The sequence below is a fragment of the Leptosomus discolor genome, chromosome 14, assembly GCF_034619465.1.
Source record: "Leptosomus discolor isolate bLepDis1 chromosome 14, bLepDis1.hap2, whole genome shotgun sequence".
In the NCBI taxonomy this organism is placed as follows: domain Eukaryota; kingdom Metazoa; phylum Chordata; class Aves; order Leptosomiformes; family Leptosomidae; genus Leptosomus; species Leptosomus discolor.
Genome location: NC_141404.1, coordinates 5,498,147 through 5,641,308, shown reverse-complemented (window position 1 = coordinate 5,641,308; position 143,162 = coordinate 5,498,147). Strand labels below are relative to the sequence as shown.

Genomic DNA, 143,162 nt, shown 5'->3' with positions numbered 1-143,162 from the left:
CTCCCCGTGCTGCTCCCCGCCTCTCTGCAGGCTCCGGGAGCACGGTGGGATCAGCCTGGGAAGTTATTTTGTTCCCACCAAACACCTTGGCTAGCAGTGGAGTCTTTTTATTGCCGGGATGTCATTCACACTGTGCTTGTTTAACACACATACCAGCTGCCTCTTTTCATGCTACTGCTCTGAGAACCAAGATTCACGAGCGCTGAGCTCATCCTAAGTTCACAGGAAGATGGGCTCAGATGGGGACGTGGGATGTAAATCCCCTTGAACACTGCATATATTTGCATCTGCATCTGAATTTACATCCTCTCTCTCATCGAAAGATTCTCCTGTCATGGCGTGTTGGGGGAGTGCAATGCGTCCCTCACAGGCTGAGTTTGGGATTTTTTTTTCCATTGTTGGTGACTGGTTTATTTTGCATTGATGTTTAGGGTCGTACAATGACCAAACGAGGACTTTTTTTCCATTGAACAGACTGACTGCTGCTCAACCATCACATGACCCCCAAACCTGCAGCATCTGGAGTGTCACCATCTCCTTGGGCAGCCACAACATGGTACATGCGTGGAGTAAGCTCTTCCTCGGTCACTGACTGTTTTCCCGCTTTAGGACATAACAGAAGATCCTTTCAACAACATTTCCTTTGAAAAATAATCCATTTAACTCTGTTTTTGGAAAGTCCTCCATGCTCTGCACAGGAAGAAGTTAATTACTGTCCGGGGGGTGAAGGCGTGTGTTCTCAAATGTTTTAAATGTTTAATTTTCTTGAAAGAAAAACCATCTCTGATCTCTGTTGGATCCTCTCCCTGTTTATACAGAGGGTTTCTATTAGCAGGGCCAACAGTACATCCCTGACCACCACGTCCGTGTCCTTTTCTTCTTCCCTCAAAACAGGAACCCCTCCCAGGGGGTGTGTGTCCCACCTCTCCGTGCACCTCTCTCCAGGGAGCAGGAGTGGTCTGAGCCCTCTTGACAGTGTCTGCCTCCAAGAGCTGCTCAGTCCAGACCCTGAGCTGGGGTGAAACTATCTCTGACTGCTGCAACTTTTCATTTTCTGCCCATTTTCCAGGAAGATGAGGAAAGAGGGGTGGGATACCCCCTTCACAGCCCCTTCCAGCAAGAGGCTCTGAGCAAAATGTCACTGAGAACTTTCTGGTAGGTTCAAGCCAACTCCTGCTCACATCAGCTGTGGATGGGCCCCGATGATAAGACATCCACGACTATTTCAGATGAGGTTTCCAGGCAGAGGGTGTCCTGCAGACATTCCTGTCTCCCTGTCATGGAGATGAGTGTTAGCTGTAAAGACATCATTAGCTTTGCTTTGTCCAAACTTCCTCTAATGGGAACTGGGGTCTCTCCTCCATCCCGTGTGCACCACAGAGTGGCACAGGCTCCCAGGCCCACCCAGGGGGTCCCAGTTGCTGGCCCCCAACTTGTTGGGGTCCTTTACAGGATGCGGAACATCCCTGGTGTGGAGGCCATGGGGAGATGCATTCTTTGGTGGGACTGCCCTGAATGCCTGGCCATGCATCACCTGCCAGGACACCTCGAGCCCCACAGGCTGCCATGGAGGATTGATTTCCTTTTGTTATTGCTACTTATCTCAGCCCTACTGGTGCCACTATCAGGGCATTGTCCGGGTTGCTAATTTAATGCTGATGAAAGGATATTGAGGATGGCCACCAGTGCTGTAATACCCATTTGATTTTTCATTTATTATGGTAAGGAAGAGGTGACTAAGAGGAAGAGCTGGGGAGCAATGGTCAGGGTGAGCTGAGTGTGCTGGCTGCATGCTGTGGCTTTTCCAGATTGTCCTTGAGACTGAGGCGGGCAAACCCTGCAGGGCCTCTTAATTTCAGAGGATGTTCCGTGAAGGACTCAGGGCTGGGGCTGTCATCTTCCAAGAAGCCTTGTATGTCACGATTGCATTGGGGTGGGTGATGGCCTCCCTATCCCGTGCACTTCCAGGACCTCTACGACAGCATGGGATAGTGTTAAATGAGTGGAGTCCCACAGGAGGGTGGATAGGCAGGGTTTCCTCTTCATCCATGTATATGGATGGAGGGGATTATCTGTGGGGCTGCTGAGTGGTGGAGAAGGGCTTTGGCACTTGGTTGTGGGGCTGGAGCAGGGGAGGACATTGGGCAGGTTGAGGTGACAAGGGGGACTTCAAAGGCGCTGCTGGCTGGGCCTCACAGCTGTATCTCCTGGGGTGTCTTCAAAGTCCTCCCAGCCTTAATTTCCAACTTGCAAGTTCCTCCAGAATCCTCTCCCAGGACAACTGGTGTCTCACACTCATGGCTTGTGTGCTTGAAAGTGTCTTGCTTCACCCAATGATCAAAGCCCATAGACCCCATCCTCCATCAGGCTGGGTATACTGTGTAGCACTACGAGCTGAGGAGTGGGCTGAAAACCAACCTCTGAGTTGCCCATCTCCAACACCAGCCATATTTTCAACCCAAAACATCCATCATGTGCTCAGGATGAGCCAAGCTCAGTTTGCAGCAAGCAAACTGAGCTGATGCACTTGGACCACATTTGGCCCTGTCGAGCATGCATGGACACACCCAGTGAGGATGGCAGTGAAGTTGGGGAAGAAATGGGAGATGGAGAGGATGGGAGGGAGAGAAAACAGAGAGGAGGGAAACGCGGGAGTGCTGGGGAGGTTGCAGGGACTGCAGGCTCATCCAGCTGAGCCTGTGTGCTGCTCTTTGCACCAAAAACTGCCATGGCTGGAGGAGGGGGCTGCCTGGGGAGCACTCAAACGTGCCTCTGTTGGGTCAGGGCTCCTCACAGCTTTATTTTGGTCATGGGGGCAGCAGCGATGCTTTGCAGCAGGCTGTCGGGTGGCTGGCGGTGCTGGAGGAGCACCAGAATGACTTTATTTTGGAAATATGTCCCTGCGGAGCACTCGGTGTCCCTCAGCCATCCTGGCCCAGAGCCGGCTAAGCCGCTGGGACCTGCTTTGCTCGCAATTGTGCTCGCCCTGTCTCTTATCGCTCTTCTGGGAAAAAAGCTGGCGAGAAAGCAAGCCAAATCCGCGCACACTGTCGCTCTCTTCGCGGCACTTGAGCCGAGGGCTGGCTTCTTCCATCTTTTCTTTTTCCTTTCTTTCCCAGGCACATTTTTCAGGTCGTTAGCACAGCAGAGAGGGTGATAACATGGTGGCGCTTTGCCCAGGAGCGGGAAGGGGGACTGTGTCGTGGCACTTGGCGGCACCGTCTCTGCCGCCGGGCCAGCCGGGTGCCAGGCAGGAAAGGGCGTCCCCAGCCCCGCGCAGAGTGGGACGGGGAGGAAAGGAAAGGGACGGGGACAGGAAGGGCAGAGTGGCGCCCAGGGGGAGTCACACCAGGCGGGGACAGAGCCCGGCTCCACGCCACTCCCCCCCCCCCAGGCAGGTTGCGCCCTTCAGCCTCCCCGTGGGCTGGGGCTCGGGGCGGGAAGGGACACAACGCGCCGTTGAATCTGGCCCAGAATAAACAGCCTCCTGCCGCTGGAGAAAACAGCCGGCCTGTTTTCCAGGCGGACGGGGAAACGGTGGAGCCTTTTTCCTCTGGCCCTGTTCCAGCAGGGAGGCGCAGTAGCATTAACCCGCTCAGTCTGAGTGGGAGTGGGGAGCCCACCTCGGGGCTGCTGCTGGCATCCCTGGGGATTGGACTTCTCCTTGTTTGGCTTGTGCTTTGCAAAGCAGCAAGGTTTGGCGTTGCCACCTGGTTTCCTGCTCTCACTGTGTTGACCATAGGTCCCCTTGGATGTTATGGATTAGGGACCTACTGCCTCAAGTCCTGCTGCTCTTCCAGCAGTGGTGTTGACCTGCCAGGAGGACGGAGAGAGCCGGAGCTGGATCAGGCTGGATGTTCTCGCCCAGCTTCCCACACACCAGGGATGAGGTGACATCACAAACCACAGGGGGAATAACAGCAAAGAGCAACCCACACCTTCCTGAAGGACTTGATCTTTAAGGAAGACACCCAAAGAACCATCAAGTCCATCACCTAATACTATTATTGGTGCCAAAAACAGAGCCTTCCCCTCCCTACGGGACATGGCAGCCCACGAAGTCCCCGCATGTTTGCACTCTGGAGCAGAGCTGAGCTGAGCACAGGCACGTGAGCGAGTTGGCCACAGACCCCCTGGAGCCGGCAATAGGATGCCTCCCCACGGGAGGAACAGCTTAGCATAAATATTTAATGGCTCTAGTAAATATTTAACTTCTCCGACATGAGTGAGGATGGAAAAAACAGACCCTGGCGGGCAACCTCGCAAAGCCCCTGGGTGAGATGCTTCTAAGCGCTCTTCCCAACTCTCAGCCCTTTGCACAGGCTTCTAGGCAGGACCTGGCTTTCATTAGATGTATGTGTAGAGCCTAACATAAGGAGGCTGTGATCTGAAATCGGCTCATTTTAAAAATAGCATGCCCTTTGCATGAGTCAAAAAAGCACCCGCTCCCAATTAAACGGGAATGTCATCCATCTGAAGTTTAGACCGGCACTTCAGCTGGCTCGTGCTCAGCATTAAAATCATCTCTTCGGGCATTTCTAGCTTGAGAGAGCGCTCCTGGGAGGATAAGTGTTTTAGAGGATGGGCATAAACTGTGCAGCAGAGGATATTCTCCTCTTCTTTGCTCTTGAGGCTGCTTAATGATGATGTTAACGTTAACAGAGGGGTTTCTGCCCTCCCCAGCTACGGACAGCACATAGCGGATTGCGGTCAATGCAAAACACCTCTCTGCTGAGGGATCAGGTACACCCGGAGCAAGGGGAGACCTGTGCACCCATGCTGTGAATGCATGCAAGCCAACCATCTCATCTGACACACTGAACCTCAAAATTTGATTGTCAGCATCATTTCCTCTCTTTTTAGATGAAACGCTCCTTGCTGAGGGGATGTCCTACACATGTATGATGCTAGAAAGCCCTTGTCCCACGTTTCCTGCTGCCTTGGTGCAGTGGTCTGGGATCTCAGGGAGCGGCGGGTGATCCTGCAGCTCCGTCCCAGCCTGTTTTATTCCAAAGAGCCCGTTTTGCACAGCAAGACCTAGAAATGTTGCCATCTGTTTGGATGTTCCTGCGCTAATAATAGTGCAGCTGAATATTTGCATGTGGGCCTCTTTTAGCACTGGGGCTCCCAGAGGAATATGGGCCACATCTCTGGGGTTTTTAATAGAAAGTGAGCGAGGCCACAAAGTCAGAGGAAGAAGAGGTGTCAGAAAATACCAGGTCAATGGGATGAGGCAACAGGGAGACTCCAGCATGAAGAAGAGTCGTCCAAAGGCTTTCCATGACCAGCTCCAAATGGTGGTATGGGACTGCTGCGGTGCCATGTGGGTCAGGGCTTGAATGAAGCTCTGCCTCGTGCGAGGGAGGAAGCCTGGCAGGTCAGCAAGCTAAAACCACTCAGACTCATCCTTCCCGAGACACATCACCCGATACTGGTTTTCTGAACTGTGGTTTCCTGATGCAGCTGTTTGATAAATATTTATCTCTGTTCTATTGCAAAGCAATTAGGACAGCCTCAGAAGTGGGTTTACTCAAGAGGCACCACAAAAATAAGACAATTTGGATAATTAATGTATCTATTTATTTTCCACTCATAAGAACTCTCCTGAAAGCTCCTGCGGAAGCAGGCGTTTCCCAAAGCTTCGCCTCTACATCCAGTGTCGCACAAAGACTAAAATGTCTCTGTTCTCACTCACCTCATACTGGTTTTACCCCAGTGCCCATCCACTGAAGCTGCAAGCTTGCACCAGTACAAAGGAGAGCCGGACAGACTTTAATCAGGCCACTGGCTGCAATCTGGGAGGCTTATCCTTCAGCATCCACACATGCTCCCATCTTCAGCCTGAGAAGGGAGGACCTTCTCCCAGTGCAGGCTGTTGGGTATCGCTGCAGGTAAACACACAGTAACAGCAATTAGGCCGTGAGGGCTTGGTTTGCAGTGCAGAATAAAGACATGGTGTTGTCCCAGGGTAAGGGCTGGGTGTCTCATATGAGGTGCTTGGTCATGGGGAAGACAGTGGAGCGATTTAGTCTTCAATTCAAGCTGTGAGCTCATGAGAGAGTTTGGGTTTAGCTTTCTATTTTAAGCTGGTTTTTAGCTTTCTACTTTCAGCTTTGCCTAGGACAGAGAAAGCACTGGGGCCATTCCCAGGCTGCAAACCCGTATGGTAGGGGGTGAACGCAGGCAGCTTATACTAACCGCTGTGGGGTTAGCTCAGGGGTCAAGCCCCAGTTTCCTGCTCATGCCTACGAGGAGCCTGATGTCATTCCAGCCCCAGGCCACTGCCATGGGGTTGCACCATAGCCTTCCTCGTGTTCTGGTGTCAAATGTGGCTGTATCACACCCATTTCTGGGAATCAGACTCAATGTCCCATCCCTGGACAAGGCATGGAGGGACCAAAGGGTCTGCACACCCTTTGTGGAGTAACCGAAGGGTTTGCACACCTTTTGTGAAGGACTCAAGGGTCCTTCTTGCAGAAAAAGGAACTCTTTTTATGGACTTGTAGCACAAACCAAGTGAATCCTCCACGTGTCATGACCAGAAGATTAACTGGGGCCCATCCCTGGGAGGGTGACAAAGGGAAAGAAGAGGCTTCTTTGTTGGATTTGGGAAGAGGAAGCCCCTGCACTCTCCTTTATGGGATCACTACCTCTTGCATTGCTTTCTTCCCCTCTCCCTTTAACCGGTTGCTCAACACAAGCCTCCCTGGCATTCAGGGCCTTCCCACCCCCTCCCCAGCACCCATCACCATCTGCTCGCTGCAACCCCGCACAGCCCAGCCCCAATCGCTCGTCCACCGCGGCTCCACAACCCTTTGTGCCGTTTTATCCCCCCGGCCGTAACTCTGCTGCTTGCCCCTCGCTCCCTTCTTGTCGCCTGGAAAGGCAAGAGGTGGGGAAGGGAAAGGTTTCCCCAGCTCTGTGCAGAAATGTTCAAGTGTGTCAAAAGACAAAGCCTGTCCCCTTTGCAACCCACCAGCTGCTGCTGCCACAAAAGCGGGGAGAGGAGGGGGGCCGGGAGCATGGGGGGCACTTTGTGACCCGAAAGGAAAAACCTTGAGAAAAGAACAGAATAAATATCCCCTCCTTCCGCCCCTTCTTAACAAGAGGGGACAGAATTAAACACTTTTGTTAAGTGAGGGGCTGTCCCCCACACCAGTTAACACGGCTCCTGCGCCCTGTCCTGGTGTCGGACTTTAACTCACTCTGTGTCATGTCTTTCTCTCCACGGGCAGAAAATTCAATTAGTCTCGAGCAAATGCCTTCCTAAAGGACACAGAAAATGAAAATAAAGAGGAGAAATCTGCTTTCATCCTGTACAGAAAGAGGCTTTAGGGGGGGAAATACAGATTAGGGAGATAAAGAGGCAGGTTTAAGGCTTTCAAAAGGGAGTTCTCTCTCTCTCTCCTCTTTTCTCTTTTCTTTTCTCTTTTCTTTTCTTTTCTTTTCTTTTCTTTTCTTTTCTTTTCTTTTCTTTTCTTTTCTTTTCTTTTCTTTTCTTTTCTTTTCTTTTCTTTTCTTTTCTTTTCTTTTTTCTTTTCTTTTCTTTTCTTTTCTTTTCTTTTCTTTTCTTTTCTTTTCTTTTCTTTTCTTTTCTTTTCTTTTCTTTTCTTTTCTTTTCTTTTCTTTTCTTTTCTTTTCTTTTCTTTTCTCTTTTCTTTTCTTTTCTTTTCTTTTCTTTTCTTTTCTTTTCTTTTCTTTTCTTTTCTTTTCTTTTCTTTTCTTTTCTTTTCTTTTCTTTTCTTTTCTTTTCTTTTCTTTTCTTTTCTTTTCTTTTCTTTTCTTTTCTTTTCTTTTCTTTTCTTTTCTTTTCTTTTCTTTTCTTTTCTTTTCTTTTCTTTTCTTTTCTTTTCTTTTCTTTTCTTTTCCTCCCCCTCCTCTCTTTCACTCGTCCTCTCTTGCTCTTTCTCTCCTGCAGCCATCTGATGACCAAAGCCTGTTCCCACACACACCACTGCTAAATCAATCCAAACCCCCATGTAAGCAGAGCTGTGTTTATCTTGCTATGAGTAAGACTCCAAACCAGCCCTGGGGTTTTGCCTGTCTATACAGCTCCTCCATCCAGGTACAATGATACCCCACTGCCAGGGCAAGGGAAGGATTGATGCTGGGAACACTTCCCTGCTGGGACACCCTTCCTGCAAGCTTGGGGATTTCTGTAGGAGCCCTGGCAATTAGTGGCCACTGGAAACCAAGGGAAACATTGCCCGTGGCTCAGTGGTGAGGACCATCTCCCTGCATGCACAGGGCTCGGGCACTGCCCACCGGGCACTGTGCCAGGGGCCGCGGAAGGGCTGGGTGCCTCCTCCATGGGGCACTCGGCAGCTTATCACGCATGGTGAGAGAGGCGAGCATTTCCCGGCAGTCACGCTTCCTGCTTCTTGATTGCAGATGCCGGTGTCTAATCACCGCTTCCTCCCCTGCCTCTCACCCTGCGCTGGGGCTCAGGGCTCCCTTGCAGCCTAGGGCAGGTTGGCATCACCCCATCCTCCAGGTTCACCTCCCACAGCTGTTTTTCCCCATGTTGTTTACCTCCTCCTCTTCTGACAAGTTCATCTTCGTGTGCTGGGCTGGTCCTCGGCTGCCAATGGAGCGAGGGCTGGTGCCTGATATTGCTGCCAGCCAGAGATAAGAGCTAATCTCTGTTTTATGGTCATGAATACAACTTGCAGATCAGAGTCTCTGTGCGGAAATCAGGACCGTACAAACACTAGCGGGAGAAGGGAGGGGGGCTGGCGGCACAGCCCTTTTATTGAAGCTGTTTGTTGTTTCCTGGCAGGCTTGCCCCTACAAAGTACCAGGCTTTTTTAGCATGGAGGTACAGCTTCAGCAAGCACTGGATGAGAGGACCCAAACACATTGGTGGGGCAGAAGGCTTCATTTTTCAACTCATCAGAGGCTGGCCCTGGGCAGTTCACCCATGAGCTCCCCCTGAGCACAGCCTTCTTGAAGGTACAAGGGGGAGAAGGGAAGAGAGACGCTGTACCAAATGACAACCCGATTGCATGCTGAAACAGCTCCCAACAGTCTTGCACCAAGATTTTTAAGGCATTTATAGTGTCTCTCAAGGTCAAGCCTTGGGAGGGAAAAAGACTCCACAAACACCATAGGAATTGCCTGGAAGGGAGAAAATCGGGCTGGCCTTCCTTCCAGTATCAACCACTGCCATCTCTTTAGGTATACCCAACATCTGGCTGGAGAATTTGGGCTTTTAGCTTGCATCCTTCTCCCCCAGTGTCTCTCTCTCGCAAGCTCCCTGCCACACAAGCAATGGATAGGCTTGGCTCTTTCTGCTGGCACTGGGTGCATTGCCCAGACCACAGGGGATGATGGACTGGACCATTGCTTTTGGAGATGAATGCATATCTGTGGCCTCCCAAAATTTGCCAGTCGGCAGGAGGATAAGCCAAGTCTCTGAAGTGCCAAAGGACAAGATCACGTGGGATGGAGTGAGGAGATGGTGGACCCCCAAAGTGAAAGGCTGGAAGAAGAGGAAAAAGGAGGAAAAGAGACAGAATGCAGAATCAGAGGGAGAAAATCAGCTTGCAGACAGCAGTTTGTGTCTTGGCTCTCCCTACTGTCCTCCCAGTCTTGTCTTGCTCTGGCTGAAAGCTGGAGAGGGGCTGGTGAAAGAGCTGTGCAAAACCAGTACAGCAGCTCTTGCAGCATCTGCAGGGCCCAGTGGCTGCAGCACTGGTTAATCAGTTATGTGATTGTAGCCCTGAGCTCCTGTGAGCTGCTTTCATCTCTGAGCCAAAGGAAAGGATGGATCATTCTTCAGCAGCTTCCTCTGCAACATCTGGGCTCGGCAAGAGCTGGCTCTGCCTTGCTGGGAGCAGCGCAGTGACTGCAGCACCACCCACCCCCCAGCACGGGATGCTCTTGCTTTCCAGCACCATGGGTGCATCCAAGGGGGCTGCTCGATTCTGGGCATAGTCTTGGTGCCACCAACAGCTGTTCTGGCCTTAATTCAAGCTGTTGATCCCTCCAACATGGAAAACGCAGTGCACTTCAGCCTCCTGCCCCCACCCCTGCTGAGGTCTCAGGCCATGCACTCCCCATGGCTTAAATAGTCTAAAGAGAGGGGATGGCAGACCAAGTCCCTCATACCAAGTCCCTCGTGGCCATCCGTGAGGTCATCATGGCCTCCTTGACCACTGCCCTGGACTCTGGTTTTCCTAAGGTCCTTGTCTTCCCTCCCTTTAAATAAATTACACTTTTTTTCTCCTGCTCTCCCTCCTGTAAACGGGGCTACCAGGCTCCACACTCCCAGGAAAAAATCCCATTCCTGTTCCCCTCATGGTCTGATGAGACAAAGTAGAAAAAATGGTCAGAGGGGAGAAGAAAGGAGCTGGTTTTAAAATGAATAGAAGCTGCTGGTCAGGCTGCCACTGAACAGACAAAGGCTTTCCAGCATGTAACTGCTTGTCTATGCAGGGAAATTAATTGGAACAGCTTTTCCAAATTAGCTGCATCTGATGATGATAAAAATAATAAAAACAAATAGTGGATTAAGTTAAATTAGGAAAAAGCAGCTTTATTCTGGAATAGGCGTGTCCACATTCCAGCATATTTTATTCCACAATAGCAGCTTTGCTATGCTCCTCTGTGCCGACAAGCCCTGACACCAGCCCCGTGCACGCTCCCGCTCCTCCTCTGCAGGGCAATCCTGCCTGCTTGCTCTCCCTTCCTGCTGCCAGAGGCTCTTCCAGATTTTTTCCTTCAGGCTGCCATTTTCCAGCACTTCTGCCTGTCTGAAAGTCCTCCGGGAACCTGTCCCAGGCTGTCTTGTGTACCTTGGTGTTTCTCATCCCAGGGAAAGCTGCCCCCAGCCCTTCCCAAGCATGTGTATAACCCTGCTTTCCTGCTGCCCCTGCTCCCTGCAACAGTCTCCTGGCCAAATTCAGCATCATTCTCACTTTGAAAATTCATTTGTGTCCTTTGCTTAGCACCCAGTCCTTTCTGCTTTGCCGGCAGCCCTGAAAGCTGGCTCCCCTGTTGCACAGGCGGCTTGTCTGCCTTCAGCTTAGCTCCTAAATGACATTTGCACACACATACAAAAATCCTGGATTTATGTTGGATGGGGAAAGATGAGAATTTGGCACGCACAACCAAACAGCGACCTCTCTGACCACGCTGCGTTTGCAGAGCCTGGTTGCTGGATCCCGTTTCATTGCTGCCAGTTCCATGGGCTCAGTCTCCAGTGGGGTGAGCAGGAGTGACTCCACTGACTGTGCGGAGCTACAACAGCTTGCATCAGATGAGGATCTTGCCCCTTCTGTTAGAAGAAAGACATAATTTTAATTATCTTGACATGTTTATCACTGTGAGCCTGGGCCCGTTATCTCCACGGGTTTGTTCTCAAATGTGCAGAGCCGCAAGAACGTGATTGTCTTTTATTAAAATCCTGCTTGAGGTATTCCTGCAGCTGCACTTTGTGTCAAAGGATAAAAAATGTGCAGAGTGACTTTCCTCGCATTGTTAACCAGGAGTAGCTGTTGTGTGTTGCGAGCCATTGCCTACACAATGGGGCTTCAGCTATTACAGCTAATTTATGTGTCTGCCTGTGTTTGCCCTGTCAAACCTTCTTGTAGGGAGGGTTTAAAACGGTTAGAAAAAATGGTTTGTGTTGGTTTCCCTAAAAGCTCCTTCGCTGCACAGACTGAAATGTAAGAGCTACTGGTTTGCTGCTCATCATGTTGACTCTAGGTCCCTCCTGACAACGCAAAGCAAAGCTGGGACACATCGCTGGCTGTGCCATGTGAGAAGGCCAGCATCGCTGTTGCCCCCCATCCACCCATGGGAGTGTGTGCAGATTAATGATTTGCCCATCATCACTCAAACCCAATTACTCCACCTCCCTCTCCAGTGTGCCCATAGCAAGACCCTATCACGTCTTCTTCTTCTTTGACACCCCCCCTCCCCCCAAAGGTGGGGGTTTTTATTGACATTGTCCATGTGTATTCAGAAAAGACTTTAAACATTTGCCTTGTCTGATAAGTTACCTGCCTGATTCTGTATCTGTCTCGGACTGACGGAAGTCATCCCTGCAGATCTCCTTCTCCCCATTTGAACTGCTAGATAGTTTGTGTCAGACATATAGTAAATTCTCGGTGAATCATTATTTGTATTTATTATTTGCCACATCAAAGGGCTCAGGCATCCTAGGCACGGGGTCCTTGACCAACACACAGAAATGTTTTACAATCGAAGGACAAAACACAAGATAACTGAGGCTCATCAAAGAGCCCAGACCACAGTGTCAGCCAGCCTCTAAATAGTCCCGGCATCAGCAGCAGGGCTAAAAATAAGTCTAGTGAGGTTTATTTTCATTATTATTCTGCCAGAATATGCCTTCTCCAGCTCATGGCCTCATGCTAGTCCCACTCCCAAAGCTGCCAGGAGCAGCTTTCCCTCTTTCATCTCTTCCTCATCCCTGTCCCACCATCCCATGCCCCTAGGGACCCCCACACGCAGCCTCCCGCCAGCCCCGGAGGACCTGCAGGTTGCAGTAGCAGATGGCAGCCGCGGGGGCCGGGTGACCTGTTAAACTGCCACTGGTCACTGCCTTCGAGCCCCCGCCAGCCCGGGGCTCTGTGTTTGTTTTTTTAACACGGCCGAAAGGGCTGGTCCCCGCCGGCCCTGCTCGGCTGGCAGCCTTCATCCCGGCGATGCTCGTGCTTTCCCGCCTGGATCACGCTGTCAGTCCCCAGGGCCAGGAGCGTGCTTTCCCCAGACAGCAGCTTTCTCTGCGTTTTTCTGCCGGGGTCTATATAGCGCGATTGCAGGGCTGCCAAGGCAGAGCCCAGTCAAACCCAGCTCCAGCAACGCAGGAAGGAATAAAGCAGCAAAAACCCATCCAGGATAGCAGCTCTCCTCGGCCAGCCTGGGAGAGCATTGCTTGGAGGTGGCTTTGTCCCCTCCGTACCTGTGCTTGGTCATTTAGAGCAACGTGGGCATCTATCACTGCCCTGTCTTGTTCCATGGGGACCCATCTTGGCCTCCCAGCCCAGCGCTGGGTAATGAGGGACCCTTGCTCAGGCAGGCAGGCAAAGTGCTACCGGCAAATAGTGGATTGAAAAGAAAGGGTGGCAATAAGAAAGAGCCCACGGTCACAGGGAGTGTGCAGGACTGTAAAAGCACACTACGACATGCAATTGTTAGGAGGAGATCGGGGAATCAGAAACAGCAAGTGGGTTATGAAAAGGTGAAAAGGAACAATATGGCCAACAATATTTAATTATTCCGACAACAATAGGGGGAAGCTAATCTCCAGGCTCAGGGTGCAAATTTAATTTCCCCCTTTGCTCCCCTTCCCATCATTCAGCTGAGCACAATGGCACAGATGCAGCCTGGGGTGTTTGTCCTTCCCCCAGTGGATGCCTGCCTGCTCTGGTGTGGCAGAGCCCAAATGCTGGGATAAATGCCCTAATCCCAGGGCTAGAAGAGGAGATTCCCCTGGTGGGCTCCTGTCTCATATACCTTTCAATTCACTGTTTTAAGTTTAAATGGGAGCATTGCAAGTCTCACTAGTACACCGTGGTGCAGGGCACTGTACAGAGCTGCTCTGCCAAAAAAATGATTAGAGTTTATATACAGCAGCCCAAAGGCAGAGAGAAAACCAAGGCATGAAGCAGGGACATGACATGCCCAAGTCCACTTGGCAAGGAGGGGTCAGAGGCTTGGTATCAGCTATAACTCTGCTGCAGTGACAAACCCTACAGCAGCATTGAAGCCAAGCTCGGGCCCACTCACATCACCAGGGATGATTGTCAGAGTGAGTATGGGGGATGCCATGAGGGACACAGAGCCACCCTGCCAGCCCCAGGGCTCATCCCATGGACAATGCAAAGCGTGATGTGGTGTGAGGGGAAGCCTTCAAGAAGCAAAACCCTTTTCCTGTTGGAGCAGAATTGCTTTCATAGCTGCACTGCAGCACATCCCAGCATTTCTGTCCTTTGCTTAATTGACTCCAGAGCTTGTATGGTTTTCTTTCTTGGGCTGAGAGGAAAAATAGAAAGAAAAGCAGAGAAGAATGCAATTTTTGAAAACGCTCCCCGCCTCCGCGGGCTAGCATGGGTCTGCAGCCCTGCGGCTGGCTTCCTCCAGCACCCGCCCCCGCAGAACACCGGCACTGGCCCAGCTCCCCCGCACACAGATGTGGGCTTCCCCCGGGCCCCCAGCCCTGCGCTGGGAAAGGCCAAACCTCCCATGGTCCTTTCACAGCTCTGCCGAGAACGTCACACCCCACCCCATCCTCCTGGGGCATTGCCCGCACCCCACATCATCCCCCGAGTGGCAGCCCCAAGGGGGTGAGAAGCACTTTGTCCCCCACTCTTCCTCTGTAGGAAGGATCCCGGGTAAATAAACAGCAGCTGCTGGTGAACTGGATCCAGCGGCTTTTTCCCATTCTCCAGCTGGCTCTGTGATTGCATCCAGGTGTGGGGAGCCGAGGCCGGAGGTCGAGCACTGAGATGCTGGGACAGATTTGGCATCATTCTGCTTGAACAGCACTGGCTGCAGCAGGATGACTCTGGGATGATCCTCGATACATACATTGAAAGACAAGACCCTGCAGGGTAAGAGCGATCGTGCCTCGAGACCGTGGGCTGTGTGCAGCAGGGAGGCAGTTTTGGAGAGCTCATGAGGCTGGTCACCATCCCCAGTGTCCTCTCCTCCTGTTGACCCAGGTCTCACACCCCTCTCCACAGAGGTAGTCCCCATCACGTCAGGCTGTGCCGAAGCCAGCAGTGGCCCTCAAGCTCATTGGAAAGTTGGTTTGAGACATAAGAAACCAAACTCAGTTTCACTTTGGGGTGTTATTTTTTTTTAAATGCTGAGCCAGACCTACAGATCTGAGAGCAACCTAAGTTCAAGGGCCTTTGTGGTCTGGTCTCCATCCCTGGCTGGGGAGCCCCCAGGGGAGTCTCGGTGTTGCCTCCTGGTGCGGGTGGCAGCCCCAGGCCCCCCAGAGCAGCAAGGATGCTGATTGAAATGAGGAGTGAAAAGGCTCATCGTAACTCACCCTGCGTGCTGTAGCTTTGAGCTATCCCGCACGGGCCCACAGCGCCCACGGGTGAAAGTGTGAAGTGGCATTTTTGCTTACTGGGGTAGGAGCTCAGTCACAGGTGAAAGGAGTCAGGGTGGCCCAGGGGACACATGTGCCATAGCTGCACCTGATGCCACCGCCTCTCCCAAAACCCGTGAACTTCCCGCCTTGGTTGCGCTGACTCCTCTAGCAGGGACTTTGCCACGCTGGGGTCCAAACCAAAGCCATTTTCCTTCTGCAATGCCAGTGTTCTCACCAGACCCAACGCGTCCCCATGCCCGCTGTCCTCCCACCATCCAGGGGACGCTTTGCCACCTGCACTCTGCACCCGCCCTGGCAATGGCACAGCGCCACTCGGCAATGAATCACCGTCTGGCGCAGACAGCATCCCTCTCCATACCACACCTGCCACGCTTTGGTTTGCCCTTCCCCTGGACAAGTTTTTCCCCCTCCCTTTGAAAGTGGCTCTTTTCAGCTTCCCATGGAAGGAGCCTGTTCGCCCTGTGATGGATTGCACCTGATTTCAATATCAATGAGGGCTTCGGCTCTGCCTGCACAGCCCCAAGCAGCCTGTTTAGCCGAGGTTTGTTAACAGGGTCGCCCTCCTCCTCCTCCCTTCCCTCCCTGCTGCCTCCTCTGCACCAAGGAGCCGACACAGTGGCTGATCCCATCCTTGGGAAGAGATTCTCCTGCCAGCCAGGCAAGCAGCGCCCGACAGTGATGGGTGCATGATGCATGGGGCAGCAGAGGCAGGGATGGTCTCTCAGCAGGGTTTGACGCAGGCTGTGTGATCAGAGAAGGGTGGTTAGACCGGGGCCTCCACCACCGAGCATCCCACCCGAGGAACTTGGCGTTGCCATGGTGCCTTCTCTCCCTTTGCTGATTTAAGAAAAAAAAATGAGAGAGGAATAAAAAGATGATCCTTTCTTTTCTCCCAGCCTTTTATCTTCCCCTCTAAGGCTGTTGCTTTGAGTCCTGTGTTGAAAGCATCCATTGCTAAAGGAGCCAGAGGGTGCCATAAATTCAGGCAGCCCCAAGCAATGCCTCTTGCCCCCCACCCCATCCAACGAGGCACCTTTGTTGTTCCCACTGGCGATTTATGGCCCTCAAGCCAAGGCTGTTCCCAAAGGTGCTGTCCCCCTTGTCCCCAGGCTGGTGGATGAGCCACTGAGGAGGCACTGGGTGTGTTTTGTCAGGGCAATACCTGCCCTGAAAACAGCAACCTCGCTGCGTGCTGAACCCAGCCTGAATGGTTGCCCACTGCTCCGCGTGTTGCATGTTCCATGGGGACCAGAGTCATGATGACAGCCCCCTGCTAACCAGGTGCAATCCATCACAGGGCAAAGAGGCTCCTTCCATGGGAAACTGAAAAGAGCCACTTTCAAAGGGAGGGGGAAAAACTTTTTAAAGTCATCCTGTGTTTTGAAGATCCTCGGCTCAATTCCCGTCACAAGGGCCAAATGGGTGTCAGCTTCCCAGCAAGGTGCAGCATGGCAGGCAGCCTGGTGAGACCGTGAACGGGCTTCTGAACTACCAAGCTGCAGTTCATTGAGAGCACCTTATGGGCTTCTTCAGCAATGAAAACACCCTGCTATACTAATCTCTTACCCGAGAGAGCTGAAAGGGCAGAAACTCTGTTGATGTCAGCCTCCTGCTCTACGAAAGTGCAAGTGAAACCATCCCAGAAAAACACATCCTTCTGAGCTGTCCTGGCTGCTGTGCATGGTCAGATCAGAGCCCAGATGAAGAGACCAGAAAGTCCCATGGAAAAGTTGAAGAAGAGCGAAGCGAATTAGTCAGCCAGCTCTTGGCTAGCCCAAAGGGCAACCCCCAGGCTCTCTCTCTGCCTGCACCCTCCAGGACACTTAAAACCTTGCCTGTATCTCTGAGGATCTAGCAGAAATGCTGAGCCAGAGCTAACATCTTGATCCCCCCTCTCCCCTCCCCTCCCAGGAGTTTAGTTAAGCTTCATGTCACAGAGAAGAGGAAAAGGAAAACAGAGGGCGAGGGGAAGTAACACAAACTGTAAAAACAGCGAAGGACTCTTCCAGCGCTCCAGGGAGCTCAGGAATGGGAAAGAGGGTCTAAATTGTCCAACAGGAAAAATAAACCCTCCTGATGAGCCAGAGAGGTGAGTCCCTCCGGATGAGGTCAAGGCACTCTGAAAGTTTGGAGTAGCCAGATGGCTTGTCCTCCTCTCCAGTCCCCCAGCTTTGTCCCTTTGGGGCCTGAGGTTGTGTCTCCCATGTCTTTGACTGACTTTTGGGTTTCTGCAGGGGTTTCTGAGCTAACGCTGCCTCCCAGGGATGTGGGCAAGGGCCTGTGGTAATGCTGGTGTAGCCCATGTGGGTTCTATCGCTAGGCTAACAGCAGAGCTATCCTGCACCAGCTCTCACCAGGACCCGGCTGGTTAAATTTGACCCCATAAACACCCTGCCTGTTGTCCTTCTTTTATTTATTAACTGGCATCTGTTGTCACACACAACACAAGGCGGCACAGCTGATCGCGTTGCCTTCAACCCTGTAGTGACACCCCATGACAACACCCTATGTGATGAGGGCGGGGCTCGAACATTCCACCATGGTCCACATTCACCAGGGTTCCCATGACAGCAGCCAAGGTGGCTGTCCAGGCTTGGCTCTTGCCCTGCTGACAGCAGCTGAGATGAGTTTTCCTATTCTCCCTAGCTTGCATGGTGACAGTGGCTGCGAAGGCATGGGGACAGGTCTTTTATATTACTCATCCTTCCTTCTCTCGGCTGACCAAGTCAAGCCTTTACACCTGGACTTCTCTCCCCAGAGCAGAAGGCTTTCAGTGGCTTTTGTTGAGATTCACTTTCAAGGCTGGGGCTGAGCAAACAGCTGGGGAGGTGCCAAAAATCTTATTTCGGAGACCCGGTCTTCAGCGGAGCCGCGGGGGCTGTTGGCAGCGAGGCGAGCAGCTGCGCAGCAAGACGTTGCATCACGGAGGTGGATATAGGTGCGGCCCCTATGGCGGGCTGTTCGTGCCTTGGGGCTACTCTTTACTGCGGTGTCTGACAGATGCTGGCAGGTAAGGGCTGGCCGGCAGGATCAGCGCTGTCTGAAACACAAATGCACACCAGAAAAAGGTGCCGGGAGGCAGGGATGGGTAAGTACGCTGGAGTCTTCTTGACAGCTGGATTTCCTGCGCCTCTGCCAGCTCCTTGCCGCAGGTCTCTCCCCAGTCCCTGTGTAGCTCCTGTGGCTGCTGCTCCCCTAGAGATGCGGAGTTGGAGAAATCCAGGGTGCAGGGAGGAGCCTGCGCACGTGGCTTTCCCGATGGATTTGCCCTGGTGCTCCCTACCGGGGAGGTACTGCAGCAGGGTAGGGTTTAAAGCAGAGCAGAGCAGCTTCAGGCCTCAACTAGAGATTGGGTGTAATGGAAATACTCCAGCAGGTCTCTGGTAGGAAGGTAAAACCCCTTCCAAGCCCGGCTCCTTGCAAAGGTTGCCTGAGGGCCCAGCTGGAGGCTGTCTTGAGAGCTAACCTTGCACGGGTGAGATGTGCAGCCGCCTTCTGCACCCGCTCCACTGCCTCCTGCCAAGCCGCAGTCCACCAGACAGAAGTAACTGGGATCCCACGAGCTGCAGCTCCGTGGGTTTTCCAAGTGAAGTCCTGGGAAGACTAAATAGGGTTGATCTCTCCCCTTTGTTCTCCGGAAATTCCCTATGTGTATGGGTTTCCCATCCAGCCTGCACATCGTAGCAAGGAATGTGGTTTTGGTACCTCCTTCCCTCCCAGTCCATCCCTTGAGGAAAGCATGTGCATGGCTTGTACGATGGTGATGCCAGGTTGCACCACGTGCCCATGAAGTACTTTTGGCAAGTTCTGGAAGTGAGTAAAACTGAGAAATAAACGTAGGACTGACACACATAGAGACATCCGTAATATTTTCCTGGGCAGCTTTGTGGCATGCAGGGCATCAGCGTTGTGGTTAATTAAACTGTGGTCTCCATAGCAACTGGGCAGGAATAGGAGGAATTATATATTTACTTTCGTTTATAGTGGCAGCCTTCATCCTGAGATTAAATGGGAACCAGCCCCTCTCCCCGCACACACAGCAGCTCCGGGGCATCTTCTGCAGCGGGAGAGGGAAGAAAAGCCTGCTTGTTTCTCGAGATGCCGTTTACTATTCAAGCTCCTTCTACGTGGTTCAATTCAGCGGCATCTTACACCACGCATCAAACAAGCCCCAGACTATTACGTGCTGAAAGCTTTCCCCATGGAGAAAGCTGCTTGGATCTGCCTTGTGTTTTCCAGTCCATCTCCCCAGTGAGACATACAGACAAGTTAAAACAGGCAGATTTCGACAGGGCCCAGAAAGAGAACGGCGGAGGATCTGCCAGCCACAGAAGGGCTGCCTCCCCTCGCTCCCCACCCTTCCCAGTGGAAATCCGGAAGGTCACTGCTTTCCCAGCTCCCAGCATGAGGATTTTCTTCCCCATTGACACCCACTGGCCCCGATGGAAAAGGAGCTGGTCCCCAGCAAGGAGGAGAAAAGTCATCCCACTGCTGGCAGGGTGGGAAGGTGATGGGGAGCTGCATGACAGGGTTCCAAGCAAGGGTGGGGACTTTGCTGCTAATGTGAGCTGAAGGGTGATTAGGCGAGGGCTGCTTGCAGCCCCAGCATCTTTGTGTGTGCAAGCGAGCCTGCCCCACTGCTCTCTCACACCCGGCCCCGAGGCATCCCCCATGCTCAGGAAAGGTGGGCAGGGTTGGGACGCCTCTGTCCCAGGAGAGAAATTTCCCTTTATCTAGGGCTGGAGAGTTTCTCTAGTAGCCCAGAATGGTCCCCAAGGGGAGATTACCCCATCCTGGAGTTTGGGCTTTATGGTTTTCTGGACTCCCTGGGGCTCCAAAAATTTGCAGCCAAGCTTGGCAGCAGCATTTTTTCGCTAAATGACCCCAAAAAAGGGAGTTTGTGGAAGAAAGGTTTAGATGAGACTTTGATCTAAGCATGGAGGCAAAAGGAGAAGAGACAGTGCAGGAAAAAGTGGAACAGGAAAGGGGAACTTTGTGGGGCTAAGAGGCGTGTTTTAAGGTCCTTTGGAGAAAAGGATCTTTACCTTTGTCCAGACCAACCACTTAGTCCGTCGTTTTGAAAATTTCTGCTTACAGAAACTTGGCCCTGGAGCTGAGCTTCTTTTTGGTGAACAGGATTGAGTGCACTGAAAAATGTGCCCTTTTGTGGGGAACCAACAATGTGCAAATCCAGGTCAAATGCAAATGCAGGGCTTCAGCCAAAACAAGTGAGGGAGATCATTTTGAAGATGTCGAAACATCTTGTTTCAACATTTTTTCAAAACAAAACTTTTTTTTGCCTTTTTTATTTCAGAACAGCTTTTCCAGTTTGAACAGTGCTGCTAGCCAAAAGGAGAAGGGTTAAAAAGGTGCAAAAAAGATCCCAAAAAAGGAAAAAACATTGTGGGTTTGGTTGAAGGGATGTTTCAGGTTGAGCTGAACTGACTTGTTTTTGACGTCTTGCCAACACTTTTCCCTTGGTATTTTTTTGGCACAGAGAACAAGCAGAGAAACCCCATCCCACAGAGCACCCCTGCGAACCAGGGATGGAGTTTTCCATGCAGCTGCCCCAAAATACCCCTCTGCTGCTTAGAAAACCCCATTTTTCCCTTCTCTCTGCCAAATTTTCAGAGCTGCAAATGCAGCATCACACAGTCCTTTCTGCCTGGTGGGGACAGGCATCGGGCAAAGAGCAAGCCCTCCCCAAGGTCAGAAATCCCCCCGCGTCCCCGAGGAGAGCCAGCTGCTCCATCTCAACGGTCTCCCCTCTTCACACTCGGCACCGCTCTGTTTTTCCACTCGAGCATGCGAAGCCCGAGCGGGGCGAGGAAGAATACGGCCCTTTGTGTGAGCTGAATACGGGCCATGTGTTGCGCTAATGCTGCTGGCGAGCCCACCCCGAGCTGCACATTCAGCCCTAGATTAGCGCAGCTATCAGGACACATTTAGATATGGACGATTTCCTCCGCTGTCGCAGGCGAGGGGGGACAGAGTGTGGGAAAGCTCTTCTCTGGGCGCGGGGCCCTTCTCCTGCCCATCGTTGCCCAATCCCAGAGCCGGGGGCCGGTTGTTAATCGGATTCCCACCGCGCTGGGCGAGATACAGCAGCGGCGTGTGACCTTCCCGGAGGTGCGGGGCGGCTGAGGAGCCCTGTGGGAACCAGGGCGAGGAAGGCTCTGGTAGAAAGGAGGAGATTTTTCAGGGTTCAATAGTCAAGGTCTTTTCCAGCAAGCCACTGTGCCTTGCAAGCTTGCATCCCACCTGTGATGTCCCCAGTCCCAGTCTGTCCCCCCCAGACCAGTAGAGCAGGGCAGCATTAACCCTTGGTGGCCTGGGTGACTGGAAATGAATTTAGAGGGGCAGAAAACACATCGGGGAGGGAGGGGAGAGGCAGATACGGCACCACGGTAGAAGCTGCGTCACCCTGTGTCTGTCAATAGGTTGAAAGCCTCCCTGTCCGGGTAGGAGGATTAGATCCAGCCCGAATCAGATGTTGCTCACCTGCTATGTCATGGGCTTCATAGGGCTGAGCACTATGCGGGTGGTACCTCCCCACAGCCCAGATGCTTGTCAGCCTTGCCCAAAACTGGGGTGCTGCATGGGAGCACCCTGCCAGGTGGGACTGATACCCCCTTTCTGTTCCTCGTAGGAATAGGGGCAATATAGGGGTTATGTGGCTTCTTCCCAATTAGCAGCATGACAGGGACTAAAAGGCAGGACTTCTGGGTATCTCCCCCCACTAAAACTGTGCTGTTTGGTGCAAATGTATGTCCTATGCTGGTGCAAATGTATGCTATTGCTAGCAACACTGTACAGGCAGGACATCAGCTGTGACGGGTAGTGCAGACCCAGGCCTGGACTGTGGTACCCAGCTCCCCATGCTGGGCTGTGTGTCTCGCCCTCCCAGCAGCCAGCTGCGGGGTGACTGGTGCAGAAACAGGCTGCGATGGGGATCACAGCCACAGAGACCTGTAGGCAGACATGGTCTCACCTGTCCTCTCCACCAAAGCCCGAAGTACCTGAAGCAAACAACCTGCCCTAAGGATGGGGACTGCCAGGATGGTTGTCAGAAACCTTGGGACAGGCTTTGGGGGAGGGGGGTCAGTCGGCTCGTGGGAATCGGCTGCAAAGGAGAGCAAACCCCTGCAGGGACACTTCCAAAGCAAGTGCCAATCCTGCCACCTCTCCTCTCACCCCTGCGGTGCCTCCACACCCGCTCCCGTGCTGCCTGTGGCCTCCCCACAGGGAAGGGGATCTCATTCCCCACCTTCCCAAAGCTGGGAGGAAGGATGGCAAACTTCACACCATTGTGTCAGGCAAGCTCCCAGCACACCTCCACAGCATCCTGCCCCTCCGCCCCCGTGCCTTCTCACCCACCTCCTTCTCCTGCCTCAGATGTTGCTATAAAGATATCAGTGGCAGTAAAGAGGTTAATGTGTGTGGGAGGAGGAGGAGGGGGAGAGCGGAGCGGTTCCCATGAACCGGGTCCAAGGCTTTTACAGCCTCCTTAGCAAAGCAGAGCATCTGGCTATGGGGTTCATTTGCCCTGGAGCAGATGGTCCTGTCCTCCATCCATGCTGCTGGCCAGGCGGGTGATGGGCTGTGGCTGATGCTGAGCCCCAAAGAGCCTTTTGTCACTTGGAGATTTCGCAGGAGACTGGGCTATGCCGCATGGGGAGGGGGGAGAGGGGCAGGAAAGAGATTCCTGGGAGAGCTCTGAAACATTTGGTCTGAACAGGGTCCTGTAGGTGTTTTTTCATATAAAAAGCCTCCAGAGCTCAGTGCTGGCCCCTTAACCCAGAGCCTCCATCCTCAGCAGTGCCCCCCACCGTCTCATTTCTCTCCTAGGGGACTGGTGTCCCAGCCACAAGTGGCACTGGGATCTCCTGATTTTCATGCTGTTGAGTGCGTGGGCATTGATGCGGGGAGGAGAGACTGCTCTGGCTTTGGTCAGCCTGCCTGGGCACGTTATCTCGCTGGGAGGAGGGTTGGCATGTTCAGAGCCGCATGTCCAGTGCTGTCTGCCTCATCACGCTGCCCGGGGAGGCTCAGCTGGGAAAGGCTGGGAGCTCCTGCTGGAAGAGGCCTAGGGCAGGCTGGAAAAGTCACATTTTCTGCCGCCTCCCCAGGGCCATGATGCTGGGCTCCCAAGGCCTGAGCATGCCCTGCGGGCTACTTTGGGGCTGCCCTTCCCATAGCAGAGAGATAAACACCCCCAAAAACAGCTGCCACATTCGCCACGCTGCTATGCAAGGCGTTTGGTGGAGAACACCTTTGCCAAGGATGCTGCAAAGAAGATTTATGACATGACGGTTCAAGGCTCTAACCAGAGCTGAACTTAACAGTTTCCTGGTTTCCTAAGTGGAGTCTCATTCCAGTATGCAGGAGGTTTCCGTGCCTGCGGCTGCTGGGTAAGGTTGGAGAATAATCCTGGAGTAGGACCTCAGCGTCACATTCAATGTACCGTGAATCATGCCTCTGGTTTCTTCTCTTTCATGTCTGACATCTCTCTGTGGTGCCTGGAGGGAGCACAGGGCTTGACGTCCATCTACAATGGAGAACAACCTCCTTGCTTATCCCCCTCTGAAGACAGAGTTGAGCTTCCTGATTTACCCATATCTGGGCGTACAATCTCTAACAAAATAGCTCTGGGCCGTCTCCTCAGCAGCTGTGACATAATTATTGTTACCAGAGATTTAAGCAAACCCTCCCTTTGCTCTCCAGGCACTACAGCACGTTCTCACCACTTCTCCCTGTGCTGGAGCAGGAGCCCTGAAATAGCCCCTTCCAAATTTCTACTCCAGGGCTGAGGGGCTGAGGTCCTGCTCTTAGATCCTTACCCTTCATTGGAGAGCTTCATACCATGACACAACTTCTTTCCTCACCAGCTTCTTAAAACAATAACCCATCTTCAGTGATGCTGGATGTTATGCAACGATTTTTAAAGATACCTATCACTGAGGGTTCCCCAGACCTCCTCTGCTCAGGAGGACAAAGGAGAGTATCAGCTGTGCTGGCCTCTCCAGGCTTTCTCCTGAGCCTGGCCTGGAGACTCACCTGTGCTGCTGCTCCTCTGGGTCTATGGAGGTGGGAGAAAAGGCTGAACTCAACAAGGACTCCAGATGGACCTCCACCATCCCTGCTCTCCTGCGGAAACCATGTCTTCCCTCAGCCTTTTGCCAAGAATAAAGAAAATTAATGAAATCTGTGACTTTGCCAACATGCTCCTCAGCCCTCCAGATCTCCGAGCTTCCAGGACAGATGTAAGTTATTCTAGGAGAGCTTATTTCCTCCTGTCCCGCTGGATTTTCCTACCTTGGCTCCACCACGTCCCAAAGGGAGGACAACACTAGCACAGATCTTCCTCTGGAAGCCTGTTTACCAGAGGATGGGAGCAATTTTCCAGATGTGCTGGAGGGAAGTGGCTTCATCCAGGGACCTGCCCATCGTGTGCTTTGTATCCCTGCTAAGACATCTTTTCCTTGCATGGAGGATGCGCGTGTTCGGCAGCCAGCCCGCCTCACATAAGCCTGGATCTGCTCCCAAACACCTTGGTCAGGGCTGCGTCCGACGGACTGCACGCTCGTGCATGCTGCAGCGGCTCGGCAGCTGTGGGCAGACAGCTCTGCACAGCATTGGGAGAGACTAGCCTTGCACCAGCCTCACTGCCACGCTCGCCAGCCACTGCATGGATGTTTCTACCCATCCAAGAGCATCCCTCCCCATCCAGAGGCAAAGTCACATCCCCTCCCCAGCCAGCCATCCTGGACAGCAGCTGCCCTAGCAGCATCTCCCACCTGCCTGTCCCATCATTCGCAGAAATGCTCCTGATTTCCCACCAGACTCAGTGTGCTCAGTCACACCAAGCGGCCGAGGGCTGCCTCACAGCCTGGCAGAGGATTGCCCTTCCCAGAAGACGTAGCAAGGAGCCAGCTTTGTTTAGAAAACTGAGAATAATAAAAGGAAACATAGCGAGCTGAAGTGCAATAGGAAGCGGGTGGCTGGGCGCTAAAGACAACAGGGGAAAGTCAGCAAACAGCTGTAGTGCAGATGCTGAGCAGAACTGAAAGCCTCGGATCCAAGGGCAGACTGTGACTAAGCAGCAGATGCAGCCTGGGATGAGTAAATCAGTTTATCGCTAAGGGAGGATGTCATTTGTCACCTTAGGCAAAACCAGGGTGTCACAAATGGGAAACTGCAAATTCCCCGTGACACTGCACCGTAGAGGAGAGAAGCCACAGACGATGCTGAGGAGAGCAGCCAGGACACTGGAGGAGGAAGCACTGGGCAGGAAGAGAAAGGTCTTGATCCAACTACATCCCACGTTTAGGTTTAAGCAAGTAAACAGTCCCATTCATGTTCAAGTGCTTTAATGTTTTATTGGGCCAGGATTTTAAAAGTGGTGAAAAGTCTGTGTGAATCCAGAGTGGAGGCTCAGCTGAGCAAAGAGGGAGGAACCAATCAGTCAGCACAAGAAGGCTGAAGATAAGGGATCAGTCAATGACTGGTTTATATCAGCGAGGCTTCACTGGGGTTACGCAGCTCCTCAGCAGAGAGGAGCCAGAAGTGGCTTTACATGGACTAAACGCATTTAGTATCTGTACTAAATCAGGCATTTTAATGGGATCGGGGGGTGACGAGTGTTGACTTCTTTGAGAAGACGAGACACTGCAGTCTCCTTGGACTTGTCAATGCTCTAGATGTCGTCCCATCCCAGGACGGACAGGGTCATGCAGCAGCCAGGCTCTGTCTATGCTGGATGGGGCTGGAAAGCCTCAGATGGGACACAGAGCAGCATAAGCTTGTGCTGCAGCAGGGGATGAGGACCAATATCCCTTCTTATGTCTCTGGGAAGCATTTAGCATCCCTGCAAATCCCTAAAAGCAAAAGATAGTCAGAGACAGGCAAGCATTTCCCACTTTTTGTAAAAGGCTGTAGGTGCTTTGTGCCCAGGACCAGCTCTGCCTGGCTGTGCCAAACAGTGCATGGGAGGAAACAGAAACAGCTTTGCTTTCCTCTGCATTTTCCCACTCGCCACTAAGTTTTTGAGGTTGTTCCTGCTCCCCCAGCACAGAGCCAGGCATGACAAGATGGCTTCCTTGTGTTGCCTCCTCCTTGCACATCCAAGTCACAAACCCAGATTTGTTGTGGTGTACCAGTCCCCGTCTGTTCCTGGGTTGTGCGTGTGTATCTGTGCGCCTCACGCTTTCCATCGCCATTCACGGGCTCAGGGATGCTTGCCAAGGGCACCGGGCTTCCATCCATACCTGCTCTTTTGTGGACATCTGAGTACAGAAGAGAAAGCGCCGGGAAGCAGATGTCGACACAACCTCCTCGTTAGAGATAAGTCCCTCTGGACCGCAGGAAGAGCTGCCCATCGGATAGGTCAGGAGCACCGGTGCCTTTCGGCATTGTCCTAGTGCTCCGGTGACGAGCCGTGCCGCGGGTTCCCACAGCTTCACTACAATGGAGGCACAACAGGCTCCTCTGGGGACAAAACCTAATCTGAGAGATACCGAGGCTGAGAAAGCTCTTCCTAAAAAAGATGCAGTCAAAAGCTCTCGGATGCCCTGCGTCCACGGATACTCGATACACCCGCCTGTGGTATGATTACCTCCAGGCAGGCTTTGTCCGCTCCGGCTCCCCTGAATGTCACACTTGTTCCCGAATACCAGAGGGGAACAATGTGGAGGCAACGCAAGGAAAAGCCTCCTCTGTCCCTCCCAGCCTGAAAGTGAATATCAAAAGCCAGTGCCAAAGGGGAGGGGGGGAATGACGAGAGAGGAGAGAGAAAGAAAAAAGCCTGAGATTGAGAAATGCCTCAGTGAAACTGGGTCATGGCTATAGGGTGGCAGGCAGAAAAGGGTCCCTGTGAGCAGATGCCTCTGCCCAGCAGCTCCTCACTGCTGGAGCCTCACGAGCAGACACGGCTGGAGGGTGCCTAAGGAGAAGGGGAAATGTGCCATCACTACTCTATCTTTCCAACTACCCTACATGGTATTTCATATGGGATGAAGTGCTTTGATGCTCCCCATAAAATCCTTTCTGGGCTCTGAGAAGGGCAACCATGATGAGATCCAGCAGAGATTTGGAGGGCAATGGGTGGTGGTGGGGTTGGCTTCACTCTGCCACACTCAGGCCCTACTTGAGCCATTGCCACTGTGGCAACAGACATCACCTTGCTGGGGACAAAGAGGCTTCACAGAGTCTCCTGGAGAGTCTCCCAAATCTCCCCAGCTTCCAGCCCCTTCACACCACACATGGATCCAATAAACTTTTCTCCACAGACTGCCCGGACGTAAGCTGAAAACAATCTGATTTTCCATCCTTATCTTCCCTCTCTGCTGCCGGTCAAGTCAAGTCCTCTTCAGCCCCCTCCTTCCTGTAGGCCACACATGCTTTCTTCCTCTCTCAACAAGTCTCTTTGTGCCTTGAAGGGGATGTGTGTCCAGCTGAATGTGTTGCTAGGCCAGCAGGCTGGTCACTGGCTCTCCCATGTCCTCTCCCAGATGGGGAGATGGTCCTCCCAGCATTCCCATGGTCCCTGGAGCTTGGGCAGTGCAGGCAGGAGCTGGGATTTATCAAAGGCTTTCTGGAAATGCAAATAAACACTGTCACAAATGCGGTCACTATCAGCTGTGCATCTTCTTCGAACAGCCACAGAATGGCCCAGTCCTCTTCCCTGCTTGAGGGTGGAAGGGAAAATCAGCTAAAACCCACTTGTTTGTGTCAGCATGGCTGCCCTCGCCCCTGGCATCCCTGGGCCACCGGCCCCAGCAGCAGGTCCATGCTTGGGCCAGAGCAGCCAGGGCAACGGGGCAGGAAAATAGGTTTTTCTCTGCATTCAAGCTCAAGGTCTGACCCAAATTCATTGATGTTAGAGGGATTTTTTGTCAGGCTTTGGTGCAATCTTTTAACAAATGACTGAGAACATGGGAGGAGGCAGAGCCGCAGGAACAGAGGGCTGGTGAGGTAGAGAAACAAACCGAACTGAGCAGAAGAGACTGTAATGCATGACCTCCTGCTGAAAGAGATCCCTCGTTCTATAGGTAACTGAAAAGAACAGTCATATTTCAAAGAAAATGGAGAAGTTACTCAACATTGCATAGCATCCTAATGGGAGATCTCCCAGTGAGATCCTGGGGACAAAGCCGGAGGCATGCCATATAGTCTTCTTGGTAGGGTAGACCATAATGGGACGTCCTCTGGTTTGAGCAGTGACCCACCAAACAAGCCACAGCAGGGACTATTGCTGAAACTGCATTTTGGAGACAGATAGAGGTTCATGTGTTGCAAGAGTTGATGGAAGACTTCCTGCAAAGAGAAGACAACCCAAGGAGCAGCTCCATCTGTTGCCAGACAGCCACACAGGCAGTGTGACCTTGTCCTACAAGATAAGGAGATTTATACTGCTCCTTTTGATAGGACATCGATTAAGGCTTCCATGCTTGTAAGGGCACAGGGGGGTCAAAGGGCTGAGGGGACACCCCAGAGCAATAAAAGGCAAGACTTTCTTGGCTTCAACCAGAGATTTATGGATGCTGTTTGTCTTAGAGCAAGATTGGTATGAACATCCAACTGCTTGTGACTAGACTAGAAAGGCAGAATCCATCAAAACTGCCAAACTGAGATGAACTCAAAACAAGCCTCAAGACCCCTTGCATATCAGGAACCCAAACAAACCGTACTGCCAGTGCTCGTGGGGCAGCAGGTCAGCTGGCTGCTCTCCCAGCAGTATGCCTTGCAGTCCAGAAGAGATGAGCTCACCATGCAATGGGGCTGGAGATCAAACCCAAGCTTGGAGGGCAGTCTGTCTGTCTCGTGCTGGCTTTGACAGCAAGCCGGGGCCAATTTTATGCTCATTCAAGAAAAATGGCTGTTTTGAGTGGACGCAGCCGCTCATTCCTCGTGCTTTTTGGGTGACAGCCTCAGCTAGGGCAACTCGGTTGGACTTTGCCAACGGAGCTGCATCAATCTGGAAGGACTCCTTTGGAAATAAAGATCAGCTGCAGGGGCCGTGAAACGGGATTTGCAGCTTAGGAGCCGTCGATGGACTGAACTCACCGCCACGGAGTGATTTTAACCTGACATCAGGCTGGTGAGCCCTCGCCACCTGTGCATCTAAGGCAGGAGGAGCGGCAGGGGCACGTGTGCTCTGGCGGCTCACCGCTTTCAGGAAGCCGTCCCGCACTATTTTTGCAGCACTGACCTCATCGCTCATATCAGCCTGTCCTTTCCCAGCTTCCTCTCCCTGATATCTGGCTTTTGCCCCGTATTTCCTCGCGTGTTGAGCAATCACCTTAAGTCTCTCTCCACATTTCTAGGATTCTTGTTTATCTCCCCATGCGGTACGGGGCTCTGATGGGGCCCTGCCTTCCTGTCCCGCCTGGCCGGTTCCTCTGTTTACCTATAACAAACACAAATGATATTTGTTTGCCTTTTTTTTTTTTTTTTAACGCAGAGCAACAACTCGATACCAGGAGAGATGTTTTCTTCTCTCCTTTCTACTCATTTCTCCGTGGTCCCAGCCATCTTCTCCAGTTCTTACCACCTGCAAAGAGCATTTCTTCTTCCCTTATCACAGGTAATGTCTAAAATTCCTACTGCGAACAGAAATTCACAGCTCCGGGAAGCGTGGAGTCTCCCAAAGCCTCTAACTGGTTCCATACTGGCCACTATTGTTTGCAAGGAGGTAAAAACTTCGATCCCAATAGGACACAGAGGGGAAATGAAAATCCCTTTGCCACCCCCACCTCCCTGTGCTCCCCCACTGACCCCTCTCCCCACCGTGATCCCACAATCTTCCCTCACAAAGCAAATTCTTCCTGGATTATATTTTAATATCTGCAAAGCCTCAAGATTGAAAGAAAAACAAATGTGAAACCAGCTCATGAATTTTCTCGATGTGAAAAAAAGAGAAACAGCCTCTGTCGCTCCTGAGAGCCTGTATAGGAGCCACATGAATGGATTAGGGTGGGCAGAGCTGACAGCCAGGCACTCTGTTAGACCCCGGGATTGAGACATCAGGAGCTTAAACTGAAAAGAGATGGGACTGTCGCATAGCACAAGGGGAGAGCACGATGGCAACCATCTTGGCAGCTTAGTTTCACTTTCCCCACACATTCTCGATTCATATCTCTGGCTAGTTTGGGCATTTATAACATATACTCCTGGTAAAAGTGATTAGGCCATACTGCAGGGTCTTGGGGCTGGGGATGGTGCATCACCAGAGGCATGGTCCTGTGTCCTGGGGAAAGCCCGTCTGCAACATCATCCTGCCCTGCAGAGGCTGGGATTGAGCTGGGAAACAAAGTCTTGCTGTTCCCCGAGCTTTTTCCTTTTGCATTTGACCCAGTTTGGGCTTGGGGGCAGTGACAGCTTGTCTGTTCACAGTCCTTAGTGAGGGAAGCGCCAGCCCTGGCTGGCCCCAGCTCAGCACGTGGGCTCCAGCAGCCCCTCCAAAGCACCGACGTGTTTTTCTGTTTTTCAAAGGCACAGGGCTGTTATGAAAGAGAAGCAAGGTGAGAGATAACGATATAATATGGTTTCCTCTTCCCTCTCAGCTGCCAGTTTGAATCCAGCCCAGGTCGGTAGTGGAGGATGTCGGTGCCGCTGGGTGCCTGTCCAGCGGTGTGTGCAAGCCACGCCGTCTGGCTGCAGTCCCACTTCCTACGGGGCAGGTGGCTGCATCCCCTCTGCGGGCTTGGCACGCTCCCTCCGCCTTGTTCCAGATGAGCAGCCAGAGACCAGCTTACTCCAGAATAAAAGTCATGTTATTCTGAGTGTAAACCCAGGATAACTATTCTTGAATAATGTCCTTTCTCCACCGGAGTGGACAACCCACACCCAGGATGCCATTCCTAAATAGAGGTTGCAGTTAATTCTCTAATTCAACATCACTCGTAATAAACTCAAGAGAAATGTGTTTGTCTTCCTTAGATGTGCTCCTTCAAGGTCAGGGAATGGTGGACAAAGGGGACCCTCACGGGACAAAGGACCGAGGCTGTTCTGCAGCTATGAGAGGAGCGATCACTTTGTCGAGGATGCCTAGTCCCTTCCAAGAGCACAAGACACATAGCCTCCACCTTTCCTGATGCAAATCTTTCTGAGCCGTGGGGAATAGGAATAAGGAATTTCCTCATTTTTTGCTACCAGGTTTTGATGATGATCATTGACCTAAGTCTTTCCTGGGTGGTATGCAGATATACTGCACAGTTCTCCACTACATCTTGGTATCTCAGCCTACAGTACACTTGCTTGCTTCTTGGCTCATCTTGTTACAGCTTGGTAACAGGAGACACAGGCTGTCCACGAGTCCCAGGGTACCTCACAATCTGGGACAGCTGCTCCCAGAGCACCCAGCACAGTGACTGGGCTGGGTTATTTTCTCCCCTCTCAGACTGGGAAATTAGTTCACAGTATTTTGACTCAGTTTTTTGTGTAAATAAATCCAGATCTGAAGAAAAGCTCTTGGCCTCTCTGGGCTGGGGAATTCCCCACTTGGCTCTGTGTGTGGGACAGGTGTAGGGGACTGGGGCAGGGACATTGGCTTGCAGTATACATAGGCTGTGCCCAGCCAGCAGGTCCTAATGTCACTTGGGCTTCCCAGGCACCCTGCTCATACACATGTGACAGTAACTTCAAGGGGATTGCTCAAAACCTCAAATGAGTGACCAGTGCTGGGCATCTCTGTGTGACGTTCCAGCACATGGACAGAGATGGAAACATGTGTCAGGGGTTAATCTCAGACTAAACATCATCTGGGTGTCTGTCAGTGACCGACTGATCTGTGAAGAAATGTTCTCAATTCTCTTACTGCCACATGGATTTGTTCTGACTTGTCTCTGTTTTAAGCACTCTCTTCCCAAACGGATCATCTGTTCTTGTTTAGCTACCACCAGGCCACCCCATGGTGCTGGTGGATTTCAATAGCTAGAAGGACTTGTCATGAAAGACCTTTAGCTCTCCAAAGGCTTTATAAACCCACATATTTAATGAAGTTTAAGAAGGGGATCTGAATGCTTCTGAACAACATGATTCTAGAGCAGCTGGGAAGAAACCTATTCATGTTGGAAAACCATTTCTGCGTGTACCAATATTGCAAGAGCAAATATTGACTTACAAGTATTGCATTTGCATCTATGGAGAATTCTTTCTCACTTTTTTAAGTACCAGTTGTTTTCACCTGGAGCCTTACTTCTGAATAAGTCGCTGTTGTAAATTCCAATGTTTTTTTACATCCTTGTCCTCAGGGTGTGGGCGTGCTTTTATGGGCTTTCATGGCAACACAGAGAGATCACCCTTGTAATACTGGGACAGAGATTTGCAGATTTTCTGGGGAATGTTTGAAGTCTGGATTCCCCATTTTCAGCGGTTTCCGTGGTTGAGCTCTGTGTGGCTGATTCTGCAGTTGGGCAAAACGCTTCCTATTTTCAAGCAACCTGAAAGCTTGGGTGGAGAGATATGCAGAGTCCAAGTACATCCCACACCTCCAGGACAGCTGGAAGAAAACCCTCTAGCCGTACATGTCGCAGCTCCTCTGCGCCCAAGGGTGTGTGTGACAGTCCGTCAGCAGAGCTCCTGGTGCTATTCTGCAGCACTAGTGGAGGCTGGAGCCAGGTTCACTTTGAGATTTGTGCTTTGACCTGTGCTACAATCTTTTCACATTGATCTGAAATGGTTGTGTCGAGTGCCCAGACCCACCAGGAGTATTGCTTATGAGGCCAAGAGCTGTTCTGACACAGAGGCCACCAAGCAATTAAACTTGCCAAGCGCAAATTTTGATGCTGTCATCCTAAGTGCTGGGAGCACTCGTGGGGGGATGAGGGGTGGTACAGGCTTGCGTGGGACTAGTGAATCAAATGAGCAAGGCTGGTGGCTTCTTGCTGGTTGCTCTCACCAGAGGAAGGTGTGTAGATGGGCTAAGGAGGAATCCACAGCTGTTTGGATTCACAGGGAGATGTAATGCCTCCAGGAGTTACAGATCAGCTCCATCAGGGTCCGTCCTAGAAGATGCTGTGCTTCAGTGTTGTATCCTATATATTAAGTGGCTTTCTCTGCCTGTGAAACTGCGCAGCCTGGATGAAGGCTTCCCAGAGGATGCTGTGGAGCAAGCGGCGCTCCATAAGGCAGATGGGGAGAAAGGGAAGGAAGTGCTGATATTAAACCCTGTGCACCCACCCCTATTTACAACGTGAGAAGTGGCATCACCTGCAGCCCAGCAGTGGGGTAAGAGGCAGCAGAGATGCTGCGCTGTGCCTTGGAGGAGACAGTGGCACCTGTAAGCAAACCCTTCTACCCTGGAGGGGATGTGCTGGGGCCCTGCAGTGTTTCTGGGTCGCTGCAGTCTCAGAGGAGCTATTCAAGGGGAAAACCACATGCGCATTCCTCAGCACAATGGAGCCTAGCGCCAGATGATGCTGTGGTCCAGGCGCATCCTCCGAGGAGCGAAGCTGTACAGGAATACCTGAAAGAGGAAGACTGCAGTTAAACTTCCAGTTCCCCCAGAAGGTGGAAGACAATAAGCAGCCATCAAAAGGCATTTCCTGCCCATCTATTGTTCCCCTCTCTGGGTCCTGATCAAGCTTTGCACAAGGTCTGCAAACGGACAGACCTAATTACAGCACCGGGTGAAGAGCTGTGTGTACCTTTGTCGTCTGCATGAGCCTTGGAGCAGTTACTGAGCAGCTGGATGAAGGTGTTTCTTGCACACATTTGCTGCTGGTGGCATTTCTTCATCTCACGTTTGGTCTCACCAGGCTCATGAGCTGTCCCAGTCTCCCACTCCTCTCCCAGGTGCCTGCATAGCTTCAATCCCGCTGGAAGCTGGCATGGTGCAGAGGTTGTTCCCTACCCACTTGAGGACATGTAGGACATCTCCTTTCCAGGTTAGGGCACCTGACCTCTCGTCCATCTCTGCCTGCCTTTATCTCATCCCGTTTCCTGGCCCCAGCTTTTCTCTCCTAATTAAATGGTAAAAACACGTGGGATCCAGGCCAGGCACGAATGGTTTCAGCGAAGCAATTAGCCCTACATGAGGGAGAAACAATTAGCGCTGCTCTCTGGAATTCGGCCATTGTGCGGCTCATTGTATATTTTTGCCTTAAAAGGGGGCCAGCGTGTTGGGAGGAGAGTGAGGGCCCCTGTTCGCAGAGCCGGGCTGACATTTGCACTATGTTAGTCATGCTACATGTCAACATTTTTGTGAGCTTTCCAAAAACAGAAATTCTAATGGGATGTTTTAATCCCATCTTCACCCCCGCACGTCCCCACCCCCTTTCCCCCTTTCAACTCCCACCTCCCTCCTCCTCCTCCCTGCCTCGCACAGCACTAATACCACCCTCTCTCAGCTTTGGCTCCCGGAAACGAGGCGAAGCCAGAGCAGCGAAATTCCTATTTAAACTAACGTCACATGAAAAATGAACTGTTGCTTTTAATCCCTTTTGCAGGGAGAATGGGAAGGGAGCAAACGATTTCCCAGGGGTGCAGTGGGGAAGGGGCTTTTGGAGACCACCAAGGCAAGCTGGGGGAAGTGGTGGGTAAATATTGACTCCCTGATCTACCTTTGAAAATCCACTCAGCAACTTCATCAGGACACCTCAGGGGCAAGGAAGAAGCCAAGAAGCTGTGGGGGCTCAGAGAGAAGCCAAGTTCCCTGGGGGCAGCCAGCATTTGGAAATAGCCTTGGCAGGAGCATATCGGGCTGAGGTGACACACACATATCTGATCTGGGTTGGATGCAGAGGGTGTGCGCAGGTGGCTGCAGGAGCTATTGCTGCTCCAGGGCAAGCTGCAGGCACCGAGATGCTCAGGTCTGGGCAAGGAGTTAAAAATGCATCCCCGATCCTCTCCCTGGCTCCCTCTCCCTGCCTGCCTCTCCCCAGAAGGTTTTGGAGACCCGGAGCAGTAGGTAGCTGTGGGCAGGAAAGCTGTGGGTAGGAAAGGTGTGGCCAGTGTCCCATCGTGGGGGTCAACCAGCTGGTACATCAAATGTGGGCCTTAAATCAGGAGATTTAGGGAGCTATTAAGGCAGATGCCAAGCTGGAGGGGAGCCCCAGGGACAAGCAGCCACCCGGGTTCACCTCAGCTCCCCGATGCAGCGTCAGGGCCATTCCCAGCAAGGAGGGTCCCAGCACTGCTCTTGCCTGTGGCTGCTGGCGTAGCTGGGCACAGATGAGCTGTGGCCCAAGCTGGGCTGAGGTGTGGCGTTTTGGGGCCAAACCTCACCTGCCTCCCTCAGTCTTGCCTCCACTCCCTTCGCACAGGACCCAGAGTGGCGGCTGACAAATGGTGCGGGGCTTGGCTGGGATGGGGTCCGGGAGCAGCCTGCTTTTTTTTGCTGTTCCTTATACCCCAGTTCTGCTGTTGCTGGAAATGGGGCACTGAATTCACTGGGCCTTCATCCAGCCCAGCCCAGTATGAGACTTGATTCCTGCCTCCTACTTGGGGTAATCTCTAAATGCCTGCCCTGACATCAGCTCCTGGCATATCTTCACAAAGGCAGTGCAAAGAGGGACAGCTCAGGACAGGAATGTGAAAAAAATTTGGGGCCAGAAAGAATGAGAGGCCAGAAATTAAAGGCCAGGAGCTGCAAGTTCCTCTCACCCCACCTCTGGAAGGATCTTGGGACGGGCTGGCCGTCATCTGCAGCAAACTATGATCTCAGCTTGTGCTCTGGCCCTGCTCTGTACAGACAGACACGTACAGGCTCTGCGGGCAGCCCATAAGGGAATCTCCCAAACAGGGCTGCCCAGGGGACAGGGACCATGGAATCTCTGCTGGAGGCACATCACCTCTTGGGAAACTGAGGCACAATAAGTTGGGCACTGTTGGTGGGAGCCTCTGCTGCCCCACCTGCCTCTGCTGTCTGTCTGTCCACCCTGCTGACCACTGCTGAAGGCTCTGGCTCTGCAATAGCTCATGCAGTGCAAAGCCACTGGTTACTTAAGCTCTGTGTAATCAATTATTTTCTTTTACCACCCCAAACCCACACTTGCAGTTAAATCTGAGCAGTGTGCAACAGCAAGCCTCCAGCCCAGGACAGCTCTGAAGACCGCTGGTTTGCTGTCAGGGTCATTACCAAATGAGAGACCTGCATCCAGCCCAGCATCCACTGCCGGTGGGAGTCCCCTGGCTCCGAGGCTCTGTGGGTGCATCCATGAAGGGAGGGGGAGCTCCTGAGCGGAAGGCCAGAGATTTTGGGGAGGCAGAGCCAGGTGTGAAAGGACAGTCCTCAACTGCCCCAGGAGCTGCTGTTGAGAGGAGAGAGCTGCACAGGCCGTGGGAAAGCAGGGTCAGATCCAGCTGGTTTGCTAGTTCAGGTTCTCTTTCCCTCCTGTTTTTACCTTCGTTCCATGGTTTTAACATTAAAAATCCGCTCCCCAAGGGAAGGAGCAGAAAGCCCCCCTCGCACACCTTATACTGCTGAAATCGCCCCTGAGATCCACCTTGACCACGAAGCCCCGAGAGAGGCATTAAATCAGTGGCGGCTGCCCCACCGCCCTCCCCTCTCCCCACATCTCCCTCCCCTCCCCTGGGCTGAATAGGGAGCATGAGAAACCAGGCCGGGAGGGGACGGCCCCGTGCCCCTCTGTTTCTTTCAGGATCAGCGCGTCTATAGGTCTGCTTGTGTTCCCCAAGCCCCTCTCCCCCCGCAACACCGGGGGCCATAATCCGGGAGCAGGGGGCTTGGAGATGGAGAAGAATGCGGGAGCAGGGAGGGGAGGATGGGGACCGTCCCCTCCCGCCACCGCCAAAGCCCCAGATTCTTAGACCTGGAGGAGTCACCACCAAATTCCATTCAACTGACAGAAAAGAAATCAAATCCTTTTAAAGAGAGCCCACTTTCCCCGCAAGAATGCTCCCTCGGCCTTTTGTTGCAGGGCTTTGCTTGCTCCCAGCAGCTCGGAGGAAGCTGCTCCAATACATTAACCAGTTTAACTTGCTCGTGACCCCCTCTGCCCAGCGCACAATGAAGCTCTTCGCCCGCTTTTTTCCCCGGCTCCTTTTCAGGAGCTAAATCCCCCGCTGTTCCCTGCTCGCTGCCTCTCTCGCTCAACCTTTCTCAGGCCTCTGCTTCAGCCCCGGGAAAATAATAACGTTTTGCATTTGTATAGCCCCCTGGCCCCATGGGATCACAAAATGCCCTGCATGGATCGCATCGTGTGTCCCCCGCCCCACCGAGGGGACCCGGCAGTCCCCTGAGGTGGAAGGGGAAAGCGATGTAGGGTCTGAGGCCACGGAGGGTGGATGGGGTTTGCAGCAGGTCCCGGCACAGAGCGGTGCCAGTGCTGGAGCACATCAGGGGACAGTGAGAACGGGGACAGTTCAGTACCAGGAGATGCACCATGAGCACCCGTTGCAGGAGATTTGGGTGCTGGGCAGAGAGGCACTGACGTGCTCCGCTCTCTGCAGCCACACTGATGGCACTGCCATGGTGTCTGCTACAAGGGCAGGAAGGTTTTATGTTCCCAGGGTGGCTAAAAAAACCCAACAGATGAAAAAATATGAGCCTTCTCACTGGCCCTGAATAGCAGAGCCCGTCAGACAATGGGAAGTTAACCAAACCCGAGCCAGGGAGCACAGAAGTCTGCCGCAGGGCGCTGCCGTTTTCCTACCAGTAATTGATGCAAAGTCTCTTTTGTGCTCTCAGAAAATCCCAGAAAGAAAAAGCAGGGGGTGAGAGGGGGACCGCGGGCAGGATCTGGCTCCCGGGCTGCCCTCCACCGATGTCTCCCTCGCACACCTCGGCCGTGCGGTCGGAGCAGAGGCTGCCTGGCTGCACGTCGGGGCTGAACCCCGTTAAATACCCACGACAATACGACGGCGGCGAAGTCGGTGCCTGACAGAGCTTTTAACCCCTGTCCGACGAAGCGCGTAAATCGTTCCAGGCAGACAATGCAGCTTTGCAGCCCCAGCACGGCGTTTCTCTCAGATGACCTGAACACTTTATTACTGGGGATTTATTAACCATTTTTAGCAGCCCTGAGAACCTGGTAGCCTCTTAGGGACCACCTATCGAGCACTGGGGTCAGGCTGAGAGCGGGGGCGATGCAGAGGATTTAAACCAATTTAAACGGACCTAATATTGTGGTATGGCTGAAAGGGAGATGCCCCACGTGCAGCCCCAGCCCTCGGACTGTGCGGGGCTGAATCCAGCCAGCTCCAGTGGAAAACCAGTATGGGGTTTTGGTGAGGTTAATTTGCAGTGGGAGTGAGCTGGTGGGGTTCCTCTGCAAAGGGCATATCCCTGAGATTTCGGAGACTTGGGCAGTGGGTCCTGGCTCAGACCCACTCCTGTGGAGCCAGGCAGAGCAGGGAGCACACCACCACCCTGCAGCCACAACCAGGCTCACCCTGAGACATCTCAGTGGGGTGAGTTACAGGCTGTGTCCAAAATTGGATTGTTTTTGGGGGAGGAATTGAGATGCCCCTCCCGGCCCAGCCCTGGCATTCCTCCTGCAGAGCAGCCGTGACACCGTCCCTCTCCCCTGGCCCTTGTGTTTACGGGGCACACAGATTTGTGTGGTGGCGGGGCCACCCTGGTTAGGGTTAGGGTCTTCATACCCAGAAGAGAGGCTAAATGCCAATGAACTGGGCACAGGGCGCTCCTGAGAGCATCCTCCCCGCGGCAGCCTGCTCCCTGCCTCCCGGGTACCATCCCGTGCCCACCGAGCGGTAAGCAGGGCAGCTGCTTACCCCATCACTGTTTCCCCAAGGGGAACGATGCCTCACTGGGGACATCCACATGGGCAGGCAAGGGCTGAGCCAGGAGGCCAGGCGCCTGGAGAGGAAGCCTGTGGGGATGTGGCCAGCGGCTGGACAATCCCGGGTCAGTCTCGTTCCAGCAGGACAATGCCACCGAAAGAACGGCTTCCCCTCGCTGCCGCAGCTCACTGACCCCAGGCAGCCGGGCTGAGCTGAGCGCCAGCCCTGGGAAGGGGGTTACGGGTAGCACCGGGGGGGGGGCCAGGAGAGCCCTTGTGCTGGTGCTGGCGGCAGCACAGCGGCTCAGCAGACCCCACCGCATCGCTCGGGGGCCGGCGGCACACAGAGCCCGTATTGTCACTTGCCCCGCGGCGCCAGCCAGGACCCCAACATCTGGCCACGGCACGTGTCCCGGGCCAGCGCCGAGGCTGCGGGAGCGGGAGAGCAGCTGGTCGGGGGAAAAGTGCCTTTCCTCCCCTTTTGGCTCCTGGAGAAAGGGGCTCTTTCTTCATTCAGGGTTTTGCCGATCGGGCTTTTCAGCTGCCTCTCAAGCCGCGGTTGCTGTGCCATCGGTTTGGAGACAAAAGGCGCCCGAAAAAAAGCAAATTGAGACTGGAAGGCTGGGCTCTGCAGCAATAGCGGGAAGCGGGGAGTGTGGGATTTGGTTCCTGTGTTTGTACGGTCTAACTGCTTTTTTTTTTCTTTTATTACGGGAGGCTTCTTTGGCAGCACAGGTCTCCCCCCAGACACGGGCAGTGCTGTGCAAAACCAAACCCCACAGCGTCCTCGAGCATTTCCAGCCTGGGGCCGTGGTTCAAGGGCTGACCAGGGGAATGGATAGCCCAAAATCAGGAGAAGGCAAATGCTGGGTCTTGCCTGAGGAAGCAGCTTCCCTGCTTCGTCCTGCCTGGTATTATGGTATTGTTTATCCAGTGCCAGAGATGAATGGAGCACGTGACAGCAGGAAAAATGCAAGTTGGACAAGGTCCCTGCCCAAAAATGCAGCAGCCCCTGATTATGGCATTACATTGCAGCCCAGGCCCAAACCCAAATCCGCCTCCCTGTAGCAGCACACACACTGGGAGAGAAAACCCCAAGAGCTCCCTGCCTGCAGAGGCAGAAGATAAAGGGGGAAAAGAGGCCCTCGGGTTTGGCGTCAGTAAAATAGCAGGTTGGTGGCACATCCAGGACCAAATTTCAACCCAGTTTTCCCTTCCAGCCACCACTTTTCCCACTGCCTGTCTGGAAAAATGGTGTCTGGTTTAACAAGGCGTCGTTATCGTGGTTAGCGATCACTGGGGGGGCTTGCTTGGCATCTGTGTAGCAGCTCCTTTCAGATTCCTCTGCACCTTGGGCCTGCCCATCAGCACCAGCTCCAAAGCACAGTGCGGCACCTGGGATGGGGTTAGCCAGCTCTCCCCGAGCAGGGACGGGAACAGACACCCCCCCTCCCCAGCGCCCCGTTCCCAGATTTACCCACCAGACTGGATCCTGGTGGAAGTGAGAGGAGAGCTGTGGGTTTTGGGGGTTTGGGTTTTTTATTTTTTAAATGATGCTTGGCCTCAGAAGAGACTGATGGGAAACTGCCCAGAGTTTGGTCAGGCTGGTCGGCTTTCTGGTAACCTCTTGGACACGGCTGTGAGAAAACCTCCGTACAGGGCTCTGGGAAATGACAGCTCAGGACCAGCGGGGGGGGGGGGGGGGGGGGGGCGAAACGCCCCCGTTGCTGCCGCTGAAGCAGCGAGAGATGCTCCCGGTGTGCTGGGGGGGGGGGGGGGGGGGTGTGCTGCAAGGACCGGCATACCCCCATCCTGCACCCTGCCCGGGCCTCGACGGGCGGGAAGGAGGAGCGGGCAGCCTGCCCGCACCCTGCCACGCACTCCCGGGAGTGGGCAAGGCCGGGCAAGGCGCAGGCAGGAGATGAGCAGGGGCCAGGCAGGGCAGAGGCCAGGCAGGACGGCGGCGAGGGGCGGGCGGGACGCGTGGAGGGGGCCGGCGGGGAAGACGCGGGGGGACGGAGCGGGCGCGGGCAGGCTGCGGGCAGGGCAGGGCCGGGCCGGGAGCGGGCTGCCCACGCCCCGCGTGGGGGCGGCTCCGGTCCCGTCCCTCCCCGGGCGGGGCGGGGGCGGTTTAAAGGCGGCGGCGCGGCGGGGGCCGGCGGTGGCGGCGGGCGGAGCGCGGCGCGGCCGGTGGCGGCGGCGGCGGCGGCGCGGAGAGGAGAGGGGGAGGAGGTGGGAGGAGGTGGGAGGAGGAGGAGCGGAGCGCGGCGGGAGGATGCTGAAGAGCTGCGGGAGGAAGCTGCTCCTGTCCCTCGTGGGCTCCATGTTCACCTGCCTCCTGGTGCTCATGGTGGAGCCGCCGGGGAGACCGGGGCTGGCCCGGGGGGAGGCCGGCGGGGCGCAGCGGGCGCTGCAGAGCTTGGGGGCGGCGGCGGTGGTGGCTCCCCCGGCGGCGCAGGGTCCTCCCGGTCTCCGCAGCTTCGCTGACTACTTCGGGCGGCTGAGCCGAGCCCGGCGGGAGCTGCCCGCCGCCCCGCCGAGCCCCCCGCGGCCGCCGGCCGAGGACATCTCCCCCCGCGATGTCTTCATCGCCGTCAAGACCACCAAGAAGTTTCACAAGGCGCGGCTGGAGCTGCTGCTCGATACCTGGATCTCCCGCAACCGCGACATGGTAAGGGGATGGGGACGGGGGACGGGGACGGTCCCCGCCGCTGGCCCGGTGGGGCGGCAGGGTCCGGGCTGCAGCCCACGAGGGTCAGCCGCGGTCCCGGCCCTTCGTCGTCCGGGCTCCGGAGGGTGCTGTGACCCGCCAAATGCCACCTCCTCTTTCTGCTCCCCTCCATATCGCCGAGCACGATGGTATTTTGAGGTTGTCTTGGGCTGTTCTGGAGCTAGGCATGTCTTGGGGAGGGTGAAACGCAGCGTTGCAGGGTGAGTTTGGGATGGGTGAGTGATGGAGAGAGCCTGACCTGGGTTCCTTGCACACAGCAGCCCCCGAAAGCTCTCCTCTGGGGTCCTTCCTGCTGAGAAGCTCCCATGGCAGAGCTTGCCCCGAGTTGCTTTCCACAGGGGAAACTGAGGCAAGGGGTAGGGATGCAACCCAGCCCACTGGTGCCGCAATGGTGGGTGCTCTCCTGGGCCGCAGGGTCTGGCTGCGGGTGAAGTTTAGCAGGGCTCCACGAGGTGCCTGCCGTTGGGTTACGCGAACGACACCTAGTCCAGCAGCTCAGGGCTGGGAGAGTATTGGGATGTACCGAGGCTCTCGGTCCCCTTGCCAGGGACTGGGCAGGACTGGAGTGGCTGAGGAGTCTTGCAAGTCTGCTCTGGCTCACCCGCACCAGGGTAGTTCCAGCTAGTCCCGTTCCTGACCTTACTGATGTCCTGGCAGTCCCTTAGCCTGTCCTTCAAGTACTGAAGCAAAATTGAAAAGGGGAAAAAAAAAAAAAAGCTGTTTCCTTAGGAAATGTGCCTTGCCATCTGCTCTTAAGACACTTTTTCTCTCCTTAGACAGCTTTCCAAGTAATTTATGTCTGGTCCTAACCTTTCCATCCTACTGTCTTCACGTGTTTCCTCCTGGCCTGGAATTGTGTTTCTCGCTTGCAAACTGTTTTTTTTTTTTTTTTGGAAATCTAGAGTGGCTGAGGGGGAGGGCGGGGGGGGATCGACCGGCCCCTGCCTCCTTCACCTGGATCTGCTGGACCCTGTGGGGTCTTGGTTCCTGCAGCTTACCCAAGCATTATCTTGCTCTACTTTTTTTATTTTTCTTTTCCCCCTTCTGTGAATCTTGTCTTGGTTTTTTTTTTTTTACCCAAGTTGCCTGGGCTTGGCAGTGGCTCTGCCGCCTCTCCCTGGTACAGTTATTTCATGGAAACCTCTTTTATGCTCTGCTGTCACTGCAAGGGGGTGGCAAGTGGTGGTGGGGTAAATGCTCTTTGAGCACCTACAGATGATCCTGGGAATGGCTGCTCTTTTTTTTTTTTTTTTTCCCCCCCTCCCTCTTGTGAGCTCCAGCTTTCTTCTAGATTTTTTTTCTTTTTTTGTTGTGCTTCGTTTGTCCGTTTGGATTCCCAGAGACCCGAGGCTCGGCTCTCACGCTGTCCCCCTGGGCAAGCTAACAAAGCCCCTTTTCTCCTGGCGCAGAGAAAAGGCTTCGCAGCCTCTTGTGTGGCACTTTCCATGGGAACGGGAGAGCCGGAGCTGGCCGTGTCCAGGTCAGGTTGCCTAGAGATGAGGGCCATGAAGCCAGGGGGGCCGCAGCCCGGCGAGGTGCCCGCCTGACAAGCCAAGCCGCTGAGTGACGGCTCTTGTACAGCACTTGAGGACAAGGAGCTGCCGAGAGAGCTGGAGGCGGCGCAAACTCCTGCGGAGCAAAGCGGGGCGTGATGGCAGAGGGGATGAACCCACGCTGCTGGTGGCGATCGGCTTTGGTCTTCCCACGCTGACCTGGCTGCTGTCTCTGGGAAGCTTTGGGGCACCCCGGGCTCCCTCGAAGTTGGCATCAAGCTGGGTTTTCTTGCCTGCAGAGTGCCGGATTGATGCCATGGGGCTCCTCTCCCATACTTCCCTGTCCTGGGGCGGGAGGCTGTGCGATTCATGCATCCCCTCTTGCCTGGCGCTGTGGTTTCTGGCCCAGGAGGGTGGTTTGGTAACAGCAGGGTGCTGCCTCTGCTCAAACGTCTCTCTTGGTCTGAGTCAGGCCCCTCGCTAATCATTCTGTCCCTCTCTCACTCTTGTTTCGCTAACGGTGCTCAGGCGCATGTGCTGCCTCCCTGACATGGGGAAGTTCCTGCCCAAGGCCTGAGAGTCCCCCACGCCTGATGCGACGTCTCTCCTTCCCCTGATCCTCCTCTCGCATCAAACCCCAACCTCCCTCTTGGCTGTTCATTAGCCAGGCAGGAGGGACACACACACTGGTGAGAAGGGGTTAAATCCAGCAGGTAACTCCAGGCTGGACCCTTGGCAGATAGGGGCAATAGCTATTGTGTCCTTCCTTGGCTGCTCTTTGTTCTGCCCACAATAGTCCCTGTTTCCTGCCCTCTGTCCCTCCAAGACACTGCAAAGGGCACCCCCTTCTCCTTCCTGCTTCTGTCTGCGAGGGGAGGGCAGATCCCTATTTCCTTCTAAATCTGCTCTTCAGTTTGCACAATCCAGGCTGGACAAGCTGCTGTTGGAGGAGAGTTATGGGTTTTCCCCTCCTTGCTTTGGGGAGAGTTTCCAGCTGTCTCAGTATCACTAGGATGCTGGAGTGCAGTCTGGGGAGACTTTGTACTTGAAAGAAAAGAGAGGGAGGAGGAAAATGGCCATTAGGCAGAAATCCTGGACAGGAGTGAGTCCAAACCCACTGCTTTTCTGCTGAGTTGGGTGATTTGCAGTGGCAGAGTTGCATAAAAAACGTCCCCCATTCCTGGGGCAACCCAAAGGCGGGCTGGTGGCTCGGCACACGCTGCAGAGGGGTCTGGGCTGGGCTGGGCTGCTGTCCCACCAGCGTGGGATCTGCTGGCTTCCTCCAGCTCGGCACGATAATTGCAGGCTTTGAAAAATTCCTGCTCTCGGGGCAGAGGGAACGGGTTTGCCTTCTGGAGAGCATGCTCCTCTGATGGCGGCTCCCAGATTTCTCTAGCACCTTGGCTAGGGTCCCCATCCTCAGAGTGGCTGTGGTGGAGGGTGCTGGCAGGCGTGTCCCACTTGGGCTCCCACCAGAGCAGCTGGGACCAGGGGTCTGCTCATCCCAAACCAGCTCCGCAGTGCAGCCAGCTCCCCCCCAGCCCTGGGCTGTGTGCCAGGGCCTGCTGAGCACTGCTGAACTCAGCTCACGTGTGAAGGTGTGTGTTGTTGTGCCGTGTCCCCCCCCACACCCCCCACCCCGGGGCAGCCTGTGTGGTTTTTGGGGGTAGGAGCCCCTTAATTGCTTGCCTCAAATGATGCCACTGTCCTTGTTCATAGAAGCCCTGGAGCCGGTGAGCGGCGTGCGCGGAGCGCCAGGCGGGTGGGTGGAGGACCCTCGCCGCACAATGAGCTCATTGTTTGCGAGGAGGTTATTAAAAAATTATAGCATTTAAAATTACAGTGGAGGATTCTTCCTTTTGCCGAAAGGAGCGGGAGGAGGAAGGGCCCGCGGCCTTGCAAGACCCTTCCCCGCCTCTGCAGGTCCCAGCCCTGGGACCCCTGTGCCAGCACAGACCCCCCCCCCATACACCCTTGTTCCTGAGGAAAGCCACCGCCACGTGGGAGCAGGGACGCTGCCATCGCTGCTCCCAACCGGTTGAAGGAGGGCGGGGATTTTCCCTCCTAACCCCCGCAGGCTGGAGGGAAAACGTCTGCTGTGGGGGGCACAAAGCTGAGCAGGGACCTGCTCTGGCAGCACCCTCACCTTCCCCCCCCCCGGCCCCTTGCCCAGCTGGAGGCTGAGCTCCCCTCCAGCACCTCTTTGCTGCCTCCTTCCCCTTGCACCCGAGTGGGGTGGCTGCTTCCCCCTTGTCGTTGGGGTGAAAGGGGGTGCAGCCCCCCCCTGGGTGCTGCATACGGGGGTGCTGGGCTGCTCCGTCCTCTCCCAGTGCAGTGAAGCAAGACATGGCGTGAGGGCAGGATTTGTGCACCGCAGGATCACGGGGGTGTCTGCCTGGCTGAGGTTCCCCTTTTTGGTGGGTGTGCTGCTGGGGAAGTTGGGGGGGGGACGGTGGGTGCAGGGTCTGCTGAGCATGTGTCACCCAGGGAAGTTGGCTGGGACCCTCGGCCAGGCAGCACAGCCAGGGACAGGATGACCTTGGGGTGGCCCTGGCGGGTGGGACGCCTTGAGCAGCACCCAGCCATGAGCAACCATGAGCTCTGGGTTGGTGGAGAGGGAAATGAGTCACTGCGAAAGGAGAAATGAAGGCGGAGGGGGGGGAGAAATGGGCCCTCCTCAAGGGTGAGGAGGAGGCAGGGGGCTGCCGGCGGCTGCCTGGCTCCTTGCAGGCGGTTGGGGTGGCTGACCCCATCCTGGCCATAGGGACCCCGGGTGCCTCTCGGTCCCACTACATCGAGGCTGCGCATTGTGTGGGGCTGTGTGGAGCGGTGGCAGCTATTGTTCGGGAGGGATTTGGCATCCTGTGTTTCTTGAAGCTGCAGTTTTGAGAACAATGAGGTTTCCTGCAGGGGCTGGGGGGGGCAGTGAGCCCTTCCTCTCTTGCACCCTGCAGGAAAAGTTGCTGTGGGGGGGACACCAAGAGGTCCTGGCACTCCTTGGTGCCATGGCTGGCATGGTGGCCAAGTGGGAGAGAGGTGGAGAGGGGTGGGTGTAAGGGCTTTGGGTGCTTTCTGCCTGGTGGGGGGCTGGACCTGCTGGTGTTGGGTCTGGAGGTGGTGGCTTGGTAGGTGACAGCTCCGGGATACTGCCTGCAGTGTCCTGCCCTGGTTGCATCGCTGTAAACTGGGTGCTGCCCTCTGCACAGTGCCCCACATTGGTGATGCCAAAGGCTGATCTGTGGTTTTTCTCTGTCACATGGACATGGTGCTTTCTTGTCCCCCCACTATCATGGCCTGTCCCCTCCCAGGCTTCGCTGGCACCTCTGCTCCTCTCCCCAGGGGCCCTAGGTGAGGGGGCTGTGCAGGAAGGATGTAGCTCCCCTCCAAGAAAAGCAGACAAATGAATTAAAAAAAATAAAGGCTTTACATTTTTAGATGTAACTGAAAGGGGGGGGGGGGGGGCTGGGAGGTAAATGAATGGGGCCTCAATAGCCCCTATGAGGTGACTTGCAGGGCTGTGTACCCCTGTCCTGATCCTGAAGGTGCCATCTGGTCCATCCACACCAGGAAAATTGCAGGGATGTGTGTGAGGAGAGGCTGGGGGGGAAGATGCCTCGTTAGGATGAAGCGTTTCGGTGCAGGCGAGTAATAAACAATTGTCCCTGTGGTCTATTTATAGTGGCTGAGCTGAAGGATTACTTGTGGGGTTATTTTTGGAGCAGCTGAAGGCAGTTGCTGGATGGCGTTTCTGAGCTAATCAAGCAAACATTTTCTGTCTCGCCTGTGCAGGGCCGGAGCCCAGGGAACTCCACATGTGTTGGGGTGGATGAGAAGGGGCTTGGGATGAGGTTGTCTTGGATATCCTTGGATGGTCTCCTGTTGCCTTGGTTCAGCTCATACCCCCAGCAGCTGCCTGACTCCTCCCTGAGCACCTGGGGGAAATGGGGACCAGCAGCGAGGTGCTGGCTGGACTTCAAGTCGGTTGGGGGTGACATCCTCCTCCTCCACGCACAGCACTGACCCTGTCCCACCCCAGCAGTGATGTGTGTGTCTCTGGGGCCACAACGACCACGGGCATCCTTGTCCCAGCAGCTCGTGGGCTAAGGTCCTCAGCCCCCAGCTGTCCCCTCCTTCTCAGTGGGTCCCCCATCTCCTAACCCTTTGCTCAAGGCCGGGCTGACCCCTGTCCCTCCCCAAAAGCTGGGCTGCATGGCAGACTGCATTTGTGCGAGCTTGCCTTCCCACCTTCTCCATCCTTTTTTTTTTTCAGTTTTTTCCTTTTTCTTTTTTTTTTTTTCCTTTTCAAGCCCCAAAGGTCACTTGTAGCCCTGTCCCTAGAAATACGTCCTACTCTCCTCCCATTCAGCCTTCCTGCAGATCTGGGCTCTCTCCCTGCTCGGGACCTGAGCAAACACGGGCCGGGCGGGTTAACCAGTGCAGCTGTATGCTAATAACCCCCGCTGCCCGCTTAACTCTCCTCCACTGAGTAAAGTCAACCCCGCTATTGTACCCACCTCCTCAAACAAACCACAAAACCCCAGCGCGTTCCCGGGGCCGGCCGGCTGCGGGGTGGCACCCAATTTCCAGCTCACTTGTAATTCATCATCCTCGGCGCTCAGGCTCCATCGTGTCCCCCCCCCCTCTGCCGCCTCCTGCCTCCCCACCCCCGCCACCACCACCCCTTTTGTCTTTCTTCCTTTGCCCTTTTGTGCACGTCTGGTTTTTAATAGCGCTTGGCAGCTGGTTGTGGTTTCTCTCCTCCAGCTTTGTTTGCTGCCCGCTGATTGATGGCGATGCCTTTCCTACCCCCTGCTCTCTCCCCCTGCTTCTTGCCTTTCCCCAAATCCCAGGCCAACAGCAGCACCCCCACTCCTCCTTCCCAGGCAGCATATGCCAGGAATTAGCTGTGTAAATAGAGGGGTGCAGCTTGGGTGCTTGGCGAGGGGGTAGGGTGCTGCCTGGCACTGTTTGGGGCCATGCTGGGGTGGGCAGTGAGGGACCATCCGCTCCGTGGGGCTGGTGAGAGGCATCCACCGGCACCAGCTCAGCCACCCTGGGAGGGGGGGGCACAGGGAGCAGGGGGTGTTGTGCAAGTGGCCGGGGACAGCCACGTGCTGTTGACACAGGTGGGGACGCGGTTGGCAGCCGTGGGCAAACACACCTGCCTGGGCAGGGAGAGCTGTGGGGCGGCTGGTTTGGCAGCCCCGGCCGCACGTGCCGGCCGCACCAGTTAAAGTCTGAAGTGCCCTCTGAGATCGAGCCGTGCTCAGCATCCGTTCCCCGTCGCCTGCTCCTATCCACGCATCTGCATTGTGCTTGGGGCGGCCCTTGCATCGCCCAAAATCCCCCTGCCCGCTGCTGTGGCGAAGGCGAGGGGATGGGGATGCTCAGCACAGGCACTGGGAGGCAGCTGGGGATTGCACCCCAGTGAGGCACGGCAGCTGGGATGGCTTGGCACGCTTCTTGGTCTGAAGCTGAGTGGGTGGTTTTGGCGAGGGGGAAGAAGTCACCGCTGGCATCCCAGAGGGACTGATCCCTGGTGCTGCCCAGGGGTGCTGTGCCACATCCAGAGCCATGTGGCCGCAGTCCCTTGGTCCTTAAAGGTGCCTCATCTTCTCTTTTAGACCTTCATCTTCACGGATGGGGAGGATGAGGAGCTGAAGAAGCAAGCACGTGAGTCTGTGGCCCTTGTCCCTTTGCGTGCATGACCTGGCCAGGTCCCCTGAGAAGCCCCGACCTGGGGATCATGACTGGCATGGAGCCTGCCCTGGGAGCTCAGAAAAAATGGTCAAAATGCCACTGGTTAGACGCTAATCTCAGGAGTCCTCACCATAGGGACCTGGGCTGAGAAAGAGGCAACTTGTTTCATGGATTATCCCTAAAGGACCTTCTGCCCAGGAGCCCCACCTGGGGATGGGTTTCCTTCCCCTGTCACCTGCGCTAACAGAGTGGGGTGCCTTTGCACCAGTTTGTCCCTGGGGTGACCTGGGTTTGATGGGCAATGCAACCAGGGTTTCATGGGAGCATTTCCCTGGCAGCCCTTCCCAGGGGCCAGGGTCAGCGTGGTCTATTCTCCCCATGCAAATGACTCCTTTTCAGGCCGGGAAGCAATTGCCTTTGAGCTGGGCGAGCAAATAACAGGTGGCTGCTGCAGGAAAAGGCAGCAGGAATAGGGAAGGATTTTGGCTATCATGTCCTGAGAAGCTGGCTCAGGGACACCCCCTTGCTTCCAGAGTGGCTGGTACATGGCCCTGGGATAGGCAAGGTGATGTAGGATGGCATCATGCATAGCATGTGGGATATGGCCCAACCCTGGTGTATCTGCTGCATCCCTCCCTTGCTCATCCCTTCCTCTATCTCATGTGGACCCAAAAGCCATTCCCCAAAGAAATTAATTCTTTGCCCAAAACGGCGTGCCGTGCAGGCCACCAAGCATCAGGGACCTCCATGAGGTTTCCATTCCCCTGGCACGCATAGGATGTGTGCGGTGAAGCGTCGCCATTCAAGCGCGCGGGGAGGTGCTGGATGCCCCGATGCCAGGCTCTGACCCCCACCTCTTCCCGCAGGAAACGTCATCAACACCAACTGCTCGGCTGCCCACAGCCGCCAGGCCCTGTCCTGCAAGATGGCCGTGGAGTACGACAAGTTCATCGAGTCCGGCAGAAAGTAAGCAGGAGGACCTGGGGCTGCCACGGGGGACGGCGGGGCTGCGAGGGCGTGGGGGTGGCGCAAGAAGAGGCCATTCGTGTTTTTGGGGTCGTATCTCAGCGTGGGGTCTGGGGAGCTGCCCTGGCCTGGTGTGACACTCCTGCCACCTCAGATGGTTCTGCCACGTGGACGATGACAACTACGTGAACGTGCGGACGCTGGTGAAGCTGCTCTCCAGCTACCCCCACACGCAGGACATCTACATCGGGAAGCCCAGCCTGGACCGACCCATCCAGGCTACGGAGAGGATCAGCGAGAACAAGATGGTGAGGCAGAGGGGCGAGGGGCAGTGAGAGGTTGGGCTGGCTTAATTTGGGCTGGGGTTTGCTCCCCGGCTGGCGGGAGGAGGTCTCACTGCCATTGCACCCCCCCTCTCTCGCAGCACCCTGTGCATTTCTGGTTTGCCACGGGCGGAGCGGGGTTTTGTATCAGCCGGGGGCTGGCGCTGAAGATGAGCCCGTGGGCCAGGTAAGAGCGTTGGCGTTGCTCTCCCATAGGGACTCGTCGTGGTCCCAGTGGGTCACAGTGACGTCGACTTTGGGGATGGACGTTGGACCGTGTCCCGCCACCTTGCTGTCTTTGTCTTGCTGGGGGTGTCTGCAGAGGGCTTGGAAACAAGCTGGGAAGGAATCGGTTCCCCCTAATTGACTTTTGATTAGAGCTGGGCACCCACCGGCCAAGCCCAGACCCCGCAGGGTGCCCACGTGCCCTGGGCTTTGCTCCTCTGCAGCCCCTCTCTGTCTCCCCGCAGCGGGGGCCACTTCATGAGCACCGCAGAGAAGATCCGCCTGCCCGACGACTGCACCATTGGCTACATCATCGAGTCCGTGCTGGGGGTGAAGCTCATCCGGAGCAACCTCTTCCACTCGCACCTGGAGAATCTCCACCAGGTGCCCAAGACAGAGATCCACAAACAGGTATCCCCGTCCTGATGCCCTGGGGTGGGTGAAGGGGCTGGGGTGGACGGTACCATCATTTGGTTTCATGTGGTCACCTAAAAATTGGGCATCGCAGCTAAGATGCTGATTAATGTGAGACAAAAATGTCAGTGGAGGGAAAAAGCCCCATCAGCCTGGTCCCTACGGGCTGATCCACAGTGTGACTGGGGGCTTTGGCAAATGGGGTGAATTTTGCTGGCCCCCCCCCCCCCATGCCCCTGCTTGATCCTCGTGGCCATGTCGCCCTCTTGACCCCCCCTGTGCTTCCTCCCCCGCCAGGTGACACTAAGCTACGGCATGTTTGAAAACAAGCGCAACTCCATCCACATGAAGGGAGCCTTCTCTGTCGAGGAGGACCCATCCAGGTGAGACGGGGGGACCCTGTCCCCCCCAAGCCGGGGTGCCACGGGGCTGCCACCGCCCCATGCTCAGCACCACTCCTCTCCTCTGCAGGTTTCGCTCCGTGCACTGCCTGCTGTACCCCGACACGCCATGGTGCCCCGCCAACGTGGTTTACTAGGAGGCGCGTGTCCCCTCCAACCTCGTCCCAAATTTCCCCGGTATCCGACGGGTGTGCGGGACCTGCGTGCGGGTGTGTCGGTCCGGCCTCGCCGTGAGGCGGACGGACGGACGTCGTTGCTGTGGTATTGCACAGTGTGTGTGTACTGAAGGCTGCTGTGCGGCCCCTTGTCCCCCGGCCCTGCCTGCCCTGCCTGCCCGGCTGCCCGTGCCTGCTGCCTGCTCCGGCCAGGGCGGTGGAGGGGGACGGGTCCTGAGCACTTAACCATTGGGCACCCCCACGGTGCTGGCGGGCCCCACGCCATGCGTGGGGAGCAACCGCAGGCACTGAGGGGCTCTGCCACTCCTGGGCTTGCTTCCCCCCCCTTTTTTTTTTTTTTTTTTTTTTTTTTGATTTCAAATGTTAAGTTTTTTGGTGTGTGCCTCCCTCCCTTGCCTCTACCCCCCCCCCTGCTCCCTTAACTCCTCACCCGCCCCATCCTCTCTCCCAGCCCCAAAATCTCAGCAGCGAAGCTCTGGCTCTCGATTCAGAGGAGGGGTCGCCGGCGAGTTTTGCTCCCCAGCGCAGCAGGCAGGTGGAGGGCAGGCAGGGGGAAGCCTCCCGGCCGTGGGGGATGCTGTTCCAGGGTGCTGCCAAGCTGCTGGGTGCTCGACGGCCGCACTGGAGGGAGACGGTGGGGTGGGCTGCGAGCCGGCGTTGGCACTGGCTCCCTTTCCCGGAGCTCCCCCCATCTGGCTGAACTGTTGCCGGCAGCATCGATCTATGCACTATTTATAGAGACTAATGTAAAGACTTTCTATAAATACAGGGGGTGGGAGGAGGGCTTTTCCAGAGCCGCCGGTGCGGCGTGGCGTGGGGGCTGTGTTTGTGCGGGGGTCTCCCTTCAGTGCTGCCTCCCTGCCTGCTCACGGGCCGGCCGTGGGCAGCGGGTGCAGGCAGGCTGAGCACAGGCAGCCCTGCACCTTTGCAGAGGAGCACTTGGAGGTTTGGCTGGGGGCTGCGGGGGTGTCTCCCCCCCCCCCCCCGCCCCGCCATGGGGGCCAGAGCATCCTCCAGCCCTGGCCCAGGTGTGGGTGCTGTTGGGGTGGCCGGAGCACCCAAGGGGCACCCGGTCAGATGGGCACCAGCCATGGGCAGGCAGCATTTCCCAGCCTGCCCGTTGCTCTCTCCCTGCTGGGGAGGGGTTAGCCAGGGAGGGAGAGGGTCCCCACATGCCCCTGCAGCCTCCCTGCCTGCTGCCACCAGCCCTGCGCCCCTGGGGTAAGTGGGCTGAGCCGGAGCTAAACATTTCCAACCCGAAGCTGAGTGAAAATAGCCCATAATGGGTGCGTTGTAAATATGTTATTGCGCCAGTATTTTTTTTACTGAGCCTTTTTTTTTTAAGAAAAAAAGAAACCACATTGAGAAATATGTAGATTTTAAAATGCTTTTTATACATTTTCTGTGGATCGGAAAAAAAAAAAAATCCCCAACCTTTGATAATCTGTTTAAGAAAGAAAGAAAAAATTTGCGATGTCTTGTAACTATCACTTACCTTAATTTATATGTTCCAGTATCTGGAACGTCACTCTGTGCTTTTTGTAACTAGGACGTGTTTAAAGAGATAGATGTGGGGTGGGGAACCAGCATGGACAGCGTGTTCTCAGGGACTTGAACCCGATCGCTGCCACGGGGTTCCCGTGGGAGCCGTCACCAATAAAGCAGCTTTTTTGCTGACCACAGTCACCTGGTCCTGGGCTCCGGTGTCTTTTTATGGTTGAGCTGTGCCGAACACCCCTTGTTCCCCCGCGGATGTTATCACCTCTAATGAAGCTCCCAGGGATGCACTGAGGAGGGGTTGCGCCTGCATCCCTGTTTTTCCCACGGGTACCAGGATCTGCCGGCCATTTGCATCGAGGGTCCTCTCCTCCTTCCCCTCCCCAAAAGGCTCGATCCGGGCTTGATGCCTCGGGGCTGGTTTTTCCCAGGCTCCAGGGTGAGAGCGGAGGTGGCAGGCGAGGTGAGAGCCGGTTGTTAGCAGGGTGCTGTTAACAGCCGGCGGGCAGGCGTGTGCGTGGGAAGGTTGGGGGCTGCGGGGGGCCGAGCCCCTTCCCTCCCAGCCCTCCCTTCTCCCTCTCCACCACCGTTTCTCCCACCTGCCAGTAACAAACCCCAACTTTCATGGGCTGTGGCAATAGCATAAGATCTGTCCCCCACACCCTAAAACCAGCCCTGTTTGTGCTGTGCTGGTACCAGCTTTCATCTGAGCCATCCTCTCCTCCCCCCACCTTCCTCCATACCCAGCACCTTTTTTTTTTTTTTTTTGTCTTTTTGAGGCACACTTACTTACTTCACAGTTTCACTTGAATCTCTGGGTTATCAGGGGTTGGCCTTGCTAAAAATACAGCCTAGCAGGAAGTCAGCGTGTGCTAAAACAACACCCCCACCTCCTCCCAACACCCACTCACCCTTCAGACAGCCTTAAAAATCAAAAAAAATCCCCCAAACTCTGCAGCTCTTGGGCTGCTGTAGGCAGAGGGGGAGGCTCTGTATCCTGCCCCGGCGAACTGAACATCACCCTGACCCACAGTGCTGCCAAAAAACCCCACAGGTACCCAAAAAGCTTCCAGGGGAAAAGGAAGGGTGGACAGCAAGCCCTGCAGAGCCACCGTCCCGCAGCACATGGGAGGCAGGGCTGGGACCGCGTGGTGGGTGCAGGATTTGCTGCCCCTTGGCCCCCCCAGCGGGGTCAGCGAAGGGGACCTGCATCAGGCGCAGGAAGCTGTGCCACCCGCAGACTTTCCTATCGCTCATGGGCCGTGGTTTCGGCAGCGCGGGCGCTTCCCGGCAGCGATGCCATCACCCTTTCTGCAAGCTGGCTCTCCCTTGCCCCCCCACCCCGGGAAGGATGGGGAGATGCAGCCAGGACAGGGCAGCACCCACGTCACCCCAGGCAGAGCTGGGTGCAAGGGGGGGGGGGGGGGCCTGTTCACCGCAAAACGGCCCCAACCTTGTATTAAGTGCCCACCGAGTTGCTGGGGAGCCAGGGGCTGTGGGATGGGGCTGGGAGGCTGCTGCAAGGAGCAGGAGCCCATGGGTAGGGGTAAAGGCTGGGGGAGTGCTGGGCATGGTGCAACACCTGGGGGGGCTTAAAAATTAAAATATACAATAAAAACTTTAAAAAAAAACCCCACAAACACAAAAACAAACAGAAAACATGCCCCACCGAGCTTTCGGGAGGGGGGGGGGTGGGCAGCACACCAGCCCTCCAGTTTGTCCCACACCAGGCTCCCAGCCTCTCCCTCCTCCCTCCCTACTCGTGGGCTGAAAAGTAAATAAATACATGCATTAATAAACAAAAGGAAAACAAAAGCAAAGCCTGCTGCTCTCGCATACTTGGCGGGCTCGTCAGGCCAGCCTGCTTTCATCTGCACCCCGGCGCTGTTGTGGGACGTCCTGTTTACTCTCGCCAGCTCCAGCAGCTGATAAGGCGGCTGTACCTTTTGGAGGGTGCTGGTGTGTGGCGTCGGGGAGGGGGACAAGCCCGGCTTGGTGGGGACACTGCTGGTCTGTAGGGCCCACTGCTGCCGACCCCACCAATGCCCAAGGGATGCTCCAGTGCCATGGCCAGTCAAAGGCTTTCCCAGTCCCTGGGTAGTTGCAGCATCGAGGGCAGAGGGTAACATGCTGGTTTAGATGCTTTTGCTGCTCCCCCACCTCCTTTTTTTTTTTTTGTTTTGTTTTTTTGTTTTGTTTCGTTTTAATTTGCATTTGGGTCATTCCGTGTCCTGGACTTCGTGTGAAGCACGGCGTTCCCAGCCTGGCTTCAGCACGGGAGCTTCGTGGTGCAGGGATTTCTCACTGGGGAGCTGTGTGTGAACGGTGATGGGACGAACACCCATCCTGGCACCGACGGCAGCGAGAAATATTTGAGACTCGGAGCAGGAGGGGGTGTCAGGACACAACAAAACTTGTGTGAATCAGCTCCAAGCACCACTTCCAGCCACTCTGGCCCAGCAGACTGGAATATTTGTGGGAAACAAACATAAAAGCGGCCGAATTGCAGGGCCTGAGCAATGCACACAGCGCTCCAGCTGCAGCTTTGGGAGTTGCTCATCCCAGTGCTGGGACAAGAGGGTGCTGGGTCCCTGTGGCGGTGTGAGCTGCAGCCCAGCACCTCTGTGCATCTGGAAGCCACTAAATCCCCCACTAGCATTGCCTGTTTTGGAGTGAGGCGCTGCAAAGCCCTGTGGCAGAGAGTGATGGCTGCAGGATGGCTAAGATAGAGTGACGGGACATGCAGGGCAGCGCCCACCCCCCCCCAGCAGCTTCCATCCATTGCCCACATCCCCTTTATTTTTCTCACCTTTCTACTACTTCCCACTCCTGCATCACCTGCAGGTGTTTAAAAGACATACTCTCCCAAGCCCTCCAAAGCTTATTTTCCTCTTCCCGACTTTAAAGACCAGCCTTGAAGCTATTCAAAACCAACTCCCTCGCCCCTACCCGCCCTGGAGTGCCCAGTTCCCACTGTGTCTGGTCTGCCTCAGCTGCCCAGCAGGGCCAGCTCTGCTTCTGTAGCCATTTGGCAAGCCGAGAGTGGAGGAGGAGATGAATTGAGCATCTCAAATGCAGCTGGAAACACTTCCCACGGCTCTTCTGGACGAGACCCATGAAGCTGTTGCACCACTGTATAGCCCCGCTCCCAACCCCTCCTTCCTCTTCCTCAGTGGATGTGTCCCTCTCCATCCCCCCAGACTGGGGTGACTTCACTGGGGGGGGGGGGGGGGGGGGGGGGGGGAGGAATGGTGTCAGGTTTGTGCCTGTCCCTGCTGAGGGCAGGGGCCTGAAAGCAGCAGTGACACCACACAGCAAAGCAGTGGCACCACAGCGGTCAGTGTCGGGTGATGTTCTGACCACATCCACACCAGCCCAAGGAGCCCCCCCTTATTTAGGGGGACACAGGATGGGCTGTTGTGTTAGGAAACCCCTTGGGGAGCAGGGGACCATGCCGGCTCCCTGCCCACACAGCCCATCCTGGCCCTGCAGCAGCAGCATTTGGAGCAGCTCACGAGTGACCGAGTGATTTATGGGGTGCAAGCGCCGGGTCCCGTGGTGCTCAGCTGGTGGGAAGAGGAAACGGGTGGGAGAAAGGCTCCAGCACCAGCATCTGCAACACCTCGCAGTGAGAAGGGAGCTGTGCTTCTTCCCACTCCCCTCCATGGATTTGGGAAGGACTAAAAAAAAAACCCTGAGCAGAGATTTTCGCTGAGATCATGGTGAGAAACGCCGCCTGCTCCAGGCAGAGACCTTCCTGCCTGCGGAGCCAAGGCGAACTGCCCTGCGGTCCTGCCTGCAGCGACAGAAACATCACCCGCAGAAGGAAAAGTCCTTCTGCTCCTGCCACCACCCATCCCCTCTCCGCTGTGCAGCGGCACAAGTTCATGGCAGTGTGACCAGCCGCTTCATCTCGGTGGCTGGACCCCTGGCCCGAGGTGGCCGCAGCCAGGCCACCCTCCTTCCCTGCCCGGCCACCTGAGCAGGCGAAAGCTACGGGCAGACACGCCGGGTGGTCACGTCCCTCTGTACCGGGGTGCTGTGACCCACCAGGCTGGCCCAGGCTGGGCTGCAAACACGGGGTGCGGAGGAGCCCTGGGGCTGCAGCGGGGCTGGACAGGAGCATCTCTCCCCTCGTCCCTCCTGCTGCTGCCTCGGCTTGCAAACCCTTCTGACTGCCAAGAGCAGGACTCCAGCATCCCCATGCGGCCAGACAGATCAGAGTCTCCCCGTTCAGGCTTTTCTTTCAGGCTGAAGGGCCAGAGGACACTCAGCTCTCTGTCCTGGCCTGCCTTGGTGTGCAAGGAGAGGCCACGACCTGCTGAAAGCAGAGGTGGTCGGGCAGAGTGAGACGGGGAGATGGGGTCATTCCTCAGGGACAGGGGTGCTTCAGAAGGGGTTAGAGAAGATGAGATACAATTTCAGCTGCCTGCTGCCTTCCCGGACACATGGGGAGTCAGAGACCCTCCGGGACCCTCCCGAACGAGAACCACGAATCCAGCTCTCAAGTGCACCCGATGGAAGAAGCCGGGCAGATCCAGGCTTGAGCGCCAGCAGCAGACACTGCGTGCACAGCGCCGCGTTCAGCAGAAAACCTCACCTGTAGCATGGGCCATTTCCCACCCCACGAGGTGACAGGAGACCGGGGCACGTACTCAGTAACTGCACCCCAGCGAGCACGCTGCAGCCACCAGCTCTGCCTGCCCGTTTTGCAGCTGCCAACGCACCGACAGCTCCCGGAGGCAACGCTCCTGTTAGCACAGCTCAGCACACCACAGCAACAAATACGTTTGAAAGCACCTCCCCGGGGCATCCCTCCCTGCCTTATCTTCGAAGAGCAAGATCTAACGGACCACTACAGAAGGCTGATCAGAAGGCAAGGTTTATTCAAACACATACTTCGCCCTCCCCTCTGTTTTCTCCCAGCTCTGCATTGCTCAGGAGAGCCCTGCCCTGCTCCCGCTGGGACAGGGAGCGGTGCAGCAGGGCGAGCGAAGACTGCGGATGCTGCGGAAAGGTCACCAGGCAGGTGGCCTTCACGTGTTCCCATCCCTGGTGGGAGTCCACAAACCTGGTAAAATATTTACGTGCTGACTCTGATGGAGGTTCTATTTTCCTTCACACCATCAGATTCCCTTGACTGCTCCAAGCCCTTTGCACCAGACAGCAGGTTTAATCATCTCAGATGAGGGATGAAGATGGAAAACTTGTGTTTCTCCTTCAGGCGGGGGAAAAAAAAAAAAGAGGGGAGGCAAATCTGTCAATTATTACTGAGGGGAATAAATCTGGTGTCTGTTGAGATTCACAGCCACGAGGGTGAATGGCACAGCACGAAGCCCTCTGGTTCTCCACTGTACCAATGGGCAGGACTCGGGAGCATGGGTGTGGGTTTCAGCCATACAAACACACACACGCACACAGAGCACTTTAAAAAAATACAGCATTAACAAAGAGTTAAATTATTGCTCAGACCAGTCCAGCCTTCCAAGAGAACAGCACCTACCTGTGCACACACACTCCCATGGGGGAGTGGGGCAGGACCAGCAGCACCGAGGAGGAGGGTGCCCAGGAGCCCAGCTCAGGTCGCAGGGCTGCAGGACTCCGTCCCCTCTCGGTGGCCTTCAAACTGTCTCTGCCACTGAGTGATGACAGCCAGGACCATCAGCCTGGTCTTTATGGCATCACCGGGTAGTTTGTGGGCTTTCTGCTTCCGCGGTCGGATCAAAGCAATCAGCATGGACAGACCTACCTGCTGACACCAAACCTTGCCAAGGGGGTTTTCCATACCCCTTCCCACCCCACAGTTGTTTCCTCTTCCCCCAAAAGACTCGCGCTCCTGCACGAGGAGCTGCTACGCACCCCTCAGCCCTTGTCCAAGGGGTCAAGTCCAGGCACAGGGGCATCCGGCAGCAGGAGATGCCGTTTGGCTTTGCCGCAGTTTGGTGGTGGGGAGTTTCCCAAAGACCCACAGCCAGTAAGGGGTGGCCTGAGGTCAGGGGCAGTCAAATCGGCATCCCTCAATTGGGCTGGCAGGATCAGGCAGAAAAAAGATCAAGAGAATCACAGGAAGGTAAAGATTTTAGTTCTCTACTTGATGGAGATGTGGCAGAGCGGGCCTGCGATCAGAGAACAGTACAAACGAAGAACTAAAAAGGAGCCCACGATAGCCTGGGGCAGAGCCAAGACAGACAAGCCCCCGCAGAGCCGCACTGGCTCCCCGCGTGATGCTACCGAAGGCACGTACATACGTTTCACCATCTCCCGCAGAGGGATGTCTCCGCAGTGCCTGAGCTGGTGGCGTACCCCGCCCCGGACCATTTTTCCACGCTTCTTGTGCTTCTGCTGGTGAAAACGAAGCGCTTGCGTCCGCTGCTGCTCCAGCACAGCATAAGCAAAGCAGCAGAGGGGGCTGGGAGGGGGTACCCCACACCACGGCACCGCGCGCAGGGTGAACATCTCCACAGGCTGAGGGACACGTCCCCCAGCTGCTCCAGCATCTTCTGCAGGCACCTGTAGCCCCCGGAGGTCCCCGGTACGAGCCCAGCTCCGTGCCCCCCTGCCAAACCTCGCCCTCCCAGGCCCCCAGCTGCAGCCGCCTCAGCAGGGGCACAACCACCTGGTTTCCAGAGCAGGATTAATTAGCGCAGCTTCCCCTGGAGGAAACGTCCGCATCGATCGTTTCTCTTCACAGGTTCTTTTGAAGCTGTCCAACTCCATTTTAACAGCCCCCTCTTCAAATTGGATTAGAAATCCCAAAGTCTGTGATTTCTAAGAGCAACCAGACCAGGCTGAGACCTATAGTCGGAGGAAGAAAGCAGCCTGCTGGCACCTGTGCACACACTTCATCTCACCTAGCAGGACTCACACTGATAATTCGGTTTCTGTAGTACAGGGCATAATTCCTATTCCTCCCACCCTCTACCAGCTATTAGACTTTATTGCTCTATTACCCATCCTCACTTCACGGATCTACCACAACGTATGAAAGGTAACAAAAATTCAGGCAGGTTTATGAACAAAGAAGAAAAAAAAAAAAAAAGAAAAAAAAGAATCAATAAACAGGAGCAGTGGTTTTAAATCATTTATTTTTAAAACATGAAACCCAAGCTGAATAGAAACCACAGAAATTACATTTAGGTTTTTTGTTTAGTATTTGCAAACCAAAAAGTTACAGTAAAAAATAGCTACATTACAATCAATAGAACTACAGAATTAAAAGTAAAGATACAAAAATGGGCTCAATCCTCTTTAATCCTCACGATTTAAAAACATTTTGGGTAAGTGCAGGAACACTTGAAAGAAACTAGCAGGTCCAAAGTTTTAAAAAAAATTATATATATTTATATATTATATATGTATATAAAGTGGTATGATATACAACCATTATGGTTAAGAAGAGAAAACAGAAAAGTTACAAAAAGGCCAGGTACATGTTCACCATTAGGTTTCTGTGCACAGTGTCCAAGAAAATAAACCTCCCTCTGAATGATGTGAATAAAACTCATGGGGCCTCCAGTTAACAAGGGACCTGAGGCACATGGCGTGACGGCTGGGCAGCTGGAACCAATGCAGAGGACAACGAAAGAAATGAAGCTTTATCTGGGACTTCAGCGGCCTCCTGCCGAGAGGCCACTGGAGAAGTCTTGGTGAGATTGGAGGAAGGAAGGAGCTGGGAATTGCATAGTGAGGAGCAATGTGGTATCAAATATGCAGAGCACCTAAGAGCTTCATGCTACAGTTCTTTAGGAAAGGAATAGTTTGAACTTTCTGGTTGTACATCAATTTATGTTCCACTTTGTTCATGCATGCAGCCACAGGGGCTGGGTGAGCACCTGGGAGCTCCAGGCCACCAGTAACCCATCCCTTCTCTCTCCCATCTGGGCAACCCGTTCAACATCATGGCTTAGCAGAGAGCCCACTTCTCCCCAAAAGCCAGGATCGCTTGCTAGTCACCTAGGATCCGCTACCAAAACACCCCATGCTTCTGCTGGGCCTCCTGGAATGGCTAGGGAAGCCATCCATAGCAGGCACACCAGTAATTCCTAGCAAAGGCGAGTAGGCTGTGATGAAAGAAGCCGCCTGGTTAAAGGTACAGATTGAGTCTTGTCAGGTCTCTTCTCTCAAGGCATTAGATCTACTCCTTTTTATCGCCCTGGAGGGGTTTTCCCCTCCCACCCAGAGATGTTCACTGAGTTACACTAACAGACTCGTTGAGCTGGGGAAGACCCTGGCTTCTCCTTGGTCCCCAGGTAGGAAGTACTTCAAAGACGGCTCCTCTCCCTAGCTAAAGGAAAACCCACCCACCTCAGGGTGGCTAGAATCAACAAGCCAAGACACTTCTCTCTTCTTCAAAGGGCTCAGCATGGTATTTCAGCTGCTGCTAGAAGGAAGAGAAGGCGGGACCAGAAGTGAAGCATGGGTTTATCTACACAGGTACCTGTACCTTGCTCTTACGGGTATCCACCCCCTCCTGTCTGCTATCACCCTGCAGCACCCAAAGCTCTCATGAGCAATGGCTAAGCAGCCCCCTGAGAAATGGTTTGCTCTCAGAAAGGCCAAACTTTTCATGTATTTTCAGGGAACGGCTCTGGAAATCCTAACTTAGGATCACTTTAAACCCCATGCACTGTGTCCCCTGCAAAGCACTCAAATGACCATCCTTGCATCTTGGCTGAGATGACTGTACACTGAAAATTAACACCTATCAAATGGAGAAAACTTAAAAAGGTCAGGAGGGGAAGGGAGCACTCCATCCTTCATATTTGGATACATGGATGCGCACTAAAAATCTTAACTTGAACCCTTTTATCAGCACATAAAATGAACTCAGTTTAATAATACATACAGGATACAAACACTACAGTTATATTCCCAAGACAGCACAAGAAATTCACAGCCAAGTCTTGATTCGATTTCCTTTACAATTACAATGCAGTCTTGAACACTGGACACAAGAGTCCAACATGCTATTTACATTTCACATTGTGGAGATGTTTGTGTGCTTGGAAGAGTTCTCAGTTCCAAAAGAAAGTATCATTCACACATGATGATGCAGTGGAAATAAACCAAGCCAACCAGACAAGCCAATGACCACATTTGTGCTTCTGAAAAAAGTAACATGAAGTATCTTCACCGATGCAGTCACCTTCAACCGGACAAGCTACCTTCCATCTTGCAGTCAGCGAGGTGTCCAGAGGCCAATTTCATCTCCCTTGAATTCTGGACCCTTTTGCTAGCAACCAGTAACATGATTAACATAAGCGGGTAAGGTCAGCTGGGACACACCAAGTGATATGGCCTTGGCATTTTGTCACATTAAAAACAGAGACACACAATGGAAGAGAGAGAAGTCTCTACAGCTTTACCTCCTACAGCTTGAAGAGTTTGGACTCCCTCAACCATGAATGCCATCTAGAACAGATGAGTCTTCGCCAGATAGCACCTGCTGTTCACCCGAGAGGGAGGCACAGAGTCTGGGAGATCTTGGCTTTTGAAAGTCCGCTCCTCAGACAGAATGTGACCATATGGATGAGACTGATTATGTCGCAGCCATAAAAATAGGCAAAGGCCATCTGTTCTTCAGCAGATCCATTCAGACCAGCCTGCAGAAATGCCACACTGTTGCTCAAGGTTCCAGTAAAATAAAAAAAAAAAAAAGATAATAATAAACCAAAAGAAACCCATTTGTCTGTGTTTCCTATCCAGCGCTCTGCACAGCATGCAGCGGGGCAGCAGAGTTCCAGGATGCTTTACAAAAGTGCAATATCCATGTCAAGTAAAGGAAGTGCTGGCTGGACAAAGGTACACAGCTCACACTGCAGTCACGTTATGCTGGCCTCCAGAGAGCAACATGTTATCTCCGTAACATTCTTTCCAGTTATATCTTGAAGTCACAGAGCACGTATCTCCACATCTGTGCCTTGCTGCAAGCCCCAAACATTGTCAGAGGCTGTTCTGGGTCTTTCGAGTGGCTATGCCGAACCTTAGAAGGAAGCAGGTCAAGGTGGCTGCTCCATTAGACGGTGCAAACAAAAAGGCATAGGCTTGCTCCCCCGTTATCCCTGCTGGCACAGACAATACCACTGTGACAACTCAGATCCAACCCAAAGTGCAGTCACACCCACATGTTCAGGGTGCATTCTGTATACAGGAAAGTCCATAAACACAAGCACTTGTTTTCACAGGGCTCCCCACACCCTCCAGCCTCCAAAACACTTGCCTTCAATGAGCAGGGCCAGGCCACAGATTTTAGGGTAGCTCTCCTAAAACGGATAGTGTAAGTAGCAATCCAAGCACATCCTTGCAAGGAGAGACAATGGCAGAACAACTCAGTCTTAGTAAGGATTATATGGCTCTTGCTTCTTTCTTCAAAGCGAGGGGAAGGTTCAGATCCCCCCAGACAGCAGTTGTGTGCTTTGGGCCCTGCAAGTTAACCATGCCACATGCTTGCACACCCAGGTCTCCTGGTAGGCTTTAAGACAAGGTGGGAAAACCTGGTGCTCACGAGCCACAGTGTGCCTCCATACCACCTGTGACTACATTTCCCTGCCCTCATTATTTGATAATACAGAGGTATGTTTCGGTGTGAAGCCCATCAAATGTGTCTGAAAGGGCATACTCGGTCCTGAGCAAGAAAATCCTGCTTCCAGATATTTATGGTGAAGTGTGAAGTTTTCGCCAAAACCTTCTCTTCACGTCTGCATGGTGGTGCCTCCTCCCTGTCTCACTCCTTTGAATGGTAATAGCTAGCCTACAGCTTTTGCAGTCTATTAGTGGTTTCTATCTTAAGAGGAGTCTCAAAGCTTGCTCTTCCACAGAACTGGTACCATTTTATAGCCGATACCATCATCCCAGTTAGCTACCTGCTAGGAGCAATTCCTACCTCACTGCAAGAAGGCAACTGACTTGAGTAAAGGCAGATTGGTAGATTCTGTGCCCCGTACAGCAAACATGGGGTAAACAGACACCGAGTCTGAACATCTAACTAACTGCCTCTGCCAATGGCTCAACTCCAGCTTGAGAGACACTTCCCGCTTTATTTCCTCTGCCAGTTATTTAATATAATGCTCAGCAGCTACACTAAGATGCCCCTGCTCAGAGGTAAAAAGACAAAAAGGAACATCACAGTTACCCTACTGAAAGGGCAGTACTTGACAGCACCTCCCAAGAGGCAGTCTCCTCTTCCAGTAGGAAGCTGTCAGTGCCCCTCAGAGCACTGCTCTTCAGTGGGAAGCACAGCACCAATGGAGGATGTTGCCCTCTGCAGGCACCCAGCTGCCCCTCTGCAAGCCTTGTTCTGCCTCATGTCTAGAAAAATGCCTTACATGTGCCTTAATATGGTCAGATAGCGGTTAGCTATGTGCCTTGAGAAACAAAATGAAATCAAATAAAAACCTGTTCGACAGTCACAATGTTCTCCAGGTGTCATTTGGGTTTCTGACTCAAACACAGAAGAAGATATACTGATGATCTTGAGAGTTTGTTAGGTCTGAGGCTCCAAAAACCTCCTTCAATGCCAGTTCAGCAACTCTGTGTTGTGAATTATGATTTTTTTTTTTTTTTAAAGAAAATAAAAAGTCCAGCAGAGTTCACAGGTCACTCCTGCAGGGAGAGCTTGCGTTTGCTATAAATCCATTGGTGCTTCCAGTCTCTCTTGATTTTGCAAGCCGACTATCCCACAAGATCTAGCATCAGAGAGCCGAAACTCTTTAGTGCAAAAATACCCCCCCATTAAGTCTTACAAGTCTTTTCCCAGAAAAATTTGGCACCAAGTGGGTGGCTGGTTCCTGTTTGATCTGTGTCAGCCTCGTAAAGGCAGCACCCAGAATGCCATCTACAAGCACCTTGGCTTCCCTGGTGGAGCAGAGAGGTCAGGTTCAGAGCAGCAGACAGGGTAGTTGACTGGTGCAGGATCCCCTAATTCACGTGCTAGATATAGTGGGAAAGAAAAAGGCATTTTCTTAATGGATTTTTTTTTTCATTTTAAAGTTAACCAGGGTAGCAGAATGCTCTAGAAGAGCCCCAGGCTCCCAAATTACAGTGGATATGCAGTGACACCATGAGGCAGGGTGTTCCGTCCTCCCTCACACAGGGCACCGGAGCAGAGGGCTCCCACCCAAATGCTGCATTGCGCATTGACTCAGCATTCCCTCGTTGTACACTAGTCATAGGCACCGAGCCTCTGCTTCTTCAGTGACTGACAGACTGCTGATCCCACCGCAGAAGTGAAGAAGATCTACCACCATCTTTCACCAAGTCCCTCTGGGGAACAGAAGGGGGAAAAAAGGAGGCAGAAGATATTCACCAACTTTTTCTGATAGGCTACTCTAGTAAGCTGGCCTCCAGGCAGGTGGACCCAGTTTCTTGCCTGGGTGCTCTCAGTTGCTTGCCTGCACATGTTTGCTCTCTCTCGCACATCAGGTACAACAAGGTGAAGGCTTAAATTCAAAAGGGGCTTCCACTCCAGTGGGCAGGTACCAGGTTGGAGGGGTGGTCTGGGCTGGAGCAACAGAAGGAGCTGCACTGGATTTGGGGCAGAACAGCAGATTGTTCGACGAGGACAGCACAGGGGCAGAGCAGTTGGCACATGGTTTAGTCTGACTGCACATGTGGGTTTTGTTGTTTTGTTTTTGTTTGTTGGTTTTTTTTTTTTTGCTTTTGCTTTTTCATTTTAATGCACACTGCCAGCATCTGGACGAGGTTGGTTGGTGGCGAGGTATTTGGCTCTCATGCTGGAGGTGTACTGGAGGAAGACAAGACAAGAAAACAAAACAAACAGAACAGAAAAGTAAGTCAGAATGACTAATTGAAACACAGAACCACAGATTATGACCACCTCACAGCATAAAACGGTCTGTATTTAGAGCAAGCATATCAAGGAGCTGCTGGCTCAGTCTGACAAGGCAAGTTTCACAAGTGATTGCATAGTCCACTGAGTAACATACTGTCAGCCTGCTCAAGGATGCTGGCCAGGTCAGTGCAGATGGGCTAATGATTTCTCCAAGCTCTCTACAGAGAAGGAAATCCAATAGTCATTGAGTCCTAATATGCCATACTTCGCCTGGGAGAAGAGAGGGAAATGGAAATGATTCAGATGTAAAAACCCACCTCACACCATCATCTCTTAGTCATCTTACTGCTTTCAACCATGCTAGAAAAAGAGGTTGAAAAGAAAGTGGGTGTGCACCGCATTTTTACGTTCCATTTTATGGCAATGAGGGCATCAGAAGACTGAATGCATCACAGATGTGCAGTCTGAAAGAAAAGTGTGGAAGAATGAATCTCTGAACAATTTATGCCCAAGAAAGAACAGACCCTGCCAAGCTGGAAACAGGCTGCCATCAAGCAAGATGGTATTAGCTAACAGTTATCAGATGGGTAATAATCCACTGCAGCTTGGGATCCAACCTACATACTGTGCAGTAGTCGTCAAGACTCCAGCTCACGGGTGAGAAGAGAAAGTCAGAAAGATGAGAGGTTGTTTTCGTTTGGGGGGTTATTTTTTCTTTTCTTTTTTATTCTAAGCAAGGTAATCCAAAACAGCTCCTAGAAGCTACTGAGGTAACATGCCATTCCGCTTTGAATAACGAGCTGAAAAGCATGTCAATAATACCCAGCAGCAAGAACAAAAGACTCTGCCTCTTTATGCCAATGTGTTCAATGCCTTCATCGTGACCACATTACTGCTTCTGGGATTCTGCTACCACGATACTAACAACCAAGCAATGAGGACAGACAGTTTATTCCTCTTTTTATACCAGCTGGAGCCTGAATAATACTATAATACCTGCATCTTACTTCCCAAGAGTGCTCTTCAGCATACTGACTTTTTATCAGCTTTAAAACTGAACCATATAAAACAGCCAGTTAAGCTGGCAAAGAGACAACTGAAAGGCAGTTCCACCCTAGGAGGTATGATTTATCTTGCCCACTGGGAAAGAACATTATGAAGCATCTTTAGGCTCTCAAAAGCTCAGCTGTCAAAGAATTAACAGTACTTCATCAGTTTTCCTTCAAATATTGACCCAGGCTGAACCTCTGCACAATAGCAGAGAGAAACTGTTCCTTTGGCAGAGCTGACCCCATCAGCACAAGATTAAGATACCTGTGGCTTATTTGCACACTCATCTTTTAGTGTCTTCCACAATCAGAAAACTTTCTGCAGAACATGGATCTTTATATAAAACTCTGGCCCAGAAACGGCATCTATATTTAGAAGACAAAGAGTACTTCTATTCTTTCTCTTTTTAAGATGTATTTTTTGTCAGTGAGAAGGAAGAAGGTAGAAAATACCAAGCTGAGCCAGTTTAAGGACTATATTCTATACAGTTTATTAAATGGGATTACTGTTTCAGAAATAAAGTTTAGGGCATTATTAAAACATATAAGACTAACCCAACAGGCTCAGAGAGGCTTAGAAGTCAAAGAACTTTCTCACAGAGTAAGAAAGGCACATTTCAGATAGCACAATGCTGAAACTACCAGCCAAACATCATTTTAAGAAGAGGGTCTTAGAAGGAAAAATGCATTTGACTGCTCATTTTCCATTTGTATTCTGCATGGTGACATGTGATAGGAGATGAGTATGAATAGAGAACTCCAGGTGCTAAGGTTTTGCAAGAAATATTTGGAAAAAAATCTCAGATCATGGAAGGTTATTGTGCATCTTCCTGGACAAGCCATATAGGTTCAGCACACAACATGCAACATCAACTTTCTTTAGAGCATTAAAATCAAGAAGGGCCACTTGATGAACTGCATTTCAAGGATGTACAAAGTACACCCATCATGGAGGGAGAAGTTGAAAAGACTTCACCCCTTCCTCCACCAAGAAAACACCCCACAGTTGTTTAAGTGTCACTAAAAGTAATCAGGAACATAAGATTTGGACAGTCAAGCAGAGGGCATTTCACATTGAAACCTACCTGCAATCCACCACAAGGAATAAATCAAGACTCATAGTCAGAGTTAGGGCTGATGTTCTCTCCTTAACTCAGGATTTTTGTGCCTTTGTACCTTTTCCCATTACAGTTTGAACCAATTACTCCTTCTGTTAAAGTGTACTTTTAATGACCACGATGAGTATGATTGAAACCTGGAAGCAGAGAGCTAACACTTCACTGTGCACCTCTCCTAACCAGCACAGCTCTATCAGGGTGCACTGGATCTTTGGTCACTGCATTAGGCTCCATGTGTGAATGCCTTGCTCCACATGCTGTTGACAGTAGTCCCTCATCCAAGTCCTTCAGTGCATCCTCTGCTAGGAAGCAGAGGAAAGATGTTGTGGAAAACACAGATCCCAACATCTGGACGGGCCAGCAGATGCAGGTGTATCAGCAGACACTTGCCAGTCACATGGATATGAAACCAAACTATATTATCCATAGTTAAAATAACTAAGTCCTTAGCTCCTTTAAAAAGTAATTCTAAAAACTTAAAAGCCTGAGCACAGTTCAGAGCTAAGGAGGTGTTGGGGACTACTCTGAGGTAACCTGGATACGGTGCCTGCGCAGCTGTAAGGTACACGGTTGCATTTAGTTTCCTTCAGAGAGGAGCTTTCATAGAAGGTTAAAGAACATGCACAATGCAGTCATTCTTCCAGTGCTCTCGCTGGAAGTACCCCTGTGCCTATACACCCTCACTTACCCTTTCAAAAACAACACGGAGGACAAGTTTCAACCCATACCTTCACCACACTGTCTGCTGCCCTAAAAAGAATATCCAAGAGACTTCTTGTTACCGTTTCTCCTGGTGGCTTGTGCTATCCAACACAGCACACCTCTCAGTCACTTCCCAGTCGCTAGGACAAACACAGCTGATTGCACGCAAGTTTATCTTTGTATTTCTCCAAAGAATAAAAGGAGTCTCTCCTTCACATTCAGCCTTGTTGAGGGTATGAACTTTCATAGGTATGGTTTGTCATCACATAGTGGTTAGGTGCTTAGCACGTATAGCCTGTGTACAAAGGAATCATTGGTTGCAAAAAAAAAAATAATGGGAATAACCAGTTAATTTTAGAGACCATAAATTCTACTAACTCCGGCGAACTGTGCAGACCACGAGTACCTCACAGCTAACTGAGCTATGCTGGAAGATCACTTACCAGCTGAAACCGTGACTCCGAGTATAAAGCATTTACTATCTGTGGTTAAAAAACCCACCTGTATCTCTCTTCAGGTATCCTGACTTCAATTTCCTGCCAGAGCTATTCAGGTAATCCAACAAAGACTAAAGCTTCTGGATTCAAGTTCTTAAATGTTGATCCACGTCTCAAATAGCTAGAGCACAGTAACACACAGGGTTTGGTATCATTATGTACGGGAGGTACAAGATGCAGGGAAACAGCCAATTCCAGCCAGCGGGTTCTGGATTCAAAGGGACTTACGTTTTCCAAGTCAAAAGAACAGACCTTCTGTTTGTTTTGTTTGTTTTTAAAGTCTTAGAAAGAATGCAATGCCTTTTTCTTAGCCCTGCAGACAGCCACATTAAACTCTGGGTGTGACCTTTGGTAAACAGAAGACAGCACAGACTGAGATCAGGTCATGTTTCAGCCCAGAGGAGATTTCAAGTCCAGAATGAAGACACTAGAATTCCCCACCACCACCACAAGCAGTATTTTATTTCATGGAATAGATCCATCTAACATTGCTACTACACCACCTGCAGGAACCAAAAAGCAGAAAAACCACCATAAGCTGAGGCCCAAAGAGCAGTCTTTGTGAGACTTATGACTGAAGGAAGTTGTGGCCCTTTAAAGGGTGCTAGCACCATGCTTCAAGACAAGTTCGTTTGCATCCATGCACCACGGCAGAGGGCACCAAGACACCCGATGCAGACAGCAGCCTTCCCAGCATGTCACAAGGCAGGCAGACAAACGGCAAGAGGCAGCAAGGATGCAGACCAAGCAGCAACATGACAGAAAGAAATCCCACGCAAGGCTGACAAAGTCCCAACAAGAACGGCAGAAAAGAAGGAACAGCAGCTTTATGGACATGTATTTCTGGGAACTGAATGCAAGATATGGGTCACTGATTGCATGAACCAAAAGCAACTGGCCCTCTATTCCAACTGGAACCAACACCTTCCAGTTACTGTGTGACACTAGTTCCCTTGAAGGAGCACTGTCCTTCATACCAGGTGAGTTGCCTGGTAGCAGGCAATTACACCCTCTAACTATACCTTATGTTCAAGCAAGCTAAAAATCTACAAGGCCTAACGCAGACCACCTACTCTTTCTGTAGGCACATGGCTTTGTCATGGACCACTGTGAGGGAAGAAACGCTGCCTGTCTTGGAGAACATCAGCAACTACAGCCCATTAGGACTTCAGACAGCAAAATGGTACTAGGAGGGCCCTGTTCATAGAGCCTGTGGGACACGAATGGGATGATTTGGACACACACAGAACAAACAAAACAGTAAAAGGTTTTGAAACAGAGTGAAACAGATTGTAGTGCTTATGTCTGGACCCTTAGGGAAGTTTTTTTAAAAACTTGCTCCTGTCTGACTTTAGATGCAAGGATAAAAGGAGAAGCTGCACACAGATCTAACAGTCAATGAAGTAACTCTTCAGGACAGGCCACCATTACCAGCTAGGACCTTTCAAACTAAAAATCCTATTGAGGAGCTACAAGCTTGTGGCAGGTAAGTACTGGCGGTTTTCAGCACATGCTGTTATGACTAGTCAAGGCAAACACAACAGCAGTAGGGCTCAAGGGAAGCCAAAAGCTGAACTAAGACAACTAGTCCCAACTGAAAAGCTGCTGGGTTGGTTCTCTTTCCTTCTAGAAAACAGCTTCTTGCGATGAGAGAACTTCTATTGCATTTGAAGTGCAAGGTTAGTTCTACATTTGAGCAGCACTCAGTACTAAGCACTCAAGCTGTTCTCAAGTGTGGAGTCTAAGTTGAAGCTGCGGTCATTTAGCTTTTGTAAGGCATGGGCCCCTATAACCCTCACAACGTGCACCAGAAGCCTTTACAAGGTTGATACTGCTCCTTGAGTCTGCACCGGAGCAAAAATTGATTTTAATTTTAACCCTTGGCAGGAAGGAATGGGGTGGGAGGTGCAGAGGGAAGGAAAGTGAAGAAATAAACGGCACTGGCCTGGGATAAACAGTGCAGGGATGAAGGGAGTGGTTGGGAGTGGAGAAGGGGTTGAGCAAGAAGGACCTTTTTTCCAGTACCTGTTCCATTTGCGGGCGCTGTTACCAGTATGTCCGTGCACTGTCCGAGGGCTTAAGCTGCCAGCTCATATGGCTGCTACTGTCCATGGCAGCCAAATACAACTGTGATGACGCAAGAAAGAGAGAGAAAAAGAGAGTGCAGCCTCAACGTGCATGAAAAACACAGTGCAAGCAAGTGAAACGCTGTGGTGTGTGTCAGCGACAAGGTGGGCTCTACAACCCTAAAGGAATAGCCCTGTGGCAAGAAGGAGAAAACAGAAGGAATGAGAGAAGGGAAAAACAAACAAACAAACAAAAAGCCAGGAAAAGTACCAGACAAACAATGCAGCAGGATCATCACATCTTAGTTTTCACCATCTGTTCACAGAAAGCTAAATGGAATATATCAGCTCTGTCCACCCACTGGACATAACCTATTTGAATGGTTATCCCCCTCTCCTCCCTCCCAAGAGGAGGCAGGGGCATGTGCATTAGTATTCCCTTTTCATCTCTCTCCTCCCACAGATGATTTGCTATGAAATCTAACAATTTATTCTCCCTCAGTATGGTCTCGGCCACCTGCTATGGAGAGCTGTGATACAAAAAATCCCAGAAAAGCCCCCAACCCTGCTGTCTGCCAATATAAGAGTAAACAGTATATTTTTCTTCTCTCCACTGCCTGTTTACTATGTCCTTCCAGAAAACACATTTATCCTATAGCTTCTTCCTTGCCTTATCTAAGGAGAAGCTCCCCTGTCTATAGGTGCAGTGCTGCACTCTCCTCCTTCCCCAGCTCCTGCACTTCCCTGTAGCCCATATTGATGGCTCCCAAATAAAGTTAACCTGGAAAAAAAAAAAAAGTCTCATCTATCTACACTCAGAAACCAGCCAAAGGCACCAGGACTCAGATCCCCCCTCAGGGTATTAACGCAAACAGCTAGTGAAGAACCAGGGAACTTCTCGCGTACCTGAAGTCCCTGCGGAAAGGAGTGTGCTTTCTCTGAAGCAGAAGAGCTGCAGGGCAAGGGGAAGCAGGACCTTGGTCTACAGACAGTGAATGAACATACACCATGGCAGTACCAGAGGGACAGCGCCCTTGCTACAACGGGAAACACCAGCGGTAAAGCGTTCGCCACACGGTACTGCGTGCAGCACACCAGCTCTTCTCCTGAGGACCATCTCGTGGCTGAGAGCAGATAACGCTACCAGAGCTTGCGATCAGAGTATCACCAGGGAACAGGAAAAACTCCTTGTGAAGGTTGAAAGAGGTCTGGCCAAGTACAGAGACAAGGATCAACTCTCCGCTTTTCCACTTTCTCTATAGCAAGATGAACTGGTTCTTTTGAAGTGAAAACATGAATGTGATGTCCTCTTTTCCACCACAATTCCTACTCCTTCATCCTCCAACCTCCTCTTCCTCCCCTTCCCATGAATTTGAACCATGCACCACAGAGTGTATTTTGTTCACCTACAGCTGAAGACTGGTTGATTATTAAGCATGCTACTACTCATCCTCTGTAATCACACCACCAAGTTAGTGAGCGCTGCGATGGCATGTTCTCCAAGTTCTGGTGTAAGTAAGGCTTACAGGATCCAGTGGAGGGCGGCAAGATTCATCTAGTTCTTACACAGACATGAAGGCAAGCCCATGTTTTATCCAGCATACAGAAATGGCTATCAGGCCACTCCAAAACCTTCCATGAAAGTTTGTTGGTTTTTTTTTTTCCTCCATAGGAAATTAAATACAAAAATAGATTCTAAAGAAAGTAAAACAGTTGTGAAAGAAAGATTTTTAAAAAAAAAAGTCTCAACAAAAAAATAATACAGGTTTCATCCTACCATCTCTTTAGGGCAGATTAAGGAGAGAGGTTCAGCGATAACTCTGAATTTACTGTTTTAACAAGCTGCTTTTAAAACTTGAGGAACCAATGCCACAAATAGCAAGTACACTGCATGCAAGTGAATCATCTTGCTGAAGTCACCCACCAAGACACTCATGCACTTCAGTGGTGGCAGGACTGCGCCCATAGGATTACCAGTGTTAACAGACTGAGTTTTATTCTTTGTGTGTGCAATGTCCAAAGTAGCATAGCAGGGTTTTATTCTCCATGGCAGGTGAGACATGGCTTGTCTATTCAAATTGCTGCCATTTATGGGCCAGATCCTGTGTCTGGCTGCACAATCAGCTCCCTTGAGAGTATACAGGAGTGGTAAATGTGTATTCCCCAAAGTTGCTGAAGCAGAGAGGAGCAGTAAAGAGAGACTTACTGAGGGAGGTGGGGACTCCCGGCCAATGAGCGGGGTATTCTCGCAACGGGGGTTCTGGAAATTTGCATTCTGGCTCCTAGGAAAGGAAGACACACATGGTAACAGGGGGTACGTGCCATGCTTCTCTGGGGAAGGTCTCTGATGGTGACACGGGACAGAGCATATGCACCCCCAGAACCAATACATCAGGTCAGTCTCCCTCAAAGCTTTCTTACAGGCCAGGTGGATCCCCCTTTTTCAGACAAGGGCACAAAACGAGCATTATTTTCCTCAGATTGAGCACTATCTTTACACTTACTCAGAAAGGCCCACACTGAATCATGTCAAGTGATTTAAAAATAGGTCTGTGTGAAAATCTGCCTCCCTGCAGCATCAGAACTGCCAAGCTGCAGAAACAAGAGATAAAATGAGGACAAAGTCTAAGGGGAAGAACAAAACGATGTGCCAGCCCAAAAACAATGGGTCCTGAAGGCAGTCCAAGTGTGATCAGGGTTAGGCACTTCTGGAGAAAGCTCTGAAGATCCCACCTGGACTAGATAGCTCCAGACTGCAACAGATGTCAGAGCTAACTGCAAATCTTGTGGAAGGACACAGCCTGTAGGTTTTGTCTTGGCTCTCATTCTCTCAGGAGGCTTAAAATCTTCTGGCAAGACTGCTCTGTCTGAAGAATTAAGTCTTCTGGTGATCAGAATCATTGTGTAATAAAAAGCCCAGACAATACTTTCCTACTTCTCTTCTCTAGACAGATCTCTAAATCCTGCAGGACAAAGCTGTTCACATTTTAGAGCATGCTCTCTAATACAACTCTGTCTACTGCAGCACTTTTAAGCTATTCGCTTCCCCCAGTAGATGCCAATCAGAAAATGCCTTTGGACACTTTGGACAAAAAGCTTCATTACTTTCTACTGCTTGGTCCAAAGTGCCAGCCTCACAGCACTTAGTGACAACAGAAACCAGAGTGAAGCAACGTGGATAGGGCGCAATACAGCCTTCTTGTTGGGATACTCACATGTACTCTGTGACGGGAGCATTGCTGACTGTGTGTGCTGCTGCTGGAATGCTGGTCTCACTGCCATAACTACTCCCACAGCTATAGAGGCTGGGCATGTGCACTCTGTAAAGATTATCGTGTGTTTGTCTACTCCCTTGAGCAGCTGATTCTTCTTCCCCATCATCATCTGAGCTTCTGCAAGAAGGAGAAAAAGTTCCTCCTAGAACCCTACAATTACCCCACATGTGGGGTTTGCAGGAAACCATGGTAATCCTAGGAACCTCCCAAACATCTTCCACACCTCCACGTTTATACCCATTTGGGATGCTTCAGGGTGGCAGTGTCAAACACAGCCTACACCACAGTGACTCAGACCTCCCACAGATACCATCTGGACTTTTACACTACATGATCCCCTACAGTCTCCCTATGGTCTTCTCTCAGGGCTTGGCAGGCTTCTGCAACTGCCCAGTCACACAACCAAAGGATGGACACACATCCTGAAACACACAGCACAAAAAATAAGAAAGAAAGAAAAAAAAAAAAAGAGGTGGGGTCAGTGGGGATGTAGTGCCATGCACCCCACAGAAAGCATCCTTACAACTGCAATCTGTGTCCTTCCATTTCTTGTAGCCATGTCCAAAGAGCTTTTAAGGATAAGTCTCTGTAGACTCCAAACTCCTATTCTGGTTACGAAGGGTCTGCTTCAGCTTCTAGCAAAATCTCAGAAGTCTCTACAGAGACTAAGTTGCAACATTTGTGTCTAAAGGCTTTATTCTCCCAAAACCACCAGGATTTTAAATCAATTTTAATGCAGAGCACAGCTGTTTGCCAGCTGGTTCCTTCCCCCCCTTTCCATAGTATTCTCTTGTCCCTCCTACATAACACACACTGCTATTTTATCTCCCCAGTTATGGGATGAAGCACCAAGGTTTGAAACATATTTTAGCGACGCTTGACAACGCTAGTAAAAGGTTCTACAGGAAGAACTATGGAGACAGCATGGACATCGCTAGAACATCCCAAACATCACCTGCAGCTTCTGTACCACAAGGTGGCACTGAAGATTTATTCAGTGAATTGCAGCCTGCATAGTCTCTTACAGGCAATAAAGCATGACATCCTCCACCTCCCAGAGGGAGGCAGAGGAAGAAATGGTGCTCCGGGGAATGCAAGAGGGAATCCTTCAGTTCACAGTAGCAGCCTGAGCCTGCTGGGGTTGGCAGGGCAGGCAGCAGCCCACATGGAAGGCAGCACAAGAGATAGCACTGTGTAAACCTTTCTCCTTCAAACAGGCTGACTGCCATTCTCTTCTTGATAATGTCTTTGCAGCTGCATGTGGAAGAGGTAAGGAAACCAGCCATTTTCTTAAGTGCTATTCTGACGCATTTCCCAAGGCTTTCTCTGTGGGCACTGCAGGCCTGGCAGGCTCCGGCTTCCTGCTATTGTTCAGGATGTTCCATTTTGCTTTGAACCTTGAGCCTGAGCTTAGACCACAAAAAAAAATCATGTTTCAGGACCACAGAAGAGAATTTGCTGCACAGGCTACCGCTCTTCTGCAAGAACAGAAAACTCAAGGTGATTTTAATAGCTGCACGTGGTGCAGCAGCCAGTCAGTGCAGCGAAGGTTTGCTCTAGACTTACTGATGAGCCTGGTTACCATCATTAATACTAGTTCCAAACAACTCTGCTGTTAGCTGATTGCCACCAATTTGCAAGTATCTCATCTGCCCATGCTATTGCCAACAAGACAGTTCCTGGTTTCTATTAGCTATGCAAGTCAGTCGGCCCAGCGTGAGCAAAGCCAAAAAGGCAAGTGTGAACTGCTTCTCATTCCACTTCTCTTCCCCATACTAGAACAAATGCCTCAAAGCAGTGCAAGAGAATAGGTATTTTACAGAGATGGCACATAGTTCAAGTATTACCTCTCTCTACAGCTATAATCATTCATCTCTGACTTGACTCACAGTCCTACAGCGTACTGAATACTCTGCACACATAGCATTCCAGTGCAATAAGGTTCAGATGTAAATATTAACCACAGTCAGAGCAAAAGCCAACAGGTTTTTTTTCTGTTGGACCTGTGCTTATAGAGCCTCATCCCTCACACTCCTGGGATCATATGGGAAAGAACTCCATATGCTCATGGGCACAAATCCAATAGCCAGTCTTTATTAGGAAAGAGCCCTACAATGCTACAGGATCTAAACCCTCTCTATACCTCTTTTGCTGCCAAGTGTGTGGGACGCTGCACACAATGGAACTGAACATGAGGGCTGTGACAAAGGAGAAGAGAACCAGGTAGATGAGGCCTTCCACTCCATCATAGCAAAAGCCCGTCAAAGCCTGGACGTAGTCCTGGAGAGAGAAATGAGCAGAGTTTCCTGGTCATGAGAGAGTTAACATTGAGCTCTAATTCAAAAGCCCTTCCCCTGGACTATATTCTCTGAAACAGCTTAAGAAATTGTAGTCACTTTTCAAGAGTATATTTCTATTTCCATTTTAGAGACCTCAAATGTTTTTCATAACTAATTTAACCCTTACCTCCCCTCACAAAGCCCAGCTTGGATTTAGACATGGAAATATTTTCAACCCACGCAATAAGCATTTAAGAGGAAAATAAAACAAGAACAAACAAACAAAAAGCAGTCAAGGCAAATGTTTTAACCCAACTTAAGATATCACATTTTTCATTAAGCCTCTCAGCTCCCTCACTACGTCCCATCGCCCAAGAACACAAGGCATGGTCTATCTGTTTCTCTGCCTTCAGAGACGCAGCTAGGGCAACAGTTAGGCCATGCTGTACTGCAGCTATAAGGCATTCCACTCCATGGGAAAGGCAACAAGCTATGTGCTATAGTCAGACCCGAAGGTCCCTGAAACCTTAGGGCTGCAGCTTGTAGCTGTATAAAAGCATGTTATCTAGTTTCCTTTGTCGATCTTTACACAGAACGCTAACTTGATCCAAATCCCCATTCCCCCTTCTGCTGGAGTCAATCAGAAAAGCTGTTGTAAACTGTTTTGGTGCACTAGACAGATTTGAAACTCCAAAATAATCAGTACACTACAGGCTCTACAGCCACTTTGCTCTTTCTTAGCTCAGGCCCAGTTACTGAGTACTCACCAAATGCAGACTCCGACAGTCTACTAAAGCTGTCAGTTGCTGCAAGTTGATCTCTGTTGAATTTAAAACCTCCTGGATCCGAGTAAGATACTCCTGTAAGCAACAAGCCAGCGATTACTGCAAGGGAATGGCTTAGCAGGAGCTGATCTTAAGCTTTCTACAAGGGTAAGGGAAGCTAGAAAGCACAAGGAGAGCAAACTTTGAGAGTTACCTTGGACGTGGGGTGCTCTCTGCTTGCTGACCTCATGAGTTCCGTAACATCATCCTGCATTTCTACCAGAGCCTTGTGACTTCCTGACAGCTTCTGCTCAACACAAAACATGCAGCATTTCAGGCCACATACACCAACAGAAGCCCTGGGAAAAGGCTTAAATTCTACTTCTCAAATACTGAAGCATCATCTGTATGAATGGTACAAGCTAAGGATGTCTCAACTGATGTGGGTGCAGCAGCTGTGATAGGGTTAAGTGACTTTTACCAACCTAGAAAAAGTACAGACCAAAAGAAGAGGGGAAGGGAAGACCAAAAAGAGAAAAAAAACAAAACAAAACACATACACAAAAACCATACACACAGCTGGGCCCGGCTCCAGGACAGAGGGGAAGGAGAAAGAAAAGACACAAAACACTCATGTTCTCAGCACGGAGCACAGCTGGATTTTTCTACTAAATCAGATGGCTGAGAAAGACTTATATGTTAACACTAGAAGTTGTTTGTATTAGGGTGCAGCCTTCGCAGCCCATTAAAGTATCCATGGGAATTTCACACGCAATAGCATGTCAGAGAATATACTGGGCAACCAGAAATGCAACAGATGGCAACGGTGCATCATACCACAGCTTGAAGAAGTGTTCTTACCTCACCCTTTAAAACAGAGGAAGACAAGACTTAAAAAATCCTAAATATAAATGGTGAAGCAGCTGGTGTCTGCCAAACGGTGGGTGGTGTGGGTTCATTCTGGCCTCTGATACATAAGACAAAGTTTGGGATGGGCCCAGGTGCTGTTCTTCAGCCCCCACACAAAAGAATAATGACTCACATTTGTACTTCAGGATATAAACCCCTCAACATCCAAGGGATTTAAGAGGCATATGTGAGAATCACTCCCTTAGCCACAGAGGTAGCTGCATTTTGGGAGTGGAGCTTTGTCACTGTTTAACCCAAAAGAACAAGCAAGAAGAGATTAAAAGCACGAAGTATGTACTTTCCCACCCTAGCATTAATTGTGGGTGCTCTGTCTCCATGTTGCTGCCCTTAGAAGAGGGCCATGTAAACAGAGGTACCACAAACAAAGCCATGGTCCTCACCACATCACACATGGGCCCTTCTAAGAGGGCATCCTGAACCTGAAGCTATGCAGGTAGAGATGAAGTTGGGAAAAAACTGCTCACTAAACCACAGTGCCATCTCTTGCACAGCTGGAAAGTAGCTACCAAAGCTTCACCAACAGGTGGAGCGCTCCCTAAAGCTAACACCTTGCAACTTGCTGCATGCTGGCATCGAAAGCATTTGATGTATACACTGAAAGGGGTGAAGGGAGTTAGGATGCTTACACTCACCTGCTGGAAAGGGTTGGGGTATCCAGCACTACAGGTAATGTAATAGCGGAGAGTATCTACAAAGAGAAAAGAAAAAGTCATGCTAGACACGCTGTTCTGGCTTTGCAGTATTTTACAACTGACACAAGGGAGGTGTTAAGTTCTGAAAGCAATACACAAAATGAAAATACAATATAAAGGGAATCACTTCCCTCTCTCCAAGTAGGATTACAGTACATGGATGTCACTAGAGAAAGGGATGTAAGCAAGCTGCCTTTGAGGAGAAAAGAAAGATTTGTTTTGGTTTTTTTTCCTTTCCTTTCTCTAAACAGCAAAAGGCAATGGGGCTGCCCCACTTAATAGTTAGATGAAACATCAAAAAAATTTTATTCAGAAGTCAGCACTATGCACCGCATAAAAGTAAGATAAATCCAACTGGATGTTTAATTTCTGCAACTTCCAAGTGCCAGAATACCATTCTACAGTCACTGAAAGCAACCATAAATTGCTGCCTAGGGCACAGAGCAAAGAGACAACTCAACTTCCAGCCAATTCAGTTCACCAGCTAAGTCACAGCCACAAAATATTAGCACAGGAGAGGTAGTAGCAGCGATATAAATACAGCCTGCTATCAAAAATACCTGTGGAAGCATGCTGTTGGGCCAAAGGAGGCGCATACACACATCCCTGTGCTACTACACAATTCTGAATATAATGCCTCCTAAACGCCCAAGTTCAAGCATTTAAAACAAAAAAACACAACTTCACAACTGGGGATTCTTCTGTCATGCCCAAGGAGAGACTGGGTTTAGGCAGTGTTCTGTAGACAACATAAGAAAGTCCTCCTAATTCAAGAAAATTGTAACTTTCAGTAATATAATTTCCTAAAAATGATATCACTTTGAAAGCAAGCAAAGAAATGGATAGAAGACAAAGCTCTTGTCTTTCTGATGTGTTAGGGATGAACAAGTAAATAGTAGCCTATTTTCTGAGGGATGTCACTTGCACACAATTAGATTTTAATTAGAAGGTTTTAATTGGACTTTAACTAAAAGAGTGCACATCATTTGTTTTGCATCCTTCTTTTGACTTATGCAAAAAAAGTATTTTCAGTGCTGAGTCTGCTGCAGACTCACATCCTTTGCTGCTAACATCCCAAAAGTTAGTCTTAATACTGAGTAGCTCTACCAGTAATCACAACACAGCAAAGATGTACTCGTAAACTTCCAGATAAGACCGTTACAGTGCTCTGCTAGCAGCATCATTTATTTCCAGGCTTGAAGACAGAGGTTTATTCCTCCTTATTCAAACGTGTATGACACCAGCCTGATGTCCTCATGAGCCCTCCATAATACTACACCGACATGCACAAGTTACAAATATCAGGCTTTCCCCTGCCAGTCTCAATAATGCTATCTAGGAAGGGAGCTCTGAAAGACTTGATCATCCAAATACCTTTAGATTATTTCTCAAACATTTACAGTTCCTCTTCAGATGAACGGGAGTGTGACAGCTCAGCAAAATCAAGGGTGACATTAGCTCGGTAAAGACTACAAAAGCCCCAAAACACACATACACTCTGCATTTCCCCCCTGCCCACTAGCATCCTTTTCTCCATTCCTTTTAATCTTCTGTCTGTGACTTTCAGTAACGCATATTCCAGGCTGCAAAGCTATTCTAATCAGTCCCAACTCAGAAATCAGCAAAAGGTATAACCACAAGCGAGCGGAGCTGTGAAGGAAGCAGACCTGACTGTATCCTGGCTCTGCCGCCCTTCCCATAAATATTGAATGCACCTTTCGGCAAGCCAACACGCTGGAGACCAAGTGGTACAACACAGGCTGTCAGCTCCTGTGCACGGGCAATGCAACCTGACAGCTGTTATTTATAATTCATTAGCCTACTTTGGGGCAGCTTCTGCCAGCTGCTCCATCTCTCCCCCACTGACTCTTTCTCTGGGATGACTTACATCTCCCCAGCCAAGCCTCTAAACAGCAATTAGCAAAACCTGGGCAGATAGGAGGGCAGCAAGAACTGCTTTGTGTGCCTCGCTCTGGGCAGACCACACAAACGACTGTCCACAACTACTGAGCCAAGGAAAGGGCTGCTCCTCCCACGCTCATAAGTCACACTCGACGGCTACGGAAAAATGCACGTGCACTGAGAGAACAGTGTAGCAACAGCAATCCACAGCATCCGACCTAAAGAAGCTGTGATCTTGCCACCTATTCATTTTAAACAAACCAACCACTAAAAGTTTCTCTTAGGCTCCCACAGTGGTATCAAGTTTACATCACCTTTATAAGTGTATTAAGTTGCACGACATACAGCTAATACATAGCTCTAGAAATGTTTCTTCAGGGCCTTCTGCATCATCCCTGTGGGCAGATTACAGATGAGAGCTCCTGATATCATCTTAGTTCGCAGCTTGTAAGCCCAGGATAAAGATTGCTGGTTACAAGTGAAGCGAAAAGCAGTACAGTGAAATAAGTGCTTCCCTTGCTTCACCCTGGAAGGCAGATCAACGAGGCTTCACTGTGGTAGCACTGGCTTTGCAGCTGACAAGTGTGACACTCTGTACATGAAATGTGCTTTCCAAAATGGCAAGGCCAGCAGGAGCAGCTTTCCCCTGCACTGAACCCAGTGTGATAATAGCTGTGGTGCCTTAAAGCTAAAGCTACAACAGGCAGTGAAGCTGCCTTAAAGTGATCCTGTGCTGCAAAGCCTAGAAACTGAGAGGAGCGTGACCCCTGCCTCCATACCACCAGGCTGGGAAAGAGCAGGAGGCACCTTCACCAGTTTTAAAGCTGGTGGAGGCTATCCTGTACAACACCAAATCTCACATTTCTGTCCAGAAAACAGCTATACTAACCCATCATTTGCACTCCACTAACAGCTCCAGGGAATTTCTTTCTATAGTTATCTTTCTGATGCATTTCCTCTCAAGAAAAATTCCTGAAGGTTGGATCTGATTTTTGAAGCCAGCCTTTAGGTGATCTAGTTTACAGGAGACGGGTTAGGCAGGGTCACATTTGCAGCTGCCTATGCCTGCTGTTGCTAGCAGCAATCCTCCTGACCCACTCTCGGTGCACACGCTATGTGGGAACAGAAGGCAAGGAAGGGAACTACCCAAAATGCTTTATTTTTGCAAAGTCTGTTTTTCCTAGAAATGAAAGTAGAACTGCCTACTAAAGACAGCTTCAGCTGCTAGAACTACTTATTGCTTCTGCAACCATGGAGACTTACTATTCACTTCAAAGCCCAGCTGAAATGCAAAACGTGGCATTGTGCACTCACCAAAAAGCAGCAAGAAGGTCTGTAGAGTAAAAACTAATCAGAAAAAAAATCCTAGTTTAAAAAAAAAAACAATCCCAACACCTAGAACAGCTTTTCCCAGCCCTTCTTCATCTGTACTTGAGCATTCTCTAAGCAGCTTGCATTTTACATATACACCCAGATGAGACAGTCTCTGTGGGTTCAATCAGAGAAAGTTGAAGCACATGTCAAAGGAAGAATACTCTTTTAGCCAGATTTTCTTGCCCATGTAACATGTTCTCCACCAGAAGTTTTGTTCCCCTAAGGCATCAGCCTGACAGCAAAGGGAAGCATCTGCATAGCATTTGTATTTCTCTCATCTATGCAACACTTGTAGAGGCGAAATCCACCATCACGAGCCTTCAGCAAAGAGCTCGTAGCCATCCCACGTGCCTTCCACTCAAAGCTTTCTGCTAATCAGGAGTCCAACAAATCACACAGCAACACAACTTCTCAATGCAGACATCAGCTCAGCAGCGCTCTCGAGAGCGCTTCTTTGGGCAAACTCTCTTCTGCTGAGCCCAAGTAATAACTGTGCCACAACCACCACGTGCCCCACGTGAGGTTTGATCCTGACCTTTCTTCTAGAGGGGAAAGGGAGGTGGTGGCAACGTCAGTCATCTGGTTCATTTAGCTCTGGGCTAAGTTGAGTGAATCAGTGAGAGGCCGAGGAAGAAGGCTGTGCATGACAAGAACGCTTGCTACTTATATCTAAGCAGCTAAGTCTCAGCATTCAGCCTGACCAGCTTGGCTGGACCGGAGGTAAAAGGCTTCATTATCCATCCCCTGAGGTTTACAGTTCCTTCACTTGAAGCAAGTGGCTGTTCACCACGCAGATTTCTAGTAAGAGAATCTGGAGAAAGCTCTTCCTGTAGTTTAGACTGATTGTGCATTTTTACTTAATTTTATGCAATAAGTCATCTGATAATAACATAATATCATTGAAAAACAATGGGACTAGAAGATGGCCTCCTGCTTTGAAAATAAACATCTTGGCTGCACCAAGCCTTTTTACACGCAGCAGGAGCTGACTATACAGCCACTGTTCAACCCCACTGGCTTTATCTCAGTTAATGAATATTGGGCAAGTTAGGCACATATATCAGCCTCTTCTGCAAAATGATTTAAGCCTCTCCTTCTCCAGGAAACCTGCATTAAGGCTCTTTACTACCCTTCTCCTGCCCCCACCCTTTTTTTCATACAGCACATTTTATGTACAAAACAAGGACATCTCCTCTCCAGCTAAAAAAACACGACAACAATAATAATGCACTTAATCAGATTATTCTCAGCTCCATTAATTCTATTTAGATTTGCAAACAATTAATACACAAACAGGAATATTAACATACTAGTTGCCCAATATTCCACACAGTTATTTTTCTGTGAAAACTACTATAACCACCACCACCAAAAAAAGCTTTGCAAATATGCAAATCCAGATGACTCAGTCCCAGCCCAAATGCCAGAGCACAGGGCTAGGAATATTACACACATTAAACTTGAAACCAACTGAAAACAGCAATTAAAGGCAAAAAATTGACCTAGGACTACAAAGCTTTTTAAGATTAAAAGGAAGTTGTAGTGAGGCTGGTGCTGGTCTCTTCTCCCAAGTAACTAACAACAGGACAAGAGGTAACGGCCTCAAGCTGCGCCAGGGGAGATTTAGGTTGGATATTAGGAAAAATTTACTGAAAGAACGGTTAGACATTGGAACAGGCTGCCCAGGGAGGTGGTGGAGTCTCCATCCCTGGAGGTGTTCAAAAGATGTATAGATGTGGTGCTTAGGGAGACGGTTTAATAGTGGGCTTGGTAGTGTTGGGATAATGATTGGATCTGATAATCTTAAAGGTCTTTTCCAACCAAAAAGATTCTATGATTATTCATTGGTTCTTATATCCTTAAAACCAGATGGCAGCACCTAGCCCAGTATGCCATACCCCAGCACTGCCCAAAAGCAGATACCTAGATAAGACTGAAAACACTAGCGCCCTCTCAGCCCAACTTCAGCTGAAGCGATTCCCAAGGTAAACATTACTCCTACATATATGGTAACTCCCAATGGTTTCTTCTTCACGGACTACCTCAGCGCCCCTCATCCACTCACACTCTTAGTCACCTCTTTTCTGAACTGAAAAGTTAATGGTCAGGTACACCCAGCTGAAACTAGCTGGAGCAAAAAGTGCTTCTGCCTCATCTGTCTATACTGCTGCTAACATCAGAGAGCACCATCCAAAGAGCAAAGGCAGCAAACCAGATACTGTGAAGAGTCTATGCACTAGAAATAGGAGCCTTCAAACAGGGCATCCTCCTCCAAGAGGACAGCATCAATGCTGGCTCCCAGCTGCCTGCCCTCTCCCCTCCTCGAGCTCATCACTCTTGTATGCATGGCTCAACTGATCACAAAGCAGCTGCTGCAATTTATAGCCAAGCATATTACAGGATACCAACACTTACTGCAGACTTTTAAAGACGTTTCTAAGGAGCCATTATTTGGATTAAAGTGTCACTGAGCAGTGCCACACTGCAGTCCTTGTGTCGTGATTTTCCTTCCTGCTCAGGTGCACAGGATGGTCCCGACGCTGGGGACCAAGAGCTATTTCTGTAGCTTCCTGATCATAAACTATGACACAGCAGTGAAAATCCACACGGGAAAGCAGAACATTCGATCATCTCCCAACCAGCTGCCTAGTGTGATGGCAGGATCAGAAGTTAGACTGATTTCCTTCTGAAAAAAGGAAAAGGCGCTCACGAACACTCAGTGGCTGCCTAACAGCAGGGAGCTGACACACCAGCAACCCACGGAAGGGGCCACCCTTCCAACTCAAGCCTGTGACAACACCTGCTCTTCCTCCTCTTCAGTGTTTTGCTTAGACCCATTCACTGTTATTTATGGAGCCTTAACAACTGTTAGAGCTGGCGGTCCTGCCAGAACAGAGCCTGATTTCACCCGGGGGAGCTGACTGTCCCTGCCGGGCGAAGCAGGAGGAGGGACAGAATGTCAGTCCTGCACTCACCGTTACCCTCTAAATGAATGATACTGAGTAACAAAAAACTGCAGGAGCCAAGCAGACAAGGACAACTGAACTGGAGCAGCAGCACAAAGGGACATTTCTTCAGTTTCCCAGGGTCAACCTAATTGTTACTAACCATGCTCCAGAGCTGATTTGGGTTACCAAATTATTACACCACACAGCTAGCATTAGTGTCAGATATTTCCCCTTGGCCTCACTGACCTGTTTGCTTCCTTGAACAACTAGGAGGCTAGCACAGTACCTGAAGCCACATCTTCGTCACCTTCAGAGCCAGAAAGGATTTTCATCTTGTGTGGAGTTAAACACTCACTCTCTTCCCTTATTGCATTTCTTTGTTACAGAGAGCTGCCCGGCTCTATCCTCTCCTTCCCAGGAAATCAATAAACAAGGCATTACAAAAAAAATCTGTAGGGTGGTAATATCAACCTGTACCTACTCTTTTATACTACATTCTGCCTCCAGACATAAACAGTTCTTACTGCTTCCAATCCCTGCATCCTCAGCCACAGCTACATACACAGCTTATTTGTGTTTTATCATACACAGAACTATACGGAGGAACTATCGGGGGAGAGAGGGTAGGACAAAAGAAAAATGTTAGCTTTATTACCTAAGCAGCAAACTCAGCCCTGAAAAATATCTCTCCTTTTTAACATGTATGGATCTCTGCTGGCAGGTGCCCAATCACATTTTTGTGGAGCCACAGTTCTGAAAGCCATTTTCCCCCCCCACGAGGTCCAAGTTGGAAGCACCCCTCATCTCATCAAGCACTTCAGTCTAAGTTAGGAGCAACAAACCCCAAACGCATCAGTGCTTCATCTAGATGCCACTGTGATGCAGGCATAATGCTTTAAATGGAACAGGATAAACAAAGCAGTCAAAATACTACATTTATAATAAAAAGGGAAATTCATACTTCTCTCTGTGGCTGTTTCCATTCATTTACCCTTTAAATTAGCTTTCAAGAGACTCATATTTATATTATCACCATTAAGAGAAAAAAATTCAATATATTTGTTGATAAGAAAAGTAAAAATAAGTATTCTAGATTCAGAAATACAGACGCAAGAGCAAGTTTTAAAAACAACTCAAACTGCACACTGCTATTGCCACAGTTCTGTCACTTGAGAGGAGAACAAGATCCAAGAGTGCTATATTCAAAGCAAAACAGTCCAAACATTTACATTGTTCCATCTTGTCAGTTATTTCCACCTGAGGGCCAAGACAGAAGAAAGCTTTTGAAAGCTTTTCTGACAAAAAAAAAAAAACAAAGCATGCACATGCACTTCTGACCAGGGTATAAATGCCTCTTTGGGAAGAACATTGGTTTTCCAGAGTTCAACACACATACGGTTCTCCCCCTGTATGTAAGCTCCTCTGTTCCAAATGTAGCCTTAAATTCTCAGCCACTGCCACGCTCCTGTGTGACAGCTGGAGCCACAGTACCCTGTGCCAAAGCCAGTCCCAGCACTTACCAGTGCTAAGCACTGCATTCTCTTCAACCACTTTGGAGATATACGCATCAGGGTTAATACAGAAGTCACTGGAGCCCTAGATAGATGGAAGACAAAAGGGAAAAGGAATATCAAAGAACACCAGTATCAGAGAGCAGTTGAGCCAGGTTAACATCAAAGAGTCCTCTGCTATAGCAGTGTTTCGGATGCTGAAGTCTCTCAGTCATCCCCACTAGCACTGCTTTACACAGCCGCAGCAGTGCTAGCTAGCACACCACACCAGAGCAAGGAGGAGCTCTGTACATTTCATAGATGCAAACTGCCAGGACAGCTACTTAGAACAAGACATGCTATGTAGCAGGCACAGTGTAAAATTAATCTTGCGTCTGATAAACCTGCAGCAAAGGGTGAACGGGACTTGGATCAGAGCCACTTACCACAGCGACAGCCAGCTCCAGACCCAAGGATCCCCAGCTGACAATCAGGGCAAACACCCCAAGTAAGCACACCCTGTGGGAGACAGACATATGGCAGATGTAAAAGCTCTGATTTCAAGCAGTTCCTTTCACAAGATGTGTCATTTGGAGTCCAAAGCAATTATCAACACCAAGAAATTATCAACCACTTATCTTCAGATAAACCATCCCATTTTATATGGGATGGACAGCAGCAACCGGAGACATTTACATCAAGCTGTTGGTTCTCAAGTTACCTGACCCTGGGGCTGCAGGGGAAGGAAGAGGGTGGAAGCCAAGTCTTACCCTGCTTCTAGCAGAGAAGCCAAAGGCACAAAGATACAAGGGTGGCTGTAGGGAAGGCAGACTGGCAGAGGGATGACCACAGTCCCATCACTTTCACTACTCCCATTCTGCAATTTACTTTCTGGGTCCAAAGATACTCAAGGGAAAAATAAAACCCACAAAAACATACTGATCCAAAATTGGACAAATCCTTCCTGTTTCTAGAATAAAAGAGGTTGCCAGGTGTAAGCCCTGCACAGCTACAGATGGTGGGAGGGAATACTCAGCCCCTGTTAGGACACCTGACTTTGGTTCCAAGCTGCATGCATCTGAACAGCACCTGAGCATCCCACACAGCCCCTGGAGAGTGACAGTCACCTGCAGGCAAACACTTCAGAGCAACAGTCTCGGTGCCTACCACTGCCATGCAAGCCCATCTCTGCACAGATCTAAAGGTTTTGTTCTGACAGCTGGACCTCGTTACCGACAGAAATAGCGGGAAGTGTCTGCTATCGAGCAGGCACAAGGCAGAGGGATGACAGAGCAGCGGTCTCAGTGTCATTCAGCTAGCATACACCAGTGGAAGAGGCTTTTGCACTCCCCCAGCCAGCACATTAGCTCTTCACCTTTGCTGTCAGTATGAGTGCTAGAGATATCTAGGCAAGAGTGCTCCTCAACTCCCTCAGGTATGGGGATGCAAGCTAATAAGCAGTTTTGTTTTACGTATCCCTGTCTTCAAAGAAAGGGGACGCTGGCTTGCTCTCTCAGGGATGTTTTCTCCTTTGGACTTTGGAATATAAGTAGGTTCCCTCCTACCCACATCCCGAAGAGAACAAAACAAAAACCTGTTCATAACCAAGACAGTCTTTATTCAAACTCAGGGCAAACATCTCTGAGAGGAAGGGACATATCTCTTTTCTGCTACATTTGTCTCATTGAAGACTAGAGCTTTAAAATATAAAACTATGGGGTTTTGTGGGTGTTGGTTTGGGGTTTTTTTTTTTGGTTTTTTGTCTTTTTTTTTTTTTTTAAAAAAAAAAAACAAGATCTATCCCTCAACTTACCAATTCTGAGTAATCCCTATTCTGTGAATGGATCTGTGGCTCATCTTGCAGAAGCAAAGAAGCTTACCAGACTGACCTCTGCACAGCACTCTAGAATAAGATGCTAAAAACTTTATAATGCTTTTTCCAAATGGATGCAAAAATTATCAGCCATGGATCAGCAAGGTTCTGTAGTTTTATGACATAAGGACAACACAGTTTGGTGCCTCCAGATAAGCATGGTAATCAGTAAGACACATTTGTTGTTTTACTTTAAATGAAGATGACTGCGTCAGTAACCGATGGCTTGGCTAAAAGATCTAACACTGGCATTTCACCATCTTGCTTGGCTGTGATACACTTGCTTCTTTATGCCATGTGCTCCCTTTGGGGAAAGCCTTAATATGAACTTCTGGCTAACAGGGAATGAGATTCTAATTTAAACCCTGGGTTTACCATCTGTGCATACTCTTGGACTTTTGTCTGTATAACCTGCCAGGTATGAAGTCATCTGGCAAATAATAAAGCTGAACGCGCATTCCAACTATTAATGGCATCACCACGTACCAGGATAAACTCTTGGCCATGTCAGTTGTCAAACTGTCACTATGTTTACAATACCAGTATCTTTGCCAAATATACCAAACTAAACCCAAGCTACAACACAGGGAGAGGAACATTTTTTTCTTGTAACAGGGCCTGAGCATGGCAGCATTTGCAGTGCTTTTTAGAAATAGACGTGCATTAATATTGCAGTACCATGGCAACAAGACGCCTCCTCACAACTATACAAACCATTGCTTGTTCTCAGTTTAATATTTCTTCAGGTGTGACAGCCAAAAGTAAACAAGAGCAGATCACAACACAAAAGGCATGCTAACAGGTTGTGTAGACACACAACACTTATCACCTATTAACAAATGCCTTCACAACTGTAGAGAATTAAAGAGAGATTTTTAAGGCCTGTAAATTTAAGAGAGGATGTTCACATCACTGTCTCCCAGCAAAGGGAGGCTACCAGTGCTACCCAGCAGAAGAGGGACCACCCGGATGAGTTCCTTGTCTGATACAAAAGCAATGGACACCAGTACCATCACATTTTAAAGCTCAAGAATCTTCCTGTGAACATCTCTCATGTAGCCCTAATTCTATCCACAGAGCTATGCTATGCCCCTTTACACTGAGGGGTAAATTTAAGCTGTTTAGTCTCAGAAGTCCTTGAAATGAACTGATAAGAGTCTAGAGACTTAAACCAGCAGGCACTTGCACTCAGCTGACCTTCCTTTATGCACTGCATCTGCATCAGGACTTACCCCATAAGAATGGCCCTGGAGTTTCTAATGAGCCCAAAGAGCACCAGCAAACATATCAGGACATGGAACAGGAGCAGGCCCAGGTATCCCAGCCACCTGCAGCAAAAAAACACACCCAACACAGTCTGCAAAGGAAAACTGGTGTATAAAAGGCACAGATCAAGAAGCCAGTGTGACTCATGGGAAAAACGTAGCCCTTCTTTTCTTCAAGTAAAACCCACCACTAATGATTAATCTTCAGAGAGCTCTGGATATTTGCTGGGTCTGGAGTTGAGACAGGTAAAATCGTTTGCACAACACACCCAGCACATACAGTTTTTGAGAAATGAGACAGCTAATCTTGTTCTAGCGTAAAGTCAAATGCAACTGGACACCACCAGGCAAAGAAGAGGCATTGCAGCTTCTTGAACTTCCTAAACATTTGTTAGAAAACGCTTCAGTTATTTATTCCACATGTGTGGATAGAGGTTTTCTTTTGTGGAACACAGTTGATGCAATCTTATTAAATATGTTTAATAAAAAGGAATGTTAGGTTGTAGTGTTAACTTACAGGACTACTGCAGTTTTCTACTCTTTAGTTAATGTGTCAAATAACTACACCACACTTATTAGGACACAACAGTAGCTATCTCTGTGGCTGTTTCCCCCCCCCACCCCAGTGTCAGAACACAAGCCACACATTTTGCACATAGAGAATAAATTTCCTTTCAGCTGGTAAACATAGTTAAGAAAAAGAGTTGCTGTCATGCATTTTCATTTAAACTCAATGCAATTTTGCAAGAAACAAATCTGCTGGGTGGGCCAAGAGCACCTGCAGTTAATATATAGAGCCCTTGGCTCAGCCACCCACACGCAACATTGCTGCAGACCAGGCCAACGCAGATGCTACATCCACTACACTACAGCACACTACACACCTGTACCAGTCATAGAGGTCAATCTGAATTGCCAGCTCCTCCAGAGACAGCTCTTCATTCTTCCAAAAGGGGATCTCAGTTGTTTGCCTGACTAGATCATCCAAGAGACCTTGCATCTTCTGGATAACATGCAGGTAGTCTGTTTGCTTTGTGAACATCTCCTCCAGGATGAGCAAGTTTGGTTCCACTGTCTGGTTCAGGGCCACTGTGGTATCTAGTACCTATAGTATGGGAAAGAAAAGGAGGCACGGGGGAGAAAAAGAGAAAAATAATTAAAGGACAGGAAGTCAAGGAAGTAAAAAAAGAGGATTTATTCTTACTAGCAAGTCATGGACAGCTTCCAGATTACCAGTCCTCTGTCTTAAGAGGCTCAGACTGCTTACCCTTCAAAAGCAACTTATAAGTGTCTATAAAGTAGATTGTCTGCAAGCAGTTCAATGATGGCATCTCAGCCGAGCCTTTACCATGGGTACACATTTTGCAGCCATCAGGGTTGCAGTATGATACCATGAAATTAGAGGTAGCACAGGAACAACCGATGGTACTAAAATGATACATTTCACTAAAAGACTTGTCTGCTTTGGCCTGCCTCCTCTTCTGCATGCGGAAGAGAGCTGATCAGAAGCTGTTTTTAAACCTAGCAAAGAGAAGACTTCATTTAACGAGCTGTGTTTGCTTTGGTATTTTTAGAAGAGCGGAAGAAATCACCACTCCATTAACAGAAATTTTAGCACGTCTCTAAGCCCAGAGACTAACAAAAAATAGGAAGAGAAACAGGCACAGGCAGATTCAAGAGAAGAGGTGCTGAGCAAGTCTGCTCGCTCCCACACTCCCCATTTGCTAGCGTGTCTCTCCTAGCGCTTACCCGGTCTTGGACACCTGCCACAGTGCGGTTTGCATGGCGTAGCGAGTACGTCAGCCGGTGGATGCCATCACTGGTCTCCCCATTCCCATAGAAGCCAACAGCAATTCCAGCACTGCAGAGAAAGGAGGCAAGAAAGGGTAGAGTTAAAGCTAAAGGGAAGGCTACATAACGCACTGCTTACTGCTACAGTGCCCTTGGCAGTCACATCAGCACTTTCCACAGAGAGGGAAGCCGCACGCCTCGCAAAGGGTCGCAGGGGTGGTCACGTTCCTCAACAACTACTGAAAAAAACCTCACCTGTAAACATTTGCCTAAGTTTTCCATGCAGCCACTGCTTCTCTGTATAGTAACCACATGATGAACAACACAACACCATCCCTTCCCAGTATGTATGTTTAATTCATGGTACAATAATGAAAATCTGTTAGAGAACCGTTAGAGAGTTCAGACCCAGCCATGGGCAAGCAGAAATCCAGCCAGCCGAGCTGCTCTCCAGTGGCTCCTGCAAGAGCTACCATTGCTATGTCAGGAGATGCATACCTTCTCTGGACATGAAATACAGATTGTTTCATTACATTTTTTGAAAGGAGGACACAAGGAGCTTGCATTGACTACTTGCCCATGGTAGCGGTTCCTCTAGATACTTTTTTCATGCCCTCTTCTCTACACTGTGAAATATCTATGAACATATTTTATCCTGATTCATCTTCTCATTAGAAGCGTTTGTGTCACACTGATTCAGAGTACTGGGAAGGATGGCTTAATAACTTACTGGGACAACATACTTATTTATTTTTAAAGCAAGCGAATTTCAAGCTCACAGACAATTCAACTCCAGCTGCTTAGCAAATTACCACCTATCAGCTGATCTGCCATAACTGTCCACACATATCAGTCTGCCCCAATTATGAAAGAAATCATATTAGCTTTAGCCTCTCTTAAAGAAGGAAGATCCTGTAAATGAGTTGCAACCAGGAGATCATCTCATGCAAGTCAGCGATACCTCTTCTACTACGACTTCTCTGCAGGAACTCACAGTTCCTCTTCCCAAACCCATTTTTCCTAATAACAGATGAGGAAAGAACTTGTGAAGGGGTCACACAACTAAACTCAGGGCAAAGAAACATTACCAAGATACAAATTTCCCATTCTCGTGACACATTTAGCTACAGAGCACCCAGGATCTTTTCTGGGAAGGTTCTCAAGACACCAAGGCTGTGTTTACGGTAATTGAAAAGAAGATGGCGTGGTGGTTTTGGTACAAATCTAAAGTTATTCTGGATGAAACATCTAGTTTCTTCACAACGACTTTGTGCTAGTTACAGCACTGCCCTCACAGAGTTGGTTTGAAGGAAGAATAAGAAAGGAAGGAAACAAGCCAAAAACCAGCTTTCAGAACAAGTACATGTAGTGTCTTTGTTTAACAGCTAGGGTCACTAAAGCATGTTAAGCATTCTTCACCACCATCACCGTCTGGGAAATGAACCCAAGCAGGCAGGCCAGAGCGGGCTTTGTCTAGATAACAGACCCTTGCACAGATTAGCTCTGGCACATACATCAATCTGCAGTCCGAACGACCATTTCTGCTCTCACTCTTCTCCTGTAGGAAGACAGCATCCATCCCTCCTTTCCTGGGCTCATCCAGTTCAGAAAGAGTGAGCAGAACAATATTGTTCACCTGGTTGTATTTCTACTTTCTCCTCATACATACAAGAAATGGAAGCAAAGATCATGCACTGAAGTGAAGCCACTGTGAAAATCTGTGTCAGCCTCGTGCTTTTTCCGACAATTGCATCGCCATAAATTATAGAGAGCTTAGCCCACAAAAGCCTCAGCTGAAGAGTCTTCCAGGGACAACAGACAGCCTACATCATACACAGAAAGAGAGGTAGTAGGAATGTAACTCTTAATATTTAGTATCAATACAAGAACTCAGTCTCTCTCCATGGACATGATTCCTCAAACATTTTCCTAATGCTGATAATTAAAAGAGAGAAAAGCCCTCTGCATTTCTCCCTGGTTGCAGCTATTATCAGACCTCGATAATGCATGCCTGGGGTGCAGGGGGGTGGAGGAGATAGAGAGACACAAACACCCCTCCTCCTGAACTAGAGAGATTGCAGATTCAGAGCTATGCCCAGGATACGGCAATTCAGCATCCCATCACCACAATCACAAACCTCTAGATTGAATTGCCCCTTGTCTTCGCAGAGCAAATTCAGACAGACTCTTTCACTCTCCTGTGCAGCAGAAAACTTCAACGGTTTTTTCTACTATAGACACCAAATAAATTCCAGAACATTCCTGACATTGAATATGCAGATCTGACCCCTTTAATTAGTGAGCAATTTTTTTTCAGCCTGTTACAGATACTAGAAGCCTATTCTTTCAGCAAAGGCTTGGTAAGTGCCCAAAACCTGCTGCTTGGCTTTCAGTATTCCCAGCACAGTAGCACTTTTTGGTGGAAAAGACTCAGAAACAGTACTCTGAAGTAGCAGCAGTCATCTTGTCCTTAGAGATGCAGCACAGCTAGGTACATTAACCAGTTTACTCAAAGGTACCATTTATGAAGTGCTAGCAATTACAGGCAAGTGACTTGAAACTCGTTACTCTATTCAAGGCAGAACTACCCCAGCAGCCGTCTGTAGGCTTCCCATCCAGCCCTGTGCAAATCACAGCTTCGACTGCCCTTAACCCTCTAGGCAGTCACTACTCCAGAAAGAAAATACTAGAGCAAGAGGAATTGGGATAAAAGCCATTTAATTCAAGTAACAAATTCCTCTAGACATGTGTATCACACGTTCACTGGAAACTACACGTAAAGCATTAATTATTCCACTACTGCCCAGCAAAAGCCAGCTCTGCATTCACACCCTGTGCTAGCAAGAGCCACTTACACAGACATTCCTGCTCCTAGGAGCAAGCTGTACAGTTTTCTGGCAGTTCCCCTTTCTATCATGCTAGAGAGGGAAGGAAACCATCCCTGAAGCCCAGAAGGCCACGCTGGGGGCAGCTGCCAAGACCCACGCTGCAACTGAGTAGGGGGCAGAGATGAAGGGGCAGGCAGCAGGGTAACTGCTGGTGGGGGAAAAGGAGAGAACTGTTGCTGTTTGGTTTTCTGTTTGCATCTGGCTTCATCTAAGTCCAATAGTTGTTTCAAATCCCTGCCTACACACACTGGTATAAGTTGCTATTGTTTAAAGCAGATTTAAGGATTTCCACTAGTTTTTAACTACCTTTTATTTGATGAAAGGGAAAGAGAGTGCCTTCCTCTATTTAAGCACATTCTTTTAAAATTAAAAATAGATGAACTCATCTTAACCCAACAGTGTAAGTCCCTGAGGTCAGGACAAATCACACGGCCTCCTGCACAAACCCTGGGAGGCTCTGTAACCTAAGATACAGCTGATCCATCCCCCAGTACAGGGTGACAAAATCGTCACTCAATGGGGAAGCCTGCATTTCTGTCATGCAGTGTGGATACAAGAACAGCACTCCTGAATGACATGGCTTTTTTTCCACCCTAGCACCCTCTGGAAGATACTCCAACACATTTTCAATGCTTCCATAGGAAAGTCATCTCCCCTTCTGCTATTCTTGCTTCTATTGCACCTGTCTCCCTAGCACATACACACCTCTCTCATCCTGAATACACACCATCCCATCCTCAGTTCCTTCTCCCAAACCTACCTTTGTCAGTCTCCTGTTGCTTCCACTACCTGCACCTCTTCCCTTCTTTCCTTCTCACTTGTATTTTTAAATAAAGATCTTAAAGATCAACCTATCAAGGTCGTACAGACCATTTAAAAAGCTGCTCCTGCTGTTCAACACTGCATTTAAAAAGCCACTTGGCTACTCAGTCATTTTTGGTAGTTTTAGGAAGCCCGCTTAAGTCAAGAAAACACTGTGCTCCTGAGCTTAACACCATCATCACCAGTGCACACCCACAGAAACACACTAGAGAGAGACAGTATACTATACCAGCTCTTCCAGCAGTTATACAACGTGAGACAGAAGAGCAGCATGTCATGGTTTCTATGTATTCGTACAGATAAAACAGTATGATTTAAAAGTACTGCAGGTTGTGTACACACACTTCAGTAATACTTTTCAGCAAGACTCAAGAAATTCAAGTCTGGAAACAGCTTTCCTGTTGTCTGTATGCAAGAGTAACATGGGCTTAGGACATCCCTTGTCCTAAGAAAAGAAAAATGAAGTGTAATTCCGAATTAGCTTGCAACACAACCTGCAGAGAAATGTTTTCTGGATTATACAAGGTATACACGAACAGCAGAGTGTTAATCTGATACAGAGAACATATACATGCCTTCTGGTGGTGAGATCCTCCTGTTGTAATACCCACGCACACGCAGTGAAAACCCCCCTGGGTACCCAGTCATCAGTCTGAAAAGATGAACACTAGCCATTCACATCACATCCTTAGAAATGAATAATCTAACTATACCAAGTCATCTTTAATTACAGGAACTTCATAAGGAGAGCCCTTTTTAGACTCCATGTTCTCAGGAGGAATGTTAATTTGTCTGTCTAATTACCACCTTGCACTTTCGCACCAAGGGAAAGTGCTATTACTGGCACTTGAGAAAGCGCCTTTTCAGCATCTATTTGTACCCATTTCTTTCAGGTATCCTCTCCACAAGGCTTCCTACCCACCTTCAGAGCTGTGCTCCCTTCTGGGAGAGTTAGGGTCACCTAACCATGGACGAGAGGATTTAGAGGACAACTCCCCATACACAGAAACCAACCAAAACTGCTAAGGACTAGAAATGAACTAAGTATTCAAGGAATAATCTAAGCAAATCATTCCTGCAGCTTTGTGGTTAGAACAACTGGGAAGACTCATTAGAGAGACATATTGTTGGAGAGCTCCTGTTAACCAGTTATGCCTTCCTGCTGGCTCAGCATTCCCCCTTTTGCTCAACAGGAAATATTGAGTCATTAGGAAACAGTGATCCCCAGCACTCAGCAGGATTCACAGTACAAACAGCCCTCTGGGATTAAGTACTACCTAGATAAGCATGTACTAGGCACAGCTGGACTTAACCAGAGTTAACTAGTTCTCAGCTAGGAAGACAATAGTCCATTTCACAGTACTCAGAGACCAGACCAGCTGCTGTTTGGAACATCTCGCTGGTTCAGCATCCAAGCTACACCTCTCCCCTTGCATATGGTGCTATGAACTGCCTCCTCGGTCAGCCTACTGTCAGACAGATGTTCAGAATAGCCTTAGTCCCCATCACTCGGAAACACAACAGCATCTGCCGGTCTGGCACATCAGCTGTGTGTAACACACAGCTAGGATAGGATATATCCAGTGGACTAACCTTAACTGGGACTTCCTGCTAGCGCATAGATTCCTTGGTTGTCAGAAGCCGTATCTGCGTTCCCAGCCAGACACTGAGCACAGTTTGAGTGCACTTTTGCGTCCAGCTGCTCTAAGAGGGGCAGAAAACCAACCTCAGCTTTGCAGGAGAGCAGCAGCACTTGGACAGCACCTTCCTTCCCCACGGGTGGTACCAACGCGATAATGTTCAAACACATCAACTTCAGAGTGGAAATTTAAAACTTAATTAAAAAAAGTCAAGACACTAATAATCCAATATCACCAGAGATTCAGGTAGACTCTTAGTTTTACAGATACTACTGCATTTAATACTTGCAAAAACAAACGGTACATCAAGGATGAGAACCAATGGTTCCGCTTTTGAGGAAGCCTAAGCAGTTTTCCAGCTTGCGGACTTGACTGGGAATTGCATCAAGTTTACCAGGATTTATATACTCACCTTCCAACTCTAAATTTGCTCACACATGCTCTGGGAGATGTGCAGAATGCCTCCTTCTCACCTTTTCTACAATTAAAAACAAACACAACTACCACACTCTGCAGCAGCCGTCCCAGACATGTATGCTGCATAACAACAGCTAACAAGAGCCTGTAGCAGCAGTACAACTATAAATAGCATCAGTCAGAGCTTCTGGAAGAAAGGGTTGGGACCACAGCACTTTCAGTGGATTGGAATGGATGCAGCTGAAGCTCTTGAGATCACTAAAAAGAAAGGTGAATGAGGCAGAGAAGACTTCTTTGAAAGCTGCTCTCTGGTTTGCCTTTCCATTCCAGGCACCTGTTTGTGGTCAACAAAGCACAGAAGAGCTCCCGGCAAAGATGGCAATATTGGCTAGTGCGCTCTCTCTCCTCAATGCCTCTATAGGCAAATCCATCCCCAGCTGCTAAACTCACACCATGTCTGCTCTGCAGTGTTTGTTCCAGTACTTCAGGAGTTTTCTATTCTCTTAAATATATGCCTCTAAAGAGCAAATACACAAATGCATTAGTAGCACAATCTAGCCCTTGAATAGCTAAGCTTGGCCTTCAAGGAACATGCTCACCTCCAAAAAGATCACACACCAGATCCACCACCTGTCAGCAGCTCAATACAAAAAGTGAGCCACGAGCCACTGCAAAATACAATCTTCTTGTTATATCCTTCCTGAACAGAGGACTGCTCCCAGATCTGCCAGCCCTGCAGAGGGGGAACTAAGACCATCTGGAGCCTTGGGCAAGAGCAGATGATGCCTGGAATTGGTAAGAAAGGCAGTGCTCAATCTCAGGGCACACAGCCATAGAGCTCGGAGCATTCATTCTGCCCCAGTCAAAACAAACTAAGTCCAAGGCTCCTTCCAGAAGCTTGCAAACACGTCCCTGCTTTCAGATGCCCTATCGTTAACTTTCTAGGAAACAGGATCCTTATCTGCCTCGACTAAAATGAAAACAAAAAAAACACCAGAAAAGAAACAAAATGTAAATTTTCTCCTTTTGACTTCTTCTGCACATGTTCTCCACTAATTACTTAATTTTTCCTGTTTTTCAACAACCCTTCTTTTCACCTCACCTCCAAAAGCTTCTATTGCTCAGTCATAACATGAAATATTGCTGACACTACACCATTACTAGCAACCCTTGGAGATGGCGTATTAGTACAGATAACGGAATGCAGCGCTGTCTTACACAGGCTGCAAAATCGGAATGTCCACTACAGTCAAATACCAATACTTCCAAACCCAAGAGTCATCTGTGCCTCTTTCTTCCTAATGTGTTCTCCCATATAGTCTTTCTTTTTGGACACCAGATTCTAAGAAATCTCCACCTAGACCTGATAAATATTTCAACTGTATCCATCCTGTTTAAGCAATAAGCTCCCAAGGGCGCAGTGTCCTTGATTTACCACTTGCAAAGTATCAAAGAGCAAGACATTAGCTATTCCTTTTCACATTGCTCAAACCTTTAGGCAGTTCAGCAAGCGGTAGAAAGGAAGAAAATACATTACAGCTACTTAAAATATATATACAGCAAGTGGAAAGAGGGATTACTGCCAACATTGACTAACTATAGACACAGCATACCAAGTGTGAAAATGCACGCACAGGATACGCCACCCCAAACAACAGGGAAGATCCCTTTCAGGCATCAACCGTACCTGCACACCAGGGTGGCGATGATGACACACCATGCCGTACAGCAGCAGTCAGCATTTAGATGTTCTTCACTCTTCCGATGGCGGCAACACAGCCAAAATGAGTAGAACAAGAGAAAGAGCAGGTCCAGAGCAAGGCAGGAGAGAGCGATGCCACCCAACAGCAACAGGGCCTGTGGAAAACAGAGATGGGTGTCACATCTGTCCGCAGCACAGCCATAGCAGGGGATGTGAATCAGGGCCCAGATGTTTGAGGGCTCTGCAGTAAGGCAGCGCTGAAGACTTACCTTGAAAACAAGTTGTTCTGTGGGTTTTGTCTATTTATTTTTTTTTTTTTTACATATAAACAGGAGATTTTTAGCCCTTTCTCCCCTCATTGCATCACACTCAATGAAACCACATTCTGTACCTAAGCAGTAAACAGCTGAGCCATTTTGTCTGTCCCAGTCTCCAAACAGCCTAGTGAATCAAGGAGGGTATCCTCTTTACTCCTGATCAGAGATCAGCAGATTTAAAGGGAAAAAAAATAAAACGTAGTTCAGCCAGCTGCCTCTATCTGTACAGTTCTTTAATCTTCATGAATAAATATGCAGGCTTATTCATTAGAAAGCCAAGTGCATGAGTGGGTTTGAAAGGGGGTGGAATTTATTATACGTGCATGAGACTGATTTAAAAAAAAAATTAATCACCATGCAACACTACTGTTCAGGGTAGACCTAGAACAAATGCTAAACCCCTCCATATACCATCCACATACATAGGTACAACAAACGTGGATGCTACAGACACACCAGTTTGAAGCCGTCACAAGCTGAATTATTATGTTACACCTATTTCTAGTCAGATGTTCCTGGAAGGAAGGGGAAGCAGTAACATGTTTAACTCCATTCCAACTTCTTTTTATTCAGAAAATCCTGGACAAAACCCAAAAATGCAAACCAATTTTGTTAAATAAAATAAAATTTTTAAAAAATACAAAAAACCCCATTCTAATATCAAATCCAGCCACACCTTCCCACATGAATGAATGAAGTAGTTTACCCATAAGCTTTTCTGAATAAACCCTTGGCCATGGTGACAAATGCCAACTTATTAGAAATGACTTAAACACCTGGAAAGTGCCCAAGTCACCTACTGCTGCCCCAATATTAGGAAGGCAGACATAGATCTGTATCAGCAAACCTAAAACAAAGGTTTGGGGCTTTTTTTAAATCAGTATCTTTTTCCCTCCCCACACAGAAATTCCTTAAAGAACACTTATATGAAACAATAACTTCCTCCTGGTCAAAGCAGCAAAACAAAGAATGCTGCAATTAAAATAAGATTCTCAACAAAACTGGTGACCATTTCTAACAAGGTCTGGTAGCAACTTGCTCTTTGTAGGCTTTTCTTCCCCTTCTTTCCCCTCAGTCTGCTCCCTAGGTACTCCCAGCTGACTTATTATCCTAGCAAATTATATGAGCCACACAACACACTTTCCAGCCAAGCAAACGTCAACATGTACAGCCTGTAGGGCCCATCGCCATACGTAACGAGATTCACGCTAGTTAAACCCAACTGTTGCACCGCAGATACTCAACGCAGTCGCGTGCTGTTTGCTTTCTTAGCCTTAAGAAACCCACCCCAAGCCCACCAAACACACTGGGATGGGGGGAGCCTACAGGTGCTGCTTTCCCAAACTAAACAGCAGAAACTCAGTCCTGTTACAGAAAGTGAACTTTGGGATCCTTAACAGAGAAGAGTGGGGGTGGAAGGGAAAAAGCCCTATCCCCCTTTCCCATGATTAGGCCAGATGGTGCGTGTGCTGTTTGAGTTCCTGAGCAGAAAGGGGCCTTCGAGAGGGAAGCTGCGTTCAGAGCCCCACGTTCTCCCACTTCTGAAGGCTTGCCATGTACGAGCACTCAATACTAATTTAACTAACACATTTGGCATACCAGAGCTCCTCGGGGATATTCTTTATTTTTTAAACACGTCAAGCTGCTGTAACGCAAAGCTTTCCTGCACTGCGCGCCTGCACTTCTTTCTTCACACCCTCAACCTTCCTGCACATGCTAAAAGGCATTACCGCTGGAAAGATGAACTCAGCTGAAAACATCCTCCCAGCAACTCTTTATCAGCAAAAAATTCACACTGCAGATCCAGATGTAGGGGAACAACCCCCATGAAAAGAGGAAAAAAAAAAGAAATACAACAAAACCCCCTGTCATGCAGCAAGCAACCTGAAGTTCTTGCCTTGAAGGGAGACTTCATATATGCTTTAATTCATACCTCTGGCCAAAAGGACTTGGCTGGCCACTACACCATGATCTGCGTTTCATTTTCCAGAGAATATTTGTTTTCCATAATGGATACGTGCCATGACAACAAGTGAAATCATCCAGCAGAGCAGTTATTAATCTTTCTGACTGATGAGTCAGTTTAGGACCCAGAGACTGGCTGGCAGTGAAAGTCTGGTTGCAACCAAAGATATGCCTGTGCCTGCTTGTCAGGATTAAATGACAGTATTTAAACAAGGGGGGTTGAGGCTGGATAAACCCTCAGTCACTCTATCCTGCAACAGTAAATCTGGGACTCTGTTATCCAAGGCCACGTTAACCCGAGTAAATGTAAAATTATGCACTGGGCCTTTTGCCACAAGAGAGCATCAATTCGTCTTCGAACATTTGCTGAGCTATCAGAACCTTTATAGCAAATGATGCATGAACTGCCCTTACAGGAAAATGGAGACAACTCGGAGGAGCAACATTTTACCACTGCGCTGACACTAATGGCAAAAGTGGAGACAGAGCAGTCCCTGAAAATTAGTGTAAATCCAAGTGGTATCAGCCAGACTGGCAGGAGAAGCTAGTGTGTTAGGAAGCACTTTCAAAATAAAAGTTAATAGGAGCACACAGGGAAGTAACCTCGAGCAGCACTGCTAGCTGGGAAAGGCGCCACAAAACCTGAGTATACTCGGTCTTGTGCAGGGCTGGTGCTCAGCTGCCTGCTGCAGTGTTAACAGCCTTTCTCAGCTCCAGCGTGCTTGCCAGGATTCATGATATTTACTCTCTCAGTGGGGGTAAGAAGCCAGAAAAGGGGCAGAAAACATTTAGGTCCCCATCTACAAAGAGGGGCACTATCACAATAAGAAACACAGGGCACAGCAAAAACATTCCTTGCAGAAATACCCAGGGGCTGGTTCCACATGGTATGAGGGTACCCATAGGCGCTGACATTATGCCTAAGGACACGTATGTAAATCAGCCTTCAGTTAGCACTATCCTTGGTCTCCGAGACCACGTCTTATGTTACTGTGGATAAATTAAACCAATATACAGCCTTGACTACTGGATGAAAAATCTGTATACAAAACAGCTGCTTTCAGATTGCAAGTTCCAAACCATGATCCACATCATTAGTTACCTGAATGTTTCTGTGGACTGTGGTCCTGGAAGGCTAATTTTAGCTCCCGAAACTGCAGTTAAGGGATGTATACTCCATCCCATCCTACATATATAGTCACAGAGAGAAGTGATCTACATAAGAACACGAGAAAAGGGAGATACATTTGACTGTATTTCCTTAGAAGGAAAAGCCTGTATGCAGGAGGTAAACACTGAGTTGCATTCATTTAAATATCAAGGTTTAGCACTGCCTTAGGTGCTGTTTATTCTTCACTTGGCTGTACAGGGGAATGTTGGCTTAGGGACCCTTCCTCACTCCACCGCATCCCCTCTGCCATGAAGATTACTTGGCACAAGAAGTCCTGGCAGCAGAACAGGTTAGAAAGTTAATTCTGAATACACATAGGCTCAAAATAATCCATGTGCTTATTAAGTACAAGTTCTACCCATCTCAACCTACCCAAATTCCAACTACCACATTCTTTAGACCTTACTTGTACTAACAGCAGCATGGCGTAGTGAGCAGCTCTTCACATGGAATAGATCACAGCTATTTCTGGATAGCAGCGCTATTTTACTACTAGTTAGAAAGTCCACTAAAACCTCATTAACAAACTCGAGAGCAAAGTTGAAGCCTTCAGGTGGTTCCTGAAAAGCATGCAGTTTTGCTTTTAATCTTCCATCACAATTTTGAAGTTATTTCATCTTTAAACTTCATTATTTCAACCCACAGGACAAAATAGCTACAGCTTTTGAGCATCTCAAAAAACACAGCTGTCTTAATCATTGCCAGATTGAGAACTGTTTATAGTTTTACCTTAAAGTTAGCTTTTGCCAAAATAAAGCTTTCCACTGAATCTGCAACTAATGTTCCTTCTGGATTTCCACACAGTGACTTGAGATTGTGGTAATAAAACAGAGAGCAGAGGTTAAAGGAGTGTGGGAAGAGAAAAACGTTCACCCAGAAGAACAAATGAAGCAAACTGGGCTGCTGCCAAAGGAGCACTCATCTCTATTTATTCCATGAAGGACGGAAGTCTTCTTAGCAAGAAAAGAAACTGCTGTGGGATAGTGTCATGCCTACGCTACTTCCTACACCATTTTTTTTTTTCAGACTTCAGGACATCTCTAAGACGCTTACGTACTCACAGATGACAAGTAACTATGTCCTACCAAACTGATTTTTTGGTAACACTGGCAACACAAGAAACACACGCAGACCCCCTCATCAACTTGTTCTGAACGTGCTTGGTGTTCAGAGACTCAATTTTCATTTCTGAAAAATGCTGTACATGGTGTTTGTTGAGATACTTTAGTGTCTCAGGATGTCATTCATCCCACAGCCTCTACAGAAGGATGCAGGCTTTGGTAGGGAACACAGCCAACCGTATATTGGCAAATGTAATGTGGGGGGAGGATGTGGAAACCACTGCTGATCTCAGCACTAAACCATCCATATCTCCTCTGCCTGGGGGACAGGCCTTCCCAGGCCAATTACTGTACTCAGCACGGTAGAGGAGCAAGGCCGGGCAGGAAGTGTGCTGTGGAAGAGGCTTTTCCCACGGTACCGACATGTATTCTCCTCCATGAGGGATCCCTCAGCAGAATGGAAGAGCACCATGGAAACAGAGGACAGGTTCCACCATCTTGTCTCCTTATACAGATATCTCCCAGAGAAAGCATGCTGTTAAGGGAGTGCAGTAGATTATAAATATATATCTCTCTCTATTTAGGGCAAGTCCACACTGGAACAAGCAATATAGGCCAACACTTTGCCTGTAGCTTTTTTTTGGCTATTGGCTTTCCTTTCTGGAAAAGAGAAAATGCCAAGGATTATGTCATGCCTTTTTTTTTTTTAAGCACCTTAGGACAATACAGCAGACACATTAGAATAAAACAGATCTACAGCTGAAACATGTTCTAGCAAGACTAGATAGCTCAAGTTGGTTAAATAAACAGGCTAGCTTCCTCAATGCTGAGAAGCTATCTACACAGGCAAGGGCATTCTACAGTTAATTGGTATTAGAGCTGTTAACTAAAGCCACTTTAATTACAAATGAGTGTTCACACAGGGTTTTAATGTAGTTAACTAGAATGGCCTTAATTCAGTGTAGTTTAATTCACTTTAGTGCATTTAAAGTGGTTTAACTAATCTGCTTTGAATTTATTCCTCCAGTTAATTCAGATTAATTTCTCAAGTGCCCTTGTGCAGGCAACGGCTGAGAACAAGGCTAGGTTAATTAAAGATTCATCATCATTTCCTCCATGCTAACATCCTGACCCCTTATTTCATAAAGGCTTTCAATGCTGCCTTTATATTTGGTCCAATTCACAGAAGCCACCAGCACAGAGGCTGAGAAGACACAACCTTGCTGATACTTGGTTTATTGCAGTAACCAACACACAATACAATCATCACCACAGTTTTGAGAGCTGTCGTTAAACAATATATAGTGCAAGTACCTCAACTTCCACAGGTTACATGGGGGCAGGTGCTAGAATTCATCAGAGCATCTCATATCACAAACCAAAGAGATGGAAAGCACCAAGTAGAAAGGATTTGCTTAACACTCGGGTTGTTGTTTCTGTCCACAAATGCAGATCTAAGCTGTGCTAATCAGCAATGAACACTGGAGTCCTATCGGATTGAAGTCAAATAACAATCTATTTGCTCCCTTAGCTGTTACCAACTCAGCAATCTCCACCTTGCACAGCAAGGAAACGTTCCCAGAGGTAAGGGGGTCCTCTAAATTGGATGTTCTTATCCCTAGTTTCTCCATAATGCTGGCTGAAAGCCTCTATGCACTACAGTGATGAAAAGAATGAGACACTCTCACCAAATTCAGTTTCCACTGACAGGTCCCCACAGACTAAATCTTTATTAAATGAGGCTTAGCTCAGAACTGGCAGCTTGTCAAATGAGCATTCTCACTGAAAAGGCGGATTTCCTTTCTGGGGATTCTGCAAATTCCCTTGCAGGGCTCAAAAAAAAACCCAAAAAAAAACCCCCAAAACCAACCACCACGGATGCATCAGCGTTCATGCAGGTCTTTACCCCAAATCCCAGACCAGCAAAATGTGTAAGGAATCCTCTTGGGAACAGACCTTCAGCTTCAGAAGTTTACTCCTTCCTAGTATTTCCACTTAGACAAAGTTAAAACCATTAGTTACCTTTATTTAAAGGCAAGAACCAGATAAACAACTTGAATACTGAGGCGAAGGGCACTGAAAGGATAGCTGGAAGAATTCGGTGGGTCTCCCGCACTGCTCACATCCATGCTCAGCTTGCCCAGCTCACCCACAGCAGATCTGCACAATTTCACCAGACTTCCCTTTCCCTCAACAGATTAGCTCACACATTCCCACCCAACAGCAGCTCTTCTACTCGAGGTCTTTCAGAAGCAGCTTTATTTCTTTGGTTAGAAATCTGTATCATCCATTAAAGTCTTAAAACACAATCTCCTTGCAAGGTAATTTTCCAGCAAACTGGATAATGGAAAGAAACCCTGTGCTATAAAGGAAGTATGAATTTAATGCTCCTACAACTTGGGGATAAGCAAGTACTGCCTGCATTACCTGGCTCAAGCCCAAGTGCTGTATAAAATTCCCATGCCAAGACAATTCCCCATCCCCAGTTCTGCAGCAGGAGCTCAGCTATGCTCCTGCTGGCCTGGAACTCCCTGAAGGCACGACGTGGCACTGCCTGTTGCACGCAGGCAGGACCAGGGCACGTTTGCACAGCCCAGCACGTGAGCTAGGCAGCACTGGTGTATTAAAAAGAAAAAAAGGCGGGGGGGGGGGGGGGGGGGGCAGCAAAAAAAAAAAAAAAAGGCAGGAAATGCTTAGGCCTGAAGCCCAGTGACTTAATCCAATTTCCACTCTTTTTCCCTTCCCCCTTCTACAACAGAGACAATACACTTCATTTAGAGAGCAAAAAAATGTCTCCTATGTGCCTATCCTTACACACTATCAAGCAAAGCGCTGGGACAATGCATTCTTTTTATCTGTCTATGCTGACCATGCATGCCAACCTCAAGGATTTTCTTTCAAGATTCCAGCTGTAAGGAGTCTGTGCTTTACTGCAGGCTAGCTGCTCTTTAACCATTGCCATTTCTTACTAGATATGGTTTGAAACCCAAGTATTCATACTGCTCCCATGAGTTTCAAGAGTTCTCTACAAAAATAAGGTCTTCAGTAGAGATGATTACATGCACCGTCCACAAGCCTCCTGTTCCTCTGTAAGACCTAAACCCTGTCCTTTCCAGGACTGGACAGGGAATGACACAGCACTGGTTAAGATTAAATGTTGTATTTAGGCTCACAGAAACTTCTTGATCTTCTTAATCATCTCCTTTTAAAGCAGCTAACCAAAGCGGATGAGATCAGCCACTACAGCGTTTGAAGACATTGAGCTCAACCCTCAGCTCTGAGGTCCAGAGCAGGAAAGGCCTGGCAGGGAGGTCATGGCAAGCTGCATACACCATGCATTAGCAGGCAGCCATCAGTCTGCTTTAAGAGAGGCTTTCACACATCATTTCTGTTTGTAAGAGGATAAACAAGGCATTGGGGAGGGAGGGGAAGGAAAGTGGAAACAAGCAGAACCTCCCCTAAGTGGAACAGAAAACAAAAATTTATCCCAGTCGTGGAAGCTTTTCCCAAAGGAACATCAACGCATCAACAGGGTTAGCCCATCCCATCATCAGGGGTGGCAGAGTGTCCATAAGCATGACTGCTGTAGATAATGCGGTTCCGCTCGCTTCTGCCATTATTTTGCATTATTTTGCATTTGCTGGTTTGTCTTCAGTGATACAGTAACCACATCACTTGTGTTAGTTAAGAAGTTTTGCTGGGCAAAGAAGATTTGTTTGAATTTCCTAGCAGCACATGCATTCAGTTGCATAGGATGCAAGCACAGACGTCCAGCACAAGAATTCTTACTCTCACTATACTTTTTTGGCATCTTCTCTATGCAGCTCGTGACTTGCAGACATATCAAAGCAGCTGAGAGGAAAACAGTTCGAGTACGGCCACTTCCCATCTACCCCAGTGATAAAAAAACCACACCAAGCTTCCAAATCTGTCTCCAAAATTTCCATGTGAAAGAAGTTCATTTTAAGAGAAGATATTTTTAACCACCACACTTGGACTGAAGTGATTCTGGAAAGTCAGGGCAGGCTGCCTCTCATGGCTTTCCACCATGGGACTGTGCACGGCGCCTCATTCCCTTCACGACATCACTGCAACCATCCACCGCCAAGGACCATAACCAGGATTTGGTAAGGCTCACTGCTCGGGTCCAAACATGCAGGGAAGCTCATTCACTTGGGGGAAAAGTGCAAAACAGGACTAACAGAAGCAGCAACTTGACCTTGGCTCCCAAGCACTGTGTGCAAACAACGTAGTCCAATGTCTACTCAGATCTACCAAGCTCATTTTTAAGGAAACTACTCAGGATAGACCAATGATTTATGGCAAGACCCATAACTGATTTGCAAAGAACATTAAACTTTTTTTTTTTTAATCATTGTAGCTCTGCCTGGAAACAAGGAATTAGTACTCCTTGCAACCAGAAGCATTGTGAAAGTGTCCTGTATGACAGGAACACAGAAAGTACAAAGAAATGCAAGACGAAAAAAATTTAAGACAAAGTATAGAAGGCACGATCACTGCTGGGCCAATGGGGTTGCGTCCTTGAATCACTTGCAGAATGATGTCTTGCCCAGAAAATTCCCAATGGCAATATCTCTGCAGGCATCACTGTAATCCCATTTATGTCTTATGAGTTGTTGCGCCATGCACCTACTGCTGCACACTGTAAACTCAGGCATAACATTTGCTGCACTGAACCACAAAAGTGAAGCAGAATAATTTGAAAGTCCAAATTGGAATGGAAACTCCAACATCTAATTGTTACTAATGTTAAACTTGAAAGGCAACTTAAAGTGCCTGCTAGCATTTATATAACTTGTTTCATATCATTAGCACCGTGAAGAGGTCTTTATCTAAACAGCAGCTATTAGGAAAATGTTTAAGCCACAGTAAGAAGCTCTAGCATACGCTTCGGCATTTTGAGGCACTTAAGTTTAAAAAAAAAAAATAGGAGGAAGAGAGATATTTTCTGGCCAAGATCACAAATCCACTGCAAATGCCTTCATAAACTGCTTCTATCAGCACTGAACAGACAGGAAGGTAAGTTGCTATAATTGGGCTGCTGCATTTATACATCAGTCATGGAAATGGGCTAGATTGGTGCTGCTCAGGTGTCTAACATGGAGATCCATGTCCAGTTTGTGATCAGTTTGCAACCTGAAGTCAATCTGCAGCATCAAGAGTAAGAAGCTTGGAACACCAACGAAAGAACAACAAAAATAAAAATGGAGCACTGCCTTTCCATTGATATTGACCCCATTCAGCTTCACTGCCATTTGTCTACACAACTGAAGCAGGCCAAACGGCTATTTACAGAGCAAAAACTTAGTGTAGTTCACAATACACATTAAGCCTACTACAGGGTGAGAGAAATAGCACTCTTGATTACATTAGCAAGTTACACTGGTCTAGCTGCCCTGATGACTGACCTCTGAGAGGGTATAAAGAGCAAAATCAAAGGCAAACTGCCCTACATCTTTAAGAAGTCACAGCCCATTGTGCTACCGCTAGCAGTCCATATGACATCTTCCTTAAAATAATTTGTATTTGTGAAGTCAGCTTTAATGCATTATGTCAGTCATGTGGAGAAGCCACAAAGAACTGGAAAGGGGCAATATCCCGTAGGGATGTCTTCTGTAAGTCAGGGAAGGAGGAACACAGACCTCTGACCTATCTATTGACTGCAGACCTGAACTGACCTCTTTGCACAAACAATGCAAACGTGCCATCTAACTGTCAGAGACAAACAGGTGCCACACTTCTCACCCTAAATTCACTCCAAACTTCCTCTTTGAAGACTACTACAGTCAGGGTTTAAAAGGGGGGGGGGAAGGTGAAATCTATTCCTTCAACTTAAAGCTGTACATTTCCCTCCACCAAAAAGGGCTCATTCATGTGCAGGAAATATTTCCACATTGAGTCTTCTTTGGTTTTATTTTGGGGTTTTTTTGAGTTTTGTTGTTTGTTGGGGGGGGGGGTTCCCCCCTTTTCTTTCTTTAGAGAAGAAAAAGAGCTCTCAAAAAAACCCTGAGAGACAAAGACAACCAATATTCACTACTGAGAACCTTCAAATACAGGGGGGGAAAAAAATACCATAGAGAGACTAACAGAGGAAGCAGATCAAAAAACTACCCAAGCTAGCCAAGACCCACCACAGTCACAGCTGGAGCCTGTGTTTCTGCACCACTGACAAGACGGGGAGCGTCATTAACCACTTCTCTGCTCAGCACTGCAGCCTGCACAAGGGAAGCTATGGAGCTAAGAAAGGCCTCATGGAGGCTCCTCGCCAAATGCCGGGAAGGGATTAGGGCCTCCGGCAGCTATACTAAAGGGAAATACAGCTTGAATAGAGACGCTTTCTTTACAGCTTTCCCCATCAAGCAGTGCAGAGCTGCAGATGGCCCTCTCAGCAACCAGGGTAAAGTCAGATGCTGCCCCCTCAAGAGCAGCCTTCTGGCAAGCGCTCACAGCCTTACCCCTCCACTTCTGCTGCCCAGTCGTCATACTGATAAAAAAGGGGAGCACATGCTTTTTAAATTCACCTCCTGAATGACATTCATGAGAATAGGGAAACAGCTAACAGTAAATGTGCATGCAGAATAAAAAAAAAAAATACCACCTCGCAATTACAAGTCAAATATGGTGCTACAACATGTATTTACAGAGGGCATCCTGCTTTGCAGCTTCGGGCCTGAGCAGCTCTTCTCAGTTTCTCCATTTCCCCACAGGGTCGGGAGAAGAGGGGAAACTATCTCCTTTCAACTAAGCAAGAGCTGTTCAACTCTCTCAGGGCTTGTCTGTCTGCAGAGCTGAAAGTTGTCATGGACCACTGGCATAAAAGCATTTTTAAAGTGCTGGGTTTACATCTGCTATGTAGGGACAAATACACCTCACTTTTATCTTCCTTTACCACCAAGTTTTGGGAATATGTAGGACACTGGGCTATTTTGCTGTAATAGCAATTACATCAGTTAAAAGAAGCAGCTGTTTGCCCCACTGTGTCCTAACAGGATTTTTTGTTAGCTGCTCTGCTTTCTCAAGACAGGCGCACCATTTCCACTAGAAATCAATGCACTTTCTAGGTAAACTAATACACACACAGCCCCCCTTCAGAGATCCTTCTATCCTGCTCGCAAGATCAGTGCTGGTAGGATTCCTCAAGCTCCTGCAGGTATTCATTCATTCATTAGTTCTTCTGAACTGCATCTTGAGATTGATTTTTCAGAAATGTTCCCAGAGGTTCTTAGAGGTTCTACCTACACTGATGTCTTGGCTATATTTAAAGAAGGAATCCCACTACAGTGGTTTATAACATGCTCTGGCAGGACAGTGCAGACAGAGCTAAATCCTATTAAGCTACTTAAGTTGCTTTCCCCCTCTAAAAGTCATCTGTCAAATGCTGGCCCTACACATAGCAGCCAACTATCAAACTAGCTTATCAAGAGTCATGCTTAAAATACCAAACAGAACAAGAAAAAATTCAATCATCACACACATGAGGAAGAGAAACTGGGGCAGTGTGCTGCTCCAGTAACCCTCTTGGGATCCCAGAGGGTGGAGAAGGTTGGTGATTAGCTTTTCATTACAGTTAGATTGTAACCCACTTGCACACAGCTGGACTTTAATAAAGATAAAATAAGAATGACTGTTTCTTTACGTGTTGACTATTTCAAAAGGACTATACAGCAGATATGTGAATGTAAAGTGTACTTTTAAAATAAAGATCACACTAAGGGGAGGGGGGGTAACCGGGAAAACAAAGCGCTGTGCAGCCTTAACTCAGCACCCCACGGAGAAGGGGGAAAGCAGCATTCACAGACATCTCATCTCCTTTCCCAGTAACTTGAAAATAGGCACCACAGAGTCCTGAAAGATTAATTCCCATAAATGTTAAATGTCCATATTTCAAGCTCCAGTTTTATAGCATTCACTCCACTAAGTCAACATGTTACCGCTATGAGATTTCAGAGAAAAACCTCAATTTCACAGATTCCATAAAATATCAGAAAACAATAGGCTGGAAAAGACCTCTGGAGGTCACTGTAGTGCAACCTGCTGCTAAAAGCAGGGCCAATTTAATAGATAGGGTTGCTCAGAGCCTTGCCCAGGCAAGTTTCAAGTGTCTCTAAGGCCAGAGTTTCCAGAGCTTCCCTCAGCCCCTCCTCCAGCACTACAAAAGAAAAATGTTCATAAGTGCCATTTCCCCTTGCAACTTGTGGTGGTTGTCGCTCGTCCTTTTGCTGGGCACCGCTGAGAAGAGCCTGGTGCTGTCTTCTCCAGGTCCCTCCTTCAGGTATGCAAAGACTGCTCAAGGATCTGTGCTTTTGCCTTTCTCCTCTCCTGGCTAAAGGGTCCCAAGTCTCCCAGCCTCTCTTCACAGGTCAGGCTCTAACCATCTTGGTGGCCTTCCCCTAGACACGCTCCAGTTAGTCAACATCTCTCCTGCACTGGGGGGCCCAAATCATTATGCAGTTACACAGCATTTATGCTGGCACGCATAACTGGAGGAAAGCCCGTGCACGCGAAATGGCTGATGACCCCATTTTAGGGCTATTTTCAGCTTGCATAGAGGGCTAGGCAAAGCACAAGCCTTCAGAGCTCACGTTTGCCTCCAGCTGCGTGACCTATCTCACCTAATACGGTCACGAAGCACCAAAAGGTGACAGATCTCCCCCCACGCAGAACAGCATGGACAGTCGCTCTGTGGGCGTAAGAAGTGCAGCAAGCATCATTTGAGACCGAGCGAGAGACTCAACAGCGTGGATGTTATTATTCTTCAAAACAACAAAATGAGACAGCGAACGGGGGGAGGAAGGAGAGGTAGGGAAGGAGAAAAAAAAAAAGCAGCAATAGAGAAGTTACACGCTTCAGACTGAAAACAAGGCACCTCGGGAGTTATTCGGCAAGCCCAACTGCATGGATGCTCCTGCATCCCATTGGCTGCCGCCTTCCAGAGCTGCACAGCAACGAGCCCGGGAGGTGGGAGGCTGCCAGCATGCATGAGAGCTCCCTGCTCAATCCCTCCTCCGCATCCCCACAGCCCAGCCTGACAAGCACCGCTACTGCTCCGGCTCTCCAGCTAATCGCAATATCGATCACTCTTCCCCCACCAGAGGTCAACCAGGGAGAGACAGTCAAAGGAGGCAGGACCTCAGTTAAACGAATGACAGGGTCGATGCAGAGCAGCCACACCAGATTATTTCAACAAAAGCAGCATAGGACAATCCCGTGTTCTACCTCAGTCCACAGCTCAACAAAAAGAAGATGGTACTGCAGAAACAAAGATGTGGTGGAGGGGAAGGGGTAAGCTGTGCAGTTGCACCCATGTCTGACAGGTCAGAGAAGTGCTGACACCCAAAAGGTATTAATACTCCTCAAAGGCAGCACTGCACAGCATGAGTGCTGCTCTTGGAGGTGTTTCACACCATTAATTTAGGAAAATGAGGGAGAAAATGGTCACAACAGAAAGCTACCCAGCCTCAGCTTCCCTACAAAAGGGTCTCCAATCCCAGGGTCCTAGACCACACCAGTATTTACAGAAGAAGATTAGAGCTTCTCACAGAAGGGCAAGCAGAAGAGAGCACAAAAACTGGCATAATGTGGAAAAGCAACGGATGCAGCTGTTGGGCTTACCACCACTGCAGCCACAAAACAGATCACGAAGCGTGCTATGGATGTGGAGGAGGAAAACTAGTTCTAGTGCCTAAGCACGACAGCTCGCAGCAGGAGAGCCTGTTAAGCTTTCCTCTAGCACGACCACTCAAACCAAAACATTAGATGTGAGTGAAAATTAATCTCTAAGACACACATTAAAAAAAAAGGTTGCAATTGGACAAAGAACTCAAACACAATGGTTTGCAGGCTCTAACACAAGAAAGTTCCGCAATTGTTTCTGCCCAGGCCCAAAAGCATTATCTCCCAGAAGTACTTAAAGCCAAGCAAAGGATACCCTGAACCACTCTGCCCCACTTCCCAGTACGTGCAGGAGAAGCCCATGTTCTGAGTGGTCATTACTGATCAGGTACATCTTCGCAGACAGTGCCTGGTTGCACAGTGCTGACTCTCAGCTTGGAAAAGCAGAGCTAAGAGAAGGAAGCAAACTGAACAGCAAAAACAAACAGCTCAACTTCTACCATTTTTGAAAGAAGGCAAATCAAAATTCTCTGTTGTTACATTCCTGAGTTGGCCACTGAAAATAAAACCAAGGGCAGCATACAAAAAGCATGACAAGTTAATGTGGCTACTACTGAGGCCTGTACACGATCCCAGGTAAGCTACAACCATGCAGCAGGGGAAGAGACCAGAATTTTGGGACAGTGAGAAGGTATTTTAGAACATAGGCACATACAACTCCTCCAGCTTTTTTCAATGGTCCAGCTGCTACAAGCCTCAGGAGTTCCATCACATACAACACTGTCACCTTCACCTCTTCACTGGCAAAGAAAAGTGTGTTAGAGGGTGGGGAAGCACTAGCATCTCTCCCTTTTGCCATCACACAACTATAATTACAGCAATTGTTTACGCAGCCTATAACAGCTACCTGCTTCCCATTATTTACAAATCAAGTCAAACCACTGCAGAAACAACTGTGTTGTATGTCACTGCCTCCCCTGAATTGCCTGCCCCTCAGCTGATCAAACTGCACTGAAGCAGATGAGAAGCACTAGCATGAAGTCAAATAGATAAGCTTGGCTCCCGACGACCAAACTCTGCACTGAAATGGGAGGCCCTGAAGCAATCCATGCTGCCAGCTCTGTTGGGGATAGAGCAAAGAGCAGATTTAATATCTTAAAGACAAAACCCACAGATTCCCCGCACGCACACATAGACATGCCCATTCCTGCTATGGTTGTCTCAAACAGAGAAAAACCTCCAAGAAACACAGCACCTTCCCCATACACTTTCTCGCCAGAAAGTGGCAGATCCTGCCAGCATACCCAGCACAAAAACATTTTTAAAGTTTTTAGGGACTAAGAACAAATTCATTTGAATGTCTGTCACGTCTTTTGTTAGTTCCCTTGAGTTACGTACAGCAAAACTAGTTGTGGAGACATTTGACAAGCAGACAGCTAAAGATTAGATCTCTTCCTTATTCGGCTGTAGCCAGAAAGGTTCATAATCATCTATATGGGCACAGTTCTCAAGCTTGTAAATTACTGTTATTTCTGCATCAACTTGCTTTTTCTTAAAAAAAGGTAAAAATCATAGTTTTAACAAGTGAGATCTCCCCAGTATTGACAGAGTACTACTCTCCTCATTAACAGCTGCTGCTATATATGAACGTGTCCAAGATTTTTTTTTCTTTCTTCTCCAGCATTTCCGCTGAACATTTGGCAAAAGAAAAACAAGACCACCACCGTGAAAAGGTGGTGACAATTCAGTGCTGCGAGGGGTAGGCTGGCTCTCACTAGGCTCAAGCAATCACTCAACATGCCACCGCTGCAGTATCTGAGCTGTAGAAAATCCCACACTTTCACTAAAACAGAGCCAGCAAAAAAAAAAAAAGAGGAAAGAGTAGGCAGCACAGCTACTTCTAAAACTCGTTATTTGCCCCATGTGCAGGGAGAAGATATCAAGGCTTTCCTCCGTTTTTCACTCATCTTACAAAAAGGCTATCCTTATGTCCTCAGATGACAGCCTGTCTTTGATATCCCCTACACAAACATTAAGACGTGTTGTTTAAGTAAGCTAAGAGGTCATCATCTACCCAATCTGACCCACTAGAGCAACAAAGCACAGCAGACAACTCCACCCTAACGAGTAAGGCTATTTTTGTTGCTGCGCTTGAGGATCAAAGCTTTTCCCTAAAAAGCCATGATCCCAGGGACTAAGACCACTGCAGTAACAGCTAAGATAGGAAGAAAACCCTCTCCTTTTGGGATACTTAAGACTCGAGCAAACACCAAGTTCAGGGTAACAAGCACCATGCAAGCTATGTGTTAAACCAGTAGTATCACTGATAGCACAGCAGCAAGAATGTCCTATTAAAAACGTGTAACTAAATCAAAGAATTCTTATATTCATAACTGAACTTAAAAGCACTATCCTCTGGGATATTAGCGAATATTCCCTCAAAGACTGCTCACTTCATTGACAGTCGTGTTGCTTTTCATAATCTTGTCCATGTATTCAATCACGCTCCAGATAAAAATCTAATCAAGTTGGACAAGCTGAATTGCAAAGGCTGTCTTTTCAAGTCCTTCAATGGGAGGTCAGCTCAAAGGAAGCCTCTGATGTCCCAGGACTTGAGGAGGCTTATTTCATGTAGTCCATTGCTGTAGACACCAAAGACCATCTTAGCTCCCCAAACTATTTTTAATACTCACTCTAATGGAGCATTTGATCTCTAGACAAGCTAGGCTTAGTCTTCTGTTCTTTTTGCTCATACCCTTAGCGATTTCTCCAAGCACAAAAATGGCTCTCCTAGGTATAGAAAAGACCTGCTATTCACAGAACTCCATCACTATAATCGTTCCTCAACTTAAGTTTGTCCCTCTGGAAAACATGACCACCCCGAGAACTACTGCTAGTGTGAAGACAGCAACCACCCTATAGCAAATATCAAAGCACTCAGATTGCCAAGGCAAAGCATTTACATTTAGAAAGACCTCATCATTCACATTTAAGACATGTTGGTGACTTCAAGCTGTCCTTCAGAGACACCTTTCTTTTCTTCTTCCCCCACAACTGAAAAGACAAACTTTAAGCCATAGCCAAGATCTAGATCCTTTGGCTACTCCCTAGCAAACAGGCATTAGGAAAAATCTACTCCCACAACAATGAAATAAAAGTAGCAGCCCTTTTATATTTATGCACTTCAGACTAAAGCATTCAAAGGTATCAACATAACTTACAATCTTCAAAATAAAGCAACTCTTGAGTATTGACCTCGATGCTGATACTGTAAGAAAAAAGCACTCAAGAGGTTCTTGGTTCTAAAGTTAACTTCAAATTTCATCCATGGGGCCCAGAACTAACAGCATAACATTTAAGTACCATACGTGACCAGTGTGACATTGCAAACCAACGTGATTGCGGTTAAAGCGTGTGCAGCCATATCCCAGCGTGGCTGTCACCTGACTGCCGTTCTCCTGTTCACCAAGCATGTAGAAATCTTTCTTCAGACTAATGGTTCTGATGCAGATTCAAGGCAACTCTGTGAAAGCTGTGGGGAGGGAGGGAGTTTTCTAACCATATCGGTCATACATTTTATTATAAGTAAAATCTTAAAAGGAGAATATGACTTTTTCCCAGCATCATATTTCCACAGATAACAAGACAGCGAATGCTCCCACCAGCCAAATTCCTAACATTTCCAAAGTAATTATTTCTAAGCTACTGAACAGATAAACAGAACTAACAAGTTTCCAGCCAGCAAGCCACTCCCCATCTTCCTCTTGTTCAGTGTGTGTAGTTCAGGTCATTTCCGATTCCAATTCCAGCAGGAAGAGCTATTTCAACCAGAGCACAGAATAAGATGCCCAGAAGCCCAGACTCACTGACTCTGCACTGCATTAAAAAAAGCACTTGGAAAAAAGGCTACTGATTAAAGGAAGGGTGCTGTTATCTACAACACACCAAACGCCTGAAAGGATGTTCCCTCCCAGACACTTCAACGTATGAAGTTCAGTTCCTTTTCTTTTTTTTGTTTCACTAAATAAAGTCTTTATAAAACAAAAGAAACTGTTTGTTCATTTGACTGTTTATCCAGACAGCTTAAAAATTAAAATATTCCTGCTCTGTCTCCACTCCAGGTTGGTCCCTGGTGAGTATCTCCAATATTTTACATATCAATATTTCTTTCTAGAAACTAAGCTCTAGGGAGAATGAAGAAGTGAAGAAGCTTGAGCACATTTATCAATGTTGACACTTTCTATCAGTATGCAGCACTAGAAAACAATTTCCCTGATAAATGGATGGGCCCAACTAGTCACACAGCCCTGTATCTTGCTTTCAACCTCATTACTCTTTCAAAGAGGTACAACTCTGCAAAGGGCTTCAAAATGCAGATAGACTTGCAACAGAGGAACTTGCAGGGAAGGTGGGGACTGTACGTTTCAGACATGCAGCTGAACTCCAGGGGTCTAGTGAAGACAGTCGTTTGTGTGACTGCTTTCCAGTTGTAAAGTGGCATTAAAGCAATCAACACAATATGGCTGTGTGTGATTCACAGGTCATGTCCAAAGCTTTAACACACTTTGGTGAGGAGGAGATGCACACACACTCCCTGCAACGAGAGCATCAAATCACATGTAACCTACTAGAAGTAAAGATTGATCAACTGCTCATGTGGCAACAAGAACTGCTCAAGACTGTTAAACTGATAGAATGTGGGTTTCGGGGCCAAGAGAAACAAAGAAAGAATAAGCTCCAAAAACAACGGGTCCATGCTAGCACTTTTAACAGAATATTCCCTGCTCTGCTACAATTGTGCAGGTCAAAGTAACCAGAAATAAAATGCTATTACAGATCCCTTTCACTAGTGATACAGTGGTTTGTTCTATCAGCTTTCAGCATTGTTTCTGACTCCAAACCAGAAAGAAGCCATAAAGGCCAGGAAACAGCTAATCCGTAAGACAAACCCAGAAGCGCGTTTTCTCCATGATGGTTTAAAAAAAGCTGTGGTTTAGAAAAACCTATGGGGTCACATGAAGACAGAAGTCAGCCAGGAACCTTTTATTTGCCTCCTGAATCCTGCTTATTTATTCAACACCCCAAAATATTCCAGAAGGGAGATTCAACACAAAGCCTTGTGCGTCCTGCATTTTTCCACCCATCTCCCTTAGCACTGAAGCACAGGTACTCTGCTCCTGCCCCAGGTTTATGCCAGACCAGGGTTACAACAGTTCATCCAACAGGAAGAAACAGTGTTTTACCCCTGGATCAGGTGCTCGGTCTGGTTCACTGGGCAGCCAACACCCTGGCCTCTAGTCAGCAGGACTGCTTCTTTTCACAACAGGGCTAGTTACACCGTGACCTGAACCAGACGTACCTCTGCGCTGGTGTTGAAACCTCTTTTCAGACAGGTCAGTTCCTTGATTTAATCACTGAGCAGCGCCAGCGTGCAAAGCGTTCCAGCCACCCTCCTGGACCACGGCCACAAGCTTCCACTTCAGACAGGTGTGTGATTAAAGGGTCTGAAGCTGCAAACTTTATTAGGGATGCAAGAGTCACACCAATTTTAGGCTTCCCCACGCAGGCCCTTAGGTTTAGGTCTCATTTACACAAACAAAGGCCCTATGTTGAAATCGCAGTTTCGCACTATTTCTCCACTGAGGTCTTGCCTGAAGAGGCCTAGAACAGACATTCATCCATGTTTACAGCCCAAATTAATTTTAAATCATGCTCAGTATGTTCGAATACAGTACTACCATTTTTTTCCCTTGTACAGAAACATTGTCCAACCAGGAATATGTATGTATTTATTCCAAATGGGTGCTGGAAGTGGTTTCACCAACGCACACAGGTCTTAGCACCGCAGCTGATAGAGCAGTGCCATTCCACAGGAGTTCAGCAGCAAAGAGTCTTTGATGCCAATAAAAAAAAAAGAGTAATCCAGCTTTCCAAGGCTGCAGCTCAGCGCCAAATTTTGTGCAAAAGACATCTACAGAAAAGAAAAAGCTAATAAGGAGACTTTAAGCACACAGCTACAGATAATGCCAGAAAGTGCTAGTTAGAACCTTGCTCCCCATAGCCCACACCTCCCTGTAAACACAGCTTAGCACTGCAGCTTGTGCACTCACGCACAGCATCCACCACAACCTTCTTTGGAGAGCTGTACTAACATTTATTTACTTTTTGCTTTGCTTATAACTCCACTGACAAATAATTGTGTACGTGCTACCTTAGGCTTCTAGGCGGTTTAGGAATTACCAGCAGCAGCATGCTCCACCCTTGGCATTTGCAGCCCAACCGCCTTGCAGCGCATTTGAACTGAGCACGCAGGTGCAGAACCTGGACATCCAGCTCAGCTGCAAGGAGAGGTTATCTGTGCACACTGCGGTTATCACTTCCTCCTGCACGTTATGCAACCATGACTTCCAGCATGCATTTCAAAATCAGCCATGGCCTGCCTAGCAAGCAATTTGTGGACGGTTAAAAAAAGATCTGCCACTCTGGAGAGAAATGGACTCATTCTTCAAACATTCAGATAGGAAGCACAAACCATGCAGCAAAGTTTGGGCTGCGTGTAACTATGGTATTTACTGGGTTTTCAAACAGGCAAACCTAAAGTCAATTTGTTTGCATGGACTTCTACAAGGTAAAGGCGGTTTTTTTGTTGTTCTTAACTTCAAAATTTTTGTCCAACTTGTAAGGAAAGTGACAATAGTAAGTTTCCTCTTGGACCCTTTGAACTTATCTAAGCACCTGCACACCGAAAAAAAAAAAATAAATAAAAACCCCACCAACCACCACCAAAAAAACCCCCAAACCACAACAGAACTTGAGAACACCCTGTTGTTCTGGGTTACTAGTCCTTCCAAAGGCAGCACAAGGGAGGAAACGTTTTGTAATGCTTCACAGTTCCCAGAACAAAAGAGTGACCTCTTCTAGCACTAACCCCAACCTGAGTGCTGCAGGCTCGGACACCATTAAATCCTTCTGCAATTTACAGATGCAAAAGAGGAAGTGGTGACGCTTCAGGCAGCCAAAACTTTCTCATTAAATCCAGGATTGAAAAATATGCAAGACAGCAGAATTATAAATCGCTCAGTCATAATTTTAGCAGGAAACACTCTGCTCTTATCGGCCTTGCTTCAAGCCACCCCTGTTATGCTAATCCAGTAACTTGTGAACACTGAAGCGCCCTTGATAGAGAGGGCCATTGTGGAAAAAAATAAGTCCTTCAACATTTGTTTTCATAGCAGCTACATCTGGGGAAGAAATTACTGCAAAGCATCTACCTCTCAGCAGAGCACTACTTGGATCAGTTTTAGGGGCAGAATGCAAACACCATATGCTCTGCTGAAGCTTTAGCTGCTTAGAGCTTCATAGATCCATGCCTCATCAATATGTGCCACCCCAGCCCTGTCCTCTAACTGGGCTAACTGAACCGTGCGTGTCACTTGGACAAAGCCACAGAGCATGCTTCATTACTTGGGATGGCTGCTCCAAAACTGGGCTGGAGTACCAGTGTTAGCACTGAGATAACAGCAAACAGCTCCCCTGTTGTTATTGTCACACCTGATAACCTCAGAGAGGCAAGCCATCATCCTGACGTGCCTTCACCGGCCAACACTGTTCTTTTAGGACCATTCAATGCATGATTTACATACTGCTGATGATGCAGAGGTACATAAATGCCAGCTTTTGTCTAGGGAAAAAAAGTGATCCCCACAAGCTAAAAGCAAAATTTGTGCCTTTTATGAAGGCACTGACTGCAAATTGGTTTCCTCACTTGTGATCAACTTACCTTTTGCAGTCTTTCACTTTGTACTTCACTGCGAAATTTAAGTCACTTTGGACACTTGCTGTTGATACCGAGACTTTCCCCATTTCTCCACCCACTAAAAGGCTATTCATCTCACCACTGCACTTCTGCATTTTGAAAGCATCACATCCTCCCACCAACAGACAGTCTCACTAGTCAACAGCCCTGTGCCTTTGACCTTGAAAAGCTTAAGCACACTGAAACCTTCCTTCATATAGTAGCAGCAGCTATCACTGAGGACAAAATTATAAAGAAGTAGAAGAAGGAAGTACATTTTCTTTCACATCCTAAATTGGCTGGTAGTTCCCCCCCCTCACAATGTAATCCTGAGCTATGCTTCCCACTGACCCCTTTTTCTTTTGTCTCTAGCCAACTATACCATAATTACTGTATATACCGTATAGTTCCATGTCTTCTCAATGCTACCTTTAGATTAATAACCAGTCCTAGAGATGAACCCTTTCTAGAAGAATCACAACAAGCCAGAAGCACTACAGCTGAAGAGCTTAAAAGGTCACGTCCAAGGTGTTGCACAACTGCCCGATAAACCTCAAGGGAAAGGCTTCTTCACTCAAAACAGATGCCATGAACACACCCCCCGTCACGGTATCTGCATCTGGCACATGAATAAGAGCAGCCACTGGAGCAGGACTCAACAAGCAGTCACACCAGCTGAAGAACCAAGCTGCAGTGCTCACCAGGTCCTCACGTGACCGTGTGAGGGACTTTAACCACAAACCAGGCTTTCTTCCTCCAACATCTTCACAACTACTGACTGGCAGAAGAATAGCAGATTTTGGATTACAATGTCTTTCAGAAAAAACACCCAGGAGCACAGACTTTTCACTCTGCTGTTTTGTTTTTAACCTCACATCTGGCATTAGAAACACAGCCCCTTGACATTCAAACTAGAAGCACGAGAAGGGATCCAGCAAAGGAAGAAGAAACCCAATGGACAACAGCCAGCTGCCTCGTCAACTTACTATTATGCATTCACATACTGCAGCACTTTGAAGCAACAGTCACGGTAGATTCCTGGCCTGAAAACTCTTGGAAAGGACTATTTAATTCAGTCTCCCATACAACATCCAGGCCACAAGCATTGACAGCCAAGCAGTGGGCCATTCCTGCTATGAACCATCCTCCTGGTTCCTCCAACCTTGAGCTTTCCAAGCCATCCAACATGCACCTTGTGGTGCTTTACAGTAACTTCAGTATGTTTGCAATGTCACCAGGGTTGGCCACTTCCACTACACAACAACAAAAAAAGCATTTACCAGTCCTCCAGGAAGTGCTTACAGAAAAAAAATAATTGGGCAATTTAAAAACAGCTGTTAGCTGCCACCAGACCAGCACTCTCAAGTCAGAGGATCCCCAATGCTGAATGCAGAAATACATGATTTCACCTTTTCCAGCTCTTATGGGTTCCTGAAACATCAGGAACTGGTGCTTAGTTACTTATTTGCTATTTGCCAACCATCTCCTGCTGTATTTTTAATTCAGTGTCTTTCAGTTCACTACTGCGGCTGGATGGACTTTGAGCCAGCTATATTGACTGGTAAATCACGTTCCTTTGCTTTAGAATAACCTTCAGTGTTAATATCTACATTTATCTTCATAGTTAACTTCACAATTGAAAATAACTCTTCTGAAGCACCAACTACCTTGTTACCTGTGCAGATCAGCAATTTGCCTGCTTGGAATATTATCACAACACAGGATTCACCAACATGTAAAGCAGAAATCCCCCAGGCTGTTTATGAGCTCTCCCATAAAAGATGCCACAGAAGGGAGCCAGGTGGATCTTTTTGCATTTGAGTAGTTTTATATAAATTTTTAAGCCAGGTTGCACCAGACATTGAACTTGCAGCTAAAATACTTCAAACTTAAGATCCGCCCTTCCCTACATGAAATTCTTCTTTCTACTCTTTATAAACAGGTATTTTAAGCCTCATTTGTGAACTTATTTTCAAAGAGCATCCTAATCAGGAACAAAGAGAAGCAAAAACTATAAGCTCCAGTGCAGGACTCACAGCAAGTATCTCCTACTGAAGCTTATTATCTAATCAGGTGGGGCTGGCAGACCTCACTAACTACAGGACCAGCAGTAGAAATACATCCATTGCAGATTCTCTGAAGCTAAAAAGACGACAGCCATGCCCTCCTTAGCTCTATCGCCTCTTTTGGATCACCACTAGTGATCACAATCCCTTGCCACACCCTCAGCTCAGCTCACTAAAAACACCAACAAGAAAAGTAGTTTGGGCAACAATACAGAGTTAGATCTGCTCTGACCAGCCACATTAGATTAGTGGGGAACATTATCTGACTGCCAGCCTATACAGAAAACTGGATCTTTGACAAGAGACTTTTCACAGCACTTAAGGTCTGGCAGCAGTTGCCTGGAATTCTTCACCCCTTTAGCAGGTGTTAAAGCTTCTGGGAAAGAGCCAAGCAGTACTTTTGACTCACTGAAGCAATCGAACCATTTGTTACATCACCCAAACGCTGCAGAAAGTGAGAGCAATTCACTAGAAAGAAGTTTTAAGCAGCCCCAAGATAAGATACCCTGAAGCCACAAAGCAAATATCTGCAATAACTCTCGTGTCTTCATGTTATTGAATGAAAGCAAGTGGTGCATAAACTGCAGAACAAAGTAGAGCAGAGCATCTGCTCAAACACTCTTACAGAGCATTCAGTAACTGTTCTCACTCAACTCTATGCAGCATAAAACCCACCACAACACCTCTGGCAGTAACTGTGTGCAAGTTAAGTAGCTCTCTTTCCTTTATGGGTCTGCAGAAGAACATCACAAGACACAGTTAGTCTTCACTGCAGAGGGAGCTGAAGAGAGAAGCTTTTGATTTTACTGGTTCTTCACATCACCTTTAACAACAGAACAGCCAGCTCAAGTTTTCACTAAAAGAGAAAGCAAGCTCAAATGTGTATTGAGAAAGCATTTTAATTTAACTCTACAGACAGTACTAGTGGGAAAAAATGCAGTACTTTGTAGCAAACAAACCTTACCCTCTCCAGACTGGAGGGTAATGTTGCTTGAGGGAGTGGAAAGAATGAAGGTGGGAAGTGAGATGGCTAGAACATGTCCCTGGTGCCTTCAGGGTTTTAATCACATTAGCTGAGACAAGGCAGCTGGCCGCACTTGCCCCCTGAGATCAGTAACAGGCTCTCTGTAGGGTTTACCTTGGCTTGCAAACGAAACAGATTCACCTTCTTAAGGCCTGGTTGCATTAGTTTAAGAACATACCTCATGCCACACACATCCATGTGTGCCCTTCCTCCCCTGTTCTCCCGGTGACACAGCCCCTAGGTGCCATGCATCACACGAAGCATGATGCTGCTCTCTGCACAAACGTCACTATATACCCTTCTTCACTCCACATGAATGACAGGATACTGCCTTCCTCAATTCTTTGTGTCCTCCATCCCTACCGGGCACCACAATCCCATTTATGACATGCTGATTGCTATGGAAGTGATTATATTATCACTGGATTATACCTTCAGGTGGAAAACGTGTAAGTGAAGGAACACAAGGAGGGGTTTTTGGATACATTTAAGGATACGATAGTGCAATCCCACATGTAATGGGGATCTCAGACATAACAGCAGCTTCCAGAGACAGAATATGACTATAAGGAGTAGCATGGCATCAAGTTTTTACTTGGTTTTCTCCTAAAAATCAGATTTTTCATTTTCCTGTCACTGGTTCCCACTATTTAATTTTAGGAAGTGCCCTACAGCTGAACAGTACAGTCCCAGTCAGTTTCCCAGGACCCTGAAAAATTTTCTGCACTCAAAACACCATCTCCTTAGTCCAAAGATCAGAGTGAAAGAAGTGACAAGATAATATAACCAAGCTCCACAACTCTAACTGCCCTTTTGCTGATTACTGCCTTTTATAGAGCAAGGATTCAGAGAGCAGAAGCAAGAGACAGACCGTCTCAGATCTGACACGCTCACCGAGACGCATGACTAACCCAGCTTGAGCTAGCAGAGCAGGACAGCGTACGTGCCTGGAATAAGTAACCCCATTTGGAAGCCTATTTACCAGGGGCACAAGCACAGGGGGTTATCTGGGTGCTGCCTGGAAGTTAAATACATGACAGCTAAGAGCACAGCTTAAATAGCCTAAAGACCCCATTCCTTGCAAGCAGCTGGGAATCAAACAAGACACTTTCTTACCTACTGAGACCCCACTCAGGAGCACTGTAGGAGCTTTAGATCTTTAAAGCCAGGACTGTACAAGGAGGCAGCACCCCAAGTGCAGCATTGATGCTCACACACAGTGGCTAGCCCGCTCCCCCAGCTGATAGTATGTATATATGTACATATGCATGCCTCTGAACTCTTCCTGGCCTATAGCACAGTTCCAGCCATCAGGACACTTACTTAGATCAGGTGATAGGGAAATACCGTAATAGAATAAGTAGCTGCACCAAGAACAAGAATCTTATCCCAGTATAGTTAATGTTTTGGCTACAAGAATATATAGCTTGCAGTTAACATCAGACTTTGCACCATGTCATACTTCCTCACTGCAGCATTAGAACAATGCTGCGGTTCTGTTTCACACATGTCCTGTTCCAAGAGAAAAAAGTATTCCTCGCTGAGAATAAAGCAGAGGACTACATTGTAGTTTCCAGAAGCTCTCAGCCCTGTTTACAGTTAGCCTATGTTCATAGCACATGGGAGAGACCATGCCCTGAGCAAGGTCCAACTGCAGCTATACATAAGATATTCAGGATCTCTGTTTTCCCAGAAGTGACCAGTGACTTGTCAGAAGGCAACAGCATGTCAAAGGCTAGCAGAGTACTTCCCCAAGGATTAAAGTCCTGTAGGGCTAGTTTTAGTATCAAAGATATCACGTGTTTGGGACTGGAAAGTAAAGATTTAAATTGCTGGTGAATCCCAGCTGAAGGCACAGGTGTTAGAAAGAAAGCTCAGCATTTACCACATCAGACATCAAGCAGCAAATTTCACTTTGGAAGGGGAAAAAAAAAAAAAAATTACAGACATGCCTGGTTTGAACCCTGATGAGCGTTCAAGGCCTATCCTTGAAACTGGTTCTTTCTTAGGAACCTTATATTTCATTTACTGCATCAAATAATCAAGATCACTCTCACTGAAGCCAGCACGAGTAAACCAAACCTAATAAGTTAGTGCTGAAAGTCCTGTCCATAGGTTATACCTGCAGAGCTACATTTCACCTGTTGGGTCATATGCTACTGCTGTGGTACAAAAGGCACATCTCCCCCCAGGCCAAAGTGTAGCTGACATGAGCAGATTGTGACTGATCCACCCACCAAACAAACTTGGATCTGCAGTCCTCGTCAGCACTGGGAACATGTTAAGAGGTGAGTCAATCACAGGCAGAAGACACAACAGCTAGCAAATGGCTATTAAATGTATTGAGGAGCAGTAGTAAGACAAGCAGCAGTCTCTCAGAGCAACGCTTTCTTGAGAACAAAATTAACAGCAATGAAATACTATAGCAGCCAACTGAACTTCAACAGCTGCAACAAAATCCACACAAACACCAAAAAGGTTGAAAGGGCGCTGGAGTGAGACACACACGTGACCCAGCAAGCAGACGCATCAGTAAGAATTTCAGACTTAAAGTACATGGACAAGAAGAATTAACACGCCAAGGCGGGATTAGGGTAACAAGATCCCCGTACCTTCTCATCATTTTCTGCTGGGAGAGGAGGCAAGTTCACAGCTTGCCCCTTCCTCCTTCTCCCATAACCTCCACTTTGCCCGAGGCGAAAGCTAAGCTGCACTAATAAAAACAGCAGAGCTAGCATAAACTGTCCAACCTTGTTATTTACACCTCAGCAGAACACTCCCAGCATCTACTATCACTCACACGGCTTCTCCAAGAGCTGCCTGCTAATGCACAGGCATTGGAAGCACGTCCCACAGTACCCGCTCATCCACGTGGAGAATTTTGTCAACAGCACTGGACATACTTTATATTCATCACCTTTAGTTTATCCTTTAATATTTAAGCATTTTAAATGCTTTTGAAGAGCTTGCGTTTGAAGAGATTTTAACTTGCAGCAGGTCAAGCTGAAAAAGCTCAAAAAAACAAACCCTGCAGTGATCAAGAGGTTCACTGTCAGAGCACTCAACCTGCTGGTTGAGTAGAACATGGTAGAATATGGTCTCAGAGACCAGCCAAGAGCTTTACCAGGATCTTTGTCTGGTTGTAGTTAGGAGTAGCTATTTTAACCTTGCAAATTTGTTGCACCTACTAATTTGTCTATTCAGGTTGATTCAACATCTGCTGTCTAACCTATAAGAAGTTTGGTTAGATACACATGTAATGAACGGCCAGTGATCCAGTGCATTTGACCCCAGAGACCAGGGTCAAAACCCTGTCCTACGCGAGCTCTGTGCACTGCTCTGTCTCAAAAGCCAACAATAACTCAGACTGCGTGCGGAGAGGATGAGAAGGACAAACAGAAAGCATCGGTCACATTTTGAAATACTAAAAGGCACACAGGAAGGGTTGCACAGAGCTTTTAAAACAGCACGCTCATCCAAAGTAGACTTCTGTTTAGCTACAGAAGTGTCAAGAAAATGATTCCATCCTCACTGGATGTGCTATCTGTGCTTTCCACTAAATCCAGACAGAAAAAGACCCAAAACACAGCTGATCCATTTTTTCCTGCCACCTACTACAACTGAAACGGTTTCCCTCTTAAGGGAGCATGAACATTAATACTTGCCATTGACTAGAAGTACCTCTAACCTAGTCTTGTGCAACAGCTCCCATTTACCCATGTCCAAGGTGTTCAGTCTAATCTCACTCAACTTCAAATCTTAAGGGAAAAAAAAAGCACATCTATCTTTTTAAACTTATCTGTCCAAGCACAGTGACAGCCAGCTATCTCTGCCCCTAGCCTTTTCCTAGGTCTGTGCCTTTCAGTATTGCTTGCACTTGACAGCCTGTCAGTGCAAAGCTAAAAGATCATGTTTTCAGGGTCTTCCATCGCATTCGTAGTGATCGTAACTGCAAGTAGAGTTGCAATAGGGTAGAAATAACAAGTCCTTCCCTGAAGTCCTTTCAGCCTTCCCTCTAGTTCTCCTTCTGCCACAAAAACAAAACAAAACAAAAGCACAAGTATTTCAAAGATACCAGAAATAGCACAAACTTCTCTCAGAAGACCCTAGTCATCTGTTACCAGGGGTCACCCACACAAATTAGTTCTGAAAATTACCTTCCTTCATATTTCAGAAACAAGAAGAGATTACAAGATAATGGAAGTTTACTATCAATTTTCTTCCCCCAGTAGACTCAAATAAAAAAGTACCTGGTACTTTCTGTTGCAAAACACTCGGCCATTCCCTAACTTCCAAACAGCAAAACAGGCACCGTTTGCAAACGCTGCAACTGCTCCTTTTACACTCTTACTCCAAAAGGAAAATCCCCTCAGGCATTAAAGTTTTAAGAAAAGATGTTTGCATACTTTTCATTAGATTCTCCTTCCTCTGTTCTCTCCTTCTAAGTCACATTATTACACCTCCCAAACAATTAAAAAAAAAAAAATTGTAAGCAGAACAACTCCACCCTTTCCTCTTATTTCAACACCAAGAGGCAAGATTCAGCCAGAGGTTAGCCACTACACAGTCTCAGCTACTTCCTTCATTTCTATGCGCTTCCATGTTCCTCACCAAAAACCAAACTAAGAGCTCACCACATCTGCATTTGCCCAAAAATCTGTGATTTCTGCAATTGATGCAGCACAGCTTATTACAGCTGTAAACGTTTCTAGGCTCTAATAATCATAAGCCCATGGCTGGATGTCTAATTAAAGGAGGAATGAATTAATGAGTTTTACCAAAGGCTTTTGAGTCACCATTATAATTCTCACCCTTAATCGGCAGCAGGGCACTCAAAGGACAGCGTGAGCAGGATCAAGAGCAGAGATGGGGGATAAACCACCCCCAGCGATGCTTCCCCCATCACGTTCCTCTCCAACATGTCACTGTCATTCAGGCCCCGACAGCCAGATCAAACCCAGCAGGAAAACGCCTGGGCCTTTTGGACAGCTGAATACAAAAACGCTTCCTGAAGCTGCCACAAAGCGCACACCAGCCTCTGAATGCCGAGAAGCGGCGAGATGCCGGGCGAGAGGCTCTGCAGAGCGCTGACTCCACTGCTTTCATTCATCTGCAGCCCCAGCCCCCACCCCGTGCCAACAATTACAGTTCAGTCTCAGGCTCCCAAGGAGGCAGAAATTGAAAACACGTTTTCATTGAAGCACAGCTTGAATTTCATGAATTCCATTACTCTCTACTTTCTCAGCATTTCCTGGAGTGAATACTGTAAAACAAGGGAGAAAGGGGGTGCGGGGGGCCATAGGCGACGCAGCAATCATGTGCCACCCCTCTGACTATGCCAGTCCGAGAAGAGACTACAGGGGCACTCACAGCGAGGAAGTGACAGAAAGAGGGACTATCACTAAGCTGAAGAAAATAAGTGTATGCTAAACATTAGTTTAGGGAGGAAGGAAAGTAACAAACTGCCGGAGGCCTCAGAACAGTAACATCACCCGTTACGACAAGCACTTAAATAGCAAGGCTACAGGCACAGCCCAGATGCAAAGCATTACAATTTCAGCAATGCAACAGAAAGCATCTCTTTGGGAGACTGAAGAAATCTTAGCTACTATAGCAAGTATTAAAGTTACCAGTTTATCCGCTACATGAACAGCGGATCGAGCACTCCGTTAAATTGCAAGAAAGCTTACTCCATGAAAAGAGCATGAAGTACCGTGAGGTCATACTCTGCTGAACACATTTTTCAGAAGTTACCTGTTCAACACTAAAGAAATTATAACCATCAGAGAAAACTGGCAGCACCAAGCAACAGGTTTTTTTTTTTTTTTTTTTAACACATGTACAGTTGTAACCCAATCAACTTTGGGATAATTCAGGTTTGCTAATTAAAACCCTATAGATAGCTTTGATACCATTACCAATACTCTTAACGGTTCCTTCATCGACACCCTCTTCCCTCTCTCCCCCTCAGCCTGGGCCTTATCTTAAGGAGCATTACATCATCTATTGCACTGAGACCTCCTTGTAACAGACACTATTATGCAACTGAAGTGCCTCCATTTGGATTTTGGCATTATTTTGAATTTCCGTATTGAATAGATGGCTTGTTTAAATTCTCTGCATGAACAGCAGCATTTTACAGTCTGAAAAGGGTGTCCATGCACAGACACCAACACTGGCATAACAACGCGTCTGAATGTGTTATACATTTGTGAAACATCCATTCCCCACATTCCCGTTTCCCCTTGTCCAGGAATAAGTCTGGTATTGTTAGGACTGATTAGCAATATCTTTCATCCCTAATTTCACACCACAAAGGACTTTCATGCATATGCACGTGTGGCACCATTCTGAGACATATCAGCCAGAAAAAGCATTTAGCACTGACCGAGGAAATCACAATCTGAGGGTGCAGCTCCAGTTTAAGTGAGGGTGAAGGAGAGTGTTAGCTCTTTCCCCTGGCTGGTTTCAATGCTGCTCTTACTATTGACCAAAAAATGCTCATTTGTTAAAAAAGCAACTTAAAAGAAGTCTGGCACACATTACATCTGCTGAAGCAAGCAACCTGATAACCATGTGAAAGCACACATTATTATAAACGTTACCCTCACATCCAAGTGCTTAGAGAAGGGAATCGGTACACGCATTGTGACTGAGTTACACCAACTGCTGTGTCCATGTATTGCACGCTAACCTACTTTTTTTTTTTTGCAAGAGACTAGCCTTGCGGCCTTAAGCACACAAATGACTACTTTGCAAGAACATGCACATTTGTGGCTTACCAAACCCTAAAGCTCACAATTACAAGATCAAACTCAAAAACTACAAGTAGCTCATTACCTAGAAATCTAAAAAAAAAAAAAATATTTTATATTAAAGCCTTTGCAGCATGAAAGTGTACTGTCGTTTCACTCTTTCCTCGTTCATCTAACAAAAAATAGCTTCAGCATGGCACCGCCCCACAGTGACTATTCACTAGATACCTGCAGATCCTTTCACCGTGCAGCAAAAGTTACTTCTGCTTTGGGGAAAAATATAACCAATTCCTAGTTTTTCACCACTGCAATACAACCCAGAGTCTCAGCCACTCCTTGAAGTGGAGGAAAGGGAAGGACTTCTAACAGTGATGGTTTTTTTCTTTTTTTAGACTGTCATCCAAGTGCATCCCCAGGACTAAAAATCTTGCATGAACTTGATCCTCCTTGACTTTAGCTCACCTGTCTTGTTAATCATCATCGTCAGCTAAAACAAAGAACTGGTAGGATGACATACCCAGAAAGTAGACAGCCTGACAGAGGAGCAGGGTTACCAAGTTTGTTTTTACTATTGTTATTTTTAGAGACAACTCTCTAGCTTATATCAATATGTCCCTGAGTATTTTGAGTTTTATCCACATCTTAAAAGTGAGAATTAAAGTTCAGTACAGAAGGTAATCCTGATATATTCCAAAGTTACTTAAGTCTTGTCTGAATCTTAGAACAAACAAATTCCCAGACATCAAGTCCCTTCCCCCAGCTATGGGAATTACGTTCAGTTGAAAACAAGCCAAGTTATCCTACCCACTCAAGGGGAATGGGAAATCTCAACATAACTGGTGGAAAGTTTACTACTAAAAGATAAAACAGAAACAAGAGGAGAACTGGCAGTCATCAAGAGGTTAGTTGCAAATGAGATGCTGACTCCCCTCCACCTCAAGAAAATTAAGAGTGAGCACCAGCTTACTCAGAGCTTGCTTGCAGCCACCCAAGCCTATTCACTTGACATCAACAAACGTAAAAGAATGACTTCAGGAGAGGCATTAACCATCACTGCTTAGTCTTCAGCACACTGATCCTTTCAGGTACAGAAGTGTCCCCAGAAATGAGTGACACAGAGCTGGCCAGGCAAACTCTTGCCACAACACAGTCTTAGCACAACACCACAAACAGCACGAACACAAACCATCGATGGTGGACTTCGCTCTTTCCATCAGTAAGTGTGCTGGCGGGGGAAAAGAGGTGTAAAATTAGCCTTGTCCTAGAAGAAAAAGAAGGGAAAAAAATGAAAAAAAAAAACTAAAAAGAGAAATGCCAAAGGATTGGAGGTTGCTTGACCCTCCAGCTGTCTGTTCTGAACACACGAAGGTCAAGAAAGCTGATGTGACAAAGGCCCATAACTTTTGCCTATCTCATTCTCAACTGACAGATTTTTATTTACAGGTTCAAAAATAAATCTAATCCCAAAATGCAAGTAAGAGATCAAGAAGACTTGTGACACAGCTCCTTAATCCACATTCAAAGCCTTGGGATTAAGTCAGAGGAAAGCACCTGACTTCCCACCCTTAATCTCCAGAGTCATGCCTAATGGGATATCTTCTGGGTGAGAATTTCTCACTTTCCCTAATAATGAAAAATAAAGAGCACTAAAAAGCCACACCAACATCTGCTTGAAGCACTGCTTTTTTATTGGATCAACATTTAAACAAAGGCTTTTTGTTACCCTGAAGAGTGTGGATTTTCCTCTGCTCAAAAAGACATTAAGAATTGGGGGGGGGGGGGGGGGGGGGGGGGCAGGGCAGGAGATGAGATGATGAGACTGACCTGATTTTGACTGGTCCCTTCTCCAGAATGCTAGTGATCAGGCTTTGCAGCTGGACAGCAAGATAGGCTTCGTAAGTAGCTACATCATTTTGGTGGCAAACTGGAGGTTAGAGACCCTCAACTGCATTCTGAGTTCCTGTTTAGACTCTTATTTTTCCCAAGTGAACACAAAATATAAGGTTCTTGAATGTCAGCTCCTCCAAACCAATAAATGCTTGTGTGCATACAGGTAAGTGCCATATATAGGCAGTGCTCAGCAGAGGTGGACACATTACCCAAGATTTACTTCATAAGTACTTAAATCCAGACCAGGCACATAAGCTGTTACACTAGTGCAGAAAAAAAATAGAGGATTTTCAAGAGAACAAATGTTGTCTTGGTGCAGAAGCACCAAGGTGCCAGTGGCTGGCCACTACCTGGTCACACTAATGCTTTTAACTCTTGTTCTACTCTTCCAGCTAAGACCAGCATGATGCCTTCACAGCACCACATGCTGCATAGAGGTCTCCTATACTGGGAAGCTCACCAGGCCTGGCAAAAGCACCTTCTCTGTGCAGGGTTAATACTTTCAGGATTCTACCCAGATGAAGCAAGCATGGTTTACATCTTTGCACACTCACTTGCATCTCCTTCCCTCCTCCCCCCAGAAGGTGTTTCACATTTCTCCAAGTCACCTTTTACCCCTCTGTGTGTACTTTGGTCTGCTAAAACCATACGTTCACAACAGTTACCTCTTTTTTTTTTTTTTTTTTTGACTGGAGTAAGGTAATCTACAGTCAGGGTTTCCAGAAACTGTCAGTTCTCAAGAGACCATCTGAAAACGTAGCAGCACAGCATGGGTCAGCAAAAAAAAGTAAGGCTGCAGACAGAAAGCTGGCAAAGGTTGACTTTTTTCCTGTCTGTATACCATATGCTGCTGCATGACTGGATGTATGGTCAACAGAAACTGTTGTATGTCTAGCTTTGTTAAAAATCACCCATCAAAAATTGCCTTGATTCTACATTTTTGGTTATTCATTGTGCCGCAGTTCCCTAGTAAAGGCTCTTGCACATTAAACACAGAACAGAGGAGTCAGACTACAGCACCAATTTGCTGATAAGAGGTATTACTGCATGGTTACTCATGCAACCAAGACTGATGAGTAAAGGGAAGAAGGGATTTACCATCAGTTCTTAAAAAACCTAAAAGCAACTTCAATTTAATTAGAAAACATTGGATTTTACTAAGCGGGGTCGCCTAACCTTTCTGGAAATACGAGCAAACTAATGCTACAGCAGAATAGCTGATCAGACCTTGGAAGAGGTCCACCTATTCTTGAAAGAAACCTTCAGTCTAACCCCTTTAAGAAAGGCACATTACCCTCTGACTTTGAGCCAACTAGACAAAAACACGTCATCCAACTTGACTAATACACATGTTTCCAATTTACAGAAAGACTCTTGGTTTCAGAATTGAAATAAGACGCCAGTACAGTAGAGGAAGTTCTAAAACAATCTCTCTAATCCAAGTTTTTTGGCAGTTTAGGCTCCATCATGTTTCCCCAGCCAAGAAATACTTCCAAAGATGACATTAGCTGTTATGTGTAGGGAAACAGCCTCACAGAGCCAGAAAGTACCTGACAGAATTAATTCCTTGCTGAACCTTTGCCTACAGGTTCAAACACACATGCCTTGGATTAGTCTGCAAACCAGAAAAAAGGGAAGCATCGTTGGGTTTACACAGCACCTTTCACTGCTGGATCCGCCCTCAGCACACATACAGCAGTCAAAAAAGAATGTTAGAACACAAAAGCACTGACAGATGTACGATAGGAAACTCCTGGGTGACAACACTGAAGAGACCATCTGAAACCAAGGACTAGAGCATAGCGCTGTTCTTATCAATGCTTCCTTTAGCGTGGCTCTGCATCTTAATTGGTAAGAATCAATCATCCAGTCTTTTTCCAAAGCACATACAGTTGTCATTACACCTACTATCTGTGCATTTGCAGTTGACTCTAGCAGAAAAAGCACAGGAGCGATGCAAGGAAAGAGTTTCAAAGACGCTGGAGAATTTTGCTTTATTCTAGCCCAATTCATGCATAACCCATACGTTTACAGAGATTCAGGTCAACATTGCCATTTTCCGGCAATTAAGAAAAAGCAGAAATTCAAGTAAAGATGCTCTGTAGCTTAGCTTTTACAGCCTCTTTTCTTCTTCACTGTTTATAATACACTTCTCAGCACACAGCGAGACTTAAGAGCTACAATAAAGTGTTGCAGGCTCCTTTTCTGTCAGTACCAAAGACACCCTGTCTCAAGCAGATATCCAATTACCTGTTGTTGTGCTGTATTAAAAAGCTATTCAGCTTTTTTACAGCATGTAACCTCCATACTACCTCAAGGCTCTTAACCAGCTCTACCCTGAGAAACACAGTGAATTCAATGCCATGCAAGTCAGTCACATGAGAAGTACTTACATTACTAAACAAACTAGTGACAGCAGCAGTCTCAGGACCATCTAACTGGTCTGATTAACTGAACTGGAAAGTAAGCGGACAGCATTGGTAAGATCATCATCATTTGTTCAGCTGCAAAAGGCACAGAGACCAGTACTGGTATTAGCATGCTATCAGAAGGAACACAAGCTTTGCTCCATTTTTACATTCCCTTCACTCCAGTTTGTGACTCACTACACAATGAAAAGGCTTTGCAGAGCACTGCAGTATGACTCAGATGAGAATACAGCCAGAACAAAACTGTTCATATCAAGATATCTTCAACCCCAATGATTCATGGAGGATTAGGAAAAGAACTGGTCTGATAAGATGACTCTATGGAGCAAGTCCTGCAAGCAGCACCTGAAGGCAGCTCTGACAGGACACACCAGCATGCCAAACCCCCTGGAGAAGAACGATCACAACCCCAGCTCATTCTACCTTGAAGCTCACCTCCATTCCCCCAGAAAAAGGAAACAACTAGTTGTACTGCTGTCCGCAGCTTGTCATGACAGAAGCGAAGCATCGGAAGGCCATACGTATACACATACATTTTTAATCAATCTCGTCCAGAGGGGAAGGATCTGTTCCGCTCCTCCACACTCACACACACTGTTCTAACCTAATGCAACAAGATATGCTATGAGAAAAGATAAGAAGATAATAGCAAGAGAGAGCTTTTTTAGACTGACTCAGGTGAAGCAGGTACGCAGCCAAAACCTGCAGCTGCATTGATCTCAGCCCTTGCCAACAACACTGCCGTATTTCTCATGCTCTCAGACAAAAGGAGGAAGCCCCTGTAGGATGGTACACAATGGACGCAGCCGCCTTGAGACAGGCCGGTGCGCAGTAGGTGTCCCTCCCGCTCTGACGAAAGGGACTACATGGGACAGAACAGCATAACCAGCCATTCGATCTACGTCCTTCTAGATATTCCCCATCATCCAAGTTTCAAAAGACACAACAAAGACGTAGACTTCAAAGACCGGCAGTATGTGCTTATCTACAAGCTACATGTGCTTCAGAAAGGTTTCAGGGGACAATAGCTCATCTGCTGCTTCAGTGGAATAGTGGCTTGTGCATTACAGTAATCCTTGCTAGGCAAAGGTGGAAAGCCTGTTAAATCGGCAGCCTCCTCACCTGCAGGAACACGTGGCACAGCAACAAGTGACAGGACAACATTCAAATCCAAGCCACTGTATTTCTCTTCTGTTTAAAGTGGGATGTTCAGCTGATGCACAGGTTCAAAGCCTATCATCAAAGCACGAGCACAAAAAAAAAAGCAGGTCTTCACCAAGAGGTTACTAAAGGAAAACAGTTTAATAAGGAAAACAATGTTTTCCCTCAGTCACAGGTTGGGAAATCTTTTCTAGAGAAGCAGTGAAGAATCAGAAAGGATACTCTGCTTCCTGCCTCATAAAAAATTGGAATGAGAATGGACACTGAGATGTGCTGTATGCCTATTTATGACAATAGTCTAGCTACCTGATGACTTGAAGTCATGGAAACTTAAAAGTATTTTGAGTTCAGTAAAGGTAACCCTTCCTTACTACAGCTAGGGACACTCTGCCCTTTCCCATCCACATAAACCCTCAGCTAGCATCCCTCATCGACCTCTCTCCAGCCACTGGAGAACTCAAATGCAGCACACAGTTTAACAGGTTATACTTCAGAACTGGGGTATCAACCACTAATGGAATAGAAAACAAAAATATACACTATTTGTGCCAACAAGACCTACAAAGAAAAGAAAAAAACGCAGAATTTAAATGAAAAAAATGGACTTCCTTATTTTCAGGATGTATAGGATCTCACCTGCTAAATACGAGAAGTTCCTAAAGAAAAGGGGAGACTATGCCAACACAGGCTGCAAACAGAGGAAGACATGCAAATTCACAGCAAAGCTAACAGAAAAAGCTAGAATTCAAACCAAAAGGCCTTCAAGGGCAATTTAAAGCATGAGAGAGCATTTAGCATTACAGTTCACACTCCTGGATTAAGTTTCTGTGTTTCACTGCATTAAATCAATCTACGTGGCTACAAACTCTAGAGCCAACTTGCAGAGCCACAGCAGCTTCGTTACATAACCGGCGACACCGATAACGGCGGCGTTACTGGAGCCTGCTTGCTAACCCTCACCAACGCCAAAACCAGCAAAGCTGCTGCTACTCAAATCACTCTCTGCACGACAGCCGCTTCAGTAATCCAGACATTTGGGTTTGGATTTGATAAGATGTTTTCTTGCAAGCTGATGTTAAGACTTAAAAGGCCATCTACTGCTGTGCAAGAAGTCCTTATTATCATCAAGGGAGGGGAGGCAGCTACACAGGAGAACAGCAGAAGGCTTTAAGTCAGAATACGATTACTGTAGAAAAATTATCTGACAAATGAACACAACCCCAGATTGTTGCGAGGAATGCTTTTAAGCAATTTAAGTGAAAAACAGTACATCTGCTGTCTATTTAAAGGTCAACGAGTGCTTGTTTCATGATAACACACTCCAAAGAACATCTTTACATGAACTCTTAACTTCTGATCTTCAGCATCTCATACCGCTTGTTTTACAGGGAGCTATCCTCCGAGGTCATGGAAATACAGTTCAGCTGCTGTGCAGCATTACATCTACGTGTGGCCATCTTGAACCCTGCTAAGTCAAGGGAACTAAAACAAATTAACAAATTAAAGCCCCAAATACAAAAGTTAGGTCAAAAGTCTGCTTTGTTTACTGTTTTAAAGATGTTTCTTTGTATCTACCCGCTGTCTTTAAATACACCTCTCACAATTTGCTCTAGCTTCAGCCCTCAGATCTATTCATCTGTTTAAAATAAAAAGCCAAAACATACTGCTTTCAAGTATTTCTAATACCTTTTAGTTCTAGGATAAAAGAGAACCGTTTAGATGCCCTAGCCTTTCTGCCTGTGCACGATAGCAGGCTGCGCATATAGGGCACTGCAAGTATGTTCAGAAAAGCAAAATGGTGTTTTCAAAACCAGAGACCGTGGCAAAACGAGGCAGCAGAGCCACTGCAGCTCTGTTCCAAGATGACAGCAGAGAACACAGATGTTAGAGCACACAGATTCACTCCACAATCATTTTAATTACGTGCCTAGCCAACCAAGCACGGGATACAGGCTAAGCAGCATTAAAAAAAAAAAAAAACCCAAACCCAAGCATCACACAAGTATTCTGCGAGCATCTTCCCATGCACTTGATGCTACCGCCGCTCTCACGCATTAAGTCATCCGTTTTCCAGCAGGCGGCTGGCCGGTTTTGGAAAGGGACCGCCGGCCTCTCCGCAGGTCGCGGCGGTGCGGGGCTGGCGGGACCGATGGCGAGCGGCCGGCGCTGCCCGCCCGGGGCTGCGAGTTGCCACCGGCGATGGTCACGGTCCGGCCAGGGGCCTCGGGCCGGGCCGGTGCCTCAGCCAGGACAGCGCAGCTGGCGGCAGCGCGGGCACGGGGCGAGGGCTCGGGGCCAGGGCTGCCTCCCGCCTCCCCTCCAGGGGTCCATTTCACTTTCTCCCAAGAAGAACTCGGGCCTCCAGCGAGCTGGGAGTAGCTCGGGGCTCCTGCTCACCCCGCCGGGGGATGATGGCCTCCTGCCCCCGGCCCAGGCCAGCGAGACCCCCGCATCCCGGCCTGCCCTGACCCAGGAAGGAGGCAGCCCCGCACCTGCCCCTCGTGGGACGGACACGCACCACAGGACACACGGCAGACACGGCACCCCCAGACACCCACCCGAGGAGACCCAGCCGCGGCCAGGGCCCCCCCTCCCTCCTCCTCCTCCTCCTCCACACGCCCCAGCCCCTCCGCGCCCCTCACCCCGCACAGCCCCCGGGTGCACAAACGCACCCTCTCCCCCGGGCTGCGAGGGGTCCCCCAGCGGGACACAGCCCCACCCCCACCCCAGACCCCGTGCGGGGACTCACCTGCTGGTACTCGGCGTCGTACGGTCGGAAGTCGGCGGCGGTGAGCTCCCAGCGCAGGCTGAGGTGCGGCAGGCGGTGCAGCAGGCTCACCCACCAGGGCGGCGAGTAGCTGACGCCCGCCATGCCCGCCGCGCCGCCTCGCCTCACCCCGACCCGCCGGCCATGGAGCGCCGCCGCCCGCGCTGCTCGTTCGCCCGCCCTCCCTCCCTCCCTCCCTCTTCACCCGCGCCCCGGCTGGCGGCCCCGCATGGCCGGCACCCCCCGCCTCCTTCCCCCTTCCCTCCCGCCGCGCCGCTCGCTCCCTCTTTGTTCGCCGAGAGGCTCCGCCGCCTCCGCGCCCAGCACCGCCCGCCCGCTCCCATTGGCGCCGCCGCGCCCCGCCCCGCCCCGGCCGCCCCGGCCCCTCAGGGCTCGCCCGGGCCCGGCCGTCCAGGTGGCCCCGGGAGCTGGGACGGCTGCTGCTGGGCCGGGCCGGGCCGCCTTTGGTGCCCCGCGGAGCCCCAGCGCACGGCGGGTCTCCCGCCCTTCGCCGCCACCGCCGAGACTCGCGCCATAACATGGCACCTCGGCACGCGGTCGCGTGTTGCGGAGGGTGGATATCCCACACCCGGCATCAAACGGTGTGCCCTTCTCCCAGACCAGCACATTTCCCCCAAAAAAATAACCCCCAAAACGCACCCAGGTGCCTGGCGCTTCACGTTCCTGGGTGCCGCTGGGGAAAGCGCGGTTCCCAGGTCTTCAAACACCACCGTGTCCACCTGAGCTGACGCACCATCCAGCCCGGCAAAGAAACACAGCTTGGGCAACACGCTCGCTCCCACAGCACTGTCTCCCCGTTTGCTCCCCCAGCCTGCCCTGGCATTTCCAAAAGCCAGGGGGAAATTCCTAGAAGTATCGAGATGTCTAAAGATGCAGGCGGGCCCTTCATCTGATTTTCAGGCATGCCCAATCTTCACCTGTTTCATGAAGCGCTCTGGTTCAGCTTCCACCATTCTCTCTGCGGGCAAAGGTTTGGCCTCTTCCAGACTCTGACCTAAAGCAAATTGCATTGTTTCATTAACTTCAATGGACTTGGAATTCTCAGCTTCTTTTGATGACTACATAAATCAGAGCCGTGAATGAAACACCGAAGTATGTAAGCAATGACAGCACCTTACTGCACAACACAGCGGCGTTGTGCATAACATGACAGCATGTGTTGTGCTCCCTGCGGAGCCGCTCAGACACAACTTTCCCAAGGATTATACTCTGGCCCGAAGGGAAAGGCTTTTCATTTCTTTCTAAACAGAACATAACCAAACTATTTTTAGTCTTAAAGGTAAAAATGACGAGCGTACTCTCCTGGGGGGGCCATGTCAGAAACAAGTAAGTACATAAATACTCCGGATAACATTAGGATAGCACAGTAAAGCAGAAAAGATAACATCAGTAAGCAGCAGCAATCCCAAATTCATTCGCTTTGTTACAAAGATTGTGCTGTTCCTATTACAACTGAAATGTATAAAAATACTTGCTATTTTCTTTTAAAAGGAATAGATAGAATAATTTCATTCTTGCTCTAACTATGCAGCGTGGTCCAGCATTAATGCAGGAGTTCCTGAACTCAGCCAGTCTATTCAGACCATCTCCCGGGCCTGTGCTCTCCCCGCGCGATCAGACGACCCAGTCCCCCCAGCCCAGCTCCGCGGCGGCACACCTCACCCACTGCTGATCTGACGAGCTGAAAGCGATGTGTTTCAAAGATCACCCAACGCCCCTTGGAGTTGGAAGGGGAAAAAGGACGGTCCAGCCTTCTAACCAACTTCAAGCAGATATCTCACAGGTCTCACAGGTTTGAGAAACCCTCATCTAATTAGCTCCGTTTAAAATTAGGTAACATTATGGTCCATGAAAACTCAAAAGAATTGGAGTGTTGTGTATCCCACTGGAAAAAAAAAAAAAGGGTAATACCAACTGCTTTTTTCTCCTAAAAGGTGCTGGGTCAGTAGATATTATAGAGACATCTCTTTTGCCAGTGTGATTTTATTACTTTTCCCAAAATGCAGATAGGGCTCCATACTTTATGCTGTATTTAATAAATAAGGAGAGCAAAAATGCTAAAATGGGATATTTAACACAGTAGGACCAAATAAACATATTTCTGCTGATGTTCTGAAACATAACATCACCTTCAATAGCTTTTGACTAGAACTAGAACAGGATTTTCATATGCGTATTATCAACATTGATAAAAAGAAATCTTATCATTCACAAACAGCATTAAGACACACGTCAGGAGTTCACAGCCACGCAGTATGTGCACAAGCACAAGATATACGAGGGTACAAGATATAAGACCTCAACTCCCTCCAGCCTTCTCCAAGAAAAGTTTTTATTTTTCTGCAGAAGGACAGCTGAATGACAGCCAATTTTGGTTTCTTCCTTTTCCTCTTTTTTTCTTTTTTCCCCCCCAGCACCAGCAAAGATGAGGAAGGAATTATTTTAAAGCCCAATGATCTAACATATTTCACCTCCTCTTCAAACAACCCGAAGACAAGGAGCAGAAAGATCTCGCTAGGGGCAAGAGATCTCTCTGTGCAAGCCATTTATGCCACAGAGTTTTTGCAATTCGGCACTAAAGCGCTCAAGGCTGGAATCTGTCCTGCAGATGTTACTGCTGCCGTGGGCCTCTGGATAGACAGAAAAAACCCACCAGGCTGCGAGTCCAAGTACCTTTGTCAGCAAAATGATGGACATGGAATAGAAGCAGATGCAGCAAGCACTCTGCACTGAGATCTTGTTTGACAAAACGTTTTGGAACAAATGACAGAAAAAGCTGGATGCTATTAAATGGGGGTGTCAGCGCCGGAGCATCACCGCGGCAGTTTGAGGCGCCAAATGGGGGACGGGGGATAAGTGGGAAAGGGATCGGGCTCGGCAGTGCTGGTGTGCATGCCTCTCTCACAGCCATTTGCTGCAGAGAAAACTGGATTAAATTATAGTAGAATGAGGATTTGGGGTTACAGAGGCATCAACAGTTTTAATTTCTCCCCCACAATTATTTATAATAATATAGGAAAATATGAAGAGTAAAATGAATTCAGCAAACTAGGAAGAAGAGACAAACCACAGGATCTAGCACGAGCTGTACTTTCCATGGCAGGGCACTTCAGGCTGTTGTACCACGTCACGAAGCAGTGTTTATATTTCTTAGATGTCTAGCATCTCTCATTTGATCCTATTCAGGTAATTCTTGATTACATGACAACAAGACAGTTATCAAGGCTCTCGTGTTTAGATTATAGCAGCCTTTTTCCCTCCCCAGGCAAAATAGCTACACTCTGTTTTCCCAAAGCAAAATGAACAAACAAGACACTACTGTGACATCCCAGGAATAAAAACTAACAGTAAATCACCCTTGCATGGAAAGCAGTTCCACAATCAGCCAAAGCAAACTGCAAATGTCAGCTTGTTAGCTGGTAATCCTGCTGAAAAGTAACCCAAAGAGCCGTATTAGCAGTCACTAACTTGCTTTGACAGTGGCTTTGCTAAAGCATCACTGGACAAAACAGGCAAACGAGAAACGTTCCAAATTAAAGACACCAAAGATAAGAAGACTAGTTTAAACCTCCAAAATAAGGCAGCCAGTGCTGTCCCCTGTCCTCCCAAGACCATCAGGCAGTCTGTAAAAGCATCCCTAGAAATGTACCATTTTTCACTCTTCACAGGCATCTCTCTGACTCCAGACATCCCTACTGCTGACGTGGTCCCTGCAATGACAGCACCTTTTAGAACAGCAATCCCATACCCCAGGCTTGTTTTATTCACTATGAAATGAAATAATTCAGCTTTTAATACACTGTGAAGCAAGGAGCCTTCCCCTGACTGTCAGACCTAATATGCGTTATAAAAGGCTTTCACCAACAATACAGATATAAAAAAAAAAAAAAAAAAAAAAAAGGCAAGTTTGAACTCCAAGTGCCACCAGATGGATGAGTTACCCTCTTGGGACTAGGGACTAAATTACGGACAGTCAGAGGGAGGTCAACGAGACAACCGTGGCTCAGCACTCAGCTGCCACTGTCAGACACCTCCGCCCCGCTCGCCTCTGCCCCTCCACAAACTCTGCCCTTCCATCAACCCGCGCCTCCTTCCCGCTGAGCTAGACTGC

The 143,162-nt window shown here is 48.8% G+C and overlaps 2 protein-coding genes across 3 annotated transcripts; one reads left to right on the top strand and one right to left on the bottom strand.

Moving 5' to 3' along the window:
• The first annotated feature begins 41,071 nt into the window (after nucleotides 1-41,071).
• On the top strand, nucleotides 41,072-51,212 carry LFNG (LFNG O-fucosylpeptide 3-beta-N-acetylglucosaminyltransferase). Its single transcript, XM_086472959.1, has 8 exons — nucleotides 41,072-41,467; nucleotides 48,645-48,693; nucleotides 49,587-49,686; nucleotides 49,841-49,994; nucleotides 50,111-50,196; nucleotides 50,480-50,645; nucleotides 50,946-51,031; nucleotides 51,120-51,212. Exons 1-8 carry the CDS (start codon nucleotides 41,072-41,074, stop codon nucleotides 51,184-51,186), a joined length of 1,104 nt encoding a protein of 367 aa, XP_086329085.1. The 3' UTR covers nucleotides 51,187-51,212.
• A 14,180-nt stretch (nucleotides 51,213-65,392) lies between these two features.
• Nucleotides 65,393-139,135, bottom strand: TTYH3 (tweety family member 3). 2 transcript variants are annotated; one of them, XM_086473129.1, is made up of 14 exons: nucleotides 139,013-139,135; nucleotides 98,982-99,151; nucleotides 91,486-91,597; nucleotides 90,621-90,841; nucleotides 89,704-89,799; nucleotides 87,045-87,117; nucleotides 86,629-86,704; nucleotides 78,825-78,880; nucleotides 77,477-77,569; nucleotides 77,266-77,358; nucleotides 76,363-76,499; nucleotides 74,160-74,336; nucleotides 73,151-73,226; nucleotides 65,393-65,464 (listed from the first exon to the last, which is right to left on the bottom strand). In XM_086473129.1, exons 1-14 carry the CDS (start codon nucleotides 139,133-139,135, stop codon nucleotides 65,393-65,395), a joined length of 1,575 nt encoding a protein of 524 aa, XP_086329255.1. The 2 variants fall into 2 exon arrangements, with proteins under 2 accessions (XP_086329255.1, XP_086329256.1); XM_086473130.1 differs by lacking the exon at nucleotides 65,393-65,464 and adding an exon at nucleotides 70,925-71,005.
• Between the last annotated feature and the right edge of the window lie 4,027 nt (nucleotides 139,136-143,162).

Bases quoted from the DNA above. Each gene is read 5' to 3' on its own strand.
- TTYH3 (XM_086473130.1), bottom strand. From the start codon at position 139,135: ATGGCGGGCGTCAGCTACTCGCCGCCCTGGTGGGTGAGCCTGCTGCAC. The intron at 89,800-90,620 runs GTGTGTAGTGTG...TTTTTGCTGCAG, and splicing joins GACCTCTATGACTGGTACAG to GTGGCTGGGATACCTGGGCC. The intron at 76,500-77,265 runs GTGAGTACTCAG...TTCTCTCTCCAG, and splicing joins ACTGTCGGAGTCTGCATTTG to GACTACGTCCAGGCTTTGAC.
- LFNG (XM_086472959.1), top strand. From the start codon at position 41,072: ATGCTGAAGAGCTGCGGGAGGAAGCTGCTCCTGTCCCTCGTGGGCTCC. The intron at 41,468-48,644 runs GTAAGGGGATGG...CTTCTCTTTTAG, and splicing joins TCTCCCGCAACCGCGACATG to ACCTTCATCTTCACGGATGG. The intron at 49,995-50,110 runs GTGAGGCAGAGG...CCTCTCTCGCAG, and splicing joins GGATCAGCGAGAACAAGATG to CACCCTGTGCATTTCTGGTT.